The sequence below is a fragment of the Nelumbo nucifera genome, chromosome 8 (genome assembly GCF_055504915.1).
Source record: "Nelumbo nucifera cultivar China Antique chromosome 8, China Antique-T2T, whole genome shotgun sequence".
Taxonomy (NCBI): Eukaryota; Viridiplantae; Streptophyta; class Magnoliopsida; order Proteales; family Nelumbonaceae; genus Nelumbo; species Nelumbo nucifera.
The window spans coordinates 22,797,840-22,918,268 of NC_142656.1; the positions used below are offsets into that span (position 1 = coordinate 22,797,840).

General features: G+C 37.5%; 3 protein-coding genes, 1 long non-coding RNA gene and 2 pseudogenes across 10 annotated transcripts; 4 read left to right on the top strand and 2 right to left on the bottom strand.

The window, feature by feature from the left end:
* The first annotated feature begins 17,169 nt into the window (after positions 1–17,169).
* Positions 17,170–21,176, top strand: LOC104609115 (putative disease resistance protein RGA3). Of its 6 annotated transcripts, none has more exons than XR_016079345.1 (3): positions 17,170–17,558; positions 20,698–20,865; positions 20,958–21,176. XR_016079345.1 is itself a non-coding variant. In XM_088892762.1 (3 exons), exon 1 carries the CDS (start codon positions 17,613–17,615, stop codon positions 20,424–20,426), a length of 2,814 nt encoding a protein of 937 aa, XP_088748888.1. In that variant the 5' UTR covers positions 17,565–17,612; the 3' UTR covers positions 20,427–20,510; positions 20,698–20,865; positions 20,958–21,176. The 6 variants fall into 6 exon arrangements, 4 of the variants coding, with proteins under 4 accessions (XP_088748888.1, XP_088748887.1, XP_010273644.2 ...); XR_002023309.2 differs by having other exon boundaries at positions 17,185–17,558; positions 20,718–20,865; XM_088892762.1 differs by lacking the exon at positions 17,170–17,558 and adding an exon at positions 17,565–20,510.
* Positions 21,177–25,702: 4,526 nt separating this feature from the next.
* Positions 25,703–33,524, top strand: LOC104609116 (uncharacterized). The gene is made up of 3 exons (XR_737211.3): positions 25,703–26,439; positions 31,003–31,092; positions 32,326–33,524. It is a non-coding gene; the product is annotated as an uncharacterized LOC104609116 (long non-coding RNA).
* Positions 33,525–35,507: 1,983 nt separating this feature from the next.
* Positions 35,508–39,042, top strand: LOC104609117 (putative disease resistance RPP13-like protein 1; annotated as a pseudogene). The gene is made up of 2 exons (XR_016079338.1): positions 35,508–38,824; positions 38,904–39,042. The product of XR_016079338.1 is annotated as a putative disease resistance RPP13-like protein 1 (transcript).
* Positions 39,043–42,471: 3,429 nt separating this feature from the next.
* Positions 42,472–82,603, bottom strand: LOC104609119 (bifunctional aspartokinase/homoserine dehydrogenase 1, chloroplastic-like). The gene is made up of 18 exons (XM_010275345.3): positions 82,366–82,603; positions 81,458–81,525; positions 80,964–81,338; positions 80,362–80,450; positions 79,971–80,274; positions 79,713–79,765; positions 79,403–79,614; positions 79,193–79,280; positions 78,834–78,947; positions 74,634–74,732; positions 74,016–74,210; positions 57,271–57,353; positions 54,746–54,971; positions 44,127–44,272; positions 43,811–43,946; positions 43,372–43,455; positions 43,196–43,288; positions 42,472–42,934 (listed from the first exon to the last, which is right to left on the bottom strand). The coding sequence occupies exons 1-18, from the start codon at positions 82,536–82,538 to the stop codon at positions 42,689–42,691; spliced, it is 2,784 nt and encodes a 927-aa protein (XP_010273647.1). The 5' UTR covers positions 82,539–82,603; the 3' UTR covers positions 42,472–42,688.
* Positions 82,604–85,488: 2,885 nt separating this feature from the next.
* On the top strand, positions 85,489–91,037 carry LOC104609206 (uncharacterized). The gene is made up of 6 exons (XM_088893770.1): positions 85,489–85,568; positions 85,660–85,781; positions 85,864–86,056; positions 87,614–87,905; positions 90,265–90,422; positions 90,880–91,037. Exons 1-6 carry the CDS (start codon positions 85,562–85,564, stop codon positions 91,035–91,037), a joined length of 930 nt encoding a protein of 309 aa, XP_088749896.1. The 5' UTR covers positions 85,489–85,561.
* A 5,282-nt stretch (positions 91,038–96,319) lies between these two features.
* On the bottom strand, positions 96,320–98,120 carry LOC104609207 (metalloendoproteinase 2-MMP pseudogene; annotated as a pseudogene).
* Positions 98,121–120,429: the final 22,309 nt, after the last annotated feature.

Genomic DNA, 120,429 nt, shown 5'->3' on the forward strand with positions numbered 1-120,429 from the left:
TATTCTCGGAGTTCTTCCACCAAGTCTAAATCGGCTTTAAACCTCTAATCCTTAGTATCTCAAATTCCACAGGTATAACTTCTTTAGTCTCCAAAAGCTAGGTTGAAGGACATTTATCTTGTGGTTGACCCAAGTGTAGTTTGGTATGCCCAAATGATGCTATGGAGATATTTTGTTCAAAGGTCCTTTTATTGTTCTAGTCTAGTCTTAGAAGGACCATTGCTGAAATGTTTACTATTGTCGGTGATGAGTTTTTATGGAATTCTAAACCAATAGATAATTGGTTTCTAAAAGAAACCCTACACATTCTTTTTTATAATCTAAGTGGTGGCCTCCAATTTCACCCACTTTGTGAACTAGTTAATGGTCACATTGAGGAACTTCTTTGTTTTATCACAGTTGGGAACAAGCCTAGTATGTGCATTCTTTATTAGGTGAATGACCATGGGCTATTAATTAAGCCTAGCATGTGCATTCTTTAGTAAATGGCCATGGGCTATTAATTAGCATTAAGGTGGTAAAAGGTTGGTGAGGAATATGAAACGTCTCTGTCACCTGTCACACTTATCCATGGGTTGAGTTGTGTCTTGTTTCATGGTCAACTAGTAATACTCTTAGTGTAAGGCTTTATAGGCTAAGTTTTTCCACCCCCCGGCCCCCACGTGTTCACCATAGATTCTTTCAGCTTCCACCCACTTTATAAAATAGTTAATGGCGATGAGGAGGAACTTCCTTTGTTTGTTTTCTGATGAGAATAAGCCTAGTATATCCATTTCTTACGGGGTAAATGGCCATGGGCTGTGAATTAGTGTTAGGGAAACAATAGGTTGGTGAGGGATATAATCATCATGTCTTTGGCACCTCTCACACCTTTCTACGAAATGAGATCCATCTTGTTTCATGGCCAACTAATAATACCTTTAGTATAGGGCTTTATGGGCTAAGGCCCTACCCTTCAAATACTCATTGAAGATCTCTTTTTGTATCTCCCAATGGACATAATCTCCTTCCTTTTTCTTTTAGGAATGACAATTTTCCCATCCCTGATAGGGACCTAACTTTTCCAACCCGTTTTGGGACTGGTTCTTGGGTCAAACAATCTGATCATTCGATTTGAACGAACATCCTATGCTAACTTAAAAAATAAAAATTGAGCAAAACCATTGTTTGAATCGACAGTTTGATGATTTGACCACCCGAGTTAATGAATCGCTAACCAAATCAATGGTTTTTTGCCAAAAGGCCATTTTAAGATGAAGAAACAAAATTGATTATGTGACCAATTCCTGAGTTTTCTAGTCTGGCAGTCAAGTCCAATCCCATTTTCAAAACCATGATAAGAGTTATATCACAAGTTAATGTAACAGAGTTCTTGGGCTTGGTAAATACGTTGTTAGGTGATGTTGGCTGGTTGTTTAGATGATGAGGCCTAGCTACTTGACTGGTAACTTTGAATTTTCAAATTGTTTTCATTCATGTTCGTTAGCTTTTTCTCTATATTTCTAAGTCTTTATAAAATTTGATCTTGACCGGTTGTCGGTGTAGGAAAAATGAGTAATAAAAATGCCTGGAATGAATGGGAACAAGTGACAAATGAAGCTGGGAAGACTGCAATTAATTTGAACTTTGAACTTTCAACGCCTTTTCATTTACATTGATGAGTTGTTTTCGATTTTGTATCTGGCTTGTTTCGTTTTCGTTCTCACAAAGTTTTATCAAATGGATCTTGACTAGTTTATACAGTATCGTGTTGTATGGGTATAAAAGCAAAGTCTAGCTCGAGGTTTGAATTGATCCACACAATACATTCGACAACGCACATGGCTTGTCATTCGTCATTTACGTCCACTCCATCGTCACGTCCCTACCACCATTGTAGCTAGACAAGATCCATTTGATATTAAAATCTGTTGCGGGGTTGGAGAAAGTTAAGCCCTAAATATGTACATAAAAAGTATTGAAAATTCAAAGTCCTAATTGGATGAAGTTTTCCTAGAATTTGTTGAACAGGTCCCTACCTTGTAGACAAGTAGTCAATGTCCACTTTATAGGAAAATTTATTTTCTTGTCACACTTAATTATTAAATATGAGACCGGGAATTAAATACTTCTACGTACCATTTGTCACTATCATTATTCTCTTTGCAATAGGAAATGAATCATTCTATATATTAATCTTATATATATATATATATATATATTTAATAATAGGAAATGGATGTTCACTTCGTCCAGGAAATGGAATTTATTTCCACGTAAGGGTAATTATTAATGTAATTTTTATTGATTATTACAATAATTTAATAAATATATAATCATTGATTATAATTAATATTTACTGTTATTATAAATATTGTTAACAATTAGATATTTACTTTAATTTTACTTTAAATTAAAATTATAAATATTGTTATTAAAAAATACTGTTAACAAATTTAGTAACCTGGTTTTAATAATTACTGATTATTACAGTAATTTAATAAATATATAATTAGTTATTATAATTAATAGTTACTGTTATTATAAATATTGTTAATAAATATAATTTACTTTAATTTTACTTTCAATTAAAATTATAAATACTGTCAATAAATTTAGTAATTATTGTTATATTAAAAATAGTTAAAAATGTTATTAAAAGTATTGTTATTGACTATTTAATAAAATATTATAACTATTGACTATTACTGATAAATACTGTTAATTTTGGTAATTATTAATTTAATAAATATTGTTAATAAATCCTATTCATAAATTTAATAATTATTGTTATATTAAAAATAACTAAATAATATTATTAAAACTATCATGAATGATTACTTAATTAAATAGTATAATTACTTACTGATGGTGCGCAATCCGGCAAATCTTCCTTCATCACTTACTATTATTGAAAAATGTTGTTAATAATGTTCTAACAACTAACGATTCGACCGTCCGATTCAATCGAATGGCCCATTCTGACAACAAAAATTACAAGTAAAAAATTATGGAACTGTTTTGACCACCAACTTTCAGGTTGACAGTTTGATCATTCGGTTCGAACGGACAATCTGTTAGAAAAAAAAAAAAATTGAGTTTGTGAGGACCATTAAGTAGTATCATATGTGTTATGTCATTCGAGCTTGTAACTCATACGAACCAAAAACGGAACCATTTTGGCCATCAATTTTTGGGTTGGTGGTTTAACTGTTCGGTTTGAATGGACAACCTGTTTTGACAATAAAAAATCACAAGCAAAAAATTAAAGAAGTGTTCTAGCCACTGACTTTTGGGCCGACGGTTCGACCATTCGGTTCGAAAGATGGCTCATTCTGACAACAAAAATTATAAGAAAAAAATTATGAAACCATTCTGAAAACCAGTTTTCGATTGACGATTCGATCATCCGGTTAGAATGGACGGCCCATTCTAACAACAAAAATTACAGGCAAAAAATTGAATGTGTAAGGTCAATCAAGCAATATCATACATGTTATGTCATTCGAGCGTGTGAGTCATACAACCCAAAAATGGAACCATTTTGGCCACCAATTTTTGGGTCGATGGTTCAACCATCCGATTCTAACAAATAGCCCATTTTGTTAACAAAAATTAAAAAAATAATATAAAATCCAAAAACCATTGAATAGATCAATGAGTTGATAGCTCGACCACTCAGGTCAATGGGTCGTTGACTGATTCAATGGTTTTGGCCAAGGATTGGTATTGGGGTAAAAATGAACTGGTTGCTTGGACGTTTCCCAATTAAAAAAATAAAAAAAATAAATGAATGACCCATTCTGACAACAAAATTACTAGTGAAAAATTGAATGTATGAGATACATTAAGCAATACCATACGTGTTATGTCATTCGAGCGTGTTACTCATACGACCTGAAAACGGAACCGTTTTGGCCACCAATTTTTGAGTCAATGGTTTGACTATTCTGTTCAAATGGATTGCCCGTTATGACAACAAAAATAAAAAAAAAATAACCAAAAACCATTGAATGGGTCAACGGTTTAACCGCCTGGGTCAGTGGGTCATTGACCGATTTAACGATTTTTGGCCAGGGACTGAGATTAGGATAAAATGGAACCAGTTGCTTGGATGGTTCCTAATTAAAATTATAAAAAAATGGCCAAAATCTATTGAATGGGTCAATAGGTCGATGGTTCAACCACTTGGATCAATGAATCATTAACAGATTCAATGGTTTTTAGCTAGGGACAAGATGAACGGGTCAATGAGTCGATGGTTCCATTCCAGCCCCTACGAAGCAGGGCCCCTCCGCTAGTATTAGATATTAAAGCATAAAGCTTAATTAAGTTCAAGCCAAGTCCAAGAAAAGAGGTGCTAATGCTGCATGGAAAAGGTCTGGGCTTTCAGGACAGATTTTAGCAATGCTAGTTGGCAAATATCCAAATTGCATACTCTATTCTCCTATATCTCACTTTGAAGACATGCAAAGATTAAAAATAGGATTCTTTCCATGGATTGGTTAACCAGTCGTCAACATCCTGAACCGTCAGATGTTGTAGATGTTTTCTAATTTTATTGTATTTGTTTAAATGTTTCAAATCCATAAAAAACAAAACAATAGAAAAGAAAGCTTATTTCTATTAAATAAAAAAATCTGAAAAGTTTTTTCAAAACTAAAATTTTAAGACTCAACCCTGTCACTTAACATGCTCAGGCACGACTCAAAGGTGGCTTAAATTTAAAAATACCCTTATCCCATTCAACCTCTCTCGTTTGTCTTCATACCACCACTACTGCAACTCTCAACAACGGCGGTACATCAGTGTTAGCCTTAGCAAAATAAATCTCCCAATATTTATCCAACGGCTGTGAAAATTCTAAACTAACACGAGTTTTATATGTGTCTAGTTTAAGGGTATTACACAGAAACACACCATAATAACATGAATCAAATATGTACCTTATTCATTTACAATGTACATCATGCTGAGTGGAGCTAAGGGCATACATTATCTAACACCGGGCTACTATGACCAGCACGTACGCTAGTTTCTCGATCTTCGGATACCTAGCCTCTACATCCTACAAAACTTTACTAACATAGCAAATGGGTCATTGGACCCGATCTACTTCTTTGATCAGTACCGAACTAACTACTTCGTTGCTTGCGGAGAGGTATAGTTTTAACACATTCCCTTCTTCAGGGCAAGTTAAAACTGGAGTGGTACTTAAGTACATTTTTAGCTCATCAAAAGCGAGCTGGCACTTTTTGGTCCATTCAAAGTTCTTGCTCTTTTTTATAGCTTTAAAAAAGGGTAGGCATCTGTTTGCCGATTTAGACATGAAGCAGCTCAGGGCAGCTATTCGGCCAATTAGCCTTTGGACTTCTTTTATTTTCTGGAGTGGTCTCATATCTATGATCGCCTTTATATTTTTTGGTTGGCCTCGATGCCACGTCGGTTGGCTATAGAGCCTAGGAATTTACTCAAAGTGACTCTGAAGACGCATTTATTCGGATTTAATTCCATGTTATATCTTCTTAGAATTTAAAAAATATCATTTAAATCATTCAACAAGGAGTTTGAAAACTGGTTCTTTATGACCATGTTATTAACATAACATTATACTTTTTGTCCGATCAATAGCTCAAAAACTTTGTTTACAAGGCACTGGAAAGTTGCCCCAACATTCTTCAATCCAAAGGGCATGACCTTGTAACAATATAGCCTAAGCTCAGTTATGAAAACAGTCTTGTCTTCGTCAGCGGGATCTATCCTAATCTAGTTGTAACCAGAATAGTCATCTAAAAAACTCAGCAACTCGTGCCCTGAGGTCACATCCACTAGGCGATTGATCTTAGGTAGCGGGAAGTAGTCTTTCGGGCAGGCTCTATTCAGGTTGGTGTAATCAACACACATGTGTCACTTGCCATTGGCCTTCTTCACCAAAACTGGGTTGGTCACCTAGCTCGGGTAATGGACTTCTCTGTAAGCAAGTATCGTTGAAGCGCTTTATGTAGCTTCTGATTGATTCTCCTTCCCTCAGAACCACGTTCAATAATCGAGCCAAGCTCAAATATTATGCAATTCGGTTCGTTAGGCTCGCAAGCTTATTCGGACCTTGTATATATATAATTTTTATATTTATATATAATATTCATATATAATTATATAATTTATATTTAAATTTATTGGTGTACACACTATTGTGGTCCCTATTGTATTTTATATTTTCTTACTTTATCCAATGCCTAGGGTGGGAGAGAAAGAATAAACCCTCGATTGAATCTTGAAGACTTGAACTGTCGAACTCAAACTGGTTTGAGACAAAACTGCTGAACATGAAACCACAAGTCTGCAATTGTGAGAGACGAGTAGAGAGCAAGTGCGAGTGCCACTGTGCGAGTGTGTAGCAAGTGAAGATGCCACCGCCGAAGATGATTGATTACCTACTGTCTGCGACTCCAGATCTTCTTCCTCTTCTTCTTCTTCTTCTTCTTCTTCTTCTTCTTCTTCTTCTTCTTCTTCTTCTTCTTCTTCTTCTTCTTCTTCTTCTTCTTCTTTTTATTATTATTATTATTTTGGATTTTCTTATGGCTTCTATAGGAACTTCTGTAATTTTTAGTTGAAGAATAATAACATTCACTCTGATTTTCTACGTCATTTTTTAATTAGAAATGAGGATAATTCTGATTTTCTACAAGAATAATAACATTCATTTGGAGTTGAGCTGGGGTAGGATCAAATTCGAGCTCGGATAGGTTTGGATTTGAGTTCGAATTCGAGCTTGAGTAGGCTCGGTTCATTTCAAGCTCGAATATAAATGTTTTTTTTTTAATCTGAATTCGAACTAATATTCTTAATTTAAATCAAGCTTGAGCCCGAATTCAAGCTTGATGTTTTATTGTCAAACTAAGCTCGAATAATCAAATATTCAGCTTGGCTCGGCTCATATCCACCCCTAGTAACCGGCCTATCCTTGAAAAAAGAGGTCGACATGAAGAATATACAGCGACTCCCGGCTATAGACATGGCACACTTGAGCTTATTAAAAGAGAAGATAACTGCATTGTTCCAACAAAACCCATCCTTCTTCAACATGTCTATCATGTCTTGCTAATCACTTTGTACCCCAGTATAAACATCCTATAATATCCTTAAATCTTTCACTGAATTAGGTAAAGGCCAAGGCATCATAGCCTCCACCTTAGAAGGCAATTGACAAATTGAATTAGCTTAAAACATTTTAGACAACAAATAAATAAAATGACCATCATAAATAAATACTAATACAGGAAAACTTCAATTAGTTTGGAATTTTAACTTTCAACACCTTCACGTTCATATTCATGTCTTTTGTTTTCTCTATCCCCCCAAAGATTTTAATATTAAATGGATCTTAACTAACTAAGTCAAAGATGTGGGCACGTACATGATGACAGAAAGGACGCAAATGATGGCCAGCTGTGAGTGACCTGTGTTGTCGGCTGGCTAGCTGGCTACTAGCTAGTTGATGAGTCCCACTTGTCTAGGTGCAAGTTGGTTGAAGATTTCAAGTTGGCGAAATCTTGACTAATAATAAGAAAAATCCCACTTGATTTGCCCTATAAAAAAGTGTTTTTTTTTTACATTAAATCACTAAATAATATTAATACTTGAGGCTTGCACTTCGTGTTACACCTCATGCCTTGAGGCTTATGCTTCATTCTAACAATTAAGCCTCAACCAAAATTGTAAAGCTTAAGCCTTGAGACAAAATACATGCGCCTCAGTCTCAAGGTATACACTACACACCTCAAGGTTTAAGCCTTTTAAAATAATGTTTGGAATACATGGTGTATTTGAATCTCCTACCAAAAAGTAGTAATAATTCTTCGCAATTTGAGCTTCTTATATATATTTTAAGCTAATTCAATTTGTACAAATTGGTGATATATATATATATCAAATATATCATATATGAAAATCACTGATAGATGCATTTGTCAATCATGTTAAATGGATTAGCATGACTTTCACACATATACAATTAATTAAGATAAATATACAACAACTAATTTCGTATCATGTTTAATTGCTATTTACATATCATATCAAATATTGTCAGCCCTATTTGTAGGTGGGCAAGTGCTATAATTGTCCATCACTTAGTCCAGTCCGCCAAATTTTTTATTGGGCGTAAAGTTTGGTGGAGACATCCACTTGTTTGTTTATAGAAATGCTTTTCTAGTGATTTTGATTTTTGATAATGAATACCATATTACAAAAAAAATCTAATTAGACTTTTTATATATTGAATCCTTCAACATCATATGGGGTTTATTAACTATATAGCCACCAGCCAATCGACAGTTGTCACTCGTCATTTGTGCCCATTCTATCTTTATTACTCATGCCCCATGTTCTTGACTTTCTCTAATAGTTGGATATTAAAAAGTGCGGAAAAAGAAAAAGCATAACCCATGAATATGAATGAATGTGAACGTGTGGAAAGTTCAAAGTCCCAAGTAGTTGGAATTTTCATATAAACAAGTTGGAAGCTAAACTAGTTGGATAGGGATGCCAAAGGAGAGAGTTTGGACTGGACCAATCTGAGTCCAATCCAATTAGAATGGATAAGATCGGTTCAGAGTTTATGGTCTAAACATAACCCGCCATAATATAGAATATTAGAATGTAAATGGGTTATGGTCTAAATATAACCCATAATTTTGCACCTTTTCTATGGAAATTTGTGCTTGTTTTCTTTTGATGACATACTTATTTACAATCCTTATCTTACCTTGATATCCACCTCTAAAACTTGTCCTAGATGTTATCACGCAACAGCAACTATTTGCTAAAAAGAGTAAGTGCTTTTTTGGTCAGATAAATGTGGAATACCTAGGTTATATTATCAATGGTGATGGGGTGTGATTATCAACTATTGTCAGTTGCCTTCTAAGGTGGAGACTATGATGCCTTGGCCTTTACCTAATTCAGTGAAAGATTTAAGGATATTATAGGATGTTTATAGTGGGGTACAAAGTGATTAGCAAGACATGATAGACATGTTGAAGAAGGATGGATTTTGTTGGAACAATACAGTTATCTTCTCTTTTAATAAGCTCAAGTGTGCCATGTCTATAGTCGGGAGTCGCTGTATATCTTCATGTTCTTCATGCCAAACTCTTTCTCCAAGGATAGGCCGGTTATTAGGGGTGGATACGAGCCGAGCCGAGCTGCATATTTGACTATTCGAATTTAGTTTGATAATAAAACATCAAGCTCGAATTCGGGCTCAAGCTCGATTTGAACTATAAATATCAGTTCGAATTCAGCTTGAAAAAAGAAAACATTTATATTCGAGCTCGAAATGAACCGAGCCTACTCGAGCTCGAATTCGAACTCGAATCCAACCCTATCCGAGCTCAAATTTGAGCCTACCCGAGCTCGAATCCGAATGAATGTTATTATTCTTGTAGAAAATCAGAATTATCCTCATTTCTAATTAAAAAATGACTTGTAAAAAATCAGAATGAATGTTATTATTCTTCAACTAAAAATTACAGAAGTCTCTGTAGAAGCCATAAGAATGTTATTATTCTGGGAGGTTGGGAGGTTCACCTAGACTTTTCTATTTTTGCTTTTCTATTCTAATTTTGGTATATATTCTTTCATTAGGTAGCATTCTAGTTTTATTTTATTACACAAAACTAAAACCTTGCTTATAATATCAGGAAACCACAGAAGAAGATAATTCCATAACCCAAGAACCAAGGTTTAGAGTATCGATATGTATTGGCCCGTATTAGTTGATACATATCATGTCGATGGCTTCTCAATACGCCCCTCCAGGGGTTTTAATGCAAAAAAAAAAATACACTTTTTTTATAGGGCAAATCAAGTGGGATTTTTCTTATTATTAGTAAAGATTTCGCCAACTTGAAATCTTCAACCAACTTGCATCTAGATGTTATCACGCAACAACAACTATTTGCTAAAAAGAGTAAGTGCTTTTTTGGTCAGATAAATGTGGAATACCTAGGTTATATTATCAATGGTGATGGGGTGTGATTATCAACTATTGTCAATTGCCTTCTAAGGTGGAGGCTATGATGCCTTGGCCTTTACCTAATTCAGTGAAAGATTTAAGGATATTATAGGATGTTTATAGTGGGGTACAAAGTGATTAGCAAGACATGATAGACATGTTGAAGAAGGATGGGTTTTGTTGGAACAATGCAGTTATCTTCTCTTTTAATAAGCTCAAGTGTGCCATGTCTATAGCCGGGAGTTGCTGTATATTCTTCATGTTGACCTCTTTTTTCAAGGATAGGCCGGTTACTAGGGGTGGATATGAGCCGAGCCGAGCTGAATATTTGATTATTCGAGCTTAGTTTGACAATAAAACATCAAGCTTGAATTCGGGCTCAAGCTTGATTTAAATTAAAAATATTAGTTCGAATTCGGATTAAAAAAAAAACATTTATATTCGAGCTTGAAATGAACCGAGCCTACTCGAGCTCGAATTCGAACTCAAATCCAAACCTATCCGAGCTCGAATTTGATCCTACCCCAGCTCAACTCCAAATGAATGTTATTATTCTTGTAGAAAATCCGAATTATCCTCATTTCTAATTAAAAAATGACGTAGAAAATTAGAGTGAATGTTATTATTCTTCAACTAAAAATTACAGAAGTTCCTGTAGAAGCCATAAGAAAATCCAAAATAATAATAATTATAAAAAGAAGAAGAAGAAGAAGAAGAAGAAGAAGAAGAAGAGGAAGAAGATCTGGAGTCGCAGACAGTAGGTAATCAATCATCTTCGGCGGTGGCGTCTTCACTTGCTACACACTCGCACAATGGCACTCGCACTTGCTCTCTACTCGTCTCTCACAATTGCAGACTTGCGGTTTCATGTTCGGCAGTTTTGTCTCAAACCAGTTTGAGTTCGACAGTTCAAGTCTTCAAGATTCAATCGAGGGTTTATTCTTTCTCTCCCACCCTAGGCATTAGATAAAGTAAGAAAATATAAAATACAATAGGGACCACAATAGTGTGTACACCAATAAATTTAAATATAAATTATATAATTATATATGAATATTATATATAAATATAAAAATTATATATATACACGGTCCGAATAGGCTCGCGATCCTAACGAACCGAATTGCATAATATTTGAGCTTGGCTCGATTATTAAACGAGCTTGTTATTCTAGCTCGAATTTGGTTCGAAGCTCGGTCTGGACCGAGCTGAGCTTGAATAGCTCGTGAAAAGCTCAATTCGCATCCACCCCTACCGGTTACCAAGGCCTTGTATTTTGCTTCATTGTTCTACGCTTGGAATCCAAACTGAAGGGCATACTCTACAATCACCTCATCAAGCTCCAGTAGAATCAATCTAGATCTACTGCCTCTCAAGTTTGACAAGCCATCCACATGGAGGATCTAGAGTTCCTCTTCCTAGTGGAGACATTATTTACAAAATGGCTATTTTATAATCAAAATAGATTTTGAAAGTTTGAAGCGTTTATTGGAGCAGTAATTCATCACTGCTGTGAAATAGAAGGGCATGACTAAACTTTTAGACTAGATTATGTCATTTTCATTATAAGAATGATTAAAAAAACAAGGTAGTTGGTGCTTTATCTCAAAATGGAGAGGAAATGGCATTGTGCAATGTTGGTTCTCTTGTTGTTCCGAAATAGAAAAATAAAATTACATGTTATTAAAATCATTCAACAAGGAGTTTGAAAAAATATCATTTAAATCGTTCAACAAGGAGTTTGAAAACTGGTTCTTTATGACCATGTTATTAACATAACATTATACTTTTTGCCCGATCAATAGCTCAAAAACTTTGTTTACAAGGCACTGGAAAGTTGCCCTTACATTCTTCAATCCAAAGGGCATGACCTTGTAACAATATAGCCTAAGCTCAGTTATGAAAACAGTCTTGTCTTCGTCAGCGGGATCTATCCTAATCTAGTTGTAACCAGAATAGTCATCTAAAAAACTCAGCAACTCGTGCCCTGAGGTCACATCCACTAGGCGGTTGATCTTAGGTAGCGGGAAGTAGTCTTTCGGGCAGGCTCTATTCAGGTTGGTGTAATCAACACGCATGTGTCACTTGCCATTGGCCTTCTTCATCAAAACTGGGTTGGTCACCTAGCTCGGGTAATGGACTTCTCTACTGAAGTCTGCCATGAAAAGCTTCCCGACCTCTTCATAGACTACCCTCCAACGTTCCGAGGCAAGGTTGTGTTTCTTTTGTTTTACGGGCATGACTAAAGGGACAACATTAAGCTTGTGCGTTATAATTTTTGGATCAATCCCAGGCATCTTTGTCCTGGACCAAGCAAAAACGTCTAAATTTTCAAGTAAAAAACTTACTAGCTGGGTTTGAAGGGGTTCGTTGATCGAGGCACCAATCTGAAGAGTTTTGGTTGCTTTGATGGCAGAGGCTAGTATGTGGATTGTTTCTTCTTTCAAGATAGTTCGCTCATCAGTATACTCCGCTAGTTGCTTGAGTTCAATGTCCTCTACCAGCTTTGCTTTTTCTTTCAATGTGGACAAATAGCACTTGTGGGATTCGAGCTGATCACCTCGCATGACTCTTACCTCGTAGTTAGTTGGGAACTTCATTGCTAAGTAGTAAGTGAACACTATCTCACACAAAACATGAGTGATAGGCCGACCTACTATGCATTGTAGGGGGAGGGAGTCGTCACTACCAAGAATGTGTGCTCAAATCGTATGATGTTTGGCTACGTGCCGCCTTCTACAGGTATTGTGATTTGACCAAGAGGCCTGACCTCCTCACCAATGAACCCTACCAAAGGTGTATCCATCAATTTCAGGTCACTCTGTTATAATTGTAATTTGTCGAAGGTCTCCTTAAAGAGTATGTTTGCCGAACAACCTGAGTCTACTAAGATGTGTTTCACCTTGAAGTTATTGATCCTTATCTTCACTACTAAAGCATCATCGTGCGAGTACTGGATCTTGTGCACAACGTTCTCTGTGAAGTAGATCGATTCTTTGAGCCAAGGTATCTTTGGCAGGTTTTTGCCTTCAATTTCCAATTTGCGGACCGAGGTCCTCCCAGCTACTAATGTACATCTGTCAATGATGGACCAGCTAGTGAATATATTGATCTCTCTACGAACTAGCCTTTCCTCTGGCAGCTGTTGAGGTGACTGCTCATCCTACCTGCTGGTCTCGGGGGCATTCCTCCTCTGGTCCCCCTATCGGTCTTCTTGCCCCCTCTCTTCTCGTAGTATGTAATTGTTTAAGTACCCGCGATGGATAAGTTCCTTGATCTCATCACAGAGATCCCTGCAATTCTCTATGTTGTGTCCATGATCTCGGTTGAAATGGCAATAGACATTTGGGTTTCTTGTTGTTGGGACTCCCTTTAACCTGGGAGGCCATTTGATGAAGGAGGAATCCTTAATAGCCATTAAGATCCTCGCTTAGCATTCAAAGGTGTATAATTTGTTGTCTCCATGGGTGGGGTCCTACAACGCTGACCTAACTTGTGCCTGCGCAAAGGGGACCAACTTCTTGACTTGCTTCTTCCCCTGCGTGGGGACTTGCTCTTCTTTCTTTTCTGTCCACCATTGCTCGTCCTTTCATTCTCTATCTTCCTTTTTTCTGCCGGTGGATTGTCAATTTTTTGGTTGATCTTCTCCTCAGTACCGATGAACTGGTCTGCCAACTTAAGGAACTCAGTGATATCTTTTGGTTTTTTGGCTACCACGTACCACTTGAATTCTTTATGGGCAATTCCTTTCTTTACTACAATGAACCGTACTACTGGATCAAGGTCCGATATCTGTAAGCAAGTATCGTTGAAGCGCTTTATGTAGCTTCTGATTGATTCTCCTTCCCTCAGAACCACGTTCAAAAGGCTTTCTTGTGACTTTGGGCATTTCTTGCTGGTAATGAAATGCACAGTAAACAAATCAGCAAATTGTGCCTAGCTTTTGATGGAGCCTAATGTGAGGTTCAGATGCTAGGTCTGGACTAGCCCCCTGAAAGTTTTGGAGAAGGCCACACACATGTAGGATTCATCGGCCCCAACTAAGTGCATCTGAGACTAGAAGTAATCCACATGATCGTTGGAATCAAACGACCCATCATACTTATCTAACAGGGGTACCTTGAAGCCTTTTGGCATCAGGGTTGCTAGGAGTTCAGGAGACAAAGGAGATAACTAACAAAGCAAGGGAGGTGTAGTCTTCATTACCACTGAGCTCACTTCTTCATTTTCTTTAGTTCGCTCTACTTGTTGGCTTGGCTTCGCTGGTGGATGGTTTTTGGTCGAGGAGCAATGTGTCTTGTGGCGTCGCCATTGCTACTTCTTCACCGGTTCAGCATTGGTGCTGCACACCTTGGACTGATCTAGTATCTCGGCATCTTTGCGGACATTATTGCAAGGTGGATTCTAGTTCCTTCTTGTGGGGTTCTCCTCGTTTTGGAGTTTGCACTGGCTATCACGAGGCATCGAGGGGTCCTATCTCGAGTTTGCACCTCAAACTTCGGGCTGGTTGTTATCTCCTTGCGATCCGTTGTTTTCCTTTTGGGAGTGTCATGCCGGATTGGCCCTGTTGAGCTGGCTATCCTCGAGCCTATTTCTAAAATTTCCTTGTGAGACTGGAAGAGTGTGCTGACCATCTCTCCTCCCACGAGGTGAAACTTAATCCCTAGGAGGAACTAGCACCCACGAGGTCCCTTCACCCTGATGGGGGATCGATGGAGGTTCTAGCTAGTTCCTAGCTAGTTCTGGTTCTAGTTCGGGTGCAACTCTAGGTGCCGAGGTAGAATTGGCTTCTGGTTCGGCTGTAGTGGCAGGAACTGCTACCGATACTACTAGTACAAGTAGTACTACTGATACTATTAGAACTATTGGACCTGTTGCATTTGGATATATATTGTCTAGACACACTAAACAAGATCATGGAATTGGGAGTGCTCGATTCCAAGGGGGACCACATATGGGTGAAGCAGGACACTCACTTGCATAGTGCTCTATAGTACAAATAGTGACGGGACCACTGAAGCTATAAGGGGAATAGTAAACTGATTGTTGCATACCGTGGGACCTTGGGGGAAGGCTGGTTGCTGATCTTACCCCCTGGTGATGTTCATCTCGATGCTTTTCCCGATGTTACTAGAAGAATCCATTAAGATAAATCAAAAGCTAGAATTACAATTGAAATTGGGATGACCTTTCGATTAATTCCCATAGACGGCGCCAATTGATGGTGTGCGATTTGGATACTCCTAGTCAGAAGATGATTTGAACGCCAATTGTGCAGCGAGTTGGACCAAGCTACAAAATAATAGATCAGAGAACCCGGGGTGACTAACCCGGCGAGGTCGCTCCAATGCTTAAGTCAGTTCTATATTGTGGATGCGAGCTGAATACTTGAATGCTTGAGTGCTAGTAAGTAAATAATCACGCGTACCTTTGCCTTGGGGTTTGATGTCCTTATATAGTAAAGTAGTCGTGGACCTTACGAAAAAGCTATGGGACCTTCGGGTATGAGGATAAGATCTATTTTGTTTTTGAAGGAGAGCAACATGTCAGTTGATAAGGTTTATCGTTTTTCTCTGATTTAGGTGGAGTTAGGATGAGTCTCGTCGTGATCCCGAGAAATTTGGGGTCCATTGGGGAGGCCTTTCGAGTCGATTATGTAGCGTTTCGGCTCTTTAGCTCTGAATTGGTACTTTGGTTCCTTAGTTCCGACTGGACTAGGTGTCGAGGTGTCTCTACGCCAAGGTGGTTTTTGGGCCGAAGTGACTGAATACTCGAGCTCCGATTGTTGCGGACTAGGTTCCTTTGGTTGAGTTGCCACCCCTCGAGCAAAACGCGTCCATGTGACCCCTTCTTACTAGGTCGTGTCAAATCACCCTTCACCACATACTACTTTAAAAAAAAAGGAAGAATTATTGCAAAATATATAGGAAAAATCTAAAACTTTTCTTCGTTGTGTGAGGGGGTGTCAATTGGATTGGATTTGGTCCAATCTGCTCTAATCAAATGTGAATCCATTACAAATGGACCAAGTCCAGTCCAATCTAATGAATATTTTGGACCATTTTGGACCGGTCCACTTCAATGTCTGGACCATTCAATCTGTTAAAATTTGTTTTAATTTAGATTGGTTTCAACCCAAACCCAGTCCATTGATACCTATATTCTTATATTCTTATCTTATATCAATATACTAGATATTGTTTCAATGCAACCCAATCCAATATATAAATTCATTATGGACAGATCAGGTCCAATCCAATCCAATAAATACTTTGGAACATTATATCTGGATTGGTGCAATTCAATATGTTTTGTTGGTCTGTCGAAGTTGATTTTGTTTTGGACGGGGCCCAATTAAAAACCGGTCTAATGACACCTTAGTTGTGTGATCATCTACCTATATATTATGCATCTCAATCAATTGGATCAACCTTCCAACCAAACTGATGTAATTTGAGATTTTATTAAGTGCAATGGAATTGACATTATTAACCTTAGCGTAGGGTCTTATTCAAGAGTTCGGCTTTAATCAAGGCAAAGCCCATTCGAACAGCCTTTTTTAAAAATATCTCCCTACTGACGTGCTTTATTTGAAAGGGAGATACTCCCAATGCAAGAGGTTGGGAAAGGCTGTTAGATCGGTGTGGGCATAAATTTGCCCTAATGGAAGCCGATCTCAATATAAAATAGATACTCTATAAAGTATATATGGTGGTCGTTTAACTATAATTAATCTGAATCCAATGGTTTAATGAAATTTGCATTTGAATCAGTTTACATGCATGAATACTCATCATCAGGGAATAACCTTTGGCCTAACATCTATGGGGATCCCACCTTTCCTATTAGCTAGTGTCCAGTAATAGTTACTGAACATTAGAAATTTCTCTAAAAATTAAACTTGTTAAGTTCTGGATGATGTGTAAGCCTCTGATTGGAATTAAGTTTTACTGGTGGTCTATTCAGAACATGTTCTTCTTCCATGTCAATGGTTCTGATCACGTGTTATTTGATGTCAGAAGAGTTCAAAGTTTGCACTTTCTAAGAAAAAAAAATAATTTCTTACGGTAAGAAATTGGTGGACAGTAGCTGGTAGGAAGGGGCATACTCGGTTCCTTCATTGAAGGAGGGGGACCATATTACCAATCACCATTGTCACCATATGAAGTTATAAATGTGAGATGAATTTGCAAAAAGGTCCACCTCTGCTTTCAACTTGAATCTCTAGTTTTGTTCTGTCTAGCTCAGAGCTTGAAGCAAGACCATGGCGTTTGTGGGAGAAGCAGTGGTATCAACCTTTGTCCAAATATTACTTCACAAGTTGTCCAGCAAAATTATTAACGAAGTTTCAATCGTATTGAGCATCGACAAAGATCTTCAAAAGCTGGAAGGATCATTGAAGACGATCCAATCTGTACTCGTCGATGCCACAAAACAACAGGATGAGAAGTCGGAAGTGAAGGTTTGGCTAGATGAGCTCAATCGTCTGGCATATGATGTGGAAGACATATTGGACGAGTATGCAGCCCACGTTGGACGACTGCAATTGAAACCGAACAAGGTGCGCCGCCTCATCTCTTCTTACTGTAATCCAAAGGTTCTATTTCTTAAAAGAATGGTAGCATCTAGGATGAGGGAAATCAATGGAAGCCTGGCTGACCTAAGCAGTCGGGTGAATTTTAAATTGCGTTTGGAAAAGACTGTTGGGCTCGGAAAGGAGTCAAGCAGCAGTAGCAGCCAAAAAGGAAGACGTCAGACAACTTCCTTTTTAGATGAATCCTGTTTTTATGGTCGAGAGACTGATAAGAGCAGTATAATTGAAAAATTGTTGAGGTCCAATGGTCCTGATGAAGAAACTCTTGGAGTCCTTGCCATAGTCGGTATAGGTGGGCTAGGTAAAACTACGCTTGCTCAGTCGGTGTATAATGATGAAAATGTGAAGATACATTTCAATCTCAGAGCGTGGGTTTCTATATCTGATGAAAAGGTTGACAATGCAAAGATAACAAAAGCTATTATTGAATCTGCCACTAGGAATGATTGTAAACTCACCGATTTAGAGCCACTCCAAGGAAAACTTGAGGAGATGTTACGTGAGAAGAAATTTTTAATTGTTCTAGATGATGTCTGGAATATGACACTCGGGGATTGGAATGAACTAAAGAAGCCGTTAATGTTTGGGGAGAAAGGAAGTACAGTTATAGTGACTACCCGAAGTGAAAGTGTTTCATCTATCATGGCCACTCTTCTTATTCACCACCTACATGGCTTAGGAGATGAGTTTTGTTGGACAATTTTAAGGAAATGGGCAAGCATAGATGATAATATTTTGAGTTCTAATCCAAAACTGGAAGAAATTGGAAGAAAAATTGCAAGGAAATGTAAAGGTGTGCCACTTGCGGTGAAGACACTTGGAGGCCTCTTGCACTCCAAAGTTAAAGTGGAGGAGTACTGGGAATACGTGTTGAAAAGTAAAATGTGGGAATTGGAAGATGATGATGACGAGAAGGGTATAATGCCAGCGCTGAGACTGAGTTACCAACATCTCCCAGCACATCTGAAGCGGTGCTTTGCTTATTGTTCCATCCTACCCAAGGATCACGAATTTAAGAAGGATGAATTAATTCCATTATGGATGGGGGAAGGACTCATATGTCCCGACGGAAGGAAACAGACAGAAGACATAGGCAGTGAGTACTTTGATGAGCTATTTTTCAGGTCATTTTTACAATATAGATTCAGTAGATTCGTGATGCATGATTTGATTCATGATTTAGCACAATCCATTTCAACGGATATATGTTTTGGATTAGAAGAAGAACCACATAATGAGCTTTCATCACGGAATAATAGAAGAAATATTAATACTCCTAAGAAGATTCGTCATTTGTCATTATTTCCTACAAAGTTAATAGATAATTATAAGCTAGAAAATTCGGTTACATTGGACCAATTTGTGAAGAGTAGTAGTGGTTCCCTACGCACATTTCTAATGCATGGACCTTACCCATGGTGCAGCATGGAGATCCCATGGCTTGGAACACATCTTGATAGCTTATTTGCTGCATGGAAATGCTTACGTGTGTTGAGTTTGCGAGGAATTAAGATCCATGAATTGCCAGATTCGATTCGTAACTTAAAACTACTAAGATACTTGGACCTCTCCAGCACTGATATTGAAAGGTTACCAAAAGCAGTTTGTAAGCTCTATCATTTACAAATATTGATACTTGAGCATTTGGGAATACTGGAGCTACCCAAAGACATGGGTAGAAAGCTGGTTAACATTCAGCTTGTCAAGATCCGGACCTTCAATTACAAAGTAGGACATGGAAATGGAATTGAAGAATTGAAGTTGTGGGGGTGCATTAGGGAATGCAGAAGTATTTCCATATCAGGATTGGAGAATATTGTGGTTAATATTGCAGATGCCAATGAGGATGTTACTTTGAAGAAAAACAAATATCTGCAGAGATTAACATTAGAATGGAATAACGTGGGAAAAAGAGATTTGGCCGAGAGACTAATGGAATGTCTTCAACCAAATATCGATGCCTTAGGTGAACTCATCATTGTGGGGTATTACGGTAATAGATTTCCTAGTTGGATAGCAGCTATGTCCAATCTCGTAGAAGTGTATCTGGGCGACTGTAAATGCGAGGTCCTCCCGCCTCTAGGAAAGCTACCATCACTCAAGCATCTGGAAATAAGAAGAATGGACAATTGGAATGGAGAATGGTCCTTAGGAGGAGGAAGAGCAAACTGTGACGAGCACAATGGTCTCCATTTCAATCAATTTCCTTGTCTAAGGTGGCTTCTGATAAACCGCTGTCCCAAGCTAAGAACGTTGCCGGTGCCCAACCCCATTCCTTCCTTGGAAAGTTTGAACTTAGATGATTGTAAGCAACTGGAATCCTTCCCTGAATGGACACACTGTTTCACATCTCTGGAAGTGTTGAACATCTATAGATGTTCTCGCCTAAAGGCCTTTCCCAACAAAGGGCTTCCGACAAACAAGCTAAAGGAGCTTAAGCTCAGTGGATGCGGTGAGAAGAAGCGGAAAATCCTGCCCAAAGGTGTTGGCCTGCACATGCTTACATCTCTTGAAAAGTTGACTATCAAGAAATGTTCAGGACTCAAATACTTTCCACTAGAGAGGGAGTGGCAGCTGCCTACAAGTCTTCAAGATCTAACACTCCACAATTTCAAGAAACTTGAAGCCCTACCATCCAATTGGTTTACTGGTCTCACTTCTCTTAAATCATTGGAGATTCAAAATGCTCCTAGGCTCGCATCCTTGCCAGAAGGGAGACTCCCTTCCCGAGTTCAGTATTTACGGATCAGTGGTTGTCCTCTTCTACGGAAATCCTGCAAAAAATATGAAGAACGGAACAAGATAGCCCACATCCCTTATATAAAGATCACTTAACTCTTCACAGATGACAACTTCTCAACTTGGCAGTAGTGAATACAAACTAAGGGTAAGTCATGTGGGAGACATCAAGCAAACAAGGTTTTTCATCTTCTTAATTCTCTATATTCCGGCTTTCTTCTCCTTGTCGTTTTTTTTTCTTTTTCTGAGAAATAAAATTTTAGAAATTAAATGGATTGTTATCTCACACTATATATTATTTTTGCTTGTTCTTTTTTTTTTTTTTTTTTGTTGGTTACTAACCCTACACCATATTAATTTTGTTCAGTCTGGTTGTTGCATATGCAGCAAAGAGAAATAGTAAACGTTTTCCATTCAAGCGTCGGTGGACCTTCTTCTTCAATGTGCCCTAAATCAGTGAGAATAAGTACAATATCTTGGCAGATTTTACCTTAATGGGTGAAGAATATAAGCTTTTTCAGCACATAATAATCACGTAAGGATTGTAAAACCACCTTTCTTTTGCTTTGATAGTGCTTTTGTGTTTTATATTCTCAATTTTCACTATACCTTCATTCACTGTGGCAGGTTTTCCGTAAATAAAACAATGTGTATCTTTGTATGGTGGCAGTTAGATGAGCATTTTCTTATATCTCTATACATTCCAAGCCCTACGTTACTCTATCATCGTCTCCCACATAACTCCAGCAAAGGGTTGAGGAATTGAAGCTGGGAAGACTGCAATTAATTTGAACTTTGGACCTTCAACGCCTTTTCATTTACATTGATGAGTTGTTTTCGATTTTGTATCTGGCTTGTTTCGTTTTCGTCCTCACAAAGTTTTTATCAAATGGATCTTGACTAGTTTACAGTGTTGTGTTGTATGGGTATATATTAATTAAACATAGAATGAGGTCGGTTGATTTCTCCAATGATGACCACTTGAAGTAATAAAAATATATCTCATGCATCCTTGCCACAAAATGTTACCGTTTTCAGCACAGTGTAAGTGTGTAACAAGTGGAAGCAGTTTGATTACAGAAATCCAAACAGTGAATAAAGCAAAGTCTAGCTCGAGGTTTGAATTGACCCACACAATACATTCGACAACGCACATGGCTTGTCACTCGTCATTTACGTCCACTCCATCGTCACGTCCCTACGATCATTGTAGCTAAGTCAAGATCCATTTGATATTAAAATTTTGAGAAAATTTTCGTGTATTTTGGATTGAGTGACAATTTGGTGCTAGAAATTTAAAATGGGACAATTCAGTATTCAAAATTTTAAAATGTGAAGATCTAATACTTACCGTTAATCAATTTATTAATCAGCTGTTAAGTGATATTTGAAAAATAAAAAAATGTTGTTCCAATGTCATCTAATTCTCTTTATCAACTATCCAAATGTTAATAAAAAGATGAACAGTCCCAAATCTTAGCCTCTTTTATTCAAAAACATTGATGTCTATTTAGAAGAATCTAGAATTTGGGACTGTTCATTTTATTGTCAATGTTTGGACAGTTGATAAAGAGAATTATATGATATTATTAGAGAATTTTTAATTATTCAAATGTCATTTAACGGCTGATTAACCGGATGGTTAACGACAAGTATTGAATTGTTACATTTTAAAAGTTTGAGTACTGAATTATCACATTTTAAAGTTTGGGGACCAAATTATCTCTGGAGCCAAGTACAAAGTTCTGATCAGAAATTTTCTCTAAAATCTTTTAGACAAGTCAATATCCACTTGATAGGAAAATTTATTTTCTTGTCTCAATTATTAAATATGAGACCGGGAAATAAATACTTCTACGTACCATTGTCACTATCATTATTCTCTCTACAATAAGAAATGAATCATTCTATATATTAATATTAAATATTAAAGCATAAAGCTTAATTAAGTTCTTGACCTAGTATGTGCACAACTATTGTATGCCTAACATGTAGTTCTCCCTACTAATTAATATCTCTGTAGAAAAACGATAACCCTTGAGAAATTACAAAGAGAAGATTCAGATAGATTTTTCTTAACACAGAGATGGACAATGGAAAGCCAAATCCAAGAAAGGAAGCGCTAGTGCTGCAAAAGGTTTGGGCTTTCAGGAAGGATTTTAGCAATGCTGGTTGGCAAATGTCCAAATTGCAAACTCCAAGCTCCATCTCACTTTGAAGGCATGCCAATATAAAAAATAGGATTCTTTCCATGGATTTGTTAACCAGTCGTCAACATCCTGAACCATCAGATGTTGTAGATGTTTTCTAATTTTATTATATATGTTTAAATGCTTCAAAACCATAAAAAACAATGTGGAAAGAAGGCTTGTTTCTATTAAATAAAAAGATTGACAAAAAAAAATAGTTGAGGAACTTGAAGCTTTTGATTTAAATATCAAAATGACCTTTACTTCTTGTTACTTAATAATTAGCTTATTCATATTCTGAAAATGAAATATATAATCTTTATAGTAATTAATCTACTAGGTGATTTTGTGTGTTTTAGTTGTCACCATAAGCTCTTAAATGTTAGCATGTTTCTCTGCCACTTGGTTTTTTGTGTTTAGTAGAATTATTTATTCGTAGGAATCATTGTTCTCGTTAACTTAGGGGTGTTCTACATCATAAATGCTTTTACCAATGTTCAATAAACTAGCAAGAGAGAAGTTCATGAGCCAGAAGTTAAACCACCTTCAAATCAGAAGTCGAACCATGATGACGTGATACTCTTTTACAAATATTATTACACTTGGATGTGTTGGGTAGATGGTTAATTCCTATATTTTTAAAACAAATGACAAGGGCTAAACTTAACTCACATTTTATTTAAAATACATGGATTAAAGTAATATACACATTAAATAGACATAGATGGACATAAGTGAAGAGATGGATTAAGAGTACCATGTTCCTGTGTTCAACATGGGGCACCGCAACATGGATTAAGAGTCTTATTTTTGTTGTGCTCAATAAGGATTAAGAGGCCCATGTTGGAAATAGTCGCATAAGCCTTTGATGACATGATGGGGGTTTTATAATTTGAAATGTATAGCTGATTGTTAGAGTTTTGTTGGTTTCTAAACCAACATGTAAATCATTTTGATCCAGATCTAATATTATATATTCATCATATTAAACAAAAATAAATATGAAAACGATAATTACTTTTATTAATGATGAAAATGAATTACAAGATTTGAAGTCAAACGAAAAAGCAAATTGGTTTTTCCATCCAAGTGGTAAGATAATGGTTCAACTGTTTATGTCAAATGGATCAATACATGATGTTAAAATTAAATAAGAAAATAAAAAAGGTAGAAATTTATAGATAAATTTGGGTACATTCTATAATATTATATATTCATTATATAAAAAAGTGTGACAAATCAGAATTATTTTCATTAATGGTGGAAATGAGATAAAAATTAGGAGAAAAAGGTAAAGAACATTAATGTCTAATACATGACCCCACTAAATATGTCAAATGATTCAATGATTTAATTAGCTATGTCACTATAGGCAAGTGGTTTGGTGGTAAATGAATCTATAATTTTGAATTGGGTGGTGGATTGATCAATCTAATAAATTGATTTATTTCAATATAAAATACCAATGTTCAAACAATATATTGGAATTGCATTTCCTCTTGGTAAATAAGTAATTTTTATTATGTCATAAATTAAATAGTAAAAATATAGAATTTCTTATAAATTTTATAGAAAAATTTGAACATGCATTAATATTATATATTTTTCATATTGTAAGTACATGTTGTTCACCACAACTGCAATTGGTGTGAAGGTACCAAACCAAAGCCATAGAAACACCCACGGCGACACATAGGTCAATGCGAATTTGTGACGAAGCCCATAACTCACCACAGGCTTGCAATGAACCTGAAACCCATCAAACACCCCTGATGAACTCGAAGCCATCGCAGACCTGCAATAGATGAAAACACTATCAACCAAGGTCACTCGTGGTAGGACATCTAGTAGGTTAAGCAGGACACGTCAGACTAGTCCTGACATCACCCGCACCACGTCAATACAGGAGACCCACGAAGGGAAGTAGCATACGTGTACTATGAGAATCCTCAAACAAAAGAAAACTTCGTCCTAAAAAGATTTCATGAGACACGTGGCAAACCCCTAGCACTGTCTCTCTAACAACCGACACAGAATCAAAGATCCCCTTTTTTAAATAAGAGTCAAACCCCTTTTGGCTCCTTCTCATCAAGGCCTCGGTATCTCCCCTTATAAACACATGAATCTGTTAATATATGATCGTAGCCTACCTTTGCTACCCAAGTCTTCGAGCCTTTCTCCGTCCTTCAAGGAGACCACTGCACTCAGCGTTACCACACCACTTACACATATTAAACAAAAACATGTTTGATAAAATGAGAATTATTATTAGTAAAGATAGAAATGGTTAAAAATACAAAAGAAATGAATTAATGTCTTAACCATATCTCATTTTAGGTTAATGGTTCAACTAGTGAGGTCATTTGATTATAGACCAAGTCAATGATTTTTTTGCAATGAAGTGGTTTAGGTTAAAACATACAAAAAAAAAAAATGTGTCCAATTGACAAACTCATAAATCCAATTATATGATTCAACCACATGTTAAAAACATTGATAGAAACTATAAGATCATTTGAAATTAGGTCTTTGAGTTGAAAGACAATATATCCACCAGTACATCATGCTTTGATCACTTTTCCATGAGTTCTAATAAAAACCTCAAATATTATTGTCGTCATCATTTTTTATACTATTACGTGTAAACGAATGTGCACATTTACTAATATGGTTAAAATTCCTCAAATGGGAAACCCAATTTTCAGCACTTGGTTAGAGGTAGGGGTGTCAACGATATTTGAAAATCTGATTTTAAATTCGATATTCGACATAATCGAATCGAATTCAGATAATTCGAATATCTAATCGGTCGAATTTGGATATCCTATTCTTGTCGAATAGTTAATCGAATTCAAATTCGGATATGACTTGATTCGATTCGATAAATATTTGAATTCGATTGATTATTTAATTATTATATATAATATATAAAATATTTTATATAATTTATATATAATAATTAAGTTATATAAATAATTTATATCAATAAAATATTTATTTTATATATTTATTAATTATCTAAAATAATTGATTAATCGGATTTGAATTGAATCAAATATTCGAATACTTAATCAGATTCAAATTCATATATTAATTTTCAATATCCATCGGATATTGAATCGAATTCGGATATCAGATTTTCTAATCAGATTCGAATTCGAATATTGCTTGATCCGATTCGAATTCGGATATTACTTGATCCGATTCGAATTCGATCCGTTTACACCCCTAGTTAGAAGTAATTCTGAACTGGTTCGAAGTATAAATGCGTCTGTTCCCCACTTATCATGAACTAAAACAAAGACGTTCCTTTGAAATTCTTTGGTCATTGATCTCTCCCACACAATTGGCAAGATGGAGAGGAGAGATGATAAGATCATAAGAGGAAGACACTTAATTAAGCTGTAAGCTCTTTATTACTTCAAGTGGACTCATCGGGGAGCAACCAACCAGCTCCATTTATGATGATACACACAACTGATGAATATCACTACAAGAAAAATGGTCTCTAGCCACGGTTTTTCCAACAACGGACAAAAAACCGTGGCTAAAATATCATGTATAGCGACGGAATTTATTATCCGTGGTAATATGCTCGTTTCTCATATGCAGCCCTGGCCACGGTTTTGGAACCGTTGCTATTTGATTGCGCGGGTATTTTCTAAATTTTGGCACCAGGAGCCCGCGCGGCCGCGCATTCATTACTGCTTCCACTTCTCTTGGTCTTCCATTCTCTCAGTATCTCTTCTCTCTCTCTCTCTCTCTCTCTTTCTTGCTCACTGGTTATCTACTCTGTTATTCGTGCTCCACGCTATTCATTTCTTGGTGTCCAAGGATTCACAAGATAGTTATGTTTTCATCCGGTTTGTTGGAAGGAATGGAATCAGAGTAGGCCTTCTCCCTTGTAGATTCTTCTCCCGGTAAGCATCCTTCTAAAACTTATTTTTGATAAAATAAATTTGATTGACCTTGATTCGGGCTGGGGTGTTGTAATCGATTAGAGGGATGCATAGATTTTTAGAAAATAGTTGACAATCTGTAACAGAAAGAACAGATTGACACTACTAGAATTCTTAGGTTTAGAGGCACTTGGCCGGAAACGGTAAAAAAAAACCGCCTCTATAATACATTAAACACGGAAAATTGGTTGGATTATTTTAGAGGCGCTTTTTAATGCCTCTGAAATTATAATTTCTGCTTCTCTATTTTGGTGGATGAAGAAAGTAGTCACTGATTTGGATTTGGCGCCCAAAAACCATCGTGCGCTCAAAGACCATCGCACTTAAAAAAGCCGAATCTCCTCTGATTCTTCTGGTTCCCTCTTTTCATTCTTCCTCTTTCAATGCTTCCCTCTTTTGATTTTTCCTCTTTCGATTCTTCCCTCTCTTCTTTCTTCCTCCTCTCATTTCTTTCCTATTTCTTTCTCTTTTCGTTCCCTTTTCTCTCCTCTTTTCTACCTCCTCTCTTCCTTTCCCAGAGAAATCTCCAGGTACTGTCCCTTTTCGTTGCCCTCAAGAAAGCTATAATACTAGGAACGGTAGGAGGAAAAATCACTCACACAGATAGAATCAACCATGAGTAGGAGCTTGGGATACCAGTAAAGCTTCTACACGAACCATGAGTAGGAGCTTGAGATGTTGCTTGCAGTGATATCTCTTGTAAACGCTAAAGAAAAAAAAGGTGGTGTAAGTAAATGGTTTCTTCGTAGTTGATGTTAGATTTCCATTTCTCAATTTCTAGACTGTCTAATTTTGTGCAAACGATTTTGTTTTGTTGATGTACCATTATTATGCATAGATTATAGACTGAGCTGGTTCTCCCAGATGCCGGCCCTTCTCTGTTAAAGTGTTTGGTTACTAACATATTTGTTATTGCCTGTATGTCTGAGGTTTACTGTTTTTGTTTTCGTTTTGGTTTTTATATGTCTCCATTCCCAACAGAACAAGCTAGACTTCATGGTTATACAGATCCCTGTTTCCTTTTTCTCTTTATTTTTTTTTCAACAAAATGTGACTTAGTCACTACAGTCTGCACCTCTCTTAACTTTTCAAATTCCATTGGCTTCCACTTCTTCTCCTTCACTCCAAAACAATGTTTCCTAATTATTGAAATTAGGAGAAACCAGCAGCCAGCCATCAAATGGTTAAAAGATCAACAAACAGTTTAGCCGATGATTTTACCAGTATAAACCATCTGCTTTGGGGCTCAGTCTCATAGTGAGATTGATTTTAGAGTGGGGTTGAGGATATGCTTGGGGTAGATTGGTGGACCTAGTTTACCGTTGTGGATGCAGGGCATATCTCCCATATACTGTAAATTGTAACATCTAACTATTCTTTAAATGAATTAATAAATATTGGATTTGGTTGCTGATCCGCCAGGGGATCAACAAAAGTAGATTGACCATGTCACAAGAGAAACTTACCTATCAAAAGAAAAAAAAATACATAGATATGGAGGGATGCCAAACCAACTTTGGTGTAGCAACACCATTTCTTTCTAGGTTACTGACAAGAGTATATATTAACAGTGGGATCCGGATAACGAGATATTTAGTTTGGTTTCCAAGGATTTAATGTTCTTGGTGTCATGGGAAAGTTCCCAATCCAGATAATGTGTGTGTGTGGTGGAGGGGGTGGCCTTGAGAAGAAAGTAAGTCTTTTGTTGACGACATTTGGCAACAACCTTACCGTTTCCAATAAAAAAAAATTGGCAACAACCTATAGTTTAAGCAATTTTCACACATTTACTACTATAAGGCATCCATCTGGGTAAATTCAGAAAACCCCCTACATAGGAAGTCAAAACTAATTTCTCAACAATGATAAGTTGTCAGTACAATGCTAGGAGTTGGGATCTCCTATCAACACAGCTTGCAACATTATCTATAGCCGTATATCTTGAACACGAATGCCATATTCTCCATTAATGTCATGAAACATGTCTAAGATGTATGACTATATATCATGTTGGAAGCTATGTTGTTTATTTATTTTTTGTTTTTTATGTTATGTTTGACTGCATATGGAATTACCATCTTTATTTGTCCAGACAAATGTAATTGCCTCTTATATGAAACAAGTCTCAGTTGTTGTGGCATCCTCATAGGGGTTTATGAGCTTGTACCTTACTACAAGGGTGAGAATAGAGTTTTTGATGTTTTGCCTCCTACAATGTTGGTGTTTGTTGGGCGTCATCATATTATAGTCCCTCAAAAATTTCTAGTAGTAGGACTATTTGTAGCTTTGTGTAGTTAGAATTTGGATCTTCATGTTTTCTCTCTTCACTAAACATGTGCCATTTTTTATATGAAATTGAAAATATTCTTTTTTATGAAGCCTCCCTATGAAAATATGTATCTCTAATGACTTAATTGTGTATTGCAAGTCTGATGACTGCACAATTTTCTTGAAGGTCTGATGACTTATCCTGATGCCTTGAGAAAGTCTCTTACTTCTCACTATAAAAGGCTGTAGTATGTAGCTTACTAACAATGTCTGATGACTTATCCTGATGCCTTGGATCAACTACAGGATTGTTTGTATGGGACATATGCAACTGTGTAAGATTTTCATTATAATCCTGAATATTGTTCATTCTGTTAGACTACTAACAACGTCTTTTTGTGTTCCAGAACAAATGGATTTGCACTTAATGTATTTGTTTCCCATTAAATTATCCTTCTACAACATGATTTCTGTATAGCAGAACTTGTATGATTTCATAGTTTGAGCTTGGCAGGGTTGGTCCATGTTTTGCTTCTTTGTGCCTTTTCTTGGGTGTTGTTGCTAGGAACATAGTCATATACAACTAATACAGCCTTTATTAAATAAGTTTTTAATTTTATTATGAAAAAAGGACAGAAAACTATAGTGGGAGTCCCTGTCAATACTGGTTGGCTCACGCCCACTAACTTTTTGCAAGCCTTGCAAGCTCTCTCTGATGATGGGATGCTATGACTGCTCTTTGCACCCAACATTAGCATGACTTCCACTGCCACCATCTTCCCTAGGTTTACCAAGAACTAGAATTTTTTCCTTTCAATAGTTATCTGAAAAAGTAATCAAAATGGAAACCTGATTTGTCACCTAACCACAGTCACCATGCCATTGAAGTGCATTTACCTGTGCATGAAGATAAGTCAAATATTTGACTTCACCAGACAACACTTCTAAATTGAAAAGAGAAGAACATTATATCAATTCAACCATGACCTTGGAATGCTTTAGAGCAACCATAAACATTCAAATAGTCAAAACAAATCAAAGGCCAAAGAAGAAATCAAACAACAGATTAAACCCCATCATTTGTTAGCTTGAAAAATATGGATACTTCCATGCTAACCATTTTGTTGTGGAAAGGAACTTTGCTCAAGGAAATAAACCATCTATTTTATCTTGGGCTGCCTTTGTGAATTGAACCATGAAGATTTAAAGCTTTGATTTATTTAGTTGATCTTGCTAATAAGCTACAAATATTGCAGAAATTGCTATTATTTTTACTTTGATTTGAATGTCCATCCGAAATTTGGCAATGGAGGGGTTCACTCTTGAATGAAGTCTGTAGGTATAACAAATAGAGACGTCTTAGGGTTCCAACCTGAATTCTAGGGCAATGGAGGGGATCATTCATATCGATCACCATAGAACTCTTCAAAGCTTACATCAATGGTAGGTACCTCCAAAGGAGGCTGTCTACTTAATTTGGAGTAAACCTGGAGAGAACAAGTAGATTTTTTTTTTTTTATTTATTTAATTGGAGAGTTGTGCAAAACTAATGCACATGAAAATTAGTCTAATTAGTCTAAGTACCTCTGTCATCAAGTCTACAAGTTGCCTTATTGTAACTTCATTGTTAGGGTTAGCCACATTGAAAATTTGATTGTTATCTCTTGCAGGATTTTCTTGAGTAATAATCAAATAATCAAATTTTCAGATGCCAATTTACAATAGAAATAGGGTTCAGTCATTTAAAAGAAAATTATTAGATGATTGTTCACATACAATCATCAATAAAACAACTTCAATGGCATATTTGATGTACACAAATGTTTTCTGGGTCTGGTCACCATCTACAAGTTTGATGGCTCACCACTAAGGAGATTCTAAAGAACAAAATGGCAAACTTGTTTAAAAAGAACTGTAGTATAACTATTTTGCACTTAATAATAGAAACTGAACTTACATTACTGAAATATGCTAGAACCCTAGGATCACCTTCACCTATCCACTGAAATCACCTTCACAAATTCAGCGTATTGGTTTATTATTCAAGACGGGGGAGGGGGCAAAAAGGTTTAAAGAAAAGAACATTCAATGCATTATTTGGATGACCTCCAAACTTGATTTGTCTTTATGGTTTTACGATTTTGCTTCCTAATTTGGCTTCTCCACTTGACACATGACTTTTTTATTTGTTGTGAAATTAAGGGTCATATTCTTCTTTAAATATAAATATTTATTGTCAAATTTTCTATCATGCAGTCAGTGGAAGCCAGGTTACGTGATCAAGAGGAGTGGAATCAGCTTGAAAGGAACATAAGAGAAAGAGATGATGCAGTAGGAACACAAAAGGTAAATGATGGATTTGATATCATTCTGTACAATTTTCTGGAATAACCTATGTGCTTCAGGCCCAGTCCATGTGTCAAAATAGAACCTCGGGGCCAGCTAACAAAGACATAATATCATTGAGAGATTCTTAAATGTATTAATCTTTCATTATATTAAGCTTTGTGAATGTGTTGAGTTATTTTTGTATTCTGCACTTATATCAACCTTCGGTTAAATCTCTCTCTCTCAAAAAAAAAAAAAGACAAGAGTCAAATGCAGAGTATAGGGAGATGCTTCTGCATGCAATTAATATGAATTCTGTGCAGTTTGGTAAACTGTACATGGCCATGGGCTATGTTGCATCAATAGTTGGTTATTCTTAATAGAGCCAGGATACACTTCTGCCCAATGCACTTATATTTCAGTTGTGTTATATTGGTCTCAATGCAACATATTGGGGTCTTTTCTATGTAGTCCCCAGAAAAGTTTCATGTTTTAATTGAGGAAAATACATTTTTATTAGGAAGTCCATATATATCTATTGATTAAAAGGAGCAAACCCATGTAAATATCATTCCATTGACAGATATGCATGCCTAGTAATAGCAAATGAATTAATCCATGTTTATTACCAAATGAATGACTTTGGTGGTCACAATCTCAATGACTGCCTTGAAAATTTAGTGTTATATCATGGGATTTCTCTCTTCATATGGAAGATACCTCTAATGCATGTGTTCTACAAAAACCTATGCTGTCTGAACAAAAACTAACAAAAAGTATACTCCGAAGTATTATCTGGACTTGTATTTTTTCTGTTTTTGGTTAATGTTTTCATTCTGTTTTTTCACCCTTTTACTTTTCTGTTTGTGCCACACTACCAGTTCTGTTTCTTTGTTAATATTGCAGAGTTCAAGTTTGAACTTTGAAGTAATGGTCATGCGTTTTATTTTTGAATGCTACATTGATCAAGAAAGAAAGTATTTTTATAGACAAACTTGTGCTTCTTAGTGCTTTTTCTAGCTTTGTCTTGCTTGGTTTTGATAATGTAAATGGTATAAATGGTTAGTTCTTTTCTAATTTAGGATAACTTAGATTGATTTAGTTTTGATTTGTTTTCTTCTTTATCCAAGTTTTGAAACTAGGGCCAAAGAACAAGGTTCCCTATTGTTGGAACAACATTATTAAACATTGCACAATTTGTATACTCTTCTTTTCTTTCAATTATGACCATGAGCTTTATTTTTGTCACAGTTATCACTCAGCTTACTGTCACCTCAGTCTAGAGAATCAATCTCAATGGAGAGAGATGAGGAAGAGGACATGCTGTGAGGAAGAGGACAGAGAGGGGAAATGCTCTGCAAGGAGTAAGGATGGTGAATATACATACCCATTTGACACAGACTCCCTTGATGATTTTGATGAAAGAGAGCTAGAGGATGGGAAGGAAGATTCTAGTGTTAGGAAGTCATTCAGCTATGGAAAACTGGCATTTGCTAATTTTGCTGGGGGATCATTTTACTTTGACAAGAGGATCAATGGGGATTATAAGGACACTTGATTTACTACAGCAACCACAAATCATATGTGGGCTGCTTGCATGTTGAGGACCCAGTGGCATTAGTTGATCAGTCCAGTTCAAAGCAAAGCATCCTGGCTTGGAGGAAGAGGAAGCTGAGCTTCAGCTCTCCTAAGCCTAAAGGGGAGCCACTGTTGAAGAAAGCGTATGCAGAAGAGGGTGGGGACGACATTGATTTTGACCGCAGGCAGCTTAGCTCATCTGATGAGTCCTTTTCTCTAGGGGTAAGCATCCACCCTTAGGAATGGAGATTTTTCCATATTATTTACAACAATCAAAAACAAATTACTGAACATTCAAAAGTTGTTTTGAGCATTCAAAAATCAGATTACAATAATTTTTTATTTCCCATTTTTAGTTATGAAATTATTCAAACTTTTGAATCCTAAGAAGCTAGCAATCATTTGACAGTGGCACAAGATTGATGAATTGCAAATTGCTCCTCAGTGACTGAATTTGGGGATGGCAATTTTGTTGTGGGAAGCTGGGAACATCCTTATGTATTTATTCTTTTTGGCAGACCTAAGATTATGATCCAAAGAAAATGTCTTGAGTGTGTTGCACATGTATATAAGCAAATGTTCAGATGCAACGAGGATAATTTTGTCAATTCTCTTTTATTGCTTTTTTGTAATGAAAATACTTGTGTAAATGTGAATATTAAACAAAGATTATTATGGATATTTTGTGTAAATGTGTAAAGGTTTTATTTGTAAAAGCATCCATCATATAGATATAGATACAAGTGAAAGTAAATGTTTATCTAAAGTTGCAATGTAAACCATCCAACATTTGAGTTAAAAATAAACACTTTTGCCAACGGTTTAAAAAACCGTTGCTAAACGTATCATCCAGTTAAAAACCGTTGCTATTGCTAACTATTCATACACATTTAACCACAGACAAACCCATTGCTATCTCAATTTGTAGCAATGGTACATAATAAAACCGTTGCTATTGCTAACTATTCATACACATTTAGCCATGAACAACCCGTTACTATCTCAATTTGTAGCAACGGTACAAAATAAAACTATTGCAACAAATGTTGCAATTAGCAACAGTTAAAACCGTGGCTATATGTATACTTTTAACCACGGTGTACAATATCCGTTGCTATAACTTTTAGCCACGGAAATATCTCCTACGGACAAAAAGCTGTTGCTACAACCTTTAACAACGGTTTTTTTGGGGATTTTAGCAACGATTTTATCCGTTGCTAAAACTGATTTTTCTTGTAGTGTATAAATAAAAACTTGTGGAAAGTTCAACCAATATGTATCTAAACAAGTGACTAGCAACCAACCAACTTCACTGTACATTTAATATCCATGTTGGATTTTAATCTCATAAGAGATTAAATCCAATGGATTTGATTGGTCAATTACATGAGAAATTGCACCTGCACACTTGTTTGGAAAATTAGTTATTCTCTTACAAAACCCAATTTTGAATGTCTTACATTGGAAAATTATAAACTTTGTTTTCAATATTTTAATAGGAGCTGATTTACACTCCTTAGAAATAGTAGATGAGAGTATGGGGATTTGATATTGTGCAACGTGCGCCCGCGTGGCTCGCGAATGGTGGCTTTGGTTTTAGTGCGATGCTAACCGTTGATAAGATCAATGGTCACCATTCGATCGGGTGTGATCAAGAGGCACAATTCAAAATTAATAGTCATTAACTATTAACTACCTTTTAAACAGTCACAATGCTTGAAACTGTGACTGCTCAAGGTGCCTTTTCTGAATTAACACCTACATTTTCTTCATACCTCTTCATAAACTATTTAAGGAACATGAATCAAACTTCAAAAACACACATTTTTCGAAATCCACTTTCTCTCTTTCTCTTAGTCCGGTCTGCTACAGTCTCATAGAATGTTTTTTCGGAGATTCTTCAACTTTACTGGTTGCAGATTCTTGCCCAAGGCTCTGTTGCATCCTGGGAACGGATTTGCTTGTAACCCAACAACAAACTCAGTGAAACTGAGTGGAGACAAATAACATTTTAAAGACAGTATCTTCATATACGCCTCAGAGCTTCTCCTCAAAAATTACAGTGACTCCATTTCCTAACAATCCATACGTACGCATGCATTGTATATTCAACCAACCAGCTCCAATCTGTATCTATTCAATGAAATAATTGAATGGAGATCTGTTTGTTTCGAAAGTTGTTTCATTTGCTAAAGATCAGGCATGGAGATCTATTTGTTTTGTTTCAGATGCAGAAGTGGTCCTACAAAAAATTCAATGTGTTTAGATGAGCTAATGGTTTTTTTGACCAAATACTACTGTGTTTAGATTTTTTTTCTTATACACTTTTATTTATAGACCTAGGAATTTTACTTTGCAAGTACATCAGGTGCCAGACTGGTTACTATCTTCTGTGTTTTTGTTTGTTTTAGTTTTAATTATGGTTTTGAAAACTGGATTGGACCGGATGGTCGGACTAGTTGACTCGAAAACCAATCAAACAACTAGTTCTGGTTCATCATAAAATCATTGATTTAGTTAACGATCTGAACCATTGATCCATTGACCCGAATAATGGTTTTTGGCCATTATTTTATTTTAATTATTTTAAATTTATTTAATCAGATTGACCGTCTGTTTGAACCGAATGACCCGTGAACCGGTCCCCAAAACGGTTTTTTAAAACCTTGGTTTAATAGCCTCCAAAATTCAAACATCTGTCCCTCCAATTTTGAATCAACCATGTTTGGAACAATTTTAGATTACGTGCAAGCTTTCAATTGGGCTTAAATTTCATATTCCACATCAACGGTTGCGATATATCACCTGGTAATTCTGATTGGGTAACTTAACTTGTGGTGATCCAAAGAAAAGATCAAGTTAAAGTCAAAGTCGATGCCACACACAATAGACAGTGGAAGTGACACGAGAGTCAACTATTAATGCCCCTTCGTGGAAGGGAGAGAAGATGTCACCAATCGAATCTGCCAAGTGCCAACTGCCAACCCATCTTTGCTTCCTTCTTGAATCTCTTATTTCCTTCTGTCGAAGTTCAACTCAAGATCATGGCTTGAGTGGGAGAACCAATTCTATCAGCTTCTTTCAAGGTGTTTTGGACAAATTGGATAGCCCAATTATCAAGGATTCTGCACCTGATTGGGGAATTGATGCAGATCTCGAAAAACTAGAGGAATCGTTGCTGATGATCGAGACTCTGCTCATGGATGCCGAGCAACAACGGACCAAAAAGGAGGCAGTGAAGAAATGGCTAAATGAACTCAGTGATCTGGCTTATGATGCCGAAGACACATTGGCCGAGTTTGAAATCTATGTTGAACAGTACCAGGTACGCCGCTCCATCCCGCATGAACTAAAAGATCAGATAAATTTTGAGATAAAGAAGATCAACGAAAGGCTAGAGAAACTTAAAAATCGAATGATTGTACTAGGATTGGAAAGGATCCATGTAGAAGGGAGGATGAGTGATGAAATTACAAAGAGAACGCCAACTACTTCCATTCTAGATGAATCTTGTTTTTATGGTCGAGAGACTGATAAGAACAACATAATTTTCAAACTGTTGAGTTGGGATGGTCCAAGTGATGAAAGAAATTATGGAGTGCTTCCCATAGTTGGTATGGGTGGGCTGGGCAAAACTACGCTTGCTCAGTCTGTATATCATGACGACGAGAGAGTAGAGAAGCATTTCAAACTCAGAGCATGGGTTTGTGTGTCTGAAGAAATTGACAATGCTAAGATAACAAAAGCTATCATCGAGTCTGCCACTATGGAAACTTGTAGTCTCACAAGTCTAGAAGCACTCCAAGGAAAACTCAAGAAGATGTTGAGCGGGGAGAAATTTTTAATCGTTCTGGATGACGTCTGGAACGAGAAACTGGAGGACTGGGAAGAACTACAGAAACCATTCCAGTTTGGGGAAAAAGGAAGTAGAGTTATGGTGACCACAAGAACTGAAAGGGTTTCATTAAACAAGGGTACCCTTCCTGCTTACCATTTAGGTGGTTTAGAAGATAAATATTGTTGGTCACTATTAAAGCAAAGGGCAGCTGTAGATGATGCTCTTTCGAATGCAAATCCAAATTTGGAAGCAATCGGTAGGAAAATAGTGGAAAGATGTAAGGGTGTACCTCTTGCAGTGAAGACACTGGGAGGCCTCTTACGTTTTAAAGTTGAAGAGAAGGATTGGGAATATGTGTTGAAAAGTGAAATGTGGGAACTAAAAAATGAAAGTGAGGGTATAATGCCAGCACTGCGATTGAGTTTCCAGCATCTCCCAGCGCATCTGAAGCGTTGCTTTGCTTATTGTTCCATCTTTCCCAAAGATTACGTATTTGACAAGGAGCAGTTGGTTTTATACTGGATGGGGGAGGGATTTATTGTAGGTTCCAAAGGAGGAACAAAACAAATGGAGGACATAGGAAGTGAGTATTTTGATGAGCTATGTTTCAGGTCATTTTTCCAATATTCTGGAAACAACAAATCATTTGTGATGCATGATCGTATTCATGATTTAGCACAATCCATTTCAAAGAATATATGCTTTCGAGTTGATGAAGATGATAAGTGGTTGAGGAATAACAGAAATATTAACATTCCTAACAAGGCACGCCATTTGTCATTGTTTGCTACAAAGCCAATAGATGATAATGCTTTGGACCATTTAGTTAAGAATAAGTGTAGTTCACCACGCACATCTCTGTTGCTAGGCAAAGCTATCATTACATGCCAAGTCGCAAAGCTTGGTAATTTATATGATACATGGAGATACTTGCGTGTGTTGAGCTTGCTCAATGTTAACTAGGTAATGATGGGTTGCTAGACTCGATTGGTAACTTAAAATTACTAAGATGCCTTGACCTTTCATGGTCTACGATTAGAAGTTTACCAAAGTCAATTTGTAGCCTCTATCGTTTACAAATATTATTGCTTTATGGCTTGTCTTTCTGGACAACTGCATTACCTGAAAACATGAGCAGAAGCTCGTTCACATTCGACTTATCAAGATGGATTCGTACAAGTGTAGAATTCCAAGGAATGGAGTTAGAGATGAATTGAAGTTGTATGCCAAGTGCATCAGGGCACAGAGAGTTCTTATTTCAGGACTAGAGAATGTTGCTGCTGTCAACAACATCGCAGATGTCAATTTCAAGATAAGAAATCATGACCTTGAGAAGTTGACATTAGAATGGGATAACATGATTGAAGTTGGAGAAAGAGCAGCAACTGTGGCCCAACAAATAATCCAGTGTCTTCATCCACCTAATGCAAAACTACAGACTCTCAGTATCAAGGGGTATTATGGTTTAAGATTTCCTCATTGGAAACCTACCCCATCTCCAACAGCTAATAATAAGTGAAATGGACAATTGGGGAGGAGGAGAATGGTCCTTAGCCTCAAGCTCAGGTAGAGCAAACATAGACCAAGTAGAAGGTGACCCTGGCCTACAACAATCCTCCTCATCTTCTGCATATGCGAAGAGATGTCAAGTAGTGTTTCCTCGTCTAGAGAGGCTTGAGATATCCAGTTGTCCCAAGCTAAAGGCATTGGAAGTTACCCATCCCCTTCCTTGAAATACTTGGAGATAAGGGAATGTAAGGAACTGAAATTTCTACCTGAAGGGATGCACAGTTTATTCACATCTCTTGAAATTTTATATATCACAAGTTGTCCTCGCCTAATGGCCTTTCCCAATGGAGGATTTCCAACCAAGAATTTAAAACATCTTGACATAGAAGAATGTAAGGAACTCAAATCCCTACCTAAAGGAATGCACAACATCACATCTCTTGAAGGTTTAAGCATCAGAGAGTGTCCTCGCCTAATGGCCTTTCCAGATGAAGGATTGCCCACCCAACTAATTGAACTTGAGATCAACGGATATGCTGAGGACAATAGAGAACTCCTCCTACCCAAGGGTGTTGGCCTACATAAACTTACTTCTCTTCAAGCATTGTCTATATGTGATTGTTCAGGTCTCAAGTCATTTCCAAAAGATGATGAAAACTGGCAGCTACCTATCTCTCTTAAAACACTGAAGATTTTTAATGCTCCAAAGCTCGAGTCCTTGCCAGGACTTCCCTTTGAGCTTTTAGTAATCAGTGGGTGTCCTCTTCTAGGACATTCTGTGAATGGAACAACGGGAGAAACTTGTCCAAGACTTCTCTTACAAAAGTGAGTCCTGTTCACACATTTGCTACCGCACCTCTCTACAATCCCATCTACGCTAATACCATTTATGTCTACTGTTCAGTCAAGACTTCTCTTACACAAATCCATGGCTGTAAATGCTAAATGAGCCTTCATGATTGTGACTTCTCAACTTCCATGGTGACTACAGAGTACAGACCAAGGAGTCTCGTCGGCTGACATCAAAGCAGCAATCAGGTTCATCATTTTATTTATTTCTTGAAGTTTATTTGTTTTCATTTTTATTTTTTCAGAAACAAAATTTTTGAAGTTCAATAGATTGTCCTAGTTCAATTTGTGTTTTCATTAAATAGAAGGCATTTGATTTCAAGGTTGGGAATCTATTTTTTTTTAATATTCTCAACAAAAACTACATTTATTCTTGCATTTCCTTATTACAACCCAAGTGACCAAGTCTCTAATTAACATTGCTTGAGATTATTTTTTTACTACTAATATAAATAGACTGAAAACCAGTAGTATATTTATTTGTTTACTTTTCTGAAGCCAATATTTTTATCCCATCTTTAAACTAATCCAACATTCTACAATCAGAAAAGAAATGCAAAACCACATAAGCATTTTTTCCCCTTACAAACTCTTAGAAATTGCAGTATGAGAAAATTTGGCTACTCTTAGGCTGTGTTTGGTTTGAAAGAAAAGGTAGGGAAAGGAAGGAAAGACTACTTCCTTTCTTTCAAACCAAAAACAGCCTCAGCGAAAGTTAGCTCTAGACACTGCCTAGGAAAATTTTTATTTAGTAAAGAAAGACAGAGAAGAGAATCATCAAACGTTTATTAATTACTAAATATGTGACAAGAAAATAGATTTACGATTGTCAGTAAGATATACTATTTTCCATTTTGAAAGTTCCCTTTAATTCTTTTGCACTGAGATTGGTAGTGTGCCAGCTGCCAATCTGATTTATTCATCTGATATTCTGATTTATTTGGAGAGCTATTGTGTGGAAAGATGATATGACCATTAAGAAATTGCTTGGAATAGATTTAGATGGACTTTTCATAACATAAATTTGGACCGTGGATAAAACAGATTCAAGAAAAGAGGCACCATCTTTCAGAGAGGATTTGAAGCATTGTTGGTTGGCGAATGCCCAGAGTCCCTGCAACTTCCTTTGAAGACAGGCTAATACAAAAAAGAATTCTTTCCATGGATCTCTTAACCAGTCCTCAACATCCCAAACCATCAAATATTGCAGGTGAATTTTTTATTTTATTGTACATATTTAAATTATTCAAAACATAAAAGCCAAGAATACATTTTAATTTTCTGTCGTGCTAGTATTGAAACAAACACATATACAACCAATAACATTCTTTCTGTATTTTTTTTTAAGAACCAACTTTTAATCAAACCATATGGTTTTGATTAGTTTTTGGAACCCATAACAAGAAAAAACAATTCGCATGGGAAAACGCCCGATAATTGTTTATTAATTCATGAAAGGTTTTACCTTGATTTAACTACCCTTTGATGGGTATTAAATGTTTACACCTTTGCATTTCAATCTATTGCATTCTTTGAACCTTCATATATGTATTATCAGATCCTACCTCAAATTAATCTTCTTCCATGTATGAGTAGATGAAAAAGTCAAAATCATTTTCAAGTTCTGGAAATCGAGGTCTTCCTTTGGAGTCATTCACTTAAGCTCAGTTCCTATAATGTATCCTACTGAAGGCTTACAGACACTAATGCCCATTCCTGCTGGATGCAGTGTTTCTTCACATTAGTGCGGCAGAAGTCTTAACACAACGAAATGCTATTGATCCTCAAGAAGCTGGATGATATGTCAAGCACCAGTCTCGTTTCCAGAAATTATAAGCTTCTGCTAGTGACACAATTATACTTGGCAGGGAACAATGAAACGTTTGAAAATAAATATAGAAAGCAAACTGTCTTCTGATTATTAGGAATTAACTAGAAGCGAATATGTTCATGGCTCACTGTTCCAGACTTTAGAGCCATTACCCCACTAAGGTCTAATCAGCTTTGGAGCTTCAAACTTCCAAACGCCAATTAAAAACCCCACCAAATAATCTCACTAATCACTTGTTTCAATGTAGTCTCCCAGACGAGCTTCAAAAAAAAAATTGTAGTCTCCCAGACAGGGCATCTCACTAATCACTTGTTTCAATGTAGTCTCCCAAGTGCTAATCAGGTCCTGGAAAAATAAAAATCAGGAACATCACTAGGTTGACGTTGATCCCTACCTAAGAGTTTCTACGTTAAAAAAATAGCTTGGTCGAATGCAATTCAGCAATTTGATTTGTGCTTTACCATTCAGAGATTTCAAGGGTTTTGAATTTTTTTTCTCCAACATCCAAATGAATGTTCAGCAAAGCACATCAATTAATTATAATATGAAATAAGATCAACCCGGCATCATTAATCCTCTTGGAGGGACTTTCTCCTTGACAAATACGATTATGGTTCAAGCTTTAACGATTACTATAGCTCCAAGCCCTAGGTCACAAACTTTTGCCTATCAAGATTTGAGCTAAACACGTAGACAAAGTAAATAATGTCTTCGATCCTTTGAATTCTTAAACACAGAAAAGCCTGAAATCGCAAGAAAATGGAGTGTTTTTTATTTCTGTTGTCTCAAAGATTTGCTACCATTTCTGTGCTTTATCTGTCTTCTCTCATTTATGTGCTCCATCTCCCTTACCTCCTAAAAACCTAACCAATGTCCTTACACATCTTTGATTCAGAATCCAATTTAGACTCCCAACGTTCATAGAAACTCTCATACTCTACCTGCAATCTATGCATTTTGATCACATGACATCTTCATGTGATCAAACTCTCATACTATGCAGAAACTCTCATACTCTTAACTGAAAGTGAAAGCCCAATCTCACATTCATCTGATTTTAATCTATAATGCGTGCCCCATTTCATATTATCTACCATAAAGGGAAGGCCCATCTGCTATGACGAACAAACACCAAAAAAGCACAATTGTTTACAGTTTCAGCTTTCAATAAAAAGTAAAAAGTAAAAACACCACAAATAGCCATTAATCCATTATGGCTAAGAATTGAATGCATGAAATGAGAGTCAGCATTGTCAGATGATTGACCATGTTATTCATTATTTCATATCCAAGTTTTATAATAGTTCAGCATCATAACCACTGTCCAGTACGTACAGTTAACTCAGAACACCCACATCTGATCTGATATCAGCTTCCAGCTCCAGAGAACGGAAGGAGACACCCTTAAAAGACTCGTATGCTTATAACCTGAGAAGACAGTATAGCTCCAAAGCCAATCTTTTGGTTTTACTATTTTCTTTTTAAACTATAAATCATTGTTCTTCTGTAAATAATAAAACATAAATAAAAGAAAACACGAAAAACCTTAATGGTGACAATGCCAACGCAATAACAGATGGCAAAGCAAGGAGATAATGGCTTCCGTAATGTGACTGGGTGGTGGTGATTGTAAAGATCCACCCGTGGGAGACATTTACAAGGGGCAACTGTTCTCTCTTTAATGCAGAATGAGTATATCTTTTTAAACAACAATCCTATTGAACAATATCTTGGAATATTACGGGAGCAACAAACCCATTTGAAGGCTAAAAACTAGTGAGTTTCACAAAGCTTCACAGAAAACATACCGACCCTTCTTCACTCATTAATCCTAAAAACTAGGATATATTCAATTCACAACTTTGCGCAAATAGATGCATAAATGAAACTAGAAATAAAAGTTCACATGCAAACATAGTAATAACACCTTCCAAGATAGCTGCAACATCAATTTCTTGATGAACAAAATCAGATCATACAATAGGATGATGGGTGAAACAGTTCATAACCTATGAAGGAGCACCGAGATAGGAGGCAAGCCGCAATATATCACTAAATATTCCACCAGCTGTAACTTGGGCACCAGCACCTGGCCCACGGACAATGAGTGGTTGTTCCTTGTATCTTGATGTTGTAAAAGCAATGATGTTATCAGACCCAGATAACTGAGCAAATGGGTGATCATTCTTGTATCTCCTCAACTCTACACGCCCTATTCGATTAACCACATCCACCACACCAACATATCTCAACACCTTCAATATCAAATACCTCATTAGATGGTAGATAAATTCCAACCCAAGCATGTGTGCACGTACACAAACAAAATATAAGCAAGGGTTCAGAATGTGAAGCTGCTGAGGGGTCTAAATCCCTCAAGCCATGCTAACCTACTAAACAAACTATTTCCATATTAAAGATTAGGAATTCATCACAGTGAATAGTATTGACTCCCATGTATGGACATAAGTTAGTTTCATGGTCTCACTATATAAGAGATACTAGGAGATACTCACTTCGCCTGCAGCCTCAGCATCCTGCCGATTCTTTGCCATTTGTTGGTCAAATTGAGGAAGCTGTTGCATGAATTCTTCAGCTGATGCACTAGCCTGCAACATGTTAACAGAACATTAATTTCATGATAAGCTAAAGAGCTCCAAAGTTCATTGACCAGTGATTATTTCATTCTTACTCTTAATGGTTCTGGCACAAGGCTTTGTACTGGGATGTCTTCAAGCTCTAGCTTTAGACCAGATTCTCTGGCAAGAATTATGACCTGCAACAAGAACAGATGTCATAATAAATTCAGACAACCTAAGGATCTTCCATATGATTACATTTTTTTTTGTGTCCCACATGAAAGTCAAACAACCTTGGGATTCTTTATAACCCTATGTTAAAGAGCTTAAAAACCTTTGCCAAGCATCTAAAATAATGTGTTTCTTTTTTCTAAATTAAAATATTCAACTTTTAGATGGAAATAACCAATACAATGTGCACGGTGATTGAATGGCCTTGCCCATCAAATACAAAACAGTTGATGAAACAGAAGTGAAGATGAAATCCCCATTTTAAACATACAAATATCTAACTGTGAATATTTTTCTATGGAAAATAGAACATGTAATCACCTTTCTTGCAACATCAGTTCCAGATAAATCATCCCTAGGATCTGGCTCAGTATAACCAGCTTGTTTTGCTTCTGCCACCACCTCACTAAAAGCTCGTTTTTCGATGAAGTTGTTGAAAATATAGCTCAAAGTCCCACTGCAATAGCATATCACAAAGAGAAAAAATCAAATCAAATCAATCAAAGACAGAACAACTTGGGTACATGAAAGGTAAATGGATCAAATACCCTATTAAAGACTTTCATTGCAAATGTTTTGACTTGCTGAAAAGGAAACCAAAATAAAACAGGAAGATGTAGTTGGCAGGGCAGCTAACCTGAAAATGCCCTCAATGCGCAAAATCTTATCACCAGTTTCTAGGAGCCCTCGCAATGTGCTAATGATCGGGAGGCCAGCTCCAACAGTTGCTTCATAGAAATAATGAGTATAAGATTGCCGCTGAAGTGCTCTCAGCTTCAAATACTGAATTTGCAGAGTGATAATATGGTTAGATGTTAAAATAGAAGTACCAAGTTGAAAGAATGAAATCTTAGAAAAAAGGTTTTCTAGAAACTAACAGAGAAGCTTTCATCTTTTCTTACATAAAATATAGTTGAAAGATTCAACAAGAACAATACTAGTTAGTCATAAACATATAAAACTAAAGTATGTAGTCTGACGTACTTTTGGAACATGAAAAGAGGAAAACCATGTCCTAGAGAGATGATGATAATCCTAACTAAATGTCATTTCTAGAGCAACAGATCATTCTTAAGGCACAAGACTTCCACATTTGAATAATACTAATAACAATACAGCACAGGCATTACCATTATTAATAAAGAAAAAAGAAATAGGAGAAATGATAGCACAAACGTAAAGCACATGTCATTTTGACAAACTTCGATATTATACTTGGTAGAACTTTTATCTTCCATTGAGTGTCTTGTGTGTGAGACATAGCAACCAAATTTATGTATATATAAAGCAGCATTAATTAATAAGATAATTCAAAACTGAAATATGTAGGTATGTATTGGTTTTGTTCTGTTTTTGATGAATAATAGAAATTTTATTAATTCAGAAACTGCTTTAGAAATGTAATTTCATACAACATCGCATGGAGAGGCACAGGCTGCAGCCTCTCCCAATAGCTCACAAGTAAGCTAGTAATAAATTACATAAATCACAGCTGAGCCCAAAACAATTCTTCCCTATTTGCCCCTTGTTTGGCTAACACATCAGCCATAGCATTTGCTAATCTCCCTGTAGAGAACACTGATGTGGACCCCACTTCTGTGGTCCCCACTGTGTTTGTATGGCAGCATAGCATATTTTCTTTGTTAGTTATGTCAGTGTTAGTTGGTAGTTATTTCAGTTTGTTGTTACATCTTATTATTTCATCTTTATTATTAGTTTATTTGCCATGTAAACAATAAGGGCAATTCAGCCCTTTTACAGTTGGTCAACATATATAAATATTAAGAGTGGGTCGGCAGATCATTAAGATCAACCCTCTCTCTCTTTTCTAAAACCCTTCGTGTGCTTTTTCTTTTCTCCCTCTCTTCTTCTTTTCTTCTGAAATCTTTCCTTTTTTGCTTTCGAATTCAAGACTGATTGTAGTCTTGATCAATTATTTGGTATCAGAGCAAGGATTAGGGTTTCTCATGTGAGTCTGATCCAGCCAACCACATGAGAGTTGCCTAGGGCTGGAAGATTAAGAGGATCCCTTTTCGGCTGATTCTTGGAGGTTATCAGAGACTGTAGCAGCTGTCCAAAGAGTGGATTGTGTTCTTGATAATCAGGAAGAATCAGAGGAAGATAAAGAGTACAAAATCAGTTTCTTTATCAAGACTAAAGGTGGCGATCAGAATTTCTGTTCAAAACCTAAAACTGGTTGCAGAGAAGGAGGTCTTATGTTAGTCTAATTAAATTGACTACATGATAATTTCCTAGGTTTAGAAGTTTTTCAACAAAGAAGGAGGATCGGCTGATTCTTGGAGGCTACTGGTAGTGTGTGGCTACTACTAAGAAGATTGTAAAAGGCTGGGAGAGTTCCAGTAGTCAGGAAGAATTAGAAAAGGCTTTGGATCCCCAAGATTGGGTTCTGCATCAAACAGAAGGTGGTGACTACTACTAAGAAGATTGTAAAAGGCTGGGAGAGTTCCAGTAGTCAGGAAGAATTAGAAAAGGCTTTGGATCCCCAAGATTGGGTTCTGCATCAGCCAGAGATTTTCTTTCATAAAGTAATTTTTTGCTTGAGAATAACCTTGAAAGAATCATCTTGGTCTATTCTGAGAGGTGCGGCTGGAAAACCTTTTTTTCTTTCTAGGGTTTCGAGAGAAAAACCCTAAAATTCAGAACTATTGTTGGTTTCAGATCAGATTTGAACTGGTTTCATACAGAATTCTGTTTTTCCTTATTTTTGGAAGACCTAGGCTGGCTGTTATCAGTTGTTTAGGTGTTGTTTTCTATTACAGTAGCTTCAAAAGTTTTTTGTTGTTAATTCTTGACCAAGAATGGAGTTCAAGAATCAGGGGGAAGGTGTTTTTGGGACTAGCAATTCTGGTAACATGTCTGAGAATGCCTTTCAGATTACAACTATGAAGTTTGATGGATCCAACTACTTAGAATGGGCTCAATCGGCCATGATGGCTATTGGGGGTAGAGGAAAACTTGCCTACCTGTTGGGAGATGTGAAAGAACCATCTAAGGAGGACCAAACGTATACCAAATGGGTTCAGGAGAACTATTTGGTTATGACATGGTTGTGCAACTCTATGCAACCACATATCAGCCGGAACTATTTGTGGGCAAAAACAGCCAAGGAAATCTAGGATGTTATGAAAGAGACTTACTCCCAACCCCTTAATGTTGCTAGGGCCTATGAATTGAAGTGTGAGGTTAATAACCTTAAGCAAGGAGAGAAACCAGTTTTGGTTTACTTCTCTACTTTGAAATCTTTGTAGCATGAAATTTACCACCTAGAAACACTTGAGTGGGAAAGTCAGAAGGATGCACAAACTCATAGAAAGCAAGTTGAAACTAATAAGGTTTTTGAATTCCTAGCTGGTCTGAATCCTGACTATGATATTGTGAGACAGCAAATACTAACAAGGGACAGTGTGACCTTATCTCAAGCCTACTCCTTGGTGCATAGTGAAAAGACTAGGAGAAAGGTTATGATGCAGCATCAGCCCTTCCCACCAGCCTTGGCAGAAATTAAACCTAAGTATGGGGGTGATACAGAGAAGGATATAAAGAAGGAAGATAAGCGGGATCTAGTGTGTGAACATTGCAAGAAACCTAAGCATACTAAAGACACATGTTGGAAGTTGCACCCTCATCTAGTCCCAACAAAACTGAGGAACAAAAGGGGTAATGCCCATATGGCTGTTAATACCAATTATGCATCCTCATTGGGCACAAAAGGCACGCCTCTAGACACCTTAGCTGTTGTTCGGTTTGCCCTAACTTAGTTGGAAAAGGAAGTTGGGAATTCAGCTCAATCATATCATCAGCTTCTTCCACATCAGCCTTTGCTCATTCAGGTACTCGGGCCTCAACTTACCATGCTTCAGCTCCAGGTAACACTGAACATTGTTGGGTAATAGACTTAGGTGCATCTGACCATATGACTAGCTTGCCATCACTGTTCACTACCTATCACTTATCTTCTGGTAGAGATAAAGTGTCCATTGTTGATGGTTCCCTTGTTCCCATTTCTAGCAAGGGAGACATCAATTTGTCTAATACAATTTCCTCATCTTCAGTTCTGCATGTTCCTAAGCTTGATACTAACTTGCTTTCAGTCAGTAGTATTACAAAACATCAGAATTGTTCAGTAACTTTTTTCCCTAACCGATGTATTTTTCAGGACTTGGAGACAAGGAAGGTGATTGGGACTGGCCGTGAGACGAATGGGATCTATCTGCTTGGAGAGAGTTCTCATTGGAAAGATCATGAAGATAGGAAGTCTTTGGTTTCTCAGTCTATTAGTTAGGTTATGCTTTGGCATAATCGGTTAGGTCATTTATCCTTTCGGTCTTTGAAGTGTTTGTTTCCAAATTTGTTTGAATCTGTTTAGATGTCAAATTTGAGATGTGAGAGTTGTGAGCTTGCAAAGCATTGTAGAACATCTTATTCCTTGAATAATAAAAAAAGTAGTAATTCTTTTCATGTTGTGCACACCGATGTTTGAGGCCCGTATTACATTCCTTCTATGGGGGGATACAAATATTTCTTGTTGTTTGTTGATGAATATACCCGTTTTTCTTGGGTTTACCTTATGCGTTCTCGAGATGAGGTTCCTACTCTGACCCAGATCTTTCATCAGATGATTTTAACCCAATTTGGGGTCAAAATCAAAATCTTCAGATTCGATAATACGAAAGAATACTTTACCAAGCCATTGGCCTCTTATCTGCTTGATCATGAGATTATTCACCAGAGTACTTGTCCTTATACACCACAGTAGAATGGGGTTGCTGAGAGGAAGAATAGGCACATATTGGAGGTGGCTAGAAGCATTATGTTTAACTCCAATGTGCCTATCCGTTTCTAGGGTGATGCTATTCTTACAGTAGTGTATCTCATTAATCGAGTTCCTTCACGGGTTTTTGACATGAAGCCTCCCTTTATCCTTCTATACCCCGATAAAGAATTATTTATTGTTTCCCTTAAAACCATTGGTTGCACTTGCTTTGTTCAGATTCTTGGACCTCATCGTTCCAAATTTGATCCTAAGGCCTCCAAATGCATTTTTCTCGGTTATGCACACTCAAAAGGGTTATGGCTGCTATGAACCTACTTTTGGGAGGAGATTTGTCTCGATAGATGTTACTTTCTTTGAGGAGGTACCCTATTACCCTATTAAAAGAGTGGACTCTTCCTTGACTTTGCTTGCTGTATATGTGGATGATATTGTAGTGACAGGGAATGATAACAGTGAGATTGAGTCTCTTAAACAACTCCTTCATCAAGAGTTTGAGGTGAAAGATCAAGGAGAGCTACGATACTTCTTGGGTATTGAGGTTGCTAAATCTAAACATGGGATTTTTGTTTCTCAAAGGAAGTATATTCTAGATCTATTAGCAGAAACTGGAAAGTTGGGTGTTAAGCCTGCAGATACACCTATTGAACAAAATCACAAGATCAGTGCAGAGGGTAGAGAGCCTCTTGAAGACAAAGCTATGTTCCAACGGTTGGTTGGAAAACTCCTCTATCTTTGTCTCACATGACCGGACATCAGTTATGTAGTCAACGTTGTCAATCAATATATGCACTTTCCTAGAGCTACTCACCTCCTTGCAGTTGAGAGAATATTAGCATACTTGAAGAGATGTCCAGGTAGAGGTATATTATTCAAGAATAATGATCACATGAAGATAGAGGTCTATACAAATGCTGATTAGGCTGGGAGTGTTGATGACAGAAGGTCTACCTCCGGATATTGTTTCTTTGTAGGAGGTAACCTTGTCTCCTAGAGGAGTAAGAAACAAACTGTTGTTTCTCGTTCTAGTGCTGAAGCTGAATATAAATCTATGACTAATGGTGTGGCTGAAGTCATTATTTGAGGAGTTGGATATTGCTTATGAGAAGCCACTAATGTTGTATTGTGATAATCGGGCTGCTATTAATATAGCTCATAATCCGGTACAGCATGACAGAACTAAGCATATCGAAGTCAACCGACATTTTGTCAGAGAAAGGGTTTGGTCTCAAGAAGTGTGTCTCCCGTATATCACCTCCAGCATGCAGCTCGCAGATCTTCTCACCAAGGCTGTTACAAGGAAGAAATTAGAGGCAGACCTATGCAAGTTGGGAATGACAAATATCTATTCCCAACTTGAGGGGGAGTGTAGAGAACACTGATGTGGACCCCACTGTGTTTGTATGGCAGCATAGCATATTTTTTTTGTTAGTTATGTTAGTGTTAGTTGGTAGTTATTTCAATTTGTTGTTATAGCTTGTTATTTCAGCTTTATTATTAGTTTATTTGCCATGTAAGCAATAAGGGCAATTCAGCCCCTTTACAGTTAGTCAACATATATAAATATTAAGAGTGGGTCGGCAGATCATTAAGATCAACCCTCTCTCTTGGGGTCCCCACTGTGTTCTCTACACTCCCCTCCCACTATAGAAACCAGCATATTCCTTGTCAACCAATTAAATTTCTTAATTTCATTCTTGTAACACCATATAGTATCGTCGGGGTTTTTCAGCCAGCCCACCACCACCTTGGAATCCCTTTCAATGATTAACTACTCTACCCCCAATTTGCAAATTGCACCCCTTGTACAGCAGCTAATACCTCTTCCCTAATAGAATCTCCATCTCCTAAAGCACCCGAGTAGAGCAGTACCACCTCTCCAAACTCATTCCTCAAAACACCCCCATTCCAAATAACCCTAGATTATCCAAGCTACTTCCATATAATTCTCCTCTTTTTGTAGGTCAAGGGAAAGTAGACCGTTCAAAGATCATGCAGATTTCTGTTGGCAAGCTCCAATTATCCCCAATCAATGAGAGTAGCCAAGAGTAGATGACAACCATCTTCCCCATGGGCTCTACAAAGGGTACACCAGTTGGGAGAAACACAAAGGAAGGGTCTCCACTTTTGTAGGTTATCTAGAGTGGTTACTTTCCCATAATAAACTTCCCAACAAAAAGCCATAACCTTTGAGGGAACTGGCCTGCACCAAATTTCCATTAAGGAAAAAGGCTGTTGGACAGAGGAATGAGCAATGGATTTAAAATAAGAAGCACAAGTAAAGGACCTTTTGAGTCTAGGAGTGCACACCCTTTTGTCTGGCTTGGAGGGATCTAAACAAACCTAATTAAGAAAACAAAGCAAGTCAGAGAGGGAGTCAATTTCCTCATCCCTTAATCCCCTACAAAAACCAAAATCCCTAGGAGCCATAGGTGTTCCCGAAGATGAAATAAATTTTGAGACCACCTCTTTTTATACAATGAAACAGAAAATAACAAAGGGAAAAGGTCCTTTAGAGAGGTGTTTCTAATCCAAATATCTTCCCAAAAATGGACAACATTACCAAGGCAAACTTCATACCTGACGACCCTAAGAAAATGAGGAAAGGTGTTATGAATGGCCTTCCAAGGTGCTGGAAAGTTGGCCTGCCTTGAAACACCAGCATCCCACCCACTTGTCGAGCTCCCATGAATGCTTCCCACCACTTCATGCCAAAGCCTGCCGCTTTCCAATGGCCATTGCCATAGTCATTTCCCCAAGAAAGCTTGATTTTTTCAACCACCCTCCCAATTCCCAAACCCCCCTCTTATTTACCTCTATACACAATTTCCCAGTTAATTAAATGATCCTTTTTCCCTCGTCTCAGTTCCCACAGGAAATCCCTCATTAACTTCTCCAACTTCCTAGCTTCCCTAGGTGGTGTCCTAAAGACATGCAATAAAAACCTGCCAATGTTCCCATTGCCCTTGTTCCATTTCCACCAAAAACTTTTGATTTGTACACAAACTGGCAATTGAGATTTGGCAAGATATTGACACCTAATCTTCGAAACTATCAACTCTCTCCTCATTCTCTTTTCAAGATAGGCTATCCAACCGGGTAAGTGATTCACAACCCTAACTTTCCTTGCTTACAATTTTTTCATTTCATTGGGTTCTCTTCATCTACTTGAAGGAATGCTTGTAGTTTATCTATGAAAGAAACCCAGCCCCTATTCTCCTTCCCTTCAGGAACACATCATCAATCATTTATTTTTTTTCCAAATTTTTCTACTACCACAATGAACCAACCTTTTTTGTTCTTCCTAACTCTTGTCAGTGACATCCATGAAGTTTCTCCATCCCAATACCTTCATTGAATGGAGAGAACCTCCCTCCTTCCCTTTTTATTGTTATCCATTGGTGACATCCTACCTATCTCCTCTATTTTTTCCACTTTTACTATTATGCCCAAACATTCCCTTTTTTTTCGCCCACCCCTTCGAATACCATGTTCTTCCACTCCTTTGTTACTCTAAGCACTTGAGCTTCTTAATACAAGGCTGGCTGAACCTTCAACTACATCTCATTCCAACATTGTTGTACCAACTTCACAAAACCACCTTCTAGCAAGATACATTCTAGGGGTGCAACTTGGCCAAGTTGGGTCAGGTTGAGGTTCAACCATAAGATTCAAAGCTTAGACTAAGGGCTGTCCCAACCGAAGGCTAAGCAGAAGCTTACCAACTCAGGCCCAAACCAAGATTAACCCAACACAACTCAGGCCAGACTTAAGTCAGTTCATGTGGGCCTAGGAAGGTTGGTCAGGTTTGAAAGATTTTTCTCATATATTTTGCACATCCATCTTTTATTGGCCTCATAACCCAATGGATTAAAAATATGCATACATTCATTAATAAATGACCATATATATATAAACACGTGCACACACACACACACACACACACACACACACACACACATATATATATATATATAGAGAGAGAGAGAGAGAGAGATTTTTATATAAATAAAAGACATAATATGTGCATTGTGCATGGGTGTAAGTTTAGGCTAATCATCTACATACCAAATACAATCTATTATTTAGGGTGTATACAATCTATTATTCAGATGGACTCGGGAAATCTGAGGCCTCAACCCAACCCCAACACATGTTTGGGCCATGCCCAAGTTTTCTAGCCCAAGCCCAACCCATAGCTCAAAAATTCAGGCCCAATTGGTGCAAAAACTCAGGTTGGGTCGAGTCAATCTCAGTTGGACCTGCCCAAGTTGCAGCCCTAATACATTCAGAGCAAAAAGGTGGCTAGTTTATATTGAATGCCTCGACCATCCAATAGTATTGGGTTGTGATCCATTGGTGACATGAGGAGTGCTCCAAATGAAAATTGCAAGAATTTGTCTTTACACTTGATACCACAAACCTATCCAATTTTACCAATGTGCCCTCTTCCTAGTATTTGACCATGTATATTTTGCAATGGTGAGTCAACCATTTCCAAACATCTCAAAAACACAGCAAATCCCCTCATACCTCCATGGCCTCTAATTCCACCCTTCTCATGTGTAAAACTAAGGGTGTTGAAGCCCCCTCTAAGGACCCATGGACACCTCATTTTAACCTTATACCATCTATTTCCTCCTAGGAGTGGGAGGGGTTTTTAGAGAAAACGACATTGCAATGTTTGAGTCCAATCCGTGTTGGGAATTCTACAAGGGCTAAGCTCCAGGCTGTACTCCAAGTCTCCAAGGTCTACAACAGGCTAAAGAAATGAATTTGAATAACTTGATTATTGAAAGTGACTCCAAGGTTGTAACTGGGTGGCTAAAAATAATGAAAAAGCAGTGTGGGGTTAAAGAAATGAACCAAGGAAAATCAAATGGTTGGTAATGAACAGACACATAAAGATCAGTTGGGTGCCTAGATATGCAAATGGGTTGGATGATACTTTGGCTATGGTAATGAATAGAAATATAAAGGTCAATTGGGTGACTAGATATGTAAATGGATTGGATGATACTTCAGCTAAGCAAGGGTTTACTAGAAATGTAGATAGATTGGATGATACTTCAGCTAAGCATGGGTTTACTAGAAGTTAATTATGTTTTCCCTGTTTTTAATATGTTTCTTTATGTCTCCTATTAATGTGGTTGGGTAGTAATCGCTACCCTACCCAAAGGCTGACTGTAATGTTACATTTCTCTGAATTCAGACAAAATTCAGTTATTTAAAAAAAGAAAAGTTATCAACTCAATCATCATTTTCAATCTATAGTTCTCAAACTCCACTATATCCAATATTAATGTCCACCAGAATTTTCTTTAGATATTCTATCTAAACCAAAACTTACTGGTTTTGAATTTCTTGCATTGAGTTTAACAAATAGAAATTTCTTCAATAATCTAAAACCCCACCTCCATGCCAAACAGAACATCTCATCCCAGATAGTGCCTTTCTGTTGATAACAAAAATGATTTCAAGTATATATAATCATGACAAATATGACACAACTCAACTGGCCTTAACCCAACCATTTGGCTCAGCTACACTAATCCAGTCCTGCCATTCTACTCTATCAGGAGCCATTTTTTTCTGTTAAATTACAAGACCTTAGATCATTCCTTACAATTTTAAACTTTTTTTTCGGTGTTTCTTCCCCTTGCTCTTCTAGAGCCTTCTACTTAGGGCTATAATTGGGTCAGATTTGAACCAGATCCATCAAAATCTGAATCTGATCCAACTAATATAATATTCAATCCAACAAATCCAATCCAAAATCCAGTCTGTACTTTGGAACCGCAAATCATATTTGAATCATATTGGATTTCGATTTAATCCAATTCCCCTTCAAATTTATTAAAATAAAGAAATAAACTTAAAAAATAAAAAATCAATTGCTTCTTAACTTATTTAACTTATATTTAATAAATTAATATAAATATAAAATATTAAATTTATATGTAGTATAAAGTATAAAATTATATAAATTAATGTGTATATAATTACATTAATTTTATATAATGTTTTAATTATATATTATGTTTACATATAATTATACATTTTATATATAGTATTTATAATAATCAGACCCAGATGCTCTGGCTAAACAAGGGATGGGACAGGAACAATTATTTTGGGCTGTGTCGTAATTGTTTTTCTGTTTTCTTTTTTTTTTCAGGGGGGTTAAGAGATTTTGTCTCTCCCCTTTGCTTCCCTTGTAATTTCTATTTCTCTAATTAATAAAAGCTTCTGTTAATGATCAAAAACAATAATCAGATACAGATTTTAATCGGATCAGGTGGGGTTAAATCTACATCCGATCCATTATTTTTCTTGCAAGAGGAAACAATGCCATCATGAATTTACAATTGAAAGATATTGATGAATTAAATGAATATGCACAAACCTTTGGGAGTTGCTACTTACTAGCCTTTGAGAACTAAAGTCACCAAATTGTTAATTACCTTATCAAGAGGTCCTGAATTAGCTTTTTTATTTGGGGTGATTACATGAATTCCTTTGCGCAACCACTCATAGTAATGGCTCGCAACATTAGTATCTGCCGTACAATCAACCAACACAGTATTTGGAATGAAATGATTTCCATGTACATGTTGAACAAATTTATCCAAGTCAGCCATTTGTCCCTTCTCTTTTTGAAGTTCCCTCCATCTAGACAAGTCAATTCCCCTGTGGAAAACCATAACAGAAATGTTCCCAGAACTTAGAAGCAAAGACACGTTTTTTTGATAAATAGCAGCAAAAACATTTAAACCATGATAGTGAACTACCAATATGTCACTGTGACTCAAAAACTGGGGATCAGAGGCACCATATGCAAGAAACAAGGAATTGAATTAATTTCCAATTTAACTGCAGAGAATGATTATGAGAATTTCCACCCTCAAATAACTTCATTAGGAATGCTAGTCCAATTACTTAACAGAGGTTTCTGAAATAAACAGAAGAATGTCCAAAAGTTCGTTCTCATAAATTTTATTGCATGAATGCAATTAATAATGAAGGGACAAAAGTGGATATGTTCTACCCCTCCTACAAATTTTAAGACTCAAAGACTTAATTTAAATCACTTAAATATATTTCACATTAACTAATGGGCCCAGGGTTGAACCTGATTCTTAACAGAACTTAAATTTAGAGGCCTAATTTGGACCTAGTTGTGCTCGGGTCCAAAATTTTGGGATCCAAACCCAACTAATTGGAGCCAGGTACATCAGGTATCTGGGTAATCAGCTATCCATTTCCATCTTTACAAGATATGCACCAACAATGGAGAAGGAAGACTAGGAAATTATCCCCACAATCAGATATGCACCAACATCTTGTTCCTGTCATCCTGTGTTACAACTGGTTGGATCTTACAAACAGTTTCTGCCTCTGGTGTTAGGTAGAAAGTGATGTGGACGCTTTATTGGGAAGACATATCACCGCCGGCAGCAGCAGTAAAGGGAGCAAGATTTGCTGATTCTCATCTTATCTAATTCTAGCTAGATACAGTTCTTATCTTATCAGTTCAGTAGGATAGATTAAGGGAGTCTTATCTTATCTATCTTATCTTATCAGTTCAGTCTTATCTTATCTTATCAGTTCAGTAGGATAGATTAGTAGGGAGTCTTCCTAATTAGCAAGGAGCCTTCCTAAAAGTAGGACCTTATCTCTTGTAATCTCCTATTTAAGGAGCTGATATTATTCAATAAAGGCATCGAAAATTTCAGTCAAGAAAAGAGTGAGGAGAGTTGGTGATCTCTTGAACAAATCACCATTAAGGCGCTAAAATAGGTTCCTCAAGAAAAGGGAGGAACAAGGGAAAACAGGAGGTTTTCCCCGTGGACCGACCCGTGACGAGATCCTATTCTCGGGCCCATAACAGAAAGACCCAGCACAGCAAACATAGTTGGCTTATTTGAGACCTCCTCCTCTCACCCAGATTAAAGAGAAGGAAAATAATGTACAGATTGTGAGGTCAATGACGAGAAAGAAATGTGAGAATCTTCCAAGGCAAAAGGATGAAAAGCCAACTTCATTATGGATTGATCACAATAAGAATGGCACATTGGATTTCTAAGAGTGAAAAGTATAGAAAATTCCCCATAAACTCCACTTTCAGAAGGTGGTGACATGAGATATCAACCAAGGCATGGACTGCCCTGAAAAAAGTCAGATAAAGCCGCCCATCTTTCATGGCTGCTCTCTAGGGAACTTGGGGCCATGAGGCCATCAGGAATTAGTGGTGGATTTAGGGGTCATCTGGATGGGTAATCAATGGCATGTTCTGGACAAATGACACAACCACAAGAGCAGTGGTCGTATCTTTTCTACAAGGCATAAGGAACTCACCTAATAGGCAGGATGAGATCACCATCAAGAGGCCCCTAGATATTTCCACATCATATTTAGGGGCAAAAGAACAAGAGTTCTGGATGAACACCATTCATCTCATTCAGTGGGATTCTAAGTTCAATGAACCCCCAGCAGATGGCCTAGAAAGAAAGAGGGTAGTGAAAGACATTTTGCATAGTGCTGGAAATACCAGATTAATTTCTGTACAGCCAACAATCTTGCTAATCTATAGCAAGTACACAGAACATCTCCTGAATAGGGAACACCAGGTCATGGAATCACTTTTAAAATTATCAAAAAGAGAGCTTGCATCTTTTACCTCGCCTTCATTTTTTAAAATATCTTACATGGCTGAAATTAAAATCCATACAATTGCTACTAATAGACAAACCGAAGGTAAGATCTTAGATCCACTTTCAATCATAGAGGCAATAACAAATCAGTACTCAATTGATATCAATCTAGAAATCTGCAGTAAATAACATGCACTGCTACAAAATATTATTTATCATGTTCCTCTTTTAAAGATCCATTAGTGATTTTGGCAATTAGACAACCACTCTAGTATCTATAATAATCTATATGACAGAAAAGAGTTAAAAAGTAATACAAATAAGATATGACGTACAAGTCACTCAAAATCATTGTCCTTGAGCCAGTGATTCCCATGACACGCAAATCAATGTTAAATTCTTCCTTCAGTATCCCTGCCTGCCAGAAAAATATTTTTTTAAATATGATTAAATTTAAGTGTGGCAAGTGAGAGAAAATATAGCAATGATTAGATGATTTAGACACCTAATATTCACATAGATAAAGGATGTAAGAAAGATAACCAAAGAGATCCATGAATATTTTATTAGATGCAGAAAGAATGTGGTGCAACATTATGCCTTATGGACAAGTGGATTGCCATGGACGCCACTGGATTCAACAACTTGGATAAAATCATGTATCCTCCTACTATAACAAGCTAAAATTGTCAGGTTAATTGTGTTCTTTTGGCTGTAGCTTTTGGATTTTTCTTCTTCCTTTTAAGAATCCATTCGCATCTTTATTTTCCTTTGGATAACAAGATTTAGAAGAAGTTCAATAATGCAGTAAATTTGTTATGACCACTGTCTAGTCTGTTTCTTATTCACCTAAATTATTCTGTCAAGGCAACTGCTCCACACTGTTAAACAGTGTATGCCTTCAGATCCAATCAGACCGACGTAATCTAATGTTTATTAGTAAATAAAAATTATAAAATTAGAATATTGTTATTTCATGTGTGCTTTAGTATGTATCTGTGAATTACCCCATAAATTGGATATTTATGAGACTTGTGTTAATTTAAAACGTTCTTAGCCATTTGATGAACTTGGGAAGTTTATCATGCCAAAGTTGACACTATTGTACCACCAAATTGGTGGAGCAATCTGTCTCAACTGCTAGGGTTAGACCTAAGGTGCAATGAGCGGGTGTTTAATGAAACAATAAATAGGGACCATTTCCAATTATGCCCTGGACCTTGGAACCAAATGGGCAAAACTGGAAAGTTGCACTTATCCCCCAACTTGATAATGATATTGCACCAAGTATTGGACTAGGCTATTTTTGGCAACCCAACCAACGAGATCCACTTAGGGTCAAATACCTGATTATGTTGGAGCAGTCTAGACTTTGGAATATCACTTGAGTGGGTGATCATTGTTATAGGATCAGCCACTTTGTCAGACAAAGAGAATATCCTAAAATACATTATCTCTAATGGAAAACTAAAACTGCCAGTAGTGGATTTCAATTAGTTTTGAGATCGATTTGCAAAATGTATTTATATTTATTTCTATAAATAGTTTATTTTATAAAAAAGGTTCGCAAAAGACTTCAATCCCAAGATCCATATGAGTAGAGGGCGTGACATTGCATCATCGAGTCAGAGAAAAAGTCCTTCTCTGTGAACAGTTTATGATATTACTGGCTGAGAGGTTACAAGCAAGTGTCTACTTGGGCTGAAACCTAATGAGCACTTTTCTCAAGTTAAACCATTGGGTTTGGGCTCATAGGATGGTTGAAACCCAAACCCCAGTTATATTTAAGTGATGGGCCAGTTCTAAGCCAAATTAGATTCAGTGGGAAGTTCACTATGTTCAACTAGTGAATTCGGCCCATGTGTATTATTACATGGGTCAGACCCTTATGGTTTGATTTGGGAACTTAGTGGGTCCCATGCCATGCAAGATTCAGGTCAAATAGACCAATCAAAAGGTGAGAAAATTCAGATTACTCTTGTGGTTGATTTGGACTCCAACAAGATTAATTAGATAAATCACTCACCTGGTATGCCTAGGAAAATAAGTAGTTGGATAGTTTAGGTCAAATTGGGGAAATCACTTATTCTCTCTTGATCCTAGTTTGATTAGGATTATTTCCTAATTGGAGAACTTCTAATTCAGTAAGAAGTCTGATTAGGAAACTCCTTTTAGGACTCTAAGCATCCAGCTCGATATAGGATACAGCTAGGAGTCTTGAGAGACTTTTTGCAACATCATTAATAGTTCTCCCAAAACCCTAGTTTGACCAAGGCTGAAAGGAGACTCTTTTCTCTATTTGTTCAGTGCTTTTCCAGCAAGAACATCAACCTTTTGAGTGATTATAAGCTACCCACAAGTGAAGATTCGATCTGCCCATAGGAGTGCACAAGATCATCATCTAATACTCACAAACTGATTGAACCAATCTTCATTCATTCTTGATTGTCCCATCTTCAATCTTGGAGCTCGACTTTGGCTGAATTCTTGGGCATGTTTCACCACTTTGGGAGCTGTGATTGTGGCATCCGGATCAGGTAACAATCAACCCATTCTTCAATTCAAAATATGGTGATTATTCTAGACCGATCCTAGGACAGAAACTTATTCTCTCATGGAAATTCGATTTGCACATTATTGAGATGATTCACAATTTAAAAATTAAACCTTTCTACTCATCTAGATAAAAAGATCTGTCCAACCTTCATTTGAAAAGAGAAGGCAACAACATTCACTTTCTCTTCTAGCAGATCCAATAAAGCTTTGTTTGTTTCAAAAGGGGTTAGCATTAACGAACCCGTCAGCCCAACACATGACTCAAATCTTCACCTATAGAAAACCAATCATCTATCTTCTCCATTTCTAATACCACTAATCTATTCTCCCAATTCTCTCTCCCCTTGCTAATGGCCTTTTTTAAATTCTACGACATGAATTGCCATCAAAAGCTTTTTTTCCTCCTTGGACTCCACCCTGCAGCAATCCTGAACAGTTGAACCTTGGCTTCTTTATATTGTATCAAGTACTTTTTTTACTTTTTACCAAAAACAACCAGAATGCCTGAATCTGCATATATATCTCCATCCAACCTGCATTTTTCCTCCCCTCTAGAAAACAAACAAGTTGTGTCTTTCCCTATCCAGAAAACTTCCAAAGCGCAATTTACCTTCCATTCAAAATACTTCTCCCTTTTACCACATCTCCTATCATCAACTTCATTGCTCTCCATTCTCCTTCCATTTTTGTAAAGATCATACCATCTAAAAATCCTTTAAACCACCCAACAGCTTCTTCTACTTAGTGATTTAAAAGGCGCGCCTAGGCACACAAGTGAGGCGCATTTTAGGGCATGTGCCTCAACTAGGTTCTAGGTGCAGTCCTTTCAAATGACGTGAGGCGCCTTTGCCTCAGCCCATGTGTGCGCCTTTCGAAAATTTCATGCTTTTCTGCTTTTTTTGAACCTAGCGGCTGGTTCGGGGGTTCTCGTGCTGGGGGCTTTGAGAACCCCTATTTGCTAATGTTGTTCATTCATTCATCCTAATAAAATATCTTTTTAACAAGCAATTAAAATTATAAAATCATTATTCTTATGTGAGAACTAAGAATTTAAGACCCTAACATGGACTTGTTTAGGCTTGCCTCAAGGGGCATGCCAAAAAGGCAGCTCATAGAATCCATGAAATAGATAAGTTGGAATGTAAGAGGGTTAGGAAGCTCAAGAGAAAAAGGAGTGATTGATTAGGCATTTGTTGAGAAGAGAAAAACTGGACATTGGGTTGATTCAAGAATCTAAGCTGTCCGGAAATGGGTGAGATGGTCAGCTAGAGACGTAAGTTGGGCATATGCACAAACATGGGGAGCATCAGGGGGAATTATAACTTTGTGGAAAAATGCAGAATTGGAGTGTATTGAAGAGTTAATTGGGAAGTACTCAGTGTCCATAAAGCTGAAGAGGAAAGTGGATGATTGGGAATGGGTTTTAACTAGTCACTAGTGTGTATGGACCCACCCCTTGTAAGGAAAGGAGGGACTTTGGGAGGAGTTAACGGCAATGAGAGGTTTATGGGACGGTCCTTGGTGTTTGGGGGGAGATTTTAATGCCATAAAATTCTTAAGTGAATCAAACTACCCAAACCATCGGATGACATTGAGTATGAGGAAGTTTAACCTCTTTGTAGAAACCTTTGAGTTGCGGGACCTACCTATTCAAAAGGCAAATTTTACACTTCGTCAAATTTTCAAGAAGTCCCCACTTCCTGCAAGTTAGAAAGATTCCTTTTCACAACTGATTGGGAAATGTAATGGCAGGGATTAGTGGTCACAGCACTACCAAGACCAGTTTCAAACCATTGCCCAATAAGTCTGGCCCAAGAGAGGGTTGGGGGTGGCCCTTGCCCTTTTAGATTTGAGAATATGTGGCTACCGCACCCTGATTTCTTACCTAAGGTGAAGGAGTGGTGGGAGGAGGATCAAGTGGAATTCAGGTAGAAGGGTTTTAGATTCTATGAGAAACTACAGATGCTGAAAGCAAGAATTAAGATTTGGAATAAAGAGATTTTTGGAAGGATTGAAGAAACAAAACAGGAAATCCTAGGTAGAATAGAGGAGTTGGATGGGGTGGAAGCTGAGAGAAGTCTGAATTCAGAAGACAGGAAAGAGAGATGGGGGTTGAAAAAGGATCTGGAAGACATTCTAAGAAAGAGGAGGTTACTTGGAGGCAAAAATCTAGATGTCAATGGCTAAGGGAAGGGGATGGTAATACCAGTTTTTTCCATATGTTGGTAAATGGGAGAAAGAGGAAAAACTCGGTACTGAAATTGGAATGGAATGGGCAAGTATTGAAAAGAGATGAGGACATAGATAATGCCTTTGTGAACCATGTGAAAACACTCTGAGGGTCTGAGGAGTTCAAGAGAAGGTTTAGAGGGACTGGAGTGGAGGGATGGAAATAGAGAGATATGGGAAAACTTGGAAAAAAATTTGAGATTCAGAAAGTGAAAATGCAGTTTTCTCGATAAAGAGATCGAAAGCCCCAGGACTTGATGATTTTACGATGGCATTCTATCAAGATTGTTGGAAGATAATCAGGGATGACCTGATGGAGGTTTTTGATGAATTCTATGAGGGGGGGGGGGGGAAATTTAATGCAACTTTCATTGTGTTGATACCAAAGGACTTCAGACCTATAAGTCTAATAAGAAGCATGTACAAAATCATTTCCGATGTTTTGGCCCTAAGAATAAAAAATGTACTTCGCTCAATGATTTCTCCAAACCAAGGGGCTTTTGTTTATGGGAGACATATAATGGATCAAATTCTCATTGCCAATGAATGTGTAGAGTTTAGAAAAAGGGAGACGCAAAAATGATTGGTTTGTAAGTTTGATTTAGAAAAGGCTTATGACATGGTGGACTGGAAGTTTCTGATGGACATTCTTAAGTGTAGGGGATTCGGAGCAAAATGGAGTAGATGGGTGAAGGGCTGCAATCTGCATTTCTTCATGTCGTTTCTCAATTTTGGTAAGTGGAGTTAGCAAGAAATTTTTTTTTGGCCAAAAGGAACCTTAGACAAGGAGATCCTCTACCCCCCTTCCTATTTACTCTAGTACCCGATGTGTTGAGTGAATTGATCATAAGACCAGATGCAAACAATATGATTAGAGGCTGGAAAGTTGGAAGGAAGTGGTGGTTACACATCTATAGTTTGCAAATGATATTATCTTGTTTTGTGAAGGAAGAGAAGAAGACTTATGAACCTAAAAAGGATAGTACATAATTTTGAGAGGATCTCCAAACTTAAAATTAATTGAGGCAAGAGCTGCATGGCAGGAGTAAATTTAAGGAGTGAAGAGGTGAAGCTGCTAGCTGGACTGCAGGGGTGTGAAGTAGGGGTTGACCATTACATTATTTGGGACTTACCTTTGAGAGGAAATCCAAATACAAATAGCTTTTGGTATCCAGTGGTTGAGAGATTTACAAAAAGACTTGTGAATTGGAAGAAAAACTACATTTCCTTGGGAGATAGGATAACCCTAATAAAGTCAACATTGGCTAACTTACCCGTGTATTTCCTATCTACCTTTAGGATACAGGTGAAAGTGGAAAACCAGCTAGAGAAGATTATGAGCGACTTCCTTTGGGAACCAGGAGACACCAAAAAAGACCATTTAGTGAAGTGGGAGTGGTTTCTAGAAGTAAAGATGAAGGTGGTATAGAAATAGGAAATATCAGAGTAAGAAACACAGCTTTGTTGGGGAAATGGCTATGGAGATTGCTGTTGGAACAGGATAAGCTTTGGCATAGGGTGATTGTTAGTAGTCATGGATTGGAAGACAATGGTTGGGATGCAAGAGTCAACCCTAGGGCTTATCAATGCCCTCCCTGGAAAGCTATTCATGGTATATTGCCTTCCTTCCTTCCTTGTGTTAAATTTTATGCTTGTGCTGGAAACAAAGTGTTATTTTGGGAAGATGTTTGGGTTGGAGAGAGTCCCCTTAGTGATAGGTTCCCTACTATTTATTCATTGTCAAAAAAACAAAAAAGAGAGTGATCTCTTCAGTTTTTATTGCTCCTTCTTTGATGTGCTCATTCAATCAACAAACCCTACAAGAAATTTTCCTTCAAAGGAGGTTTGGTGTCGGCCTATACTTCAAAAAATCCGAGCTATGTTTTCTTTCAAAGGAGGAGTATTTAGAGATGAAACGACAGAATTGTGGCTATGTTTTCGGGCCCAATAGGAGTTGGGGACTCATTGAGAGTGGAGGTGATGGCCTTGCTTCAAGGTGTAAGATATGCCAAACAATTGGGGTTACACTAAGTTGAGATAGAAGGAAACTCTATGTTAATTGATAGGTTGCAATCAGGTAAGTTGGGAGCCTAGAGCCCATAAGGGAAATCCTCAATATAACAAGGGAGACTAGTGCTTGCTTCAAATGGACAAGAAGATCAGCTAATGGCTTAGCTGATACGTTGGCTAAACAAGGGGCTACGAGGGAGGATATGTTCTAGGTTGTTTTGTAAGAAAGATTACTAGAGACTCAATACCTGTTTAGGGGTTGACAGTTGTACTTAATATAACGAAGTTGCCGTTTCCAATAAAAAAAAAAAAAAAAAAAAAAAACATTAGCTACTTGAAGTAATGCAATTGAGGAAAAAAAAGAGATTGTGGGTTTTACATGCTTGAAAATATTTTATATGTTATTTTTAAATTTTCATTTGAATACGCTTTACATGTATGATTATGTATATTAATTTTAGATAACAGGTTTTTTCAATCATTTATTTTAAAATATAATATTTTTTATTTATTTTATTTTTAATTTTTTTGCATTTTTGGTATTTTTTTGAATGTTCTGACATTTTTTTGGTTTTTTATCATTTTTTTGTATTTTTGCGCCTTGCTTCAAAAAGGCATATGCCTCACCTTCGCCTTGCGCTTTTAAAACACTGCTTCCACTAACAGCAACATCGACTTCTTAAACTCCTTAATCCTTAAGGCATCTTTCCCTTTGAATCTTGTATCTTCCAAAAGAAAACTATTTGCTTCAATCCTTAACTTTCTCCTCCCTTTGTGGTGAACTCCTCTTGGTTAAAGATCGTACCCTTTATCTCTTTGTTAAAAAACGAATTCTGAGGTTAGTGAGACTTGAACCCAAGATGCCTTCATTCAAAGCACGCTCATAAACCACTAGACCAACTAACCAACACATGCTAACAACTGAAATAAAATTTTTATTTAATTTAGCATCCACATGCAATCAAAATAAATAATAATAATATATTTATGTTCAACTAAAAATGAATAATCTATGAAATCCACATTTAGATTAAAAATGGTTTTTAATCTCAAGAAATTTATAGAAATAGAAATACTAATAAGAGAATAACTTAGTAATTAAAATTTATGAATTTGCATATGATATATATCTCAATTTTAACAGAATTGATATGTTTTTTAGGTTATGTATCTTATAAACAATTATTTATTATTTTAATTGACATTAAATAACAACATATTTATAGTCTACAAATAACAAAGTTATTGTTTACAAAATATTTGAGAATTTAATATTAAGTTGAATATATCAAATCCACTAATACACATTTATATCAAAAAATGATTTTATCTTTAGAAATTCATAAAAAATACCAATAATAGAATAATTATTTTAGTAACCAAAATGTATTAATTTGCATATAATATTATTTTAAAATCTTAATAGATCTGATATATTTTTATGTTAAGGTTGTACAGTTTTATAAATGATTATCATTATTCAAATTACATTAAATAAAAACATATTTATTATTTATAATATAAAATTATTGTTTAAAAATATTTGAGAATTTAATATTAAGTTGATTTTTTAGTTAATATTAAAAAGTAAAAATAATAAAATAGAAAATAATTGAGTAAGTAATTTAAAATATAATAAAAGTGTATGATATATACATATCCCACTATATTACTTGTAATGTATTTCTTCATATATAAAGGCAAACCAATGCACGAGGCTCCCACCAATGTGGGATGTGTGGAGGGACAGATGTACAGAACTTTACCCTGCACATACAGAGAGACAGTTTCCAAGATTTGAACCCAAATCTACTGATCAAAAAACAGATTTGAGCCCTAGTCACCAAGGTTGCAATGGAAAAACCCAACCATTGCGCCAATTCAGTTTTTACGTTTTTTTTTATCAGTGAATGTAAATTTGTTAATGAAAAGATATGAGAATTAGTACAGAGATTGGGTAGCCTTGGCTACCCCAATGCCCAATAACATTCCACCCAATATTTGCCTTACAATCTTACAATAGAGCCCAGAAACGTTGTTCCCTGTTAGCCCCTTGCTTTGCTAGCTGATCTGCAAACCCATTTGGTACTCTTGGAGTCCACTGAACTATTAGCTGGATGTCCTTAGTGATGTGCTTAATTTTCTTGATCTCATTTCTGAATATCCATGGAGTCTTTTCCATCACGTTTTAGCCAGCTTATAATCACTTTGGAGTCGCCTTCAACAACCAACTTTCTCACACCTATTTCCATGTCTTTTTGTATTCCAAAAACCATTGCTTTTAGTTCAGCTGTAATGGAGTCCCCCCACCCAATAGGGCCGTTAAAGAGCCCCACTACACTCCCCATATCATCTCTAATAACCCCACCAATTCCAGCCATGCCCAGGTTGCCAAAACTGCTCCCATCAAAATTTAACTTGAGGAAACCAGATTCAGGAGGCTCCCAATTCCTTACTGCCTTCTTTTTTGCAGATGACGAAGATGCAACAGTCCTCCAATTTCTGAAAATATCATCCACAGTAAAATCTAAGAATAAGCCCATCAATTTTACCCATGAGATCACCTCTAACATTATCCCTTCTATCAATATTTCCTTGCGCCTTTACTTTCCCTCAAAAATTCTCTGATTTCTTTCCTCCCATGACATCCAAGGTACTGTTGCCCGTGTGCATCTCCACAAAGTTTTTTCTCTTCTTTTTTTTTTACGTATTTATACCTTATTTGTGGTTATTTCAACCTTAAATTTAGTGTAATTAAAGTATTTGTGGGATTTATAGCAATTTCCCTAATGTATCCAAGTGTATCTATATCTTTCAACTGTATCCATGTGTTTCCAAAGCATATATGTATCTATATCCATATTCAAGCGTACCAATACAATACTCAATACCAATACTTTGATCCTTGGTTGTGATGGTCGATTCATTCATGGGATGAGGTTGCTTAAGTTCAGTGAAAGTTCAACAATTGGGATCAAATTAACCTCAACCAGTACTGAGACAACCCATCACCATCCCCTACAAACTTTTGAATGTTGAAACTTGCTTTACATTATTCTAGATCTCTTAACAGTTCCTCATACTTTTCCATTGCTTGTCAGCCTAGATATAAATAGAGGTGTAAACCGGGTTGTGCTAGGCCTGGAACAATGGTCTGGGTGGTGCTAGGCCTAGGGTTCCAGGTCCATGGGCCAGCACGGCCCACGGTCCCATAGAAGGCCGTGCTCGGCCCGTCCGATGAACTAGCTGTTGGGGTTTTTTTACAAAAATACCCCCAAACAGCTATAGGGGGGGTATTTATGTATTTTGGTTTGGGGGGAGAAAGAATGGCACAAATGCCCCCAACAACTATATAACAGCTATTTTGGGGGGCATTTTGGTTTAAGTGATAAATAATTTTACAATGACCAAAATACCCCTCCCAACAACTAAAAACGGCTAGTTTTTCAGGTATTTTGGGCAATTGAATTATTTTTATTTCCTATAAATAGCCCTATCCTCCACCATTCTCATCACACCAATTCAACAACTCTCTTAATCTCTTCTATAGTTTTCATACTTTCTCAATCTCTCGTACATTCTCTGATTCTCCAATTCTCAACTTTATTGAAGTTTCACAAGAAGAAGGCTTGCTCAACAGCTCAAGTATCTCAACTCTCAAATTAGCAATTTGGGAGGCTTGGATTCTAAGAGTTGAAAGGTTTCAACCGTTGAAATCAAATTGGGATTCCGACCCAGCAATCTGGGTAAGTGCAATTAAATTAATTTTTAATTTTTTAGAATTAAAAAAATGGCCGGCTCCTCCTAAAACCAAATCCACAGCAAGTTCAATGTCGACAATATGTCAACATTTAGTCGTAGCATGGTAGTATTAGCACCAATATGGATGCTATTGATATTGATGAAACTTTCACCCCTAGTACTAATACTAGGGGAAAGAAAAAGAAGGCCACTAAGTTGATTAGCTCGGTTTGGAAAATATTTTGCTCACCCATGAGAATAAAGAAGAAGAAGAAGAAGAAGAAAGGAGAGAAACAACAAAAACACTAACTGGGCGTGTGGGGGGGTGGTACTTTTAAATATTCTCAAGAAAAAATGAGGTAAGAATTAGCAAAATACATTGTACATGTTGAACAACCATTTTTTGTTAGCTAAAAATACTAACTTGAAAAGTGGTTACGTAATTCTATAAATCCACAATTTAAAAAAGTTTCTAGGAATAATATTAGAGTTCTTGCCGATAAGGGCAACTTTTGGCCCCTAATATCAATAAAAATAAATTTTTTAATATAATTTCTAGAATAGGCTACTTTTTAAAAAATATATATATCAAATGAGGGCAAAAATTCTATTCACCTCCTTCCTCCTTCGAACAACTCACGCGAGCAAGACCTTAGAGATCTCATCGTGCGGGTCCTGACATACTACCAATAGTACTTGGAGGAGAAATTCAGAGAAGCTCACAAGGACGTGTTCCTCGTGTTGTCGCCCCTTGGTTCAGCTCCTTAGAGCGGGCCTTGTTCTAGATTGGCGGATTCAGACCCAGACTAGTGTTCCGGCTCGTTGCCAATTCCATTGGTGACCTGTCATAGGACCAAGTGCAGAGGATGGAAACACTGAGGGCTGAGACAAGTGCGGAGGAGTGGCAACTGGAGGAGGAACTAGCAAGGCTACAAGAGAGCGTGGTGGCACCACCCCTGTCTGAACTTCTAAGGCAAGGAGGGAGGACGATGAATGGGGAGGAGGGGAATGTCAATTCCGCGCGACAACTAGAGGAGGAATTGGCAAGGCTACAGGAGAGTGTGGTGGCGCCACCCTTGTTTGAACTGTTGAAGCGGGGAGGGAGGGCAGTGAATGGGGAGGGGAATGTCAATTTCTAGCTTGAAAGCATGATAACTGAGTTCGAGATTTTTCTGGGGAGTGCAGACATGCTACGAGCAAACATTGCAACCAAAGTGATTCAGATACTAAGCCATATTCAGACTATGAGCATTTTAGCAGCCACAGCGCAGCTTCAGCTCAAGATTCAAAGCTTGGGTTTTCAAAGAGATGCCAAGCGAGAGGATCAGTAGAAACCGCTAATACCCTCTTTCCTCTCTCTCTCTCTCTCTCTCTTCTTCTTCTTCACATTTGAGTTGTTCCAAACTTAGAGTAAAACAGTGAGATCCCTCTACAGAGAGGGAAAAGAAGAAGAAGAGAGGTGGGGGAGATCGGAGCTAGGAAAGGTTTGCCACCGTTGTTCATCGTTCAAAGGAGGAACAAGCTGACCAGTATTTTTGCCCTCATTTGATATTTTTTTTTCAAAAAAGTAGCCTATTCCACAGATTTTATTACAAAATTTATTTTTATTGATATTAGATCAGATGCTTTCAAAATTTTTTATCCAAATAAACAAATTTTAATTTATATGTTATCAAATCTTAATTCTAAAGTTGCAATTACTTCTGATATTTGAACTTCTAAATTTAACATAAGTTGTATTTGTGTTACCGGTCATTTTATTGACGAAAATTGGCTTTTTAATAAAAGAATTTTAAGTTTTACTAGGCTTGAATTGTCACATACTAGCCCAGCTATTGCTGCAAGTAGGGGTGATCATTTCAGCCCAGCCCGGAAGTTTCGGGCTTCATCCTGGGTTTTGTGTTCAGGCCTGCCCCAGGCCTGGGCCCATATCAGGCCCACAAATTTTAGGGCTGGGCTTGGACTTAAAACTTCAAGCCCGGCCCAAAACCGGCCTGGCCGCATATATTTAAACTTACGCATTTTGTGTATAATATATGCACATGTATACATGTTATTTTACATTAGATTATATATTTTATATATAAATATTATAACATGGCATGCATAATTTATATTATATGTAATATTTTATATTATATAATGTTTAAAATAAGTTTATATGCATGTTATGTCATTTAATATAAAATATTATAGATATGTAATGTTTTATATATGAAAGGCATTGGTTCAAAATCAGGCCCGGCCCGAGCCCAGGCTCGTATAGACCTAGGCTAGGCTTATCTTTCAGGCCCAGAACCCAAGGCCAGGCCAGGCCCGGGCCTAAGCTATAGCCCTTATCATAAGTGCAAAGCCGGCCCGGCCTGACCCATGATCACCCCTAGCTACAAGTATTTTAAATAATTTACATGCTTATGGAATTGATAATAAATTATTTTCTATTAGTTTTGATAATGCTAATAATAATGATTCAGTGATAAATATTTTAAAATCTCAATTAAAACCATGTTTAAATAGTATATTATTTCATAATAGATGTGCATGTCACAAATTAAATTTAAGTATTCAGGATGCTTTAAATATTATTTCTACTCATAATTCTAAAATTAGAAATTGTATTATATATTAAAAGTTCTAGAGCAAGAAAACAAGAATTTAAATATTTCTAAAATTAGAAATTGTATTATATATATTAAAAGTTCTGGAGCAAGAAAACAAGAATTTAAATATTTATGTCTAAATTATGGTCTAAAATATAAACATTTTATATTAGATGTTAAACATAGATGGAGTTCTACCTATGCTATGTTAGAAAGTTGTATTTCTCACAAACAAATTTTTAGTGATTTTTATAATGCAAAATTGCCTACTGATATTATATTTGAGGAAGACTGGGAAATGACAATTTGTACAAGAGATTTTTAAAAACATTTTTATGATGCAACTAAAGAATTATCGGGTATTTATTATCTAACTAGTTGTAATTTAGCTTATCAATTAATGATGATTAGTGATTGTTTTGCAAAATATAGAAAGAAACCACAATTTAAAAGTATTGTTGAAATAATGGAAAATAAATTTAAAAAAATATTGGGAGAACATTTCTCCTCTTTATTGCTTAGCTACAATATTAAATCCTAAGATTATGAAAGATGATTTAGATATTTTACTTGAAAGATATTGTGAAAATATGAATATTGAAATCGGAAAAAAATAAGAAATTAATAATTTATTATTTGAAATGTATAGTTTATATGAATCTAAAGTAATAGGGAATAATAAAAATTCTACAACTTTTACAGTTGCATTTTCCACTGCCTCGACAATAAGTTCATTTACTGAACTTAATTATTATTTACAAGCATTATTTTCTACTTCAGGTGATTCTTCCTTCACCTAGGAGGGAACAAATAACTTTAATATTTTAGCCTGGTGGAGTGAACATGCAAAAAAATTATCCAATTCTCACCACCTCAGTACGAGATCTACTAACCCCTCTGGTGTCTACAATTCCATCAAAGTCTTGTTTAGTGCAGGTACCAAGGTGTTGGATGACAAGAGAAGCTATAAGAATAATGAAAGTCTAGAGATGTGCATCTGCTTTAAAGATTGGCTAGATTCTGAAGATAGATTACAAAATAAAGGAGGGCATGACACTACACCTGATGTTTCACCTAAAGTAGATGATCAAAATCAAGAACAATAGAAGAAAATGATGAAGTCAATATTTTTTGTATACTCAAATAGTTGTATAGCATTTTTCAAATTATTGTAAATTTTGTTTTAATTTTTTTCAATTTATTTGATTTTTTAATAACATAATTTTTATTTTCAATTTATAACTATATTGTATTTTTTATTTTATTAATTTATTCCATTTTCCAATTTTCATATTTCATTCATCTAACCATTGTATGCTTTGTATCATTCAAATTTAAATGAAATAAAATTCCTATTTTTCTTCCAATTTGTTATTCACTTTGAGTCTTTGTTAGATTTGGTTAAGTATTTTTTTTCATTTCTTTGTTAGATTTCTTATTTTTCAAATAGTTCTGAAAGTTAAATATTTTAGTTTTACTTAGCAAAGAAATAAAAAAATCAAAAATGTCAAAAAAAACAGTCTGACTTGGTTCGGCGCACACCCAAGGCCTGGCATGTGGCCCAGGCCCACAACATGGGCTCGCATAGGCTAGGGCTTGGGCCGTGGGCCGTACCAGGCTGATCCCCCAAATTATCCCTGGGAAGGGCAGCACGGCCCGCACTTTGCACAGGCCACAGGTGGGCCATGCCATTCTTTACACTTCTAGATATAAACAATAGACAGAAAATATGCAACTTTTTCAATCATACATCCTTACAACCGAACTTCATACACACATAACCTTATGCCCTGATCCATTCATGCTCTTTGGTGAGTTTTCAACCCCTCTACATACTACAACCAGCATCTCTATGCGACATGGTTGTCAAGGCGACAGCTAGCTGATAAGACGCACATGGAGCGTTGCCTCGCTTAATCACCAAGCTAATTTGAACATGATGGTATGGAATATTTTTATATTCTTAATTTAAAAAATAAAATAATAAACTAGTTACAATGCGTCATCACCAGCGTTCAACACTTAGCCCTTGTATATTTGAACTGATCATGGATGAATTGACTAAACATATTTAGGAGGAAGTTCCATGGTGCATGTTGTTTGTGGATGACATTGGTTTAATTAATGAAACTAATGAAGGATTAAATGCAAAATTAATTTGATGGACAAATGCCTTAGAAACAAAGTATATGACATGTAAATTTAGTAATAATAGGAGTGTACATCAGGATACACTTAGAATTGGAGACCAAGAGATAACTCAATGTGACCATTTCTGGTACCTTGGCTCAATAGTTCATAACAAAGGTGAGATTGAGGAGGATGTCACCTAAAGAATTAGAGCAGGATGGGCAAAATGGAGAGGTGCATGCTCTAGACTTTTATGTGACAGGAGAATACCACTTAAATTAAAAAGAAAATTCTATAAAATAGTTGTAAGGCCAGTTATGTCCTATGGAGAAGAGTTTCTTTTTATCAACATTCTATGGAGAAGAGTATTGGGCAGTCAAGAAACATGTCCAGAAAATGAATGTAGTAGAAATGTGAATACTAAGATGGATGAGTGGAAAAACTAGAAAGGATAGGATCAGGAATGAAGTCATCCATAAGATCCTAGGAGTATCTCCAATAGGTGATAACATGTGAGAGAGTAGAGCAAGATGGTTCGGTTATGTGCATAGAAGACCACCAAATGCTCCAATGAGAAGTGATTTGTTACACATTGAAGGGGCTAGAAGAGCTAGGGGTAGACCAAAAAGGACAAGTGTACAAGCAGTAAGAAATGATTTAAGCACTCCTAATTTGATAGCGGATATGGTTTTAAATAGAACAGATAGATAAAACAGGATTCATGCAGCTGACTCCATTAAGTTGGAATAAGGCATGGATGATGATGATTAAGCTAAAATACTCATTTTGTGGGTTTATATAATAATTTATTTTTATTATTTTCTTATTTGGAGTAGCTGTCTTGAAGCCTCAAAGACGTAAAAATCTGAACCAATAAGCTAGGGAGAACATAAAATTTTGTCCAACAAACATATGCTTCTTTTCCTAGGACAAAAACAGGGGCTCAGCCCTTGTATTTTCTGAATTTTCTTTTCTTTCTTCTTTTTCTTATCATGAATATGTTGATTTTTCTAGATTTGAATATGAAGTTTATGATTTTTTATTAAAATTATATATACTTATTAATGAATGATGGTAGATGTTGCTATGGAACCTAGGGAACTACCCTAGCTTCATGTTTTTATTTAAAAAAGTCCATCACATAGGCACCCGCCTAGGTGACAAGGTGCCCCCTGTCATCTAGACCTTGGTGCCTTCACAACTATGCAAGCAAATGCAATTTGAAAGCAATATTAACCAGTGTAAGCTTATACCATTTGAACCAATATGATCATCTCTAGTTAAATCTATTTGTAAACTGAAATATGTATCTATTGGGTCAAATGTATGCATATACTATTTACAACAAAAAGATCCTAAAACTGTACATTTCCTTGTTTTTAGAACCAAAATTACCATGTTCTGGACAAAAACCAATATGCAATTAATTAGTACATAAACTTGGGGAAAAGGAAAACAATCGTAAAAGGAGATAATTTTAACCATTGCATATGAGTTTTATAGCAGATATTTTTAGTAACATTAATCAACTAGGCTCATATGAGACAATTTGAAGCTTAAACAATTCATGTATAACATGCGGATACGTAGTTAAATACTTAAATTACTTTTGTAAAACTAAAATTAGCACGTATATATGCACCAAAACAAATGCAAGGTTAATTAATCAAAAATCCTTTCAATATTTATCAGTAGTATGAATCAGATAAAGTTTAGGTCCAGCATAAAGTATTAATTCATGTATGATAGAATGCAAAAAGATCATGGGAAGAAAGAAAAATGAATCATATGGCAATATCAATGTGATATTTCACCTGATCCCTGAGCTGGTCAAGTAATGTGGAACCAATCAATCCAGGTCCAATAATGCCCATTGCTATTGTGGTTTTGGATAGATAGAATCTAGAGTGAACAGCTCTTAAAGCTCTTATGCAATCTTCCCGCTTAAGCACAACAGTAATATTGTATTCAGAGCAGCCTTGAGCTATAGCCCGGACATTTATATTAGCCTGCAAAAAGGTAATAGTATATGCAGATTCCCTAAAAATTACTAGTAGCCAGAATCCAAAAGGGGGAAAAAAGCAAAGGAAACAAGAGAACTGTCACTAATTGTAGAGCAAGCCATAGAAATTAAAATCCCTACTTGGCAATGCAATACCTACTTGAACATCAAGAGCAGAATAACACTTAAAATTCCCAAGCATAAGAAACCACCACATAATAGACGCACTAGAACCATATCTCTACGTGAAAGTTTTCAAATAGTTTTTCCAGTATTTAACATTCTTTATTTTAATTTAATATGTAAAAGAAATATTTAGCAATAAAAGGAGGAGATGCAAGAAGAGAGAAATATTTCTTGTAAGATTTTCCTTTTACTAATAAATTTCATATTTGCCACAAGGGAGAGTGGGAAAAGCAACACTAGATACCTTTGCCAACGCATTGAAAAGAGTAGCACTAACTCCAGGAGTACTTGCCATTTTTTGGCCAACTGCTGCCAAAATGCTACAGTTGCGAATGACTTCAACCTGAAAGAAGCATGATTAATGAATAACAGACTAACTAAAGTTTATAAGTACCAATATTTTATTAAACTAAATACCCAAAAAAATGTACAACTGTTTTTCTCCAAAAGTTGGAGAACCTAGGAGTAGTTCCAATAAGTGGTAAAATGAGAGAGAGTAGGCTAAGAGATGGTTTAGTCATGTGCATAGAAGACCACCAACAGCACCAGTTAGAACTTAGAAGAAGTGAATTATTACCAAGTGGAAGGGGCTATAAAAGCTAGGGGTAGACCAAAAAGGATATGGGTAGGAGTAGTAAGAAATGATTTAAGCACTAATAATTTAACAGTGGATATGGTTTTAAATAGAATGCATTGGCGAAACAGGATTCATGTAGCCGACCCCATATAGTTCGGTTAAGGCATGGATGATGATGATGATATTCTCCAAAAGTTGCAATAAAAGAAAGCTAAAGAAAGTAGAAGGTTCAAAAGTGTTTCATAAAACCTGTGAAAAAAGCTGAAACTAAAAGACCACAAGGTCATGTCTTCATAATTCAGGCACATATTTGAAAGCCCACTAAATTGCAACTTCTTTACAGAATATGTATCCATACAAATCAACAAAAAAGCAATGCCTATTCGCTACTCAAGAACTACTAATCGAATGGAACTTACAATCACATTCCAACCTGCATTCTTTTGCTGCTGAATACATTGCAGAAAATGCAAAATCATAATGTATGCAGTGGGGTAAAAACCATTATCAGAATTCCTGTTTGTCTTTTTGTTTTACATGTATCAATTACATTTTCCACTGCTTCTGATCCATTAAATCCATAGCTTGACAATTTGGCGCCTTGGCAACTCAAGAGAGCCAACACTCAAGTTGATCAAATGGATCAGAGAATGAACTTGGGAGTTATTTCACATTTCTTTTTTTTCTTATTTTTGACAAGTTATGATTTATGAATGTATCGATTGATTGATTGGATAACTTTGATCAAATTCACCTTGGAAAATCTCCCAGTTTACTACCTTTTAGTGTTTTAAGGTTCCGAAGAAAATAGTTGACCTATTGGAGAAAATAATGACGGATTTTCTTTGGGATCTTGGAGAAGAGAAGGACCATCTGGTGAAGTGGAAAATTGTAATGTGGCTTGCAAGAATCAAGCTTTGTTAGGAAAATGGTTGTGGAGGCTATTGTTGGAGAGTGAGATGCTTTGGCATAAGGTGATAGTAAGTATACATGGGTTGATGCAAAATGACTGGAACTGGTTTATCCTATAGAGCAACCTTGGCTTCTCCTTGGGAAGCTATCCATGCAGCCCTACCTCTTTTTCATAATCATGTAAGGTTTGATCTTTACTCGGGGACTAGAATTTGGTTTTGGGAGGATCTTTGGGTAGGAGATGTAACCTAAAAAGATACTTTTCCTTCTCTTTATGCCATCTCTGTGTAATGAGCCTATCTCCTCATTTGTCTCTTTATCTGAAGGAGAAGTGTGGGATTTGGGTTTTAGAAGAGGTCTAGGAGATTTTAAGTGTCCCCTAACTGATTTACTTTAAGTCCTAGAATTTGTCATTGTTGATTCCCTTATTTCAGACGAAAGAGTTTGGACCCCCAACCCTAGAGGGTCCTCCTCTTGTGCTTCCTTTTTCCAGTCTTTGGTCTCTCCTGTTTCTAGTGGATCCTCTTTCCCCGTGTGTGAGCTTTGGTGTAAACCAGTTCCTTTAAAAATAGAGGCTTTCTGTTGGGAGGTTTATCATGGATGAATCAATACTCTAGATATTTTACAAAAAAAAATAAGGAAAATGTGTGTTTGTCCCCAAACTGGTGAATACTCCGTAAGGCAAAGGTGAGATTGCTGAACACCTTTTTATCTCTTGTCCTTTTGTTGCCACTTTTTGGAATTGGTGCTTCTCTCTTTTTGGTTTCAGGTAGACTTTACCTACAAGCTCTGAGACTTTGTTTGCAGGTGCAACTTTCAGATGGCCAAGGAAGTGAGGAAAAGTTTTATGGAGGTGCAATAGGGCTGCTATACTGTGGACCATTTTGGATGAAAGAAATGCAAGAATATTCAAGGAAGAGGAAAAACATTTGGAAGCTCTTATAGATTGTGTCCTAATAAGGGTGATATATTGAATTAAATCTTTAGACCTATTTTCACCTTATACTGTTGATGATATAAAAAGAAATTGGAGGGAAGTGGCCTTTTCATCTACCAATATAGAGAAAATCACCAAACCATGGATACCTCCCTCGGAAAGCTTTATTAAACTTTATTTTGATGGAAGCAGCCCGGTAACACAGGCCCTTCAGGCATTAGGGGAGTCTTTAGAGATAGAGAAGGGAATATATTAGCCATTTATTCAGGCTCTATTGGTTTAGGGGATTCCATTAGAACCAAATTGCTTGTTGTCCTGTGTGGGGCTCAAATAGCAAAAGAGGTAAACCTAGAAAGGCTGATTGTAGAAGGAGATTCTCAATGGTGATTAGTTGGCTAAAGGATGTAAAGAAGGCAGCATGAGTGTACCAAGAAGGGGTTAAGGAAATCCTATGGTTTCTGAGGGGAATAACAGTGATGTTTCAGTGAGTTCCAAGGGAAACAAATCGGCTAGCATATTTTCTATCTAGGCAAGGGGTTGATAGGGAACATTTTTATTGGGCCCATCTGTGATTAGGGTAATCTTACCCCTTTTATAATCTTTGTAGACTACTGTTTATATTAATGAAAAGTTTTCACTGTTAACTATCAAAAAGAAAATAAGGTTACGAGGGAAAGTTTCTCTCAGAACAAAGCGTGTACAACTATATACTCTGTACATGATAGTTGAAATTTCTTTGTTAACAAAATGCTATTGTGTTCTTTCCAGAGGACCCAACACAAGGCTAGTGAAACTAACTTTCATAAAATAGTGCTCTACTGCCTAAACCTTGGGCGGGCCAAGAAGAGATTTGAAGGTCACCTGGGATTGGCCCCTGTCTGTGGAATAGTTGTAAGAAATGAATCTATTTGCTATAAGAAAATTACAATGAATAAGCAGGTTCCAGCTGATTCCTTGTAACCTCCACAGAGATGACAAGTGTACACCAGTTTCAAACCCCTGGTTATTAGATGGTCTATGATGGAAATTTAGCCCAATGTTTTAAAATGCAGAGGCGTGACGCGAGGCATTCCACTACCTAGAGGCATGAGGTGTAGATCAGAACGCAAGAGGTGTAAGCTTCCCAAACACAAGGAGGCGTAAGCCTCCTTAAGAGGAAAGGGGTTAGGAGGAGGATGAAGAGGAAGGGGGGATCTCATTTTTTCTTTATTTTTAATAAAAATCTTTTATATTAAGAAGAATAAAGATGCATAACATTAGTTGAAAGGGGGGTCATGTCGAAGCGGAGGCGAGCGAGCAAAGTGAGCTCGCCGAAGCGGAGCATTGATATAAACCAATATCTCCTAGGTCTTGCCAACAACCAAGTCCCAAAAAAGGCCCCATAAAATATGAAATTTGACAGACAATAATCTAGAACATTAAACTAATACTAAGCATTAATGGGAAAAACCCCAGAACTAAGCACATGGGAAAAGGATTTTTTTATCAACAACCATCACTTTTCATTTTTTTACAACTGTTCCAAAAACATTTGATCCCTCTCCACCCCTTGCTTTGCTAAAGCATCCGCATCCTATTGGCTACCCTTTGAATCCATTGAACCCTCACCTCCACATCTCTAGTCAGCCACCTGAACTTTCTTACTTCATTACTGTAACACCACAAAGCAGTCTCTCTCTTTTGCAGCCACCCTACCACCAATTCTGAATCTCCTACAATAATCAGCTTTTCCACATCATCTCCTTTGCCTCCTGTACACCTTCCATTACAGCTATAACGTCAGCCCTTAAGGAATCTCCTACTCTGATCAGGCCGAAGAACGATGCAACAATATTACCTTCATCATTTCTAAAAATCTCCCCTAACTCCTGAAATCCCCAGGTTATCCCTAATTCCCTACTACTTATATCAAAGTTGAATTTTAAGAACCATCTATCTGGAAAAGGCTTGAGACATAAAAGTTTCATTAAGAAATAAGCTTTTATAGTTATCTCTTTAGTCAGACCAAAGTAGCACACCTGGGAAAGACGCCCAGCATCCAATGCTTGGCGGAATCTAGACTGCAGAGCCTCAGCAACAGAATTTACTTCCTTCTCAGGTACAGCAAAGCAGACAGAGTGCTCACTACTAGCCTGTATTAAATCAAATTAGTAAGCATCAGACAACACTTCTTCAAATCCCTTTTAAAGCAAGTCCAGATCTCCTGCCCACGTTTATCGCAGCCACACATGGAGAACATCTCATCCTCTGCATAGTATTATGCAGGGGGAGATGTTCCCAATTCACAGGGGTAGTGTTCTGTGGGTAGACGTGGGAAGGGTTCTCGTGGGCAGAAGATCCGGGCTCCTTTTAAAGCATATCAACAGGATTTATGTACCTGGGATATCATGATAACATTAGCACCCACATCCTTCACAGCACTAAATATGCCACTAGCAGTACCAGGAACACCAGCCATTCCAGTTCTGCATGATAATAAGTTGGAAAACAAATTTCAAAGTAAGAAACAAAGAAAAAAATACAAAACATGATATTTCTAGCTGCAAAAAAATATGCATGTAACTTGAGACCATGTATGCATGCTTACCCCTCAACATTTACAAGGGCCAAATTATCAATTGTTGCAAATCCCTTTACAAGAGATTCCAATTGCTGACAATCTCCATTTTCATCAGGAAGCCTGCAGATTTTTGTTCCAGGAGCAGAGAGATTGAAGATATTTCTTATTACAATTGGAATGTCATATCGCATTACTGGAATAATGGTGCGTGGATGCAAAACATTTGCCCCAAAATATGACTGCATAAACAGGAAACTTGTTGGTTAAGACTATGCCTGATCGGGTATATGTATCCCACAAATTCTGACACAAATAAGAAGAGTTGTCAAGTTTTCACCATTTCCCAGGCCTCTTGATAGGACAATGTTCTCAATATCACAGCTTCACTAACTGCAGACAAGGAATTATTTTCAAATTTACAATCAAACCCTTGTTAAGTTTCATTCAAATTTTTCAGAATATTAAATTCCATCTGTCAAAACCTTCCATTACTAAATTCAAAACATGGTTCCCCTAAGAACATTACCACATTGTGGAATTAATTAATTCTCCCAACAATGATTAACCAAGCACACAAACAAGGGTCAGTTCAAACCTTTTCTGGGGTCCGCACTGTACACACCATCCACATCTGTCCAGATTGTGACCTGTCGGGCCTTGAATAGAGCACCCATTATAGCAGCAGAGAAGTCACTGCCATCTCGTTTTAGAGTTGTAGGAATATTTTGGGGTGTGCTGGCAATGAAACCAGTAGCAATGATTGTCTTAGATGAATTATGAGAAAACCATCTCTCCAGTCTTCTCTCAGATTCCAAAAAGTCAGGATCAACTTGATTAGAATTAGTAGGATTTACAATAAGGACATCCCTAGTATCCATCCAATTGCATTCTACTCCATGCTGCACCAAAAAAATTATTTAAGATAAGTTTCAAAAAGTTAAAATTTTCAGGTGCTTCAGCACTTCAAGGGCAATGGAGTGCTAAACCTTTCTGACAACAGATGACAACAGTTGAGCAGACCATAATTCTCCATGACCCACAACGAAATCTGAAAATGAATCTGTTGCATGACCAGCTGGAATACATTAAAGTGTCAGTAATTGCATTTTAACAGCTTCAAATTGCCAACATCAGAAGCCAAAGTAACAAGAAAAAATTACATTTATATTGTAGTGTAGTTAAACTTACAACAAGACAACTTAGAATGAGGTAAATTCAATGAATTGTACAAATTACAAATTTCTATGTAGCTGCCACATTTACATGCTAATTGAATTTAACTTCTGCATATTAAAAGAAATAAGAAGCAAAATTATAATACTCTTTTAGGACCTGCTGTACATAAGAAACACATGTCAAGTGAGAGATATCATTTGGCCTATACTTGTAAAGATTCTCACAAGTGTTGATCTTCATGTGTAACATCTCCCAACAGAAGGCCCCAATTTTAGGTGGAATAGTCCTCCCAAAGTTATATGCTCACAAGTGAGCATGCATTTTACCATGGTTGTCATTTGGAAAGGGTACCACTACTGTACAGTTGAGGTTACAGAATTTAACTGAAGACAAGGAATACAAGATAAAAAACCTATGTAAATTGCACGAAGCATTGCTTTGAGATTATTGATGTCATCATGCAACCGTGATAGGAAACTAGCAAGATCATTTCCATCAAGTAGATCCATCGCTGTTAGTTTGTGTTTTTCTAAAACAGCATCTAGTGCCAATATGTAGGAGTCATCCCGGGATCGCGCCTTGTCAATGAGATCGTACATCATATCTGTCACCTTTGACATTGCAGATACAACAACCAACTTCCTTTCTGAATCATCGTTAACAATTATATCTGCAACATTCTTAATTCTCTCAGAGGTGCCTACACAGGTCCCACCAAACTTATGAATAGACCACATATTGCCTTTGGGAAGTGATGTTTTTCCTTCAGGTTCCTCGTGCAAAAGAACTGCCAAAATCAAGGTCATCCAGGTCTCAAAAAATGAAACTAAATGTACAAAAGCAACCTTCTCAAGATTGTAAAAATGATTTCAAATACTGTTAACCAATACTAGGTGGAAGAAGGACCTGCAACAGGAGAATATATGTGGGCATAAGATGACTGTCTTCTTCCCAAAACAGGAACACAACCAATTCTGGAAGGGAACAAAAATAACAAGTTATTGATAAATTGACAACAAAGGGTGGAAAAAGAAACAAGGGGAAAAGGAAAGAATAAAGGAAAGAAAAATATAATAATCTGTGAAGCAAATCAGTCATGGAACTAAGTATTGCAAATAAGTCATTCTATAAAGAATTATTTCAAAGAAAATAAATACAAAATTAGCGAAGTCTGTAAGAAGTGAAAGAAAAATTCCTCAGGAAAGCAAAAACTAGCAACAAGACCCTGAATTTCTGAACAGCCTTCTAAGTTGAGCTTAACAACTCCTCCAGGAGGAACCAGCCCTGCAGAGCCCGCTGCCAGTGTAGAGAAAAAATAGCAACTAATTCTGCACAAATGGATACTTTTCTGGGTTTCTTCCTCATCAGGACCCAATTCGCAACTGTAATGATAATCAAAATAGTCTAAGAATATTTAAATCCTTTCCCCCCAAACACTTTCAAAAATGGCTGCTCCAATGCATCTCTACATAATTTTTGCACTCCTAGTGTACGGGAAGAAGTTGTTCCAAAAAATACCCATCACATCCCTTGTCATTTCGCGTTGAGTACCAAATGGGTTATCAATGAATATAAAAACAAGCCCATTCGAATCGCTCACCACCACCACCACCCCAGTTCAAAATAAAATACCAACTAGTTCTTAAATTCTGAACCATTTGACAGACTACAGATAATCAATTGTTTCAATCTCAGAATTCAAAAGAAAGCAATTACACACTAATAAAACAACTAGTTGCAGACGATGTTACCAGTAAAGTAAACAAGCTTTCGGAAAGTAAGCTACAGGTGGAAGTAACGAAAAAGGAAGATACCTTGGAATCGAAGACCGTTGAAGAAAAGCACCAGGGAAGGAGATGTGAGACGAAGAGGAGAAAGGGTGGTGGTGGCACCCAGAGTTGCAGCTATTCTTCTTGCTACTGTGTGCCACCGTGGCCGCATTGGATGAGACGCTACAGGAAGAAGAGAAGGAAGAAGAGAACGCCATGGCTGCTGCGGCTGCCGAAGGCCCGAAGTGAAGTGTGACGAGCGGAGTTACAGAGTGTTTCTCCCTCTTCCTCTCGCTATATCACGAGAGAGCTTTGATGGCGTACCACCCAGTGTCGCTTTGGAGTATATCTTAGTTTTCTAATAACCGTTGGAATAGAATCTTTTTGGTTGAGATGCATCAAATAACATCGTAGTATTCAGTGATTCCGTTGTTTCGGAATGTTTAATGCATCTATAAAATGAGTAAATTCTGCGTAACATCATTACATCAGTGATATCTGTGGGCAAATAATTTGGGCAGAAGGTGGCTCTCGTACAATATCTTATGGGCTTGGCTTGGCAACGCTCATAGATAGATCAGTACACAGCACACAAGTCTAGTTATTAGGGAGTCCGGATCTGCTCGTCAATAGGGCGCCCGCGGGAAGATGTTTCCAATAAAGGGTAGGATGTAACTGTGAAATCCGTGTGAGACGCGCTTTGTAAGGAGATCCAATTCGTTATTCGGTCATTTCATAAATGTGGGTCCCATACCACCATACGGCGAGTTCAAATCAGCCCCTCACAACGTCCCATGGCACATCCTTGACAACATCTTCAGATGATAATACCAGGAATGATGATCATTGGGAGATGTTCTCAATACACGGGGGATGTGTTATGGGACTTTGTAAAGGGCAGTCTTGCGGAGGGCTGATTTGGTCTCCAATTCAACTTTCTTTTTACTGTCCCCATTAACCAAACCAGAGGAAAGCTAGAGGTAATAGAGGAGGCTCACCCACCAAGAAAACAAGGAATCTATTGAGTGAAAAGCAAAAACAGTTGGGTACATTGACATTGGCGTCCTAAAATTTTGCAGAAAACCAACATATAACAGTGCCCACCCAAAACATTACAAGCAAGAACCAATTTGTTTCAATTTTGGAAACAATACATGTACACCCAATCTATTCTCAAACCATGTGGTTCTCTTTTGTTTTTGGAATTCACATGAAAAATAATTCACACAGAACACCCCCTTCATCTTTTAGTTTTGGAAACAACACATGCACACCCAATTTATTTTCAAACCAAATGGCTCTCATTTGTTTTTGGAACTCACATGAAAAATAATTCACATAGAAGACCCCTTCATCTTTTTCTTTCAATATTTTGAGAATCATTTTTAGATGCTTTTAGATGCAATCCTACAATGGAATGGCAAGATGGCCCATAAATTTCCTAAGGCTCAGTTTGGAAGGAGTACAAATGCAAATATGTACAGCGTAAATACATATAAAAATATAAAGTTTTGCACTCTACATATTTGCATTTGTACTCCTAAACTCAGCCTAAACGAAAAACTATGAGTTTTATTGTCAACTGCAAAAAAAATGGATGTATTTCCTACTTTTTCTTGTTAATCAAATGTCTGAAAAGATTGAAAAATCTAGTTTTTTATTTTTTTTGAGTAAACAATATCTTCATTATAAAAAAAGGATAAATACAACTAAACAAAAGCAACACAACAACAGACAAAGGTGGAATCAAAGCCTTCACACGATCGGTGCCAAACTCCCTTAAGACCGAGCCCAACACCTTTGCACAACCGGCCCTCTGCAGCACTCCTCAAAGGTGGAATCAAAGTCTAAGTCGACATCGTCGTGTTCAAAGGCAAGGCACCTCCTCAACGAGCCGAAGCCGAGGCCGAGGTCCTCGCCAAAGAAAGCCACTCAACGTCTCCCAGCAAAGATAACATACTCCCTTCAGCCGAAGCCGACGTCCTCAACTAAGACCTCCACCACGGCCTCGAGAGTGGGGGGCAAATGATGTAGACGCTTATGGCAGACCAATAGCATGCCCGCACGTGGTAGAGGATGGCGTATAGTGCAGACCCAATACTGGCATTGCACAGAGCAGAAGTAGGCGTGCGACATAGGCCCAATGGCACAGCCGCACGCGGCAACCTCGGATAGCCACACACACAAGGGCGGACCGTATCTTGGCCGTCTGTGCCCACCTACTCCTAGGTGGTATCTAGTATAAATAGGGAGTGACCCCCCTTAGGTGAGAGATCTAGACTCTCCTCTATTGAGAATTTATTTACTTCCATTGTGACATTGTCTGAGCGGACCCAGTTTAGGCCTCATCCACCTCTCATCACACCCTCACTAATTTGACCATCGGAGTCCCTGTCTCGAGTTATCTCCCGGGGCCTCTGACATCTTCTATTTCTCCTTAGGACTGACCTACAGGCTCTTAGCCACAACGGACCTCGGACTCATCAATCAGCCCTCGGCCTAGAAGCAAAATTACCTTGTTGCCCTTGGCCCATCCAAGGCAGCAACAAATACTATTTAAATCCCCAACTAAGCACCATGGGTGTGAAGGTGAAGCATTTTGCGCAAAAGAATAAACATCATCAATAAACTCATTTTTATCTTTCATAAGCACCATCCTATCTTTTGTAATTTTTAATTATTTGAGGTTCCTTCTTTTACCATACCAATTGATTAGTTGGTAAGGTCTTTTGCCCGTTGGGGAAGACTTGGGATCGAATCACCCTGCATACTACACTAGGATTGGGCGGGGATGCGCTACCCCAATTGTACGTGTGACTTTGGATCTCCTATCCACAAAATACTATCCCCTTGCATTGGGAACATCTCCCTATCCATAATATATAACATGTAAGAGTATGAGATGTTCTCAATGTGTGGCTGCGATCTCATGTGGATAGAAAATCCAGACTCGCGCAGCCTTAAAAATGCAGTTATAATTGGAAGGGCTATGAATATGATTCAATTTACTTCTCTTTCAGCTACGAATAACTATGAGTGAAGGCAAAGTATCCAGTCTAAATCAGAACTACTTCCAAGAGAAAAAAGAAGAAATGAAGAAAAGAATCCTGTAGTTCTATTTTAAACCACTCTACAAGTTGCTTCTCTGCAACTTAGTTCTTTCTTCCCTCTTACAGATTACCTAATCCTACACATCGATAAGAAATCAAGAAAACGAGGAACTGGTATAGTTGACCAAGTCATGGAAGGTACGTACTTGCTTTAATTCCTTGTAACCTTCGACCTAGCAACTAGGGGGGGTACAAACCTTACTTTCCTTCCTTTGTGATTTCGACACAGAAATCCGGAGATCAATCAGGGATGAGCCACCGACCCACTACACATTAGAGATCCCATCCTTTTCTTTACTTTCAAAATCTTTGATGGAGAGGTACGACTCTGGAGATTTTGAAGCCGGAGGATAACAAATGGTAAGTAGTTTAATTAAGTGGTTCTTAATTAAAGCAAAGTTTACGATTGATTTGAGGAGGAAACAAAACATAGAAATTAAAATGGATTGGTTGTAGGAAACTGGGTTTGTACCCAAATGGAGACAAGGCCAGGAATGGGCAGGATCATATCTCACTCTATTTGGTGTTGTCGGAGACCAATTCTCTTCCCCCATCGTTTGAGGTCACTGCGTTATTTAGGTTCTTTGTTTTCCATCAGATTCACGGCAATTATTTGACGTTGGAAGGTAATCATGTTTGCCCAATTCAATCTGTCTAAATTACTTATTTGGGCTGGATCGGTCTGAATCAAAATCAATTTGAAGGATTAGATACACCAACGAGGCATATTAAACAGTTTATACTTAATGGTCATTTATTATAAGATAAGAGTACAGGTGTCAATGGACCAGGTTTGAGTTGAACCCAATCTAAATTAAAACCAATTTGGACTGTTTGGACAGTTTAAACATTGAACTAGATCAGTTCAAAATGGTGGAAAATATTTAACAAATTGGATTGGACCTGATCCATCTATAATGAATTCATACCGGACCGGATCAAATTGGATAGATATCCAGTCCATCACACTCACGCCCGATTTACACTTCTACTTGAACCCGCCCTATATTGGGGACGGGGAGGGGAAATTCGAGGATTTCCCATCTTTGATGAGAAGAGGGGTGCCTTACCCCTGAACTTGCCTGACATTGAGGAGTGGTTCCCTTGCCTTGAACCCACCTGACACTAGGGACGTGACGGAGATGGAGTAGAGTGTCTTAACTATAGGACAAGGACAGGAATGGGATGCTCCACCCTAAACCCACCCCATTGTCATTCCTATATAATTGTGAATTATTAGTGAAATTAATAAAAATGTTAGCTTTCATAATTATGTTTATTTATTTAAAGTTAATCAAAATTTCATTTAAAATAATAAAAATCATTACAATTATTAAAGTTAGTACAAATTATTAATAAAATTAAATTTATTAAAAATATGTTTATTCATATTAAATTAACAATAATTATTCTCTGTAAATCAATACTAAATGAAAAATACAATTATTAAAATTTTAGATATTAACAATAATTTTGAATACTTTTAATTAATTAACAACAAATTTTGATTATTAATTTAATATTAATTAATAGTAAATAAAATTATTAAACCTTTCAGATTTTCCTGTGCATCGCACGGGTCCCCGCTAGTAAATACAAAAACACAGAAATGTTTTCTATATATGTGTATTCTCGTTATATGATGTATACGTACATTGGTGAATGGCAAATGGCGAATGGTTTATTCAATTCAGGCACACTTCCTAAAAGTTCATCCATCAAAAAATTCTTCAGAATATATAAATAAAAAATTATTTTAATGCTGACATCTTTGCTTACATACTTTTACGAATCAAACAAACTGAACTCCATTTAGGTTATATTTGGTTTGAAGGAAAAGGTATGGAAAGATAGGGAAACCTTTACAATCTTTATGTAGGTTAATTTCCTTACCTTTCCCTTATTCCTTTCTCTTCTTTTTCCTTCAAACCAAACACAGGATTAGTGTTTTATTTTTCTTTTATTTATTCTAAACACCAAAGTTGCTCCAAGATCATCATTAACATATGTTTCTCATAATAGACAAACTCTATTTTGGTTCTTGTTGAGACCATGGAAATGCACACACAGTCAAGAGTCCTTTTCCAATGAAAATTTCCAGCTATTTCTTAATGATTGTATTAGAATGTATGAGGGTGATGGCCAAAATGCATGAACAAAGTTTACTGCTTTGGGTGTAGCAGATGCAAATGGGAAAGGAAGGTGCTTTCTTTCCGTGACGAGAGAGTGGGGTTTTGCCCAGTTGATTGATCTTCAAACTTTTAAGGACCCCTCTAATGGATACCTTGTCAATGACACTTGCTGTTTTGGAGTGGAGGTCTTCATCTGTAAAGAGAGAAACATAAGGAAAGGAGAACGTTTGTCATTGATAAGTCCATCAGATTTTCCCAATTGCACTTGGAAGATTGAGAACTTCTCAAAGTTGGAAGAGGAATTTTATCATTCGGATGAATTCTGTGCTGCAGACCGTAAATGGTATTGCGCCTTCTACTTTTCCATTATGTTTAGGGGTAGTTTATAGCTGAAGTGTCTGAACTGAATACTTTACCTTTTAGTGAATAAGGCTATATATGTTGGAATGTTAAGTCTTAATTAATTTGCTTTCAAACTTTGGTATGCGTGAAAAGCAAAATGGAGCCAAAAATGGTGGTTTGATCGTCTAGTAAGAATTTATTGAAAAACACTATATATAATCGCTGAAGTAAAATCTCTTAAGATTTAGAAATCACAAATCTTGAACATGTAAAACATTTTTATGTCACCCTGGAAAAAGACTTTCCATTTCTTTGATGGAAATATATATCTATATCTATCTATCTATATAATAAATAATAAACAATAAAAAGTGGCTAGGGATATGTCCCCAAGGTTTTTTATTTTATTTTTCGATTAAAATATCCCTCTCTTTTCTGTTTTGAGGGTAGAAATTGTAAATTTGAATATTATTATTCAATTATTCAATTCCCTTTCATTAAATTCTATATTTAAGATATTAACTCACATTCTCTCTTGCTAAATCATATATTTAAGGTATCTTTGTTTATCAACATTAAAAAATCCACTAATTAAATTCATAAAATATGAAAGTATAAGGGTAAATTGGTGAAACCTCTCTTAAATTTGGTAATTGCAATCACCTCCCCTGAACTTTTTGACATAGTTGCAAGTAGACCTCCTTTGTTGTAATCCTCTAATAAGAGGCATAAAAATGTCCAAAATGTTTATGTAGTTACTTTGACCAAAATGTTTATTTTCCAAGTTTTCTCTAATATGAACCACTACCCTAAACCCTTCCAATCAAATTGATTTGTTTTTCAAATTTTCCCTTCATATCAATTGCTCAACAGTAAAGTTTCAATTTTAAATTTTCTTTCCTTTTTGTTTTCATAAAGTTTATATTACTTTTACTGTAGAAACCAGCCTCAATAATAACTGCATGGGCATTTTAGACATTTTCATGCCTCATTTTAAAGGATTCTAAGAGAGGGAGTCTATTTGCAACTATGTTAGAAAGTTCAGGGGAGGTGGTTGCACTTACCAAACTTCAGCAGAGGTATAAACAATTTACCCAAAATATAAAACCCATATTTTTAAAACTGACTTGAAAATGAAGTTGGTTTGTTTAAGTGCTAGATAGATAAGTAGTTCAGTGTTTTGGGCAAACAAGTCCATCCGTGATGTAATAATTAAATACTAAAATTTGAAAAAGATGAAAGCACAAAAGTAAGGACTTTTTATAAAAATTTGGATATATAACTAAGTATTAACTCTCATTATATTTCATTGAATCCTATTATTGATTAAAGCAATCCTACTTTTGAAGTTGGTCCCTCCTTAATTGTGAGACCAGAAGATGTAAATTGCATAAACAAGAATTGTTTATATTATCTCTCATTCTTTCTCATTCTATATTGCATAAACAATAATCATTTTTTATTGATTATAGAAATGAAATACAAAATTTAAGACCAACCGAAAAATAAAATTATTTTGCTATTTGGTGGTGGATCAACAAGTCAACCTTTTGGATCAAATGTGTCAACACTTCGTATTAAAATTAAATAATGAAAATTAGAAAAAAAGATAAAATCACCAAAAAAAGAAAAATATAGAAAATTTGTAAAAGACATTTGGACACATCTCTAATATTTATAATAATCATAACAAAGAAAAATGAGTGTGATGAAGATTAATTATTTTTATTGATGATGGAAATAAAATACAAATTTTAAAACCAACCCAAAAAATGGATTTTTGTTTGTTTGGGGGTGAGTCAACAATTCCACTTTTTGAGTCAAATGTGTCAACTCTTGATGTCATAATTGAATAATCAAAATGAAAAAATAAAGATAAAGAAAAAACATAATGAAAAATTATAAAAAATATTTAGGGACATCTTGAATATCATATATTTATCATATTAAACTAATATAAGTTTGATAAATAAGAATTATTTTTATACACATAGAAATACAAAATGTTATAAAAAATTACAAATATAGTATTAGCATCGTAATCTAAAATTACCACATACAAAGCATTAAATATTTTGCACATGTAAAAGTTTACAAAGAATTGAAACCAAGGAGGCTCATGCCACTACACAGTTCTATTGGGCTACTACACACTAGGTATGTGTCTGTGGGTGCTTGGAAGGGAAGGATGCTTATCCTTGGTTGAATGAGTGATATTTTTTTTCTTTCAAAGGAAAAAGTAATAAATCATTTAGTTTAGTGACTTCAGCCATCATCAAATGGTTCTTTTTGAATTTGTTACTTCAATTAAATAGTTTTATCTATTTTTTTTTATATATGTACATGCATGTTGGTGTTAGGAAGATGAAACTCTATCCCAAAGGTGATTCAAATGGGAAAGGCAACAGCATTTCTTTGTACTTATTAATGGTTGGTAAGTCTCCGGATGAAAAAGTGTATGTGGAAGGTAAATTGCGAGTTTTGGACCAGTTTAATGAAAATCACCATGAATCTCCAGGTGAATTAAAATGCATCATTGCATTCTATTGAGAAAAATTTAATAGGATTTTTAATTTTAATTTCCCCTTTAAGGACAAAGAGTTCAACTATAATTTTGAAGTTGCATAATAAATCGAAAAGGTGGTAATCAATCAGTTAAATTTAATTTTTATTGGTTCATGTTTACATGTAATGTTTCCCTTTATCGTTGATTTATATTGTTTTACTTCATGGTGTAGCTTTTGCATTGTAGACTTTGCTTTGCGAGAAACATTTTGTTTTCTACTAGTTTTACATGCATGCAAACAAAGCATTAATTAAGATAAACTTGTCCGTTCATAGGTTGATATGGGCATGCGTGGTTCCATGCAAATTGCAAAGCTTTTGCTTAGAATCTGAAGGAATACATTTATTTGTTTTTTCTTTTTTCTTTTTTTTCTTTCTTGAAGTGGTGACATAAAATGACTTAATTGCAGTTAAACAATGGTTCGTTGGCAAGCCTTCTGGCTGGGGTTATCACAAGTTCATGAAGTTGAGTGTTCTCAACAAACTATCAAAGGGCTTCCTGGTGAATGATACTTGCATTTTTGAAGCAGATGTTTCTCTCATCGGAGTAATTAATAGTTTATCATGAATAAATATATTATCCTTACCCTTTCCTGATATTGAACTAGAAAGTGATTGTGCATAATTAATGTTGATTAATTTATTCTTTGAATGAAAAAACCTTCTTTGTTAAAATATTTAATAGACATGGCAAATCTTTAATATAGTTTTTAACCTTTTTAACAAGGTTTTAAAAACGAAAATGGACACAGAACTGTTTTGGTCACTGGTTCCCGGGTTGAATGGTCCGATTGTCTAATTCGAAGGAACGACCCATTCTGATTTTAAAAATAAAAAATGGCCAAAAACCTTTGTCCAGGTCAATGGGTTAACAGTTCTACTTCCCAAATCAGTAGTTCATTGACCAAATCAATAATTTTTGGGCCAGAAACGGTTTTAGGGTGAAATGGAACCGATTACATGGATGGTTCCTGGGTCAACTGATCCAATCGTCCGATCTGATCCAGTTTTCAAAAGCATTCTTTTCAGAAACGGTTTTAAGGTGAAATGGAACCGGTTACATGGATGGTTCCTGGATCAACTGATCCAATCGTCTGATCTGATCCAGTTTTCAAAAGCATTCTTTTCAAGATTATTTATTCAGACATCTCCATAGTTTTACATATTTACTAAAACAAACCCTATAGTTTGCAACCACTTTTTTGTTTGGGTGACAAGCATTTTAAAATCAATTGAAAGTGTGAAATGGCATGCTCTCAAGGCTTTTATTTAAAAAAAAAAGTAGTGATATGATGCCTTATAATATGCAAACTATAGAGTAGGTTTTATTAAATACATGAAACTATAGAGAGTTTCTATGCAAATATCCCCTTTTTACCATATATTGCTGCTAACATTTTAATCGTTATTTTTTTATAACTATAATCCACAACTAATGGGTTGTATTGGTACCATGACTCAAAAGTATTGAAACATACAATTTTTTCAAATTGCACAATTCAAAGAAAAATACTCTTTAGATTAAAAATGTTTAAAGTTTCAAGAAATGAGCGAGGGCATCTTCGGTAAGGGTGTTAAGTTTCATAAGTGCCCCATATAAACTAAATTTACTTAGGCCATGTTTGGGAGTGCTAAGTTAAAAATAAGTGCTTATTGAATAAGTGTTTAAAAACAAGTGCTTATTCAAATAAGTACTTGCTTGCATTTGGCATACAACTTTTTCAACTGTTTATTTTTTAAAATAAGCACTTATTTTACATTGGACATTTGGTAGTCTTTTTTTGTAATGATCACTTAAATAAGCATTTACGACTATTCTGTCTTTCATTTATTTTTTCTAATTTTCAAAATATACCCTTTGAAAGCACTTTAAGAAAGTACTTGTATGAAAGCATTTTTATAAAAACACTTTTATAAAAGTACTTTTATGAAAGCACTTTTATAAAAGTACTTTTATGAAAACACTTTTATAAAAGTACTTATAGGAAAGCACTTTATAAAAATACTTTCATAAAAGTAATTTCGTAAAAGTACTTTTATAAAAGTGCTTTTGTAAAAGTGTTTTTCATAAAAGTGCTTTCATAAGTGTTGTGCTTTTGTAAAAGTGCTTTCATAAAAGTACTTTTGTAAAAGTACTTTCTTAAAACTGCTTTCATAAAAATACTTTCATAAAAGTGCTTCTGTAAAAGTGCTTTCATAACAGTATTTTCCTAAAAGTGCTTTTGTAAAAGTACTTCACAAAAATGCTTTTGTAAAAGTGCTTTCATAAAATTACTTTTATAAAATTCAACTAGTGATAATTTTATAAGCGTTATTTTAAAATTCAACTAGGGATAATTTTGGAAGAAAAAAAATTGAATAAGTGCTTATTGCATAAGCACTTAAAAAAAGCTGGAAATTTAGGCTTAAAAAATAAGTTTTTATTTTTAAAATAAGCACTTATTTCGGCCTTATTTCCCAAATACTAATAAGTGCTTTATGGCCCAAATAAGCACTTATTTTTAAGCACTCCCAAACATGGCCTTAGAGTTTCAAAGAATTCAAAAACCAATACATATATCATACCATACTCAACTATATACATCGCAATATTTTGAACATTGATTAGACTTGGGATGGGTCTCGATACTTCCCGTTCTGAATTGATAAGACAGCCAAACCCAATAAGATCCCACCATTAACTTATATAGTCCCTTAGAAATGACATATGAAATTATTACAGGTGAACCATAAAAAATATATATATAATGTTTTGAAAACTAATCTGGAGCCCAAACCATTTTTGTGTTTGGGTCCTGTGCCACCAGTTCGATTGTCTGGATCGAACGGGTCAGACCATGCTATGTCACCGTTTATATATTTTAAGTATATATATGTAGTGTTTTAAAAACCGACCTAGAAGCTGAACCATTTTTTGTCTCCAGGTTGCATGTCACCGGTTTAGTCGTCCAGGTTGGATGGATAATCTTTTATATTATCAGAGATGTGTCTAGATTTTCCTTTAATTTCCTTTATAATCTTTTATATTTCTATATAGCTTTAAATTTTTATTTAATTATAACATTATGAGTTGTCACATTTGACATAACTTGGAAAATGGTTTTATTTCTATGTAAATTTAAACTCTACTCCATTTCCATCATCAATAAAACCTATATATGACACTTATTTTTGTATAATATGAGAAATGCATAAGATCAGGGATGCTTGTTAATTTTTCTATATATTTTTCATGTTTTTTTTATAACTTTTAGTATCTATATTTATTTTTATTTTTATATTATTTAATTATGGCATCATGTGTGAACCTAGAGTATCAAATTCCTAAACCATTCCTCAAATGGAAAACATTTTCCTTTTCAAGACAATTTTAAATTTTGTATTCTATTTGCAATGCCAATAAAAATAATTCTTATTTATTATATTTATTTTTTCTCTTTGGATCTCTATTTTTTAAAATTTTATTATTTAGTTATGACATGTTCACTTGGACAATTGACTCATTTCTTTTTAAACTTTGTATTTCATTACATAATTAATAAAAATCGTTATCTTATTTATCACACTTATCTTTCTTTTATGTGTCTACATTTTTCTATTTTGTGTATTTTTTACATTTCTTATTTTTAAAAATTTTATTGCTCATTTTCATTCTTCAAAAAAAAAAAAGGTGCTGGTATTCACAAATCGCCAGCCTAGGTCTCCAATAGTCAATGTTTACCAATTTGCATAGATGTTTTGTAAAAGTACTTTCATAAAAATGCTTTTATAAAAGGACTTTTGTAAAAATGATTTTATAAAAGTATTTAAATAAAAGTTCTTTTATATAAGTGATTTCCCTAATATTGCTTTTATAAAAGTACTTTTCATAAAAGTGCTTTTATAAAAGTGCTTTTGCATTTTATTAAAAGTGTTTTCATACAAGTACTTTTGTAAAAGTGCTTTCATAAAAGTGCTTTCATAAAATTACTTCCATAAAAGTACTTTTGTAAAAGTGTTTTTATAAAAGTACTTCCATAAAATTGCTTTTGTAAAAGTACCTTCATAAAAGTGCTTTTATAAAAGTATTTTCATAAAAGTGCTTTTATAAAAGTACTTCCATAAAAGTGCTTTTGTAAAAGTACTTCCATAAAAGTGCTTTCGTAAAAGTACTTTCATAAAAGTGCTTTCATGTAAAAGTATTTGTATAAAAGTGCTTTTGTAAAAGTACTTTTATAAAAGTGCTTTTGCAAAAGTAAACATATATGGCAACAGTTTTATAGGTTCCTTAAAGAATGAAATGAGCAAGATGGGGCATGATTATTTTTTATGTGCAGGTAGACAATTTTTGTGCAATGGGGCTGATTTTTCATTCTAAAAAGAATATAGCCATTGGCAAGAATTTTGTAACCAAACACTGTAATGTTATTCATTCTTGCCCATTCTTACCTAAAATGAGCAAGAATTAAGAGAATGAGGCATAGAGTAGTGAACCAAACATGGCCTTGGTTACCAAAAATAGCAAGTGGTCTAGATGTGAAATAAATGCACGTATTGGCGTCTATAACTAAATTATACATGGGAAAAATGGAGATAAAGGAGTTCTGTCACCACAACGTTCGCATGGAGCTTACTCTCTCTCTCTTTTTTTTGGTAGAAACATGGAGCTTCCTCTCTCCCTTTTCATATATGTGGCTTATTTATATTTGAATTAAAATATAAAAACATAATAAAATCCCAACCAAACACTTCTTTATTAATTAAATAGCAAATATAAACTAATTTTCCATGCCACATGACCTCTTCCCATTTTTCTATCCAATCCCATTAATTGCATGTGTTTACTTCTTTTGATAATTGCATGGTTTACTTCGGGCAGCCAATAGCAGGGGTGCCAACGGTATTTGAAAATCCGATTTTGAATTCGACATTCGAAATAATCGAATCAAATTCGAATAATTTGAATTTCTAATCGGTCGAATTCGGATATGACCTGATTCGATTCGATAAATATCCAAATTCGATCGATTATTTAATTCTTATATATAATATATAAAATATTTTATATAATTTATATATAATAATTAAGTTATATAAATAATTTATATATTTATATACTTTATATCAATAAAAATATTTATTTTATATATTTATTAATATCTAAAATAATGAATTAATCGAATTTGAATCGAATCGAATATTCGAATATTTAATCGGATTCGAATTTGGATAGAAATTTTCAATATCTGTAAGATATCGAATTGAATTCGGATATCGGATTTTCTAATCGGATTCAAATTCGGATATTGCCTGATCTAGGTAACCTTTCAAAGAAGATGAGTTGAACTTTTGGGGTCTTTTCTTTAAAGATCAAGACCGTTTGATCGGTATCATGGTCTATCAGGCTGTTAAAAACATTTGGGAGGCAATTTTTCAGCGTGGAAAGACCAAGGTGATCTTTGGCATTTATGCAGATTATTTCTTATTGATTTTTCAAAAATCAGTGATTTTTGAAATCAGTGTTTCTTAAAAAATTGGTAAATTTTGTTATTTGATATTATTTTGTGTCATGTAAATTGAATTGTGAGAAATTGGCTTTGAATTGTTTGGTATTTGATTATTAAGGGCCGATTTTTATATTAGAGTTCTTACTCAATGCCATGTTGGATGGCATATCATCCTAAGAAAATGGAAATCAACTAAAAATCTGGATATCACCAAAAAAGGTGATCCCTAAAAAAAGGCTAATATATATCAATAATTGATTTTTGGCCGATATCTTAAAAATCACCAAAATCGACCAAGCAAACAGAAATTTCAGCAAACTGAGAAAATCAGCACCGATGCCAATCATCACCCAAAAGCTTCATTTGAAAATCTTTTTGTCTTTCCTTGTTGTGCTCGTCTTCACGTCTTTCGGTCTATGTAATACCAAACTGAAAAGACCATTTTTGGTCTTTTTGAGCTTTCTGCAGGCCAAAAGAAACGCTGAAAATACAGGATGATATTGAGTAAAATTTGGAGAATGCTTTAGCTACATGGTCAATTTGGAAATTGGATGATATTGAATAAAATTTGGCTCTCTACATTATTTGACACCCTATGCTGTCCACAGGGCTCTACTTGCTTGACACGTTGGTCCATACAACCACTCCTTATTTAGTACCATTACTATTGCATGGAATTCATATGGGCTAAGCTAACATGTCACACACGGAGAGATCTATGGACAACACGGGCTGTTGAACGTAGACAGCCAAAGTCCTCTCATGAAAAATAGTATTTGATGTGGATCTACCCTTCGTTTTGCAAAGCAAACTATGAATACTCGCAAGTTTGTTGGTGTGAATCGAAGAATTATCTCAAACACATCGGCATTTTCTTCCTTTCCATCTATGTCCAGCCCGTCAATTCGATTTCCTCCTCTGGATTAATAAGGAGTAAGACACACAGATAGATGCTTCTCTCTAGATCTTCTTGTCCATCAACTGTGCCCTTGACCTTGACATTGGGTTGTCTTAATAGTAATTATTGATCAAAACATTGATAGTTAAAACAAAACTGCTTCAGTCTTCAGTTAATACATTAATTATATCTCGATATGTATGAGAGGAAGATGGCTAGCTAGCACATCCTTTATTAATTTGTTCATTAGTTATTTAAGATAGATAATTACTTAGACAAACCATACAAGGCGCGTATGCCCTGGACGTCATCGCCATGCAGGTTCCTCTTCACAGCTCCGGCAGGAATAGAAGGATACATTATGGCCTCCGGTACCGAGCTGTGGCCAAGACCCAGAAGGTGCCCAATTTCATGCACTGCAACAGACTCCAAGTCGAACACTCCAGGCTGGGGATTAGTGCTCCAGCTCTCGTCTGCATCATAATGGAACCGACCTATGGTTGGTGCAAAAGCATGAGCCAGAGTCCCCCCACGCCCATCAAAGGAATACCCATCCCCATGATCACCTCTGTGGAACCCAATCACAATGTCTGAGGCCGCACCGTTCTGAACTTCCTCAAATGTGAAATGGCTCACTTGCTGCCACCTCGAGAAAGCCCTTGAGCAGATGGACCTCAGTTCCTGCAAGCCAACGACCGAAGCACTGGACCTGAATCGGTAGGTTAGGTGAGTCTTGGAAGGCGGCCATCTTGGGTTGTTTGGAAAGAATGTGTAATGGGAGACTGTGTGGAGAGAGCTGGGGGCATGGTGATGATGATGGTTCTTCTTTCCTGATCGCATTGAGGTCGTGCCATTGATAATATCTGGGATGCCGCACCTGGGCATCATCATCTGTTGCACCGTCTTGGAGTCAAGACTCCCGGTGACCTTGAGATGGTAATTGAGCTGGTATGTCTTCACTGCAGATTCTAGTAGCTCGTCAAACTCCTCGTCGTCGGCATGAGTGAGGCTTTTGTTGCCAGGTGGATAGTTCAGATATCCGAATTTTTCGAGGTATCGTTTAAGCTGGTGGACTCCTTTTACGTCTTGACCCTTGTGGCATCCCTCCAGATGGTGCAGGAACTTGAAGGGCTGACCACTTGGTTTGGATTGAATTCTGTTGGGTAGCAAGAGAAGCAGGAGAAGAAGAAAAGATGACAGAAGAAGAAAGGAAACCCGAGGGGCCATCAGACTGCAACTGACAAATGCAAGGAGCTGATCTCTGTTGATCTCTGTTGGTGTTGGACTTCCATAACGTCTCCTATTTATAAGCATATCCAGGGACGTTGCTAGTTTTAATTTGAGGAAAAAACAAACTGTGCATATAGTAGGCGTAGGCGTGCTTGACATGCTAAACAAAAGCATGGAAGGATCTTAGGACCCGTTTGGTTTGCGGGAATTGAAATGGGAATGGATCATTCCAATTCCAACCATTTGGTTGGTGGGAATTGAAATCCTATTCCCATTTTCTGTATTCTCCAGGAATACCCCGTTTCCTCCCCCTTTTCTTGGGAAGGAAGGAAATCTCATTCCAGCTGATTTTAATTTTCATTCCCATTATTCTTGTATGAATCAAACAAAATATGAGAATAAATCATTCAGATTCTGATTCTAATTATGAATCAAACAGACCCCTAAACACCTAGACGATGGCACTGATGGAGGAGAAACGACTCTGAGGACCCCCGGTTGACAATGGATTTTCATCATCACAATTTTCACACACTTCCCTGTTACGAGTCTATGTTGTATGGCAGGTCAAGCACGGCCTACAATCTCTTGCAGGTCAAGCAGTACACACTCTTGCAGTATGTGACATTTTCAGAAGTTCTCTCAAAGTATAGGTTGTTGGCCCCCAACAACTAAAGTTTTTCCCGGTCAAGTGGATTGATTTAGAAAATTAAAAGAAGTTGCCACCTCTACTTTAACGCCTAGCTTGTTAATAATATATGGTCTAACCCCGCCATTTGTGAATTGTGGCTCACCATTAGGTACCCTGGCTTCCGATAAAATGCCACCTCTATCCACAATTTTGACCGGATAATGATTCGAGCGGTTCAACCAGCAGGGTAATTCACTGCTCTATAGTACATCACGAAGAGAGTGATTGCCTTGAAAAGGGCGCCATAACATAGTAACAGCTTGAAAGAAGATTCCACCACCTTCTAATATTGAGTGATCAAATAGACCAGAAACGATGCAACCAATGAACCAATCACTAATGGCTTGTACACCTGATGAACTCGGCACATGTTGATATAATCAAGGTTTTAAAAATAGGACCGAATATGGAACTATTCTGGCCACCGGTCTTGGGTTGTATGGTCCGATTGTTCGGTCCGAACGGACAGCCTGCTTCGATTTAAAAAGTAAATAAAATAAAAAATGGTCAAAAACTATTATCCTGATTAATGGATCGATAGTTCAATCACATGGGTCAGTGGGTTATTGACCAAATCAACAGTTTTTTGGCTCAATAACAGTTTTAGGGGGAAACAGAATCAATTACCTGACTGATTCTCAGATAAACTGGTCTGTCTGTCTGGTCCAGTTTTCAAAACCATGGATATATTACACAATCAAACATGTATGATCTCCAAAACTTACCTCCCATCCATCCCTATGTGCCATTGGCAACCCTTCAGAAGAATTTTTCTCCCATGCAACATACTAGACCAAATTGATGACATTGACCCGGAATTTCTAACCATCCAAAAGGAATCAGTGACAAGGTAATCATAGCCCAAAGAGAATCCCGAGCAGTAAGGAAACCCATTTGAGTTTGGCTAACAAAGTCTGATTTCTACTTTGTAGCATCAACAAGGTTAGGTCCGCCATCAGCTTTAGGACGTAGCATGTTTTGCCATAATCGCAAGTGCACACCTTTTTGGAGCCATCTCCCCACAAAAAAGTAAGGCTATATATTGATTTGCGCAGTAATAGCAGAAGGCAAATTATAAGATTGTATGGCATAGACAGGTAATGATTTCAAGGCTATATTTGGCATTTCTTATTTTAAGGATTTATTTATTTTTTGCTGTTAAAAAGTCATTGTTTATAGGGGCATTTTAATCAGTTCAGATCAGATAGGTACAACTTTTAAACACGTATAATGAGCACTTGAAATTTTTTTGACACCTATCCCTTAAAATACCCTCACCCCACATTTGAAAAAGATTAAAATTCACTTTTTCACAGTTGTTAAAATATTTATCAAGTGCTCATTTAACGTGCTTAGTTATGTTGTACTTATTAGATCCCGTCCCCATTTTAACTGCAAAAAAGAGATAAGTCCTTAAAATAAGAAATGCCAAGTGCAGCCAAATTTGATTCCAGTTTGCCCAAAATGAATACCATATGTGGTTCCCCCATCTCTAACTTCTGAAAAAGAGAGAAGACAAAACTTCGATACACATGATAAACAGATAATTGGAAAGGGGGCATCCTTGCCGTGTCCCCCCTGGATGGCCAAAAAGCTTCACTGACATGGTCATTGCAAATAGAGGTGTCAATTGGGCTGGATTTGGTCCAATCCGATCCAGTCTAATGTGAGTTCATTATAAATGGACCAGGCCCAATCCGATCCAATGAATGTTTTGGATCAATTTGGGCCGGTCCAATTCAATGTTTGGACTGTCCAATCTGTTCAAATTTATTTTGATTTAAATTGGTTTCAACCCAAACCTGATCCATTATATATATATATTCTTATCTTATACCAACGGACCAGATATTGGCTTAATCCAACCCAATCCAATATAAATTTGTTAATAACGGACCGGGTCAACCAACATGATCACAGGCTTTCTATAAATCTAGTTTGAGCAGAATGTAACACTTCTTTCGTTGAGAGCAACCTCTGGAGCCAAAATTGTGAAAATTGTGTTATCAGTAATTTGGTGTCTCAAAGCAAAGGCACTTTGAAATGGAGAGACCAACTTGGGCAATAGCGGCTTTAAACAGAATGTAATTGATGAGGGCAGATTTGGCCCTCCAGTGAAATTGCGACACGTGGCACCTCGTGACAACTAGGCAAACACCCAAGCAACAACTTACCAAGTTGGTGTCCCCCCCGGGCACCGGTCTGGCTGGCCTGGCGCGACCTGCACGCGGCCTACGGGCGGCCTGCACGCGACCAGGCATGGCCCGCGCGCGACCTGGCGCGGCCTGCGCGCGGCCAGCACACGACCTGTGCGCAACCTGGCGCTGCCTGCGAGTGGACTGGCGCGATTTGCGCGACCTGGCCGGATCAGCCTGCCACAGGCGCTGACCTGGCAACCTGGCCCGGACACAGGCGCCGACCTGACAACCTGGCCCGGACACAGGCGCCAGCCTGGCAACCTGGCCCGGACACCGACCCGCCGCCGGACACAGGCGACGACTTGACAACCTGGCCCGAACACAGGCGCCGACCTGGCAACCTGGCCCGGACACCGACCCGCCGACTGACACAGGCGCCGACCTGACAACCTGGCCCAGGCGCCGACCTGGCCGCCTTACACAAGCGCCAGCCTGACAACCTCGAGGAGTTCATCACCGTACCCCGGTTCTGACGGGATATGACGTCTTACCGTTTGAAGGCTTTTCACCCACCTAACCCGCAAGGGCACTACTATATAAGGACTCCGACCCCCAAAGCCAAAGGGGAGGAAAAAGGATGGTAACCCCCGCACTCTAGCTCTCATTTCTCTCCAAGCCCTCTTTAATCAGAATGCTAACTTAGGCATCGGAGAGTCTCCGTCGGGAAAATACCCCCGGGTCCTCTGATTCAGTTCTCGCAAGTCCCTCAGCTCCCGCCGCCTACAAAGGAGAGAAAATCACCTCACGCGGAGGGTAGTCGGGTTGCGCTGCACCAGGGAGCTCCACCATCCTTTGAGTTGCAGGCCGCCAAGGAGCAAGTCAAGTGACGAGTCCACCAGGCAGTTCGCCACCAGGGAGTTCACCACTAGGCACTTCGCCACCAGGCACTTCGCCACCAAGGAGTTCACCACTAGGCAGTTCACCACCAGGCAGCTCACCACCAAGCACTTCGCCACCAGGCAGTTTGCCACCAGGCAGTTTGCCACCAGGCAGTTTGCCACTGGGCAGTTCACCACCAGGTAGCTCGCCACCAGGCAGTTCGCCACCAGGGACTTCGCCACCAGGCAGTTCGCCACCAGGCAGCTTGCCACCAGGCAGTTCGCCACCAGGCAGTTCGCCACCAGGGAGTTCGCCACCAGGCAGTTCGCCCCCAGGCAGTTCGCCACCAGGCAGTTCGCCCCCAGGCAGTTCGCCACCAGGGAGTTCGCCCCCAGGCAGTTCGCCACCAGGGAGTTCACCTCCAGGCAATTCGCTCCCAGGTAGTTCGCCACCAGGGAGCACCACCAGGCAGTTCGCCATCAGGCAGTTCGCCACCAGGGAGTTCACCACCAGCCAGTTTGCCACCAGGGAGATCGCCACCAGCCAGTTCGCCCCCAGGCAGTTCGCCACCAAGCAGTTTGCCACCAGCCAGTTCGCCCCCAGGTAGTTCGCCACCAGGGAGATCGCCACCAGGTAGTTCACCCCCAGGCAGTTCGCCACCAAGCAGTTCGCCACCAGGCAGTTCGCCCCCAGGCAGTTCGCCACCAGGGAATTCGCCACCAGGCAGTTCGCCCCCAGGCAATTCGCCACCAGGGAGCACCACCAGGTAGTTTGCCACCAGGCAGTTCGCCACCCGGCAGTTCGTCACCAAGTAGTTCTCCACCAGGGAGCTCGCCACCGGGCAGTTCGCCACCAAGCAGTTCGTCACCAAGCAGTTCTCCCCCAGGTAGTTCGCCACCAAGTAGCTCATCACCAAGACACGTCACCACCGGGTCAAACAACGAGGTACTTAGCCAAAAAATTTATACATCACAAAAAATGGTACGTGACCAAAAACGGTTACATCAATTGGCGCCGTCTGTGGGAACACGCTACGAAAAGCTAAGTTCTCATCCTACAAAAGCTAAGTTCTCATCTTACCAAAGCTAAGCCCTCACTTTTTTGAAGTTATCACTTTATAGTTTACATTTTTTATGAACTCAAAAACTATGCAGGGAGCTAACAGACTAAGTAGCTCTACCAACCTTACTTTCAATTCAGATAATGCCTCATCAGTCCTCTCCGCAAGGTCCCCCCTACAAAGATGAGCTGTTCGTGGCTTCCGCGAGAGTTGACGGCCAACAGACTACATAGGCGCCCTTACCGGTCGAGCCTTCCAAGGCTCCCGTGTGAGCTGGCGACCTAAAGTTAGTAGTGCTGCCCCCGAAGGTCGAGCTCCTAGTAGCTTCTTGTAGGAGTGGGTGACCGGCATTACGAAGCTGATGCAGCACAATCATAGCTCGACACCTCACAGGCAAAGCCTACGGGCCACATTACTGCTTAAGACCCGGTCGCCTCTCTACGAGTCACTCCCAAAAGCCTACGGGCCACATTACTGCTTAAGACCCGGTCGCCTCTCCGGCACGGGCAAAAGTCAAAAAAGAGTAGACTACGAGTCACTCCCAAAAGCCTACGGGCCACATTACTGCTTAAGACCCGATCGCCTCTCCGGCACGGGCAAAAGTCAAAAAAGAGTAGACTACGAGTCACTCCCAAAAGCCTACGGGCCACATTACTACTTAAGACCCGGTCGCCTCTCCGGCACGGGAAAGTCAAAAAAGAGTAGACTACGAGTCACTCCCAAAAGCCTACGGGCCACATTACTGCTTAAGACCCGGTCGCCTCTCCGGCACGGGCAAAAGTCAAAAAAGAGTAGACTACGAGTCACTCCCAAAAGCCTACAGGCCACATTACTGCTTAAGACCCGGTCGCCTCTCCGGCACGGGAAAGTCAAAAAAGAGTAGACTACGAGTCACTCCCAAAGCCTACGGGTCACTCCCAAAGCCTACGGGCCACATTACTGCTCAAGGCCCGGTCGCCTCTCCGGCACGAGCAAAAGTCAAAGAAGAGTAGACTACGAGTCACTCCCAAAGCCTGTGGGCCACACTATTGCTAAATATCCAGTCGCTTCCTCAGTAGGAACAAAATCAGCAAAAGTGAACTATAAGTTGCCCCAGAGACTAAGGGCTACACTACTGAACTGGCGGAGACCCCCTCGTCTTACTGGCAGCTCGCCACATACAGGCAGCTCCCAAAGCCTAAGGAATTGGATCAACACTTACTAGCTCGTCGACTTACGGGCCAAAAGAAATCTACTCCCTTCGCTGAGTTACTCTCAGCTCGGGAGTGGGGGGCAATTGATGAGGGCAGATTTGGCCCTCCAGTGAAATTGCGACATGTGGCACCTCGTGACAACTAGGTAAACACCCAGGCAACAACTTACCAAGTTGGTGTCCCCCCCGGGCACCGATCTGGCTGGCCTGGCGTAACCTGCACGCGGCCTGGCGCGGTCCGCGCGACCTATCGCGGCCTGCACGCGGCCTGGCGTGGCCTGCGCGCAACCTGGCGCGGCCTGCGCGCGTCCTGCACGCGACCTACGCGCGACCTGGCCGGATCAGCCTGCCACAGGCGCCAACCCGGCAACCTGGCACAAGCGCCGACCTGGCAACCTGGCCCGGACACAAGCGCCGACTTGGCAACCTGGCCCGGACACCGACCCGCCGACCAACACAGGCACCGACCTGACAACCTGACCCGGACACAGGTGCCGACCTGTCAACCTGGCCCGGACACTGACCCGCCGACAGACACAGGCGCCGGCCTGGCAACCTGGCCCGGACACCGACCCGCCGACTGACACAAGCGCCGACTTGACAATCTGGCCCAGGCGCCGACCTGGCCACCTCACACAAGCGCCAGCCTGACAACCTTGAGGAGTTCATCACCGTACCCCAGTTCTGACGGGATATGACGTCTTACCGTTTGAAGGCTTTTCTCCCACCTAACCCACGTGGGCACCACTATATAAGGACTCCGACCCCCAAAGCCAAAGGAGAGGAAAAAGGATGGTAACCCCCGCTCTCTAGCTCTCTCATTTCTCTCCAAGCCTTCTGTAATCAGAATGCTAACTTAGGCATCGGAGAGTCCCCGCCGGGAAAATACCCCCGGGTCCTCTAATTCAGTTCTCACAGGTCACTCAGCTCCCGCCGCCTACAAAGGAGAGAAAATCACCTCACGCGGAGGGTAGTCGGGTTGCGCTGCACCAGGGAGCTCCACCATCCTCTGAGTTGCAGGCCGCCTAGGAGCAAGTCAAATGACGAGTCCACCAGGCAGTTCGCCACCAGGGAGTTCACCACCAGGCAGTTCGCCACCAGGCAGCTCGCCACCAGGCACTTCGCCATCAGGAAGTTCGCCATCAGGCAGTTCGCCACCAGGGAGTTCACCACCAGGCAGTTTGCCACCAGGCAGTTTGCCACCAAGCAGTTCGCCACCAGGCAGCTCGCCACTAGGCAGTTCGCCACCAGGCAATTCGCCACTAGGGTGTTCGCCACCAGGCAGTTCGCAACCAGGCAGCTCGCCACCAGGCAGTTCGCCACCAGGGAGTTCACCACCAGGCAGTTCGGCCCCAGGCAGTTTGCCACCAGGTAGTTCGCCACCAGGCACTTCGCCACCAGGCACTTCGCCACCAGGCACTTCGCCACCAGGCAGTTCGCCACCAGGGAGTTCGCCACCAAGCAGTTTGCCCCCAGGCAGTTCGCCACAGGCAATTTGCCCCTAGGCAGTTCGCCACCAAGCAATTCGCCACCAGGCAGTTCACCCCCAGGTAGTTCGCCACCAGGGAGTTCGCCACCAGGCAGTTTGCCCCCAGGCAGTTCGCCACCAGGGAGCACCACCAGGCAGTTCGCCACCCGGCAGTTCGTTACCAAGTAGCTCTCCACCAGGGAGCTCGCCATCGGGTAGTTCGCCACCAAGCAGTTCTCCCCCAGGGAGTTCGCCACCAAGTAGCTCATCACCAAGGCACGTCACCACCGGGTCAAACAACGGGATAATTAGCCAAAAAATTTATACATCAAAAAACGGTTACATCAATCATGATTTTGACAATTGTCATGGCAAATAGCGGCATCAAACGGAATGTGACAAATCTGATTAGCTTGATCATTCGTTGTAATATCCCATTTTTAATGGAGAGAATCATTCAGATCTTCTACATGGTCAATTCAAAAGTATTGGCAATATGCATAATGTAAATATAGGAACTATTGTGATGCAATGGACGGGTTAGATTTGGTTGAGGGCAACCCAAACCTGACCATAGACATAGATCTTGGATCTATACACAAACCAAGTTAAAAACCTAAGCTTACCAACCCAAATTCCATTCAAATCAATACAACTCGAGATGGACTCTTGTGGGTTTAATTGGTTGACCTTGGGCAATTTGTTCGTGTGAATTTGAATGTCTTCGTTTTTATCTTTTATTTTGGCTGCATTGGATACAACGACGGAAATTGTAAGTAAAACCAAAGTAAATCTATCTACAAGGAAGGATGTTTTGTCTTTCACAGTTATTTATTTATTTATTTATGATAGAATGATAGATAGGATTTTTTTTTATAGTTATATATCACCATTTACTCACTTCTTTTATCTCATAATAATTAACTTAACTATAAAACAAACAATAATGATATTTTATATGGTGATCTTAAAACACTTTTTTGAGTATTAATTGCTTAACATCTACAAAATCATTTTTTATTCCAAATTGACCAAATTCCTATTCAATTCCACTCATTAATTGCATGGTGGGGTTGCTTCGGCCATCCAACTCTATGAAAACGGATTGGATTTTTAAGCTTTTTAACTTGCAGGACTCGTCCATCTATGTCCATGTCCATGGGAATGCTTTGGCTTTATGGTCAATTTGGAAATTGGATGGTATTAGCCAAAGACTACGAAGTTAAAGACCATGAGCTTTAGAAGTTTTATGAGTACTTCATGGTAGGTGAGAAATTCCTTTTTTATGAGAGTTATTGTATGTAGTGTTTAACTTTCCATAATACGCATACGCGGAATGTACTCCCTCAAGTTGACAATGTCCCACCAAATAGTGGCTCAGTTGGTGGGTAGAGGCCGTGCCGCCCGTGGCCTGGTTTGACTTTGGACTGGCCCGGCACGGCCTGGCACGATAGTATGTGGGCTGTGCTAAGTCTGATACGATGGTCTGTTCCGTGTTAGGTTTAGGCTTTAGGTCTGTGGGCCGGGCCAGTACAGTATGATCAGGCAGGCCATGCTGTCCATGGCTCGGCTCGGTATAGCCCAACACAACCCATATATACTATATATATATATATATTATAATATATATATATAATATAATATATTATAAATTATAATTATATAATAATATATAGTATATAATATATTAATAAAATAAACAATTATTTTTAATTTTATTATACTAATCTATTTAATTATTATATATATAAGTAATTGTATATATCAAAGTTCATATAAAATTAAAACTTTAAGTTTTGTTTTTCAAATTTTTAAATAAATAGACAAAAATAGTTTTGACCTGGTTCATGTCCCGACTTGGCCCATAACCTATCCCGCGGCACGGCACGGGCCCGCATGGGCTTGGGCCGTGGGCCATGCCAGGCCAACCCCCAAACATTTCACTGGGGAGGGTGACATGACTCGTGACGGCCCATGGGCCAGTACAACATGACCTGCACGCTGTGTGTGCCACCCACGGGCCATGCCACACGGCCCACTTTACACCTCTATTGGTAGATTCTCTGACTTGTTGGAGTAGAAACTTGAAATCTGATCCCACTGCCACCAAGGTTGGGGGTTAAGGGAGGGGATGGGTACTTCCTTGTGTATCCCCGTAAAGGACGTTATAGAAGTCCAACACCAAGAAGCTCCTTCCATTTACAACTGATCCATAAATAACAAAAGCCGAGACTTGCACAAAAGAGATAGACACTGCTTACAATCCAAAATCATAAGTTACAGTACATGTTATGGGTAATTCTTGCATATAAGTCGTTCTTCTCTTTTCTTTCCAATATAGGACTCTCTTCATTAATTCCATATATATATATATATATATATATATATATATATATATATTATTTACATGTAAATCCAAACACATACTTATTAAAAAATATTTTTTTATACACAGCTTTGCTAAAACTACAATCCAGAATAAAGCTTTTGGTTGAAAAACAAAGCAAAGCTTTTTAAAACTTCCTTCAAACAACTGATGACCACCCAAGAACAAAAGCAGATAATATCTAAAACTACAAGCTTTATTCTGTGGGTAAAGGGTAGTGGACAGGAAATCCGATTTTTATCATTGTAAGAATTATTTCCTTTCAATAAATAATGGTAACTTGAGAAGCTAGAAGTCAACATCTATCAGCAAAATTATTGAGAAAATCAATGCTATTAAGTGTTATAGCCAATTAAATTGACATTGCTGCCTTCCTCCACAAACGTAAATATCTTAAAAGTAAAAAATATGAGTTATTTTTCTCAAGAAAAAATCCGCAATCTCGATAGCTCATTGGTAGTAAATAGATATAGATTTTACATACAAACAAGAAGACATGTCAAGTTTGAGTTGGGTCAGGTTGGCCAAAGTCTCAATCCTAACCAACCTGAAGTTAAACTATGTTCATATTTTTCAATCCTACTTTTAACCTTAACTTCAACCCAATTCAATTATAAGTAAATGTGTACATATCTATGCTTGTTTTATGTGTGTGTATGTTTTATGGGGTAGCTTACACATGACATGTTACCCACTTAGTTCTTTTTCTGCCTTTTTAGTTAAAAGAAAAATATTAATTATAACTGCTTTTTTTGATAAAATTGCAATTATTCTTTTACCCCACACCCATGATGTCATAATGTGTTATGCACATGAAGCTTCAAAACAGTTCAGGTTGTTTCTTTCTCTAATTTGCTAAGCTTATCCTTGTATGTACCAACAATTTTAAGTTTAAAAGGCAAAGAATTTTTTTTAGTGTAACATATGAATGGTACTTATAATTAAGCACCATACCTTTTCATCCCATTATATATACTAGTATAAGGTAAGTAAAAACATTTGAACAGTGAAAAAGAATTAACACAAATCTATATCAATATCTATACTCAAGGATTTGAATATCAATACGGTATGTCTGATACGAGGCATATCGTATCGGTTTCGGTTACTAACAATATGAGATATGCTACGAATACAAGAATATCCCTCAATAATTCGTATCGGACAGATACATATATGTATCGGCCTATATCGCATTGTATCGACCAGTATGCACCGATACAGGGTGATACGCACAATACATGTTGCGTTTACCACTAAGTCCCACTTCATTTCATGATATAAAGTGAAATAAAAAAATTTATTAATTTTTTGTGTTTACATGCAATTTAAGTAAAAAACACGTATTTATATTTGACAACTCTAACTAAAAATTTTAAAAATAGTATTTTATAAACTAATAAAATAAATAATGTATCAAATCCACATTTATATAAAAAATATGATTTTTAATATCAAGAAAGTTATACAAATAGAATACTAATAATAGAATAATTACTTTAATACTTAAAATTTATAAATTTGCACATGATATAAATCTTAAAATTTTTATATACATATTTTAATTTACATAAATAAGTAATAACAACATATTTGTTATTTACAAAAAATAATAATATTATTTACAAAGTATTAATGAATATAATATTAAATTGAATCTATCAAGTCCACTAATCTACATTTATTTCAAAAAATGATTTTTATTTCATAAAATTTATAAAATAAAAATATTAATAATGGAATAATTACTTTAGTAATTAAAAACAATGAATTTGTATACGATATGTATCTTAGAAATTTTAACAAATTTGATATAATTTAAGTTAAGATTATATTTTTATAAATTATTAGTTTATATTTTAATTTGCACTTGGAATTTTAATATTCAATTGACTTTTTTCTTAATGTTAAAAAATTAAAATAGTAAAATAAAAAATAATTGATATAATAATTAAAATATAATAGGTGCATATGTTTAGTGTCTTGGGCTCTTGATTGATGCACTATAAATAAAATTATGCATCCTGGTATATTAATTGTAATATATTTATTCATATATATCCTTAACATTTACATTTTCTATGTATTCATATACTATTTTGTGATCATTTTGATCTTAAATTTATTGTTATTAATGTATTTGTAAAATTGGTATGTATTTTCCTAGCGTATCCATGCATTTCCATCTTTTTCGTCTATATCTATAGGTTCCAAAGCATGTCCGTATCTGTATCCGTATCTGAGTTGTCTAATACAATACCCGATACGGATACTTTAATCTTTGTGTGAAGCACACTCTTTGGGGGAGCCAATGTGAATTCTTAAAAAATAACCTTTTTTTCTGAAATAGATAAAAAATAAAATTATTGGAAGCAGTGGTGAGATTCTCAGATGGCAACCTCTGCTTAACAGTTTCTTACCCAAAAAGATTCTCTTGATTGTCCAAGCTTCCGACCTATTAATACCCGTTCATCAAAAAAAAAAATTGATTTGTAGGTAGATTAATCAACAATAATGCAACCATGCAAGTAAATCAGTGAACCTAAAATCAAGAGACAATTATCAGGTCTTAGCTGTAATGCCTGGTTGAACCCATATATTCAACAATAATGCAGCCATGCAGGTAAATCAGACATCTCTATAGTTTTACATATTTACTAAAACAAACCCAATAGTTTGCAACCGCTTTTTTGTTTGGGTGACAAGCATTTTAAAATCAATTGAAAGTGTGAAATAGCATGCTCTCAAGGTTTTTATTTAAAATAAAAAAGTAGTGATAAATAAAATGGTTGCAAACTATATGTGATGTCTTATAACATGCAAACTATAGAGTAGGTTTTATTAAATACGTGAAACTATAGAGAGTTTCTATGCAAATATCTCTTTTTTACCATATATTGCTGCTAACATTTTAATCGTGATTTTTTTATAACTATAATTCACAACTGATGGGTTTGTATTGGTACCATGACTCAAGAGTATGGAAATATACAATTTTTTTTCAAATCGCACAATTCAAAAGAAATATACTCCTTAGATTAAAAATGTTTCAAGTTTCAAGAAATGAGCGAGGGCATCTTTGGTAAGGATGTTAAGTTCCATAAGTGCCCCATATAAACTAAATTTACTTAGGCCATGTTTAGGAGTGCTAAGTTAAAAATAAGTGCTTATTGAATAAGTGTTTAAAAACCAGTGCTTATTCAAATAAGTACTTATTTGCATTTGGCACAACTTTTTTAAGTGTTTATTTTTTAAAATAAGCACTTATTTTATATTGGGCATTTGGTAGTCCTTTTTTATAATAATCACTTAAATAAGCATTTGTGACTATTATGTCTTTCATTTATTTTTTCAAATTTTCAAAATATACCCTTTGAAAGCACTTTAAGAAAGTACTTGTATGAAAGCATTTTTATAAAAACACTTTTATAAAAGTACTTTTATGAAAGCACTTTTACAAAAATATTTTTATGAAAACACTTTTATAAAAGTACTTATAGGAAAGCACTTTATAAAAATACTTTCACAAAAGTAATTTCATAAAATTACTTTTATAAAAGTGCTTTCATAAAAGTGTTTTTCATAAAAGTGCTTCTGTAAAAGTGCTTTCATAAAAGTACTTTTGTAAAAGTGCTTTCGTAAAAGTACTTTCTTAAAACTGCTTTCATAAAAATACTTTTATAAAAGTGTTTCTGTAAAAGTGCTTTCTTAAAAGTGCTTTTGTAAAAGTACTTTACAAAAATGCTTTCGTAAAAGTACTTTTATAAAATTCAACTAGTGATAATTTTATAAGTGATATTTTAAAATTCAACTAGGGATAATTTTGGAAGAAAAAAATTAAATTAGTGCTTATTGCATAAGCACTTAAAAAATGCTGGAAATTTAGGCTTAAAAAATAAGTTTTTATTTTTAAAATAAGCACTTATTTCGATCTTATTTCCCAAATACCAATGCTTTATGGTCCAAATAAGCACTTATTTTTAAGCACTCCCAAACATGGCCTTAGAGTTTCAAAGAATTCAAAAACCAATACGTATATCATAGCATACTCAACTATATACATCGCAATATTTTGAACATTGATTAGGCTTGGGATGGGTCAGGATACTTCCCATTCTGAATTGATAAGACAGCCAAACCCAATAAGATCCCACCATTAACTTATATAGTCCCTTGGAAATGGCAATTTTAATCATTACATATGAAATTATTACAGGTGAGCCATAAAAAATATATATACCGTGTTTTGAAAACTAATCTGGAGCACGAACCATTTTGCATTCGGGTCCTGCGCCACCAGTTCGATCATCTGGGTTGAACGGGTCAGACCACGCTATGTCACCGTTTATCATTTTAAGTATATATATGTAGTGTTTTAAAAACTGACCTAGAAGCTGAACCATTTTTTGCCTCTAGGTTGCATGTCACCGGTTCAGTTGTCCCGGTTGGACGGATAATCTTTTATATTATCAGAGATGTGTCTAGATTTTTCTTTAATTTCCTTTATAATCTTTTATATTTCTATCTTGCTTTAAATTTTTATTTAATTATAGCATTATGAGTTGTCACATTTGACATAACTAGGAAAATGATTTTATTTCTATGTAAATTTAAACTCTACTCCATTGCCATCATCAATAAAAGCTATATATGACACTTATTTTTATATAATATGAGAAATGCAGAAGATCAGGGATGCCTGCTAATTTTTCTATATACTTTTCATGTTTTTTTCTATAACTTTTAGTATCTATATTTATATTTATTTTTATATTTTTAATTATGGCATAATGTGTGAACCTAGAGTATTAAATTCCTAAACCATTCCTCAAATGGAAAACATTTTCCTTTTCAAGACAATTTTAAATTTTATATTCTATTTGCAATGCCAATAAAAATAATTCTTATTTATTATATTTATTTTTTCTCTTTGGATCTCTATATTTTTAAATATTATTATTTAGTTATAACATGATCACTTGGACAATTGACTCATTTGTTTTTAAACTTTGTATTTCATTACATAATTAATAAAAAACATTATCTTATTTATCACACTTATCTTTCTTTTATGTGTCTACACTTTTCTATTTTGTGTATTTTTTACATTTTTTATTTTTAAAAATTTTCTTATTTAACAATGGCATCATGGGTTGATCCTCAAATTTGAATGGTTGAACCATTGTTTGACGACTTAGGGAGAAAAGTTGTTTCATTATTTATGGATCAATTTTAAATTTTGTATTCCATTTCCCTCATTAATAGGCACTTAGGTTCATTTGCTAGTATTCCATCATTTAAACATTACATAATGCCAAAAATACCCTTCTCATATATTTCTAAGATTATTCTTAGGTAACTAAACATCTCCCTACGATGACATTCTCACATGGACAAGAAATAACATATTCAAATTTTCCGATGGTGGCACTCTCTAGTGATGATTTTACTTTGTAGAATGATCTCAAAAATACATGAGAAGGGCATTTTTAACATCATGTAATGTTTAACTAATGGAATACTAATGGATAGACCCAAGTTCCTACTTTTGAGAATTTAGGGTACTCAAGTGTCGTTGCAATTGAAAGTTCAAGGTACTTATCTAACTACCCCCAAAGTACAGGGTATGTGTCTGTAACTTACCTTAAAAATAATTCTTATTTATCATACATATTTTTTTAATATCACAAATACAAATAATATTAGTGATGTTCCTAAAATTTTCTCAGTATTCGTATTTATATATTTTTTATTTTTTTTAGTAATTAATTATGGCATCAAGGATTTACCTATTTGACCTAAATAGTAGAACTATTTACCTACCACCCAGAAAACTTGGTTTTCTTTTTAATAGATTTTAAAATATAGATTTATCATATTAATATTAGTATTCATGGATTTAATTAGTGAAATTTAATCATAAGAGACAAAAATACCTTAAATATAGGATTTAATGAGAGAGAATGAGAGTTAATGCCTTAAATGTGGATCTTAATGAAGGAATAAAATGCACTAAAAAGTAATAACCATATTACAATTTTTGCCATCACAATAGAAAGTAACGAAATTCAAAGAGAGGGGTACTTTAGTCATGAAAAAATCAAAAATCTGTAAAGAGCTATCCATAATAGGGATTGTGGGGATTTTCAGGGGCCATGGCTACAACACCACACCTAGTGATGATGATAGTATATAATATATTTCCATTTTTTTTACAATTTTGTTTATATTTCCACATCTATAAAAATTATTCTTATTTGTCACATTTATTATGGTTCATTATTATAAAGATGTGTCTAAATAAAATTCTTTCAAAGGTAACAAGAATTAATTAAATTCTTATCATTCTTATTATTCTTATTTATCATTAATAAAATCCTTATTATTCTTATTTATTATGGTGCATTAATAAAATTAATAGTTTTTACTAGTTACCTTCATCAGAATTTTATTTGAATTTTTGTTACCTTTGCAAGAATTAACTTCTGATAAATCCAACTTTAGCTTCTTCAATTGTTGAAAACATTATAATGAACTACTATAAATACCTTACTCTTGCATATGTTTTTCCATCCAATGATGTGGGCTTAAAGGTAATGAAAACCATTTGCTACCTTAATGATCAAGAACTAAAGCAATGAAAATAGGTTAGATATATTTTTAGAAAAACAATACAATAGTTTAATGAATAAATTGCTCATCCATTTTCAAGATGGAAATCTCTTCATGGTGGTTAATGTGGCTCAACATTAGCTATTAAAAACATAGGATGTATTTTCAATTTTTTTTTTAATTTAAATAAATGAAAGGGTAAATTGCTAAAACCTCCTCTAAAATTTTTTATCATTGCTGAACCCCCTTAAAGTTTGATAAATGCAATCACCTCCCATGAACTTTTTGACATGATTACAAGTAGACCCTCTATTAGAATCTTCTAGGAAAAAGCACAAAAATGTCCAAAATACCCATGTAGTTACTTTTGACCGAAATGTTTGTTTTCCAAATTGATGTAATTTCCAAATTTACTCATCATATCAATTGCTCAAAGGTAAAATTGCAACTTTAAACTCTTTGCACGTGGCCGCCCAACTATCGCCCTGCCACGTCATCCTAGCTCGGCCACATCGACATAGCTCGACCACGTCGATCTAGCTCGGCCGAGCTACGCTACCACTATGGTCCCCCATCTTATCCTTCCAACCACGTCAACTACGCGTCATATGGATGAGCACAACTACAGATAAGGAGGAATAAGGAAGACAACTCCGTTGGGGAATGGGACTCTATCCTAAATACCTCGGTGGCTAACCCCATCCCGATAACCCTAGAAGCCCAATCCGACCAGGACACAGATCTTCGGCTATAAAATTGCAATCCATGCTCGAGGTAAGGGATCCCAACTTTTGAGACCGACATTGCTATTTAGCTCGGACCAACATCCTTATAGCTCGGCCCGACCACCTACCACCTCCTACTGACTTGAGCGTCGAAGTGCTTACTCGGGGATAACTCCTCGGGCCTCTGACTTCTGTTTCCTTGATCACAAGTCTTGAAGCGTGGCCTCGTCCTTGTAGCTTGGCCCCGCCCTGCCAGTAAGGACTATTTGGTTGCTCTCCTCAGTTTGTGCACCACCTCGGATTGAGCAGCATTAGATTGGTGTCGTCTATGAGGAATGAACCCACAACCACGTGGTATTGCCTTATCCAGGGTTAGCTCTACCGCCGATCACAAACTCTCCCCTATCTGAAATGCCTCTCCCCATCCGAGGAGGAATACGTCCTCTGTGAGATCCACAAAGGTATTTGTGGAGACCATCCCGGCGCATGCACGCTGGCACACAAGGCACTCCGGCAAGGTTATTTCTGGCCGACGATGAATTAAGACGCAACCCAGGAAGTTCAAAGATGTGACAGTTGTCAGTGACACTCCATTCTCTATCACCAGCTTGCAGTCCCCCTGAAGCCAATCACTAGCCCATCGTCGTTCGCATAGTGGGGGATGGACATCCACGGCCCCTTCCCCATTGTGGTTGCTCAGAAAAGATTCCTCTTGGTGACGGTGGACTACTTCACCAAATGGGTGGAAGTCGAAACTCTGGCATGCATTACTACGTATAATGCCTGAAACCTTTTCTAGAAAAGTATTGTCTATCGATTTGGTATTCCGCACATCCTCATCATAGATAACGGGACACAGTTCACCAATCGAAAGTTCAAAGCCCTCTGCTCCGACCTAAAGATCGACCATTGGACCACTACTGTACACCGACCCCAAAGCAATGGGCAGACCGAGGTGACCAACCGAACCTTGTTGCATGGCCTGAAGACTCGGCTAGACCAGACCAATGGGAGGTAGGCCAAGGAACTTCCGAGCATACTCTCGGCATATAGGACTACTCCGCGGACAACCACCGGTGAGACTCCCTTTAGCCTGACCGAACCGAACGACAAGGACCCTCCAAACCGAGCTCTTCGATGCAGACCAGAACGACGAGGACCTCTGCGCAGAATTAGACATGATCGAGGAAGCCCAGGACCGAGCATATGTCAGGATGGTAGCACAACAACAGAGGATGGTGAAGTACTACGAAACTAAAGTCAGAAGACATGAGTTCAAGACAGGCGATCTCGTCCTCTGCAAAGTCATAGTTTCCACATCCAGAGAAGGAAATCTCGGACCAAATTGGAAAGGGCCGTATAGAGTCACCAAGGTTCTTGGTCTGGGCACCTACAGGCTCGAAAACCTGGATGGCCGACCAATATTGAGCAGTTGGAACACAGGAAACCTTCGAATGTACAATCAATGATTCGGTATTAATAAAGAGCACCTTGTTCAAGCAAAACGTTGAGTGTCCAACACCACATGCACGCACACCATGCAGAGCACAAGCTACACGACCACATTGCGCATGTGTAGCTCAGTATAACCCATTGACTCAACTGACCTCCGAACGGTCTAAGCCCACAACGCATAGCTCGGTAGTGCATTGCCAACCTACCTGACTTAGCTGACCTAAGAACGGATTGAGCCTAAAGTGGAGAAGAACGACCCCGCCCCTCAGGGCTAGAGGACGGTCAACCAAATTCAACTCGTCTACCGACTAAGTTGGCCAAAGCTAGCCGAGCAACGGCTAGCCCTCGAAGGGCCCCAAAGGCTCCCGAGACCGAAAACTGAGCATCCCAAAGACGAGAACTCGGAGTGCACTCCCGCTTCACCAGCCGGAGGCTGAATAGCTCAGTCATATATATATATATAAAAGTTGCACACAAGTTTGGAACTAGAAAATTTCATTTAGTTAAAAGTAGCCAGTACATTAGGTGAAAGCTCGACATACTGAGCCATTACAAGATCAACAAAAGGAAAAAGAAGGGACCTGCAATAGCTTAATCCGCAGAAGGAAAGTTGGTGGCCTCATCATCGCCGCCTCCACCTTCCTCGCCAACAAGCTCATCCGAGGCCAGGGGCGTTTCATCATTGTAGGCCTCCCAGGTCTGTGCAACAGCGGCTAGCTTGGGACAGTGGTGCAGTGCTCTCCGCCAAAAGACATTGAAACCTGCTTTGTAGGAAGACGATGCATATTGATCCATATCCTTCCAATGTTCCACCAAGTTCTTGTACCGTGCCACTGCCTCCACAGCGGCCTCTTACTTCAGTCATTCCCTCTCTGCCTTCAGTTTGGTGATCTTGTACTTCAAACCACGAACCAACTCTACTTGCTCAGCCACCTTCTTCTCCAGTTCAACAGATTGCTTCCCAACTGCTTGAAGCTCGGCTAGTTGCACCTTCAATTGTAGGTACTCGGAATGTTCCTTCTCATACCACCGCCACAACTCACAAAGGTGATCAACCACAGAACAACCGAGCATGCATTCTACGGACACTAGAAGCAGTGTTAGCATGAGGAAACACACTCAAAACAACAAAGACACCTAAGTATGAACTTACCTGAGCTCCAGCCCGGATGAGCGAGCACTCTAATGTGCTGCTCCCAGTATTCCCGGCCTCTTTAGTGATGTACGCCAACATCATCCCGCGGAGCAGCTGCTCAGGAACTCCGGTAGTCTCTAGCCCGTCCCAACTATGAACTGTCCAGCGCGGCACATGGATGTTCGAGTTGCTGCTACCCACCTCGACCTACGTAGGGAAAGCCGTCGGGCGAGCTTCCCTGGGTTCCACGACCACCACGTCCTCGTCATTGTTTCCCGGCCGTCGAGCTCTCTTCTGCCGGCGAGGTGCCCTCTCGGATGACCTCGGGGGAGGAACTACCTCGGCACGGACCTGTGGTACCATGCCAGCCCGGCTCTTCCTTTGGCGGTTCTCCTTCATCCGGCGTACGATCTTCTCTTCACTCGCCATCTATACACCTGCATCACGGAAGCGTGGCAGTAAGTATGAGAACAAAGATGCAAAGAAAGTACAATAATATAAAGCAACGAAAAAAATACACCAGTCACCCTGCGCATCAACCCGCCGAGCATCAACATCTCCCAGTATGTATACACAATTATGTCTATCTTGCGGATAATGCTCAAAGCCGACCTTTCCTCCCAAGTAAGCGCCGACCATTGAGGTTGGGGCACTCTCGTTCTTGGCTCTTGTAGCACGGCCGGGAAGGGGAGGCCCCCATGACAGTGGATGAAGAAAAAAGTCTCCTTCCAGTGCTTCACAGAGGAAGGAGCCTTGACCAGCACTTTGACATCCTTCCTAGTCGAGAAATAGTAATAGCCCTGCTAGTGAGGTTTGAGCTGAAGAAGGAAGCTCACCATACTTAGGGTCAACTCGATATCACGAACGACGCAATAGGACAGAAGGCCGGCCACAAACCTAAAGGAATTCAGCATCAGTTGCACTAGCAGTACTCAGTACCATGCAAGTACCTCGACAACCCCTTCGTTCAGAGGAAACCACAGCCCAACCACCAGACTATTCTCGTACACAAAGTTCGTCAGGCCGAGCATCGGTTGCCATTTCACCGTGTTGCGGGCAACTCATTCGGAAATCCTCAAGGATTCCATACATAGTTCGGATCCGAGCCATATCCTCGAGGCCCAACGCATAGGGTGTGGTCCCAAACCGGCGACCACCCCGCAACGGAAGCTTGGTTTCTACACTAGAGGGACCAACCTTGGCCTCCTCTACCACGCCCCCCTCAACCTTGGCATCCTTGAAAACCCCAACCTCGAACTCGTAATCGGACCCACTAGATCCAGAAGAGCTAGAAGCGGAAGAAGAATGGGAAGATGAGCAAGACATCTTACCGAGCTTGAAGTCAAGGAATAAAAATAAAGCGTCGAGCAACGATGACAACACCCCACCAAGCTATCCCAACAATTCCTCTCACAAATGGAAAGGGGGAATGCCCCTTCACCCCTTCTTATAGTCCACAGGGACGCGCATTGATGCCAGATCTACGGTAGAGGTCAAGCGCTGCCCTAACAAAGTTCGGGAAGACCAATCGACGCGATTTTTACCTCATGCACGAAGCCTCGAAAATCAAAGCGACGACCTTGACAAGCAACGACCAATGCATTAATTGCTCTGGTCCACCCCGCAACAGCGGTCCAACCACCGACGCACGTGCCAGAGGTTCACACAGGCCCACTGGGTCAACTAGCTACCCTGATTTCCTCGGGATGCCCAACAACAAAGAAGGCCTCGCTCTATCCCAGCCGAGCATCCCAGTCTTCGACTTCGGAACTGGGGGACTGGTGCTCAGATCCCGAAATTTCAAGAACAAGTTCCTTAGCCGAAGAGCATACCCTCAACTTCGAAGCTTGACAGACCACAATTGAGCTTCACAATAGCTCGGCACCTGTGAAGCCCCTAACTTCAAAGCTTGGTAGACCACAACCGAGCATCATAATAGATTGGCACCGGTGAGGCCCTCAACTTCGAAGATCGGTAAGCCACAATCGAACATCACAACAAGCTCGACACCTGGAGGCCCTCGAGCATCACAACAACTCGGCACCTGGGGACCCTCAGCTTTGGAGCTTGGCAAGTCATACTCGAGCGTCGCAACGACCTCTATTCCACAGCCCGGCAACACCAAGGAACCCGTCTCTGCAGCTTGGCACCCTGTGGCCGAGCATCACAACCTCAATTCTAGAGCTCGGCATCCGACCGACAGCAAAAGACCTTTCCTCAGCATATGGCCAAGCTAAGCTTTGACTTCGGAGGCTCGGCACATCATACCCGAGCATCATAGCAGCCTCAACTCCAAAATTCGGACCCAACTCCAAAGTTCGGCACACCATGGCTGAGCATCATCACAGCATAGAAGCTCGACTTCCACTTGGAATCTGAACCGTTCCTCGGCTCCACCAAGAGGACAGACTTGGAAGCTCAATTTGACACCTCGCTCTCTGCTGAGCTACGCAACTGCGCAACACTTCGGGCCAAACACTCCCCATCCTCGGCTACAGAACTAGGGAAGTGGTGTTCGGATTCCGAAGTCAGAGCTCTTAGAGTTTGCGATAGGCATCGTGGAACACTAAAGGGGCTAGACGCCCATCCAGACATCAACTTGAAG

What these genes read in the sequence shown, in the direction of transcription:
- LOC104609115 (XM_088892762.1), top strand. Translation starts at nt 17,613, where the DNA reads ATGGTAGCATCTAGGATGAGGGAAATCAATGGAAGCCTGGCTGACCTA.
- LOC104609119 (XM_010275345.3), bottom strand. Translation starts at nt 82,538, where the DNA reads ATGGCGTTCTCTTCTTCCTTCTCTTCTTCCTGTAGCGTCTCATCCAAT. An exon ending in GCTTCGTGCAATTTACATAG is followed by an intron (nt 80,451 to 80,963) that starts GTTTTTTATCTT and finishes AATGTATTCCAG; the next exon opens with CTGGTCATGCAACAGATTCA. An exon ending in ATTCAGGACCTCTTGATAAG is followed by an intron (nt 44,273 to 54,745) that starts GTAATTAACAAT and finishes CTGCAAATTCAG; the next exon opens with TATTTGAAGCTGAGAGCACT.
- LOC104609206 (XM_088893770.1), top strand. An exon ending in GAGATTTTGAAGCCGGAGGA is followed by an intron (nt 85,782 to 85,863) that starts TAACAAATGGTA and finishes AACAAAACATAG; the next exon opens with AAATTAAAATGGATTGGTTG. An exon ending in AAATCACCATGAATCTCCAG is followed by an intron (nt 90,423 to 90,879) that starts GTGAATTAAAAT and finishes ACTTAATTGCAG; the next exon opens with TTAAACAATGGTTCGTTGGC.